The sequence below is a fragment of the Cryptomeria japonica genome, chromosome 4 (assembly GCF_030272615.1).
Source record: "Cryptomeria japonica chromosome 4, Sugi_1.0, whole genome shotgun sequence".
Lineage (NCBI taxonomy): Eukaryota > Viridiplantae > Streptophyta > Pinopsida > Cupressales > Cupressaceae > Cryptomeria > Cryptomeria japonica.
The window spans coordinates 124159375-124303553 of record NC_081408.1 but is presented as its reverse complement, the minus strand read 5'-3'; the positions used below and the strand labels follow the sequence as shown (position 1 = coordinate 124303553).

The window sequence follows — 144179 nt, the reverse complement described above, 5'->3', positions numbered from 1 at the left end:
ATCCCACAACTCAAATACTAAATCAACTCTAGAATGTATTTTTCACGAACTCATAAAGTACTATAGTTAAATCAATCAACAAATAGCTCAAATAAAAATATAAATAGTCAAATCATATAACATCTCCAAAATTGGTCCATTGTAAAATGCTCACAAAATGGACTACATCACTTATAAGAAGTCTAAAATTGAATATCGTGGGAAAGGATATGGCCTATCAAAAAAATGAGAGAGAAAATATCTTCAAACTTGTATTTTCCATCTAAAATTGAAATTAGTTTGTTCTAAAAACATTATGTAATATCCCTCTAAGCGTTAGCATATTATTTAAGAGGGGTCATTTATCCTTAAAACAAGGCTAAACAATTTAAGATAAAAAATTATATGAGACCCATAAGCCTCTAGAGGTATGCATTTCCATTCCTAGAGCCCATCTAAAGAGAGATTAATAAAGTTAAATCTTGATGGCATGCGATAAAAAAATGATTCTAGGATATCGGTGTTAATAAATACTCATAAACCACAAAGAATAAGATTTATCTTTTGTCATCTTATTCATTGGCATTAATTCTAAAATTGAGAAAGTATAAGATCTAATTTTAGGATCAAGCCTCGCACCAAGCTTAATATTACAAAACTTGATTATCAAAAGTGACCCTTGAATAAATATTAAGGGTTTAGAAAAAGGAAAAACTACTAATTGATACCTTTAAAATATTATTTTAGAAGCAAGAGACTTCCTTGGGAAATTTATATATTTAAAAATATATATATATATATATATATATATATATATATATATATATATATAGAGAGAGAGAGAGAGAGAGAGAGAGAGAGAGAGAGAGACCTCACATCATCATGTGGCTTGTTGGGAAAATGGTGTCTCAGCCTTGCACTTACATGAGTAAGTTTTCATTTGAGTATGAAATGGTGTGAAATTCTCCTCGAAGCTTCTGGTTGGCTAGATGAGCATGCCGGTAAATTTTCGTTGCAAGATCATAGCTAGTTTTGACGTTATTAAAGTTTTCATTTTCAGAGGGTGTGATGAAAGGTTTAAAATTAATTTTGAGAACTTTAGAGGTTGTGAAATGCCCTGAAATATGGGTGTAAAAAATGTAAGATTTATGAGGTGATAGAGCACTGTGCGATCTTTTCAACACTTCAAACGGTTCGTCAATTGGACACACAATTAACAAGTTATGGCCTCTGGTAGTTTAGACTCCTAAAATAGGAAATATAAAATGCATCGAACACATAAATGAGTTGTAAAAGGGAGGAACACATGTTGATGTGTATTTTGACACGTCATAGGGTATCTATAATGGAGATAAGATCATCTCTACTTTATTGGGTGGTTTTAGCTCATGGTTTTGTAATACCATTTGACGGTTTCATGTATTGTATCTCCTATATATAAGGCATGTGAGATAGAGGTTGTGTGTAAGAGTCTTATGGCTATTGAGTTACCTCTGAATCTTTCATTGGTGGTACTCTTGTGAAGAGATTTCTCTACAATCATATTGTAATCAGTTGTTGATTTCTAAATAAAATATTGAGTTGCTTTTGGAGTGTGGGTTTTTCTCTTGAAAGGGTTTTCCCCACATAAATCGTTGCATTGGTGTGTTGTGGTATGCATGATATTTTGTTTATTTTTGTTAAGTTTTTATAACTGTTGTAATGATCTGTAAATTTTTACATTACCTTCCTCTCAAGGTTGGCGTAGGAAGTTGTTCCACTACTTAACTTCCTTACAAGTGGTATTAGAGCCTGATCACCTTTGGTATCAGTTGTGGCTTGTTGGGTTTTTTTAACTAATCCAAATTTGAGTGGGAGTTTGTGTAGAAGATACTTTTTGATCTTGTTATAGGAATTTTGAGATGACAAATTCGTCAAGGAGAATCGAGGTGGAGAAATTTAATGAAAGTAATTTTGAGATGTGGAAGCTGAAGATGGAAGATCTGCTAATAGATTGAGATATGTGGGACACTGTTGATGCAAATATTTTAAGACCTACAAATCCTACTGTGACTGCTCAATATTATGTTATGGACTAAAAAGCTAAGGGTCTCATCAGATTGTTTGTGATAGAATCTATTCTAATCAATGTCCACAAAGAGAACACTGCAAAGAAGTTATGGACTAAGCTTGGTGAGATGTATCAAGCCAAATCTTTATTGAATTGGATTTTCTTGAGGAAGAAATGCATTCCTTGAATATGGAAGAGGGTGGACAAATTGCAGACCACCTGGAAGCATTTAATATGTTGGTAGTTCAATTTGTATCTGTTGGTGTTAAGATGGATGAAGAAGAGAAATACCAAATCTTGCTTTGTTCTTTGCCTGATTCATGAGATTCTCTTGTTATGGCTATCGATAGTACTTTTGTTGTTTTGAAATTTGAATATGTGGTGGGTAGCCTACTTGGTGAAGAGATGTGAAGGAAGGTATCCATCAGTTCAAAGGAAGCTCTAACTATTCGTAGAAGACCTTAGGAAAAATACAAGAAGAATGAGAAGCGCAATAAGTCCAAATCCAATGGGAGATCGAAATCTCCTGAAAATTCCAAATTCATTTAGTGGAACTATTGTAATTAAGGTCACATCTGTAAGGACTACATAAAAGAAAAGAAGAAGAAAAAGAAGAAGTTTGATTCTGATTCTAAGTTTGAAAATTGAGAAGGAAGATGGTGATGCATTCATTGCAACTTTGGCTACTCATGCAGGTAATTATGCATGGTTAATTTAATCAGGTGCATCTTTTCATATGACTTTCAAAAAAGATTGTTTTTTTTAATATGAAGAATTTAATGGAGGCAAGGTTTGCTTGGATGATGATTCACATTTAGACATTGTTGGTCTAGGTAAAGTTAGGATCAGGTTTCTTGATGGTAGAATAAAAAGGATTAATGATGTGTTGCATATCCTTGGATTAAAACAAAATTTATTATCTATGAGAAAACTAATAGATGCGGGTGTGCAGGTAGTCTTTTTCTAATGCAGGATGTAACATGATTAAGGGTATTATAATTATTGCTAGAGGTGATAGGTTCAACACTTTGTGTAAACTAGAGGCATACACAATTGAGTGTAATAATAGTTCTATAAAAAGTAAATCTATGGATACTTCGTTGGAATATCAAAGGGTTTCACCTTAAGCAGATGGACATGGCTTTTGGGTACCTAAGGGTGCTCTTTCTTTTGAAGCAAAGTTACCTACAGAGAAGAATATGTTCTGGCGCCAGAGACTTGGCCACATTGGAGAAAAGGGTTTGAGGACCTAGAAAAATGAAATTATTGTTGAAGGTTTGAATGATTGTAATCTTGACTTTGATTACTATGAGCATTGCATTTATGGAAAATAGAACCATGTTTAGTTTTACTCGAGTTCTCATAAATTATCTTATGGTGTTTTGGATCTTATTCATTCTGATGTGTTTGGTCCTATAGATGTTACTTTAATTGGAAAATCCACAAATTATGCTTCATTTATTGATGATTTTAGTAGAAGGACATGGGTATACTTTTTAAAGAGTAAATCTTAAGTTTTCAGTCATTTTAAAGAATTTAAAGCAATGATTGAGTTGCAGACTGGAAAGAAAATTAAGTTTTTGAGAACTGATAATGGCGGTGATTTTTTCTCTAATGATTTTGATAGATTATGTAAAGATTGTGGCATTAATACACAAAAGACAACTCCATATTCTCCGCAACAGAGTGGAGTTGCAGAAAGAATGAACAAGGCACTGATGGAGAAGGCTAAGAGTATGCTTAGTGGTACTGGTCTAGAGAAAAAGTTTTGGGTTGAAGCTATTGTCACTGCTTGCTACTTGATTAATAGGTCTCCTACATCAACTCTTGTTGATAAAATGCCTATAGAAGCATGGTCAAGTTGCAAGCCTTCATTGAGACATATTAGAGTTTTTGGTTGTGAGGCATATGCACATGTGCCAAAGGAGAAGCAAACAAAGTTGGAGAACAAGGTTGTGAAATGTATCTTTATCGGTTACAATTATGGTGTGAAAGGATAAAAGATTTGGGACCCTTTTGCACAAAAGATAATTCATAGTAGAAGTGTTATTTTTAGAGAAATTAAGTCTCCTTCTATTACATTGTAGCCAGAATAGACTAAACAGGAAGATGTGATTCAATTCCCTTCTACTCCTGAAAGAGTTGAATCAAGATTGTATACACCTAAAAATGGTATGAAGATAATTAATTAAATAAGCAATTATTTAATTAATCCCCCTTCCCAATTTAATTGAATTCATTAGCAATTTGATTAAATTCTCCCATTCATCTACTTATTAATAAATCTAAGGATTTATTTAATAGGTTCATTTCAATAGTCCCCTTTCATTAATTAATCCAAATTATTTAATCCTCCCCCCCATTTAATTCATTCCTTCTAATCCCCCAATTAATAAAAACAAATTAATTTATGAGTTGTTGAAAGTTAATTAGCCTTTTCCTATTATTTGAATTTTTTAATTCAAATTACCCACATGCCTCATAACTTCTAACCACCTAATCTAACCATCCCCTAACCTAACCCATTCCACCTAATCTTGGGTTTAACTAACCCTATCCTATCTTGCACATCCTAACCTCCTATGGTGTGGATATTCTCCCCTTGAGACACATGACACTTATGCCACATGTCTCCTCCCTTGGACACTTGCCCTCTTATGAGAAAGGCTCCTTGACACTTGTCACCATAGAGATGACAAGTGTCCCTCCCTCTAACCTCTTCTCCAACCTCCTCCAATTTCATGCTTGATATCTCTAGACTCAATCTTGACCATTGATTCCTGCCACCTCACCCCTGGCCTTGGAAATCCTATAAATATCCTCTAGCCTCTTGGATCAATCTAGCATAATCAATCTCATCTAGCTTGCATATCATATCATTTTAAATCCTCTGTCTAGGTGTAGTCAAGTCACTGGGATTGCTTATCCAGATCTGAGATAAAATCCACGCTTACATCTCTTAGGAGGTGATAGGTTGCTTTGTCATGGTTTATCTTTCGTTTGATTTCAATTTGCTAACCATGTTTGTAATGATCTATTGAGTGTTTGTGTTGCAGCTGCAGGTACCCTACTTCACACACGATAAATTGGTGCCCACCATGGGGCCTAGCCCCTTTGATCTTTAACAATTTTGCTTGCAAGAAATCTCATTGACAGGTTGATTAGCTCTTTCGATATGCAGATTATCTCTCTCGGGCTCCCGAATCGCATTTTTGGTCTCTATTATAGCATCCCGACACCTCAAATAGTGTTTATGGGAGATTTCTCAACCTTTTTTTTATGTTTATCCATACTTTAGCATTTTCAGTCTATACTTTAGCGTTTTTGGTATGTCTTGTGGCATTTTTGGTATATTTGAGAGTGTTCTCAATCGGTTTAACAGCGTTTTTGGTCAATTCAGTAGCGTTTCTAATGTTTAGAATAGCATTTTGGGTAAATTTGACAGCGTTCTTGGCACATTTAATGGCGTTCTTGGTAAATTTGATAGCGTTTATAGTTTTTCATTGAATTTTCTAATGTTGTATTCTACATTTCTTCTTTCAACTTCTGGATTGTCATTTTCCTGAACCTAAGTTGCAGTTTGTTGGTTTTGCAGGTACTTATTTCATTGTGCAAGACCGGAGTCCTAAGCCATTTCATCGTCAAATATTGCAATATAAACTACTAACTTTGTTTGCAGTCATGAGACTTTGCACTTGTTTTTGATAAATTAGGCACATAGACTAATTACAATGGAAATGAACAAACATGTCTTATGTGTTTTGATGATAGGAGAGTATGCTCTCACCTTTCTTAGGTGATTATAAAGCTAGACTCATCTTTTATTTTCAATAGTGCATATCTTTAGCGGGCCTGCCCTCCCAAGGAGCCTATAAGGCCAAAGCCATTAAGGTCGGTGAGAGGGGAACGACTCAAGTGGGAACGACTAACGCCAAGTACTCCAACCCACTATAAAATAAACGTGATTTGATAAAAATCAAGTCACCGACAGTGCTCGGGAATAGCTCTCCTTCATATCTTTAGGTATATCAAACCTTGGTTTTCAAGGCTGGGAGACCTCTTAATTGAGTTTATACCCCGACACACCGAATGGATCCCTTAATACTTCCAATTAAAATTAGAAGCCACCCAGTTTACCTCCGAACATTATTAAATTCTTAGTGCATGGAGGGGGAAGAATATCTCCTTAAGACACTCACCATATGTCCCTCGTGAGCATATGTGTGAACTCCCCTTTTGAGACCTTATTGCTAGGCTCATAATGGGACTCCACTAGCTCTCATGAAGGCAAAAACACGGGTGCCCTTTAGGGAGTGACAAGGTTGTGTGACCTGACAGGGTACCAAGTGTGGGCTAAGAACTAATAATGAAGCCAATCTCATTAGGATAGATTGAATGATGTGTTTTCAATTGTTCAAAACCCGTGAAAACTTGGGCTTTCTTTAAAGCTTCTTGAACATACACTTTACGTGTCCTTTGGGACAAAAATACAATCTGAATTCTGTGTTTGTAAGTCAAGTCAAGATATAATCCATTAAAATACAACAAAAATTATAAGTTGAAACTTCAAATTGTCAAATTTACAAGTTTCACAATAGATTCGCTCTTTTGGTCCAAACAATCTCTCTCACAGTCCAAAAAGTCGCTCTTTCAGTCCAAACATTAGCTCTTTTGGTCCAAACAGTCGCTCTTTCAGTCCAAACAGTAGCTCTTTCGGTCCAAACAATTGCTCTTTCAGTCCAAACATTATCTCTTTTGGTCAAAACAGTCGCTCTCATAGTCCAAACAGTAGCTCTCACAGTCCAAATAGTCGCTCTTTCAGTCCAAATAATAGCTCTTTCGGTCCAAAAAGTCACTCTTTCAGTCCAAATAATAGCTCTTTCGATCAAAACAGTCGCTCTTTCAGTCCAAACAGTATCTCTCAGGGTTCAAACAGCCATGTTTTCGGTTCAAACAGTCGTTCTCACGGTCCAAACATCATCTCTCTTGGTATGAATGTTAACTTTCTCATATTTTGACATTAACTCTCCATGGTTGAGCTTGCTAGGTATAAGAATCAATTTTCTCAATCTACACATCTATCTAAGTTCTAACATCACTAGTTTAAACTTCAGAGTTCTTGGTTTAAACAACAAAGTTTCTAGTCCAAACAACATCTCTCTTGGTCTCAACAATAGATTTTATGTTCTAAACAACGGAGTTTCTAGTCCAAACAACAACTCTCTTGGTCTCAACAGTAGAGTTTCTGGTCTAAACAATAGAGTTTGTATTCCAAACAACAACTCTCTTGGTCTAAGCAATAGAGTTCCTGGCATAAGCAACAAAGTTCTTAGTCTAAACAGTAGCTCTCTTGGTCTAAATGTCATCTCTCTTGGGCTAAGTAATAGCTCTTTTGGGTTGAATATCAAATTGCTCATGTTTCAACATTAGATCTCCTAGTTTGCACTTTCTAGGTCTAAATATCAGTTATCTGAGTCTGAAAAACACAAAGTTGAGTTAAAATAACAATCTCCTAAGTTCAAACACCAAATTTGCTGAGTCTAAACATCATTGTTTTGAACTTTAGAGTCAGTGCATTATATAATAGCATTTTTGGTCGGTTCCTCAGCATTTCTAGTATGTTCCTCAGCGTTTCTGGGCAGTATAGCAATGTTTTTGGTCAATATAGCAGTGTTTCTGGTTAGTATAGCAGTGTTTTTGGTCAGTTTGTCAGCGTTTCTGATCCGTATAGCAGCATTTCCGATCAATTTCTCAGTGTTTTTGGTTAGTTTGTCAGTGTTTCTAGTCAGTATAGCAGCGTTTCTGGTAAACTGTACTAAAATAAATAAATAAATAAAACCCATTTCTCAGACAATCAAACATAGAGACTAAGTCATCTTCTTGGGTCACTCAGTCAAGTTATCTTCTGACAAACAGATTCAAGACTAGACACACTAAAGTTCTCAAGTATTCATTTCCAACAAGTTCAAGTTCTAACATCTTAAAGTGCAACATCACATTTTCTTTGATAAACTAATCATCCAAACATAGTTTCTCATCAGGATCTATCATCCTTTATCACGAAACTACAACGCTTGATTAGATTAACCTCATTCTCTATCATAGGATATTTCGTTCCTATTGAACCCAGTCATATCAAAAATCATAAAATTTGCACTCCAAAACTAAGATCAAAAAACTTGCAAACAAGCAAATACTTGAAAAGATCATTTCGTGTCTTATCCATCTGTATGCGGGAAAAGTGGGCGAATAAAACTTAATATGTGAAAATATTCTAAAATAACTAGTCCACACACACACACAAGACTTCTTGATGCAAGCTATGGAGTAACGTAGTGTTACTCAGCTTCCCAAGGGGGGTCCCATGGTTCTCTATCTCACAATGTCCCTTAAACCAACGTTTTTGCTCTCAGATCACTGAGCAAAATGGTTTAGGGATGGCAAATATGAGAACGAGAGATGCTTTTGCTAAATTTAGTATGAAATAGATGTGAAGCTATGTAGGATGCTAAAATGCAATAAACTTAGATGATAAGATGACGAGGTTAATATGAATACTATCCTAGCATACTATATTTAGTCTATGATTGAGCTAAAATGATAAAGGAAGTACTCTAACATGCATATTTAGTCTAATTCCTTATCTAAAAGAGGCTAAATAATGAGCATAAAAATGATATGAAAGCTTGAAAGTATTTGAGCATAAGTATAATACTTCAAATTTGAAAGATGATTGTTTAGAATGGAGGAATGAGAGCTCTATTTATAGCACAAATAGGGCAATGGATGGTCAAGATTGAATGGTTTAATCAAGGGCTGAGTTTGAAAATTGGGGATCCATGTGCACAATTGGCACCAATGAAATGGTGACAAGTGTCAACATAGGGTTGGGTTGAGAGAAGAGGTTGGAGGCATTAAAGGCCTGAGAAGACCTCATGGTTATCTAGAGGCTAAGGGTCAAGTCTAAATTAAGATTACCCATTGGATTAAGAGTTAATCCAAGGATAAACCTTTGTGCAAATGATTAAGAGATAATCATGGTCAAAGCATTAAAGGCCTGATGAGAACCTTGGGTTGGATAGAGGTTGAGTCAAAACAAATGTTTTAACCATGTAGGAGGGTTTGAGTTAACCATTAATGGTTATTGGGGACTTTGTGGATTAAGTGGTTGAAGGTTGGAAGCTTTCAAAGGTTATCAAAGACTTTGAGACATTTAGTGGTTGAAGGTTGAAAGCCTTTAATGGTTATCAAAGACTTTGAGGCTTTGAGAAGTGACTTCCCTTTGCTTAGGGATGTGACAAAGTTTAGAGGAGAGGTTAGGTTAATTAGAAGCGATTAGAAGATTCTAGAAGGGGTTAGAAAGGGGTTTGGGATTTTGCAAGTGGATGGGGGGATAATAGGATTTAATTGATTTAATTCGATTTGGTTGCAATTTGGGGAAATTAAATAAATTAGATTTATTCAATTTAGGATAACTATTTAATTAAATTTGAATTTAATTAAAAGTGGATAGGGGGATTTAATTGAATAAAATGATTTATTCATTAAATGGGTATAGTGAATTTTATTTAAATAAATTGAGTAATTTACTTAATAAAATAGAAGAATGTGGATAATTTAATTAAATTGGATTTAATTAAATAGGGAAATGAACATAAAATATTCATTTAGGAATATGGTCATTTTTATACGTCTACACCATCTATAATATTTACCTCAACAATTGATCACTTATTACGACACATTATAGAAGATTTAAACCTCGCAAAACATTCAAGAACACGTGTATGCTCATTTTAACCAGGGCTCAGAGATGAAATATCGAAGAAACAAAAATAGAAACATTTGAAATGGCTGAAGATTATAGGGACATGGCATACCAAAATGAAAATACAAGAAGAAGAAGAGATAACTGATCAACACATCAGAGAAATCAAGCAAGATCCTAAATTCAAAAAATTTATAGAGAAAATATTGGAGGGAGAAAAATAAAAATACTTCCTAATGTTAGCAAAATCTAGTGCTACACTACCCCAGCATTTTGATGTGAGCAATTTAGGACGAAGGAGAAGTAACCTTCTCCATGATAATGAACAACATGAGGATATTTCTGATCACAAAAAGGATGACACATCAATTCCTGATAACACAAGAACTAATGAGAAAACTTCCATTCCCAAAAAGGATGACGTAGAAATTCTCAACAATGTCAAATCTAATGAGGACACAAGAAAGAGTCGGGATGATATGAGAAGAGACCAAGATCGTACTAGAGCTCAAACTCATGGTTATGCAAGAATAAATCATGTGGATAATCCTCTCATAGCTCTTACACAACAAATACAAATGCTACAAACACAAATTCAAGATATGCAAAGAGGAATTGTTAGAGGATATTCGCTTAAAGAAATTTGTCTTTACCCATTTGACAGAAATCTAAACATGATACCATTTCCTACAGGTTGTGAAACTCCAAGATATGATAAATATAATGGAAGCACTGATCCCCAAGATCATATACGAGAATTTTGCACGATGAGGATACATACTTGTTGAGATTATTTCCAAAGAGCTTAAGTGGACTAGCTATGGAATGGTTCCCCAAAATTCCACCTAGAATTAGATCATTCACAGAATTGGTGGATAAGTTTGTTTCACAATACTCTTACAACATTCAACATGAGGTCACAATGCTCGACTTATGTAATACTAAAAAAAAGAGTGGATAACCTTTCATGATGTTTCTACACAGATGGAGACGGTTAGCTTCATGATATCCTCGCACAGTGCCAAAATACGAGAAAATGGATATATTCATCGACAACCTAAACAATCAAATGAGATAATTTAAAAATGCAATATCATCAAAATTTTGAAAAAATGATTGATAACGGAATCAAAATGGAAGAAGCTATGGTAAAGAAGGGTGAATTGAAGCTATACAAAGAAGGAGTTCATCCTCTTAATAACAATAACAACAGCAACAATGATAAGCTAAAATTTTGGAATATAAATGAAAATGTTGTCAACGATGGGATAGTGGATAACAACAATGTAAAATCAAAGTAACCAGTTTTTAATTTATCTAATCACTCAGCAGCGGCTCAACAAAACAACAATCATCAAAAATCAATTTTCAACAACTTCTTTCGAAGGAAATTTACTAACATTGGTGAACCACTTAGGTCAACATTACAGATACTTCTCGCAAACAAGTTGATTACCTTTCCAGAAGCAAGAAACTTTGAACCCAAGGTAAAACCTGCTTGGTGGAACAACAACCATTATTGTGATTTACATCGAAACAAAGGACACCGAACAGATGCTTGTCAATGGTTAAAACATGTCATCCAAGATTTGATTGATAATGGAGTAATAACTGTGGATGGACATACAAAAAATGAATCTCACACAACTTTCAAAAATCCACTTCCTAACTATGAGAAGGGTGAATCGTCAACAGTGCATAACGGTAAAGGTAAAGCAAAGGTGAACTATGCTCATACATATGACAATGTGGTAAATGTAATCATGGTTAAAGAGAAACAACATCAAGAACCCGCTCATGCTATCACAAGAAGCAAAGCTAGAGTTATTTTGTCGAGTCCTACAACTAACACATCATCCACTACAAAACAATACAATCTAGTGGATCAACTACATAAAACCCCCGCGCAAATATCCATCTTATAACTTTTAAATATTTCACCTGCACACAAATAAATTCTAGAAAGAGAATTAGTAGATACAACAATGTCCAAATATCTTGATATAGATCAATTCCAAACCATGGTGGGACACCTCACAACCCCTCATTTCTTATCATTTACCGAAGAAGATGACATGTCCTTGCAATATCCCCATAACGCTCCCTTGCATATTGAAGTCCTCATTCATAAGATGCGAGTTAAACGTGTCCTAATAGATGGGGGAGCTAGCTTAAACATTTGCTCATTGAGTCTTTTCCACACTTTAGGTTATTCAGAAGATGTTATTGATCCTTGAAAAAAGATCACCATCAAAGAATATGATGAAGATGAGTGTTCCTCTAAATGAATTGTGATATTACCCATCACAGTGGGACCTTTGTTGAAAGACGTAGCATGCCAAGTTCTAGACTTGGACTTATCATACAACATACTCTTGGGAAGACCCTGGATACATGACATACAAGTTGTTCCATCAACATATCTTCAGTGCCTAAATTTTCCCTACAATGGACAGGAAATCACGATCTTAGCAGATTCAAATCCATTTCAATACTATGATAATATAAAACCATCTCAAGAGGTCATTGTTCCTCATAATAGGGAGGCATCGTCTTCGAACACACAATCCAAAGAAAAATCATTTGCCTCAATTTTGTCAAGCATGGAAAAAAAAATTCAGCTAAGAGATCGAGGAAACGAAGAATATTCACTATCCCAATTACCACTTTCTCCTAAATCTTATGGAAAACCATCAAACTCTAAACAACAACCAATTGTGAAACATCTTCCAATATTTGATGGAGCATTTGTTAGTGTTGGGACCTTATCAGAGGAAACATAAGATAAAGATGTGTTGCAGTGGCTATACAAGGATGAAGAAGTCCAGCAAAAGATAAACAATGTCAGAATACCTACAGAAAAGTATGGAAAAGGATTTAACATCCTTCAAAAAATGGGATACACTAGAACAAGTCCTATAGGAAAAAGAAAAGAAGGTATCTCAGAACCTATCCAACCTCATACTCAACGGGCTATAGACAAAGTAGGCTTAGGGTATGGACATGTTACTCTACCAGAGCACACATCTTCTAGCCAACAACAAGATGAATATGAGAACACAAAAGAACAACTTACAATTGAAAGGGAAGAAACAACTGCCAAGCAACGAGAACAAACAAACATGAAATGGCAAAAGAAGCAAGCTTATGATCAACAAGAAAAATAAACTAAAAACACCTCTAATACAACATTAACTCTCAATCAAAACAAGCATGAAGCTAGTACAAATCAAGGAGAGTTGATAGGAAGGTTGAGAGAACTCAATCTCAGTCCAGAAGAAGCTGAATATGAGAGAAGAAAAGATATAGCACTAAAAACAAAAGAAACAAATCAAATGCTATATGAACAAATCTATAGATTGCAAGTAACAAGTGAGACAAACTCTAATGAATGGGAATGGGATTCCTATCATTCTGAAGAATCGGCTTAAGAAACCTGCTTTGAAGAAGACATAGGAGTTGATGTAGTTCATATGTATGCAGAGAAAATGTTAGGAACTAGCCCACTTGAATTAGAATCACATTCGATTGACTTGGGCTTAATCGAGGACAATCAAGAGCTACTTGCAAGAGGTCATTCTAACAAGAGTACCATTCTAGACATTGAAGTACATATCAAAAACTTTGACATATCTATCATGACACTTGATACCCTCGAAACATATCAACCTGAGGACTCCTTACCTCTAATCCACCCTGAACTTATTAATTGGGAAAATGAAAGACATATTGCCATTGATACCTTTCCTAATGACCATGCCATATCCTTATATCTTAATGTAATCGAACCCACAACAACTTTCACCATGAATTTTAATAATGCATCTTCCAGTCAAGTGGGTGCCAAATCTACCAATCACAAAAAGGAAAATAAAGAAAACAATATCAGGTTTAATGCTAAAAACCATTTATTGGCAACATTAGATCAGGAAAAAGTAAAAAGAAAGGATGCATCTAACGGTGAAAACTTCCTTGAGGCACCAGAAGATGGGAGATTTGACACTTTACCTGAGTACTATCAAGAAAGGTCATCAATTTTGATCGAACCAACATAGGTAGTTAACATTGGGACAACAAAGCAACCAAAGATTCTACACCCTACAACTTCTTTATCAGAACAAGAAATGCAGCAATATATGGAATTCTTCAAACGATGGCAAAACAATTTTGCCTTGTCATATGCATACATGCCAAGGTTAGATCCAGAGCTTATTATGCATCACTTAAATGTCAGTCCAGGAGCCAAACTAGTTAAACATAAATTAAGGAAGATGCATCCCCATATCGCTCTTTTGGTCAAAGAAGAACTAAAGAAATTACTGGATGTAGGATTCATCATACCTTTAGCATATCCTTAATGGGTATCAAACATCTTTCCTGTTTCCAAACTAGATAAAAGTATTAGAGTATGCACAGACTTCAAAGATCTTAATAATGCATGTCCAAAGAATGACTTTCATTTGCCTAACATTGACATCATTGTGGATTTAACTGCTGGACACTCCATGTTTTCTCTAATGGATGGTTTCTCCAGTTACAATCACATTAAAATAGCACCTGAAGATCAAGAAAAGACAACTTTCACATGTCTATTGGGTACTTTCTATTGGAGCATCATGCCTTTTGGACTAAAGAATGCATGTGCTACATATCAAAGAGCTATGACAATGATATTCCATGACATGATGCATACATTCATGGAAGACTATGTGGATGACATATTGGTCAAATCATACAATAGAGAAGAACATATAGGGATACTGGAAAAGATCTTTGATCGGTCAGAAAAATACAAGATATGACTAAATCCCAAGAAATGTGCCTTTGGCATCACTTCAAGCAAGCTATTGGGATACATTATTTCAGCTAGAGGTATCGAAGTAGATCCAGCTAATGTCAAAGCAATCATGGAAATGGCATCTCCCAGGAATATCTGTCATTTCACATCACTCCAAGGAAGACTTCCATCAATAAGAAGATTTGTTGCTCAACTAGCAGATAAATGTCAACCATTTACTCATCTATTGTACAAAAAATGTTAATTTCAAGTGGGACCATCAATGTGAGGACACATTCAATAAGATCAAGGCCTATCTCATGCAACCACCTATCCTAATGTCACCAATTGCAGGAAAGTCATTGTTACTATATGTATCGACCACAAAAGTATCATTATGAGTTCTGCTTGAACAACAAGATAATGAAGGAAAAGAATGAGCCATCTACTACATCAACAAAACACTAGTGGGATACGAGCTCAACTATTCCCCAATAGAAAAAGCATTCTTGGTGGTAGTTTTTGCTTCTCAAAAATTAAGACACTATCTACTATCTCACTCCATCAAGTTGATTGCTAAAATCGATCCATTGAAGTATTTTCTCAGCAAGGCAACATTAACAGGAAGATTAGAAAAATGTATTATGATTCTGAGTGAGTTTGATATTGAGTATGTAGAGAGAAAATATTGAATTCCCCAATCCCAATATCCTAACGGTCACCACAAAAACATGGCAATTATACTTTGATGGTTCATATACACAACATGGATTAGGAGCAAGCATTCTATTCATCACACCACAAGGTCATACAATTCCAAAATCATACAAATTAAGCTTTTCATGCACCAACAACACAATAGAATATGAAGCTTTGGTTATAGATATCAAAATGGCTATAGAATGGAACATTACACAACTTCAAGTCTTTGGAGACTCTCAGCTCATCATCAATCAAATTAATGATAATTGCCAAACAAAGGATGAAAAACTAATGCCTTATAAAAAGATGGTAGATAATTTCAAGAAGTATTTTGTAGAAATCACTTTTAAGTAGATTCCAAGGAATGACAATAAAGCAACAGATGCCATGGCAACACTTGCTTCTCTACTTCAGACATAGGAAAATCAAGCGCATTACAAATTCCTAGTGGAAGAGTTGTTTTGCCCTACTCATAATTGTCCAGATTCCTAAACTATCTGTCACCTTGTTGGGCATGATTCCTCCCATTATGGCCAAACTTATACACACTTGAAAGATAACACCCTCCCTCTTGATTTGTCAAAAAACCAAAAGAGAAACTTTATTCGCCAATCCTCCCATTATACCCTTGTCATGGATACCCTTTTTAAACGAGGTCTGGATGGTACTCTTTTAAGATGTCTCAAGCAAGAAGAATCTGAGAATGCCTTAAATGAAGTCCATAACAACATTTGTGGCACTCATTCAAATGGTCTTACCCTTTCGAAAAAACTCATACGCTTGGGCTATTATTGGCCAACTATGGAACGAGATTCTTTTCAAATAGCTAAAACATGCAAACAATGTCAGATCCATGGAAATTTAATTCATGCACCAACACAAGAACTTCATGCTTTGGCAACATCTTGGTCTTTCTGCCAATGGGGTCTTGATCTAGTAGGAAAGATAAATCCTTCTTCATCCAATGGTCACAAATTCATCCTTGTGGCTACATAATATTTCACAAAAAGGATTGAGGCAGTACCTCTCATCAATATCATAGGAAAACAAATTGTTGCATTTATCTTGAACTACATCATCTGTCGCTATGGACTACTCATGACCATTATCATTGATAATGGGTGACCATTCAAGAATTAGGATGTACAAGAGCTATGTGAGAAATTCAAGATCCAACACAAATTTTCCACACCCTACCATCCACAAGGGAATGGGCAAGCAGAATCATCAAACAAAACAATTTTAAAAATCCTCAAAAAGATAGTAAATGTTGCCGGCAGAGATTGGCATATTCAATTGAACCCTACTCTATGGGCCTACTGTACTAGTATCCGCACACCAACATGCGCCACACCTTTCTCTCTTGTCTATGGATCAGAAGCAATATTGTCAATTGAAGTAGAGATACCTTCTCTATGAGTATCATTAAAAGGCCTTATCCCAAATGAAGAATAACGAGTATCTAGATTGCAAGAGTTAGAATTGATCCATGAACGAAGACAAAATGTATTTGATCATTTAAAGGTATATTAGCAAAGAATGTGTCAAAGTTATAATCACAAGGTCAAACCACAAGCCTTTCAAGTTGGGGAACTCGTATTAAAGGAAAATCCATGAAACCAGTCAGATTGAGAAAAGAAATGGAAGTTTGAACCAAACTGGTTAGGTCTGTTTGTGGTCACAACATTATTTGGGTCAAGAGCATATCAGCTATCAACACAGGATGGGGATTAGCTCAAGGAACCCATCAATAGCATGCATCTAAAGAAGTTTTATATCTGAAAAAGCAAAAAAATCCAAAAACTATGAAAAAGCAGAAAAATCCAAAAACTGTGGAAAAGCAGAAAAATCCAAAAACAGTGAAAAATAGAAAATCCAAAAATAGTGAAAAAGCAGAAAATACAAAAACAACGACAACAATGAAAAAGCAAAAAAATACAAAAACAACGACAACAGTGAAAAACAAAAAAAAATCAACTATGAGAATAAGTGCAATAAAAATAGATGGTGAAAACCTAGCAAACAGGCGTTATCTGTCAGCGAGCTCTTCCATCTATTAGTTCATGCATCCTTTCACTTGCATTCTTTTCCATCGGCGTTGTTCATATCCATAATAAAGCTTTTGTACATACGCAGGCATCGCAAGTGATTTCTCGTCATGGTTTGGATCATTGTATATGTCATAATAAAGTTTGTTTCTAGACTAGGGGCAAAATCCTGAACCTAGCTGGGGACAAATTTTTTCATCAAACAAGTAGAACAATGGTTAGACAACACTTGTCAAGCGAACATTGAGCCACATCCAACATTGACCACAAGATCAAATTATCAACCATCAACTATCAAATATCAGTCTAAACATAACATGATATTTTCTTGTCTATTGTCTATAAATTAATCATTAATATGTGCAAAGTTGTCCCAGGACATGATCATCTAAGTATCATCAAAGACATTTCAGATTTACATATAGAAATGGTTAATACTGCCTATTTTACACAAGCAACACTCTAGTCATCTTGGTTCAATTATACCTCGATGCTTGTGCTAACTTGCAATATCGAAATCCAGGTAAGTAGTGCTCAGGTCATCATGGTTCAATTATACCATCGATTTTTGCACTCACTTCCCACATTTTAAAAAGCTCAATTATGACAAAACGCAATAACCCAGTGACTGGTCTGATCGCAGTTTTGCATTTAGCTTGCATTTCATTCTTGCATAGGATCATAAGAGTTCATCTTATCCAAGGCCAAATCTATCGCAGGAATCATCAATATATCATCATAGGTGTATATACAATTCAAAGGATGACTCATCTCTCTTGTTGACATCAGCACATATGAATCTTCCTACAACAAGATATCAACAAAATGTTAGTTCTTTATCCAATCAATCTTATCAATCTTATCAAACAATCTCATCTGATCCATTCTATCATGTCTTATATAGGATGTATCTTTCCTGGAACCAGACATTCTAACCAAGTCTTATACAAGATATATTGCTCCTGAAACCAAACACTTTGATCATCTTTGTCTTATACAGGAGGTATCATCCCTGAAACCAGACTAGATCTCGATTTTATCAATCTTATCAATTCAATCAAACTCTCTCAATCACCATATCGAGAACCACATCATAGTGATCGAATAACTCGCACTTTCATCAATCAATGTTGCAAAATTCAGATCATCTAATCGGGAAATTAATTTTGCAAAAATCCCAACACTCCAAAGGTCAATTATCTCGATTGATCTCTCGAGGGGGCATCATCGTACTGCAATTTATCAATCAATGTCTAGGGCATCATATTGAACCAATATCATCATAAAAAATGAGATTATTCTTTGAATCAATGTGTCATCACACCTCTCTTCAAAGAGGGGCAAAATGTATACACCTAAAAAAGGTCTGAAGATAATTAATTAAATAAGCAATTATTTAATTAACACCCCTTCCCAATTTAATTGAATTCATTAGCAATTTGATTAAATTCTCCCATTCATCTACTTATTAATAAATCTAAGTATTTATTTAATAGGTTCATTTCAATGGTCCCCTTTGATTAATTAATCCAAATTAATTAATCCTCCCCCCCATTTAATTCATTCCTTCTAATCCCCCAATTAATTAAAACAAATCAATTTATGAGTTCTTGAAAGTTAAATAGCCTTTTCCTATTATTTGAATTTTTTAATTCAAATTACCCACATGTCTCCTAACTTCTAACCACCTAATCTAACCATCCCCTACCCTAACCCATTCCACCTAATCCTGGGTTTAACTAACCCTATCCTATCTTGCATATCCTAACCTCCTATGGTGTGGATATTCTCCCCTTGAGACACGACACTTATGCCACATGTCTCCTCCCTTGGATACTTGCCCTCTTATGAGAAAGGCTCCTTAACACTTGTCACCACAGAGATGACAAGTGTCCCTCCCACCAACCTCTTCTCCAACCTCCTCCAATTTCACCCTTGATATCTTTAGACTCAATCTTGACCGTTGATTCCTACCACCTCACCCCTAGCCTTGGAAATATTATAAATATGCCCCATTTTGGAGCACAAAGGACCCCATTGTTGGCATTATGTGAACTGGTATGTGGACATAATGGCATTGTATGTTGTCATTGATGTCAATATGTTGAAGAGGTGTGAATCGGCATATGTGAGAACCAGTATAACACTGTGAACCGACATTTGTGCCAAAGTGAAGTGGTGTGTTTGTTCAAGGTGAACCGACATACGGTTATGGGAACTGACACATGGAAGTGTTGTATGACTACCGATTGGTAGTCTCAACTTCAGGGTTTTCGGTTGATGTGCTTCAAGCCTGTGTGGCTCAACTAGTGACATTGTGTGATGAGTTAGCATTGTAAAGAAGAATAGATCGTGTTGCCACGTAAGCCTATGTGTGTAAAGGATCTTGCATGAGGGAGATTGTTCCTATCTACCTCGGGAATGTGCAAAGTCTGTAAAATGGTGATAACGTGTGATGGGTTATCAGCCGCCATAAAATTGGTGGAAATGGACGATGGAGAAGGTCTTGAGATTGGATCAAGATCTGCTGCATTTAATGCAGTATGCTCAACGGTCAGGATTGAACCGTTTGAATTCCTTAACCTAATAGGTTTAGGGTCTATGCTACCGACCTATCTATTTTCCTATAAGGTCAATGTTGTGTCTCTTTTTGAGGTTGTTGGCAAAAGTTGTGTTTGTGTTGCCAGACCAAAAGGAGAGAAGTGATACCTGTAGAGTGTAAGTGCAGAAGGTGAAGAGGAGCTTAAGCAGATCTGCATTGACATTGAGTGTTGTTACCAGATCATTGTAATACCTATTGATCTCTAACCACCTCAACAGTTGGAAAATCCCTTAAATGGGTAGCCTTAACCGGCTTGTTGTAAATCCTTTAACAGGGTAATTCAAAGCTACTAAGTTTGAAGTCCTCTAGCTATTGAGTTCTTGAAATCCTCTAACAAGGTAACCTTTAACAGGGTTTAACCCTTAACCGGGTATTGTAGCCATCCCTTAACTGGGTGATCTCTAACAAGATTGGTTCCTAGTAGAACCTATTGTAATGTCTCTAACCAGACAATGCTCCTAACAGAGCGGACTTCCAAAGAGTTCAAAAATAGCTTGTGGGTATTCATCTCCACTGTGGTTTTTCCTAGTTGGGTTTCCATGTGAAAAATATGTGTGTCATGTGTGATGCTTTTATCTTGTGATGCTTTTCTATTGTTTGTCAAGCATATGATGGTTTTGTGTTTTATGCCTGTCAATAAAACATGTTGAACTAGTTGTTATTATGATCTGATGATAGATTACCTGTTTATGCATAAGGGTGAAATGGTAGTGTAGTCTCGAGTTGAGTGAAAAGATAAGTGAGTAACCGGTTAATGCTTGTCTCAGACATTCTTAGCTTTACCGGTTGCACTCTATTTCAAACCGGTGTCTCTGTCTGCTAGTCATTTGAAGTGTCTCTTGTCAAACCGGTTTAGGACTGTATTTTTCTCTGTACTGATTCACCCCCCCTCTCTCAGTACCGGTTTGGTACTATTCACTCATCATTGAGTTATCAATTGGTATCAGAGCATCCTCCAAGTCCTCTATGCTATAAGCTTAATCGCTTGAGGTAAAGATCCCAGTCTAATGATGAAGAGAGAAGGTCCAAAGTTTAACAGAGAAAATTTTAGTAAATGGAAAGATAGAATGAAGATATTCATCAGAAGCATGGGTGCTCAACATTGGAGTTGTGTTGAGACTGTCTATGTTGCTCCTACCGGTACCCTTACCTATGACCAATAGAGAGAGATGCAGGAGAATGGGCAAGTCATGGAAGCCCTAATTAGTAGTTTATCTGACATTTTGTTTATTGATGTTCAGGATAAGGTAAATCCCAAAGAGGTATGGGATACTCTTGAAAATATCTATGGCGGTGATGAACATGTAAAACAGGCTAAGGAAGAAAGCCTTAGAGGGAAGTTTGAAGATATGCGGATGGTTGAAGGTGAGACCATTCAATAGTATGGAATAAGAATCAAAATTGTTGTTGGAGATATCAAGAGTGCAGGTGGTACGAATAATGATGCCACTGTGGTAAGCAAAGTCCTGAGATCCCTATTGCTGGTCTATGCAATAAGGGTTGTTGCTATTCAAGAGCTAAGATCAATAGATAAGACTAAGGTATCCCTAGACTCCATCATTGCAAAGTTGACAGCCTATGAGCTAAATAGTTTCGATGACAGTGTTCAAAAGACTGAATCAACTTTTAAAGCTTCTGTAGTACCATCTAGAAAAGGAAAAGAAGCTAGCACTAGTGGTGAACCAAGATAGGGCAGAGAAATGGATGATGAGGAGATTTTGATGGCATTTGAAGCTCTCCTTTCTAGGAAACTTCCAAAAGGAACCAACAAATACAGAGGTAAGATACCTTTGAAATGCTTCTCTTGTAACCAGATAGGACATATTGCTATAAACTCTCCTAATGGTGACAACAAGGAAAAATGGGAAAGGTTCAAGAAATTCAAAGGAGGAAACCGAAGAAACTGTTTTGTGGCAGTTGATGAAGGTGTCGCAGATGAAGAATCAGACAATGAAGAAAATGAAGATATTATGTTTGTTGCTATCAAGGAAGATGTGTCAGACAAGAAGACTCTTGTCTCCTGGTTTGATAATTCCAATGAGTGGATCATTGACAGTGGCTGTTCTCACCATATGACTGGTGACCGGAGCAAGTTTCTATCATTGGAGGAGTATGATGGTGGTGTGGTTCACTTTGACAATGATGCACCATGCATGGTCAAAGGTAGAGGGTCCGTCTCTCTGAATGGAAATGGTAGTGCTGACAATGTGTATTGGGTTGATGGTCTTAGACACAACCTTTTGAGTGTTGCCCAGCTAAATGACAGTGGCCTCACTCTAGAATTCAAGAATGGAGTTTGCAGAATCAAAGAAAAGAATGGTGAATTGGTGGCCACCAGCATGCAGACCAAAGGTAACCTATTTCATCTGAATGCAAACATAAGTACATGTCTTATGGCTAAATTTGATGATAGCTAGATATGGCATAGGAGACTCTGCCATGTAAACTTTGATAACATTGTGAAAGCTAGTAAGATCAAGGCAGTTAGAGGGTTGTCAGTGCTAAGCAAACTGGACAATACCTTGTGCAGAGAGTGTCAATTGGGGAAAATGTCTTCCTCAACCTTTAAAGGTAAATCTTTCATTGCTGACAACTTTCTTGATCTTGTGCATACTGATTTGTGGGGTCCTACGAAAACTAGAAGTGTGCAGGGTGATAGGTACTTCATGATTCTCACTGATGACTGCTCAAGAATGATGTGGGTCACATTCTTGAAAGACAAGTCTGAAGCCTTTGTAAAGTTCAAATCTTTCAGAGCATTAGTGGAGAAGGAAAGCGGTAAAAGGATCAAGTGCCTGAGAATTGGTCAAGGAGGGGAATTCACTTCCAGTGAATTCAACAAATACTATGAAGAACATGGCATCAAGAGGCAATTGTCTGCCCCCCAGAATCCACAGCAGAATGGCCTAGCAGAGAGGAATACCTAGACTGTGGTTGAAGCAGCTAGAACCATGTTGATTCAAGGAAAGGTAGCTCACACCTTTTGGAGAGAAGCGATGAGCACTGCAGTCTACACAATGAACCGGGTACTCATCAAGAAAGGTAAGGATAAAACTCCTTATGAGTATTGGACCGGTAAGACACCTATGGTCAGCTACTTTAGAGTGTTTGGTAGCAAATGTTACGTCAAGAGGAGTGAGCACCAAAGCAAATTTGATGCGAAATGTGATGAGGGAATATTCCTTGGATATTCCACCAAGAGCAAAGCTCTCAAGTGTTTCAACAATTGGACTTAGAGAATTATGGAAAGCATCAATGTAAGAGTTGATGAAACCTCTGAGAAAACTGAGGAAACCTGCAGTGAGCAAGCGGTGAACGAACCGGTTGCAACCTTCTGGGAATCGATTGACAGCCAACCGAGTACCAATAACAATGTTCCTACACAAGCAAATGTAGATACTGATATTGATGGAGATGAGGATGAAGAAGAAAAGAAAGAGGAATCCATCAAGACCATTCCTCGGTATGTCAAGCTGAATCATGATCCTAATCAGATCATAGGAGATAAGGATGCAGGAATCCTTACAAGAAGAAAGGTTAGAGAAACTCATGTATGATCTCTGAATTTGAGCCTAAATCATTCAAAGAGGCACATAAAGATGAAGACTAGATCAAGGCAATGGAAGAGGAACTTGACCAGATAGAGAAAAATGGTATATGGTCTTTGGTACCCAGACCGGAGCATAAAAATGTCATTGGTACCAAATGGGTCTTCAGAAATAAGCTGAATGAGGATGGCACACTGATTAGAAACAAAGCCAAATTGGTATGCAAAGGATATGCTCAAGAAGAAGGAGAAGACTATGGAGAAACCTTTGCTCTTGTAGCCAGATTGGAAGGAGTTCATATGCTTCTTGCATATGCAGCTTTTAAAGGCTTCAAAGTATATCAAATGGATGTGAAATCTGCATTCCTAAATGGTGTACTTGAAGAGGAGGTGTATATTGAGCAACCAGATGGGTTTGCCCTATCTAAAGACTATGACATGGTATGTAGGCTACATAAAGCCCTATATGGACTAAAGTAGGCACCTAGGGCATGGTATGAGCATCTGCATTCCCATCTTGTGAAGATTGGATTTGACAGAACAAGTGAAGATAGCAATATCTACTTGAAGTCTGAAGGAGATCAGATCCTGATCTGTGAGGTATTTGTTGATGACATTATCTTTGGTGGAGATGACAAGATGAGTCATGAGTTTGCGGATGAGATGACGAAAGAATTTGAAATGTCACTCATAGGGGAGATTAAATTCTTCATTGGACTGTAGATCCAGTAGATGAAGGATGGAATCTTTATCACTCAGTCCAAGTATGTCAAAGAGGTGTTGAAGACCTTTGACATGGAAGATAGCAAACCAGTTGGTACACTGACGGTGACCGGTTGTAAACTATCCAAAGAGGATGACTCAGCATTGGTTGATGAGAAGGAATACCGATCAATGATTGGTAAATTGCATTATGTAGTGCATAGCAGACCGGATATTGCACATGCAGTTGGCATTACTGCAAGGTTCTCGAAAAGTCCAAGAGAATCCCACTTGGTTGCAGTCAAGCAGATTCTTAGGTATCTGAAAGGAACTATTGACTATGGGTTATGGTATCCATACAATAATGATTTTAACCTGAAAGTGTCCACAAATGCCGATTGGGCTGGTAATGTAGATGATCAGAAGAGCACAACCGGTGGTGCATTCTTCCTCAGTGGTAGACTGGTCTCATGGATGAGTAAAAAGTAGAGTTGTATCTCTCAGTCTATAGCAGAAGCAGAGTATGTTGTAGCTTTCATGAACTGCACTCGAACAATTTGGATGAAGAATGTATTGAATGGCTTCAAAGTTCTTGTATCTGAACCAGTAAGTATATTTTGTGACAATACTAGTGCAATTAATATCTCCAAGAATCCAGTTTTACATTCTAGAACCAAGCACTTTGAGCTTAAGTATCATTTCTTGAGGGAAAAGGTTCAGCATAAAGAGATTGCACTAGAGCATGTTTCCAGTAAGGAGCAGTTAGCAGACATATTCACCAAGCCTCTCCCAAAGACTACATTTATATACTTAAGAGGTGAATTAGGGGTACTACCCCTTCAGGAGGTGAACTAAAGGTATATGCTCCACATCAGTCATGTATTGCATAGTCAAATCTTTCTTCAGGATCGATGTGTTGAAGGATGCTACTCCTCAGGGGGAGCAGCATAATGGAATAGGGAAGCTTGTGCCTCCACTTTGGCATTGTTGTGAAAGGGGGAGAAGATGTGAAGCAGAGATGATATCTGCAGAAATTGGGGGAGAAGATGTGAAGCGGAGAGATATCTTTGTATATTGCCATCAATGCCAAAGGGGGAGATTGTTGGCATTATGTGAACCGGTATGTGGACATAATGACATTGTATGTTGTCATTGATGTCAATATGTTGAATAGGTGTGAACTGGCATATGTGAGAACCCGTATAACATTGTGAACTGGTAGTTGTGCCAAAGTGAAGCGGTGTGTTTGTTCAAGGTGAACCAACATACAGTTATGGGAATCGACACATGGAAGTGTTGTATGACTACCGGTTGGTAGTCTCAACTTCAGGGTTTTCGGTTGATGTACTTCAAGCCTGTGTGGCTCAACTGGTGACATTGTGTGATGAGTTAGCATTGTAAAGAAGAACAGATCATGTTGCCACGTAAGCCTATGTGCGTAAAGGATCTTGCATGAGGCAGATTGTTCCTATCTACCTCAGGAATGTGCAAAGTCTATAAAACAGTGATAACGTATGATGGGTTATCGGCCACCATAAAATCGGTGGAAATGGATGATGGAGAAGGTCTTGAGATTGGATCAAGATCTGCTGCATTTAATGCAGTATGCTCAATGGTCAGGATTGAACCGTTTGAATTCCTTAACCTAATAGGTTTAGGGTTTAGGGTTTATGCTACCGACCTATTTGTTTTCCTATAAGGTTGATGTTGTGTCTCTTTCTGAGGTTGTTGGAAAAAGTTGTGTGTGTGTGTATCCAAGAGAAGGGATACGTGATTCTTGCCAAACCAAAAGGAGAGAAGTGATACTTGTAGAGTGTAAGTGCAGAAGGTGAAGAGGAGCTTAAGCGGATCTACATTGGCATTGAGTGTTGTTACCAGATCATTGTAATACCTGTTGATCTCTAACCACCTCAACAGTTGGAAAATCCCTTAACAGGGTAGCCTTAACCGGCTTGTTGTAAATCCTTTAACAGGGTAATTCAAAGCTACTAAGTTCGAAGTCCTTTAGCTATTGAGTTCTTGAAATCCTCTAACAAGGTAACCTTTAATAGGGTTTAACCCTTAACCGAGTATTGTAGCCATCCCTTAACCGGGTGATCTCTAACAGGATCGGTTCCTAGTAGAACCTATTGTAATGTCTCTAACTGGACAAGGCTCCTAACAGAGCGGACTTCCAAAGAGTTCAAAAACAACTTGTGGGTATTCATCCCCACCGTGATTTTTCCCAGTTGGGTTTCCACATGAAAAATATGTGTGTCATGTGTGATGCTTTTATCTTGTGATGCTTTGCTATTGTTTGTCAAGCATATGATGGTTCTATGTTTTATGCCTATCAATAAAACATGTTGAACTAGCTGTTATTATGATCTGATGATAGATTACCTATTTATGCATAAGGGTGAAATGGTAGTGTAGTCTCGGGTTGAGTGAAAAGCTAAGTGAGTAACCGGTTAATGCTTGTCTCAGACATTCTTAGCTTTACCGGTTGCACTCTGCTCCAAACCGGTGTCTCTGTCTGCCAGTCATTTGAAGTGTCTGTTGTCAAACCGGTTTAGGACTGTATTTTTGTTTGTACTGATTCACCCCCCCCTCTCAGTACCGGTTTGGTACTATTCACTCATCATTGAGTTATCACCCATCTCATATCATTTCATGCATTGTTACTATAGGCATATCCATTCTAGCATATCATTTAAGAATTATTGTTATAGGGAATTGCAACTTAGATCTAGCTTAATTTGATCATTTTCTAGCATAATTGTTGAATCGTGTAGCTTAATCAATCTCTATTATCTAGATTAACTGCATCATCATCATAGATTATTCATGCATATTGTTAGCTTAATTAGCCTTTTGGATCAATCTAGTATAATCAATCTCATCTAACTTGCATATCATATCATTTTAAATCCTCTATCTAGGTGTAGTCAAGCCACTGGGATTGCTTATCTAGATCTGAGAGCAAATCCACACTCGCATCTCTTAGGAGGCGATAGGTCGCTTTGTCATGGCTTATCTTTTGTTTGATTTCAATTTGCTAACCATGCTTGTAATGATCTATTGAGTGTTTGTGTTGCAGCTGCAGGTACCCTACTTCACACACACAACATAGACCACTTGATAGGCAAGAAGTTGAGGAGAGATCATCTTGCTCTAAATCTTCAGAAGAGGAGGAAGAACCTCCAACTCAGCTTGTTCAAAGGTCTAAAAGACATAGACAACCACCTAAAAGGTATTCACCTGATGATTGGAGATGTATTTTTTCTTTGACTACTAATGTGGATGAACCTAGATCTATAGAAGAGGCACTAGGTATGTGTAAAGCGGAAAAAATCGCGATCAAACCCTAGTTGGTCTCCCCTCTTCCAACTCCGAGGAGAGAGAAGGGAGGTTCACTAGGATTCGATGGTTTTTCACTTAAGGGAGAAACTTTACATTCAAAAGAGGGGTTGAAACTCATAAGATCCAATCCCACACAATGTAAGATTGGATGCTAGATGGATTTCAAGGGTTAGGAAAGCAAGGCTACCCTCTTTTGTAAAGAATGTTGAATTAGGGAAATTAAGCTAGGAATGCATAGAAAGTCATAAAGATTCACTTATAAACTGAGTTTAGGTTATAGGATGAAGCTGCGGACCTGGAATTAGCAGTAGAATGTCGATACGGCACTGTCCTGCAAATTTGAGCAAAAGTTGTCGGGACGATGGCGCGCGGCGCCACGGTCCTCCGAAAAATCCGCGAAACGAAGTGGGATCTGTTCGTCTCTGCACAAGGATTCCAGATCTTCAATCTCAGCCGCGTACCTGCAACCTACACACAAAAAAGCGAAGACGATTGGGGGGTTAGGGATTAGGGGTTTGCCTTTAGGTCAAACCCCGGTTTTGGAATTAACCAAGAAATGAGCAAGTGCTGTAAGTGTAAATGACTGTAATGTAAAACAAGTACTAATACCTTGTTTAAAGGATGTTTGTATCCTTATGTGCGAAGGTTTAGATGTTGTATGTTGTATGTTGTAGCATGAAGTAAGTGATCTCCTCTTCAATGGTTGAATCCTTGACTTGAATGCAACACTTAGCCTTGAATGGAGACTTGAAATGATCAATTGCTTGAATGCTTGAATGCTTGAATGCTTGAGTATAGTTTCCACGCTTGTACACATATCCTCCTCATATGCCAAATGAGAGAGAAAAATGTAGTTTATATACTTGTCAATTAGGGCTGATAGACTGATTTTCCCGACCTTAGGCCGACCAGGGAATGTAATTTTCCAAATTGCAAACAAAAAGACCCGATACCCCTTAGGAGGTCGGGCCCAAAATAGGACCCAGGGACCAGGGCGCTGGGCGCTCTAGTCCCACCTCCGGGACAGCAGGGTGCAAGGAGGTTCAGGCTAATGGTGCTTGAAAAATGCAGTTTTTGGTGTCGTGAGCAAGTTTCGGGGTCTCCATTCAGGTTGCGTGTTGCGTCGCCATCGTGAAGACCGAAATGCAATCGAAATTGCAAGTGTCGCAATTTTAGGACGCTACATTTAGCCCCCACTTTAGCGTGAGTATGTGAGCTCATACTTCCGGTAAAGTACAAGGAAACAACATTGAAAGACTTTCACCACGTCAAGGAGGCAAGACACACCAAGCCCCCAGTGGACTAGGGATCTTACAACTTCGATTGACAAAGTAAAAGGGAAGATCACGAGGGAGAACCATGACTGTCAGTAGTAAGGTTCCCTCACTATGAGTCATGCAAGAGAAATACCAAAAATTTTCAAGGCATAGCTAAGTTCGCCAAGAAATTTTCAAGTATCTTGAAAGGATAGGCAGGGTGTATGCCCCCCTACGTTAAAGCGATCGCACACGCCTCAACGGGGGTGATTGTTTTAACGTAGTGATACACATAAGAAATGAGAAGGAAAAGGCGCACGTTATCGCAAAGATTTAGCCCCCAAGTGTGAGATAAACCCAAGGATAATAAACACAAACACAAAGCACGAGGTGACTTTGCTTTCCTCGGGGTCAGTATGCTGTATGATAAGTCATGTATATATCATATGTATGTATGCATAATTTTTCTTCATTCCCCAATCAAGGAAGGTCACCTAGGAGAAGGGAACACATGTGTCTTTTGAGTCAACATGAGAGAGACCAAAGAGATCTCAATGCTTTGCATCGTCCTCAAGTAGACAACACTAAGGACGACAAATAGAAGAATGAGAAATAACATATAGAAGAAGTAACAAAAGAGAGGGGGAGAGAATCTGCTATGCTAATGTAACTAGTCTAGCACGTCATCTACCCCCCGATCTTGCTGATCAATGTTTCAGGAAGGCAGGGAACACGCTAGAGGAGGAACATCCAACACAGCAAATGGAGCTATCACAAGATCCAAACAAGGGCTATGTTCATGTTCCAAGCCACATTGTTCTTGTCTAGGAGCTAGGATAAGTGCTTTACAAAATTCATTAGATAAATGGTTATCAACATCAACAAGTTCATATTCACTGTCAGAAGCAAGAGGAGTAGCATTTTCATCATGAATAACATTTTCATCTATATCATCATCAAGATTTATAAAAATAGGATCTTTAACTCGCACAGGATCAAGACCATCATGCATCTTATGTTTAGGAGATTTAGGCTCAATATCCGGCTGAGGAGAAAATGGAATAATGCTCGTTGAAGGTGTTTTTGGAGATTGTAAATTTTGAGAAGCGGCTTCTTGAGCCCTAAGACGATGCTTTCGTCGGCGTTCGCGTGCGGAATGATTACGTCTAGTCTTAGTAGGAAGTGTAGAAGATAGAGGAGGAGGAATGTTCTCATCCTTATCACTTGGGTGTTTAGGTTGTGGTCTCTTAGGCTGGATAATAGGAGAAGAAGAAGGTCTCTTTTCTCTATAAAAGGCAGGAGGAGGAACTGCTCCATATAAAGGAGGAATTTTTGGTTTAGGAAGAAGACCAAGTCCATCATGACGAGGAGGTATAGGTCTAATTTTAGAAGGTTTATCAGGCATAGACATAGTCACATCCATGGGGACGGGTTGGGAATCTTCTTGAGGAAAGACATTAGTTTTATCTTTCAAAGGAAGAATTTCCTTCTCAAGAATGATAGGAATGTCAAGTTTAGGTGTTCTAGGTTCACTTAGAGATAGGATCATATCTGTTTTCCACTTTTGATAAGATTTAAAAAGATGATCACTTCGCGGAGGAAGAGATTGGAATTGTTTAGGCCAAAAGTAATCAATAGGAACACTAGAGGTTCTTTCAGCTGGTTTAAAGAGACTATGATTGACAGTAACAATTTCACCATTATGGGGAAATTTCAAACACTTGTGAATAGGAGAAGCAATAGCTTTCATGGAAGATAGCCAAGGATAGCCAAGCTTCACACGAAATTGTTCGGAAGAAGGAATAATAGCAAAGTTCACATCAAGAGATTTGTTATGGACTTCAATAGGCAATGTAATAGAACCATTTGCAGAAGAAGAAAATGCATCAAATAATTTCACAACCACATCTGTTTTGTCATAGATTACTTGATTCAATTGCAAAGTAAAAAGAAATTCTTCAGTAATAACATTAACCATGCACGAAGGATCAATAAGCACTCCACGGCAAGGCATATTCTTGACTTTTGCAACTATGTATAAAGGACCATCAGGTGCTCTAATGGTTTCACTAGAATCAAATGTGATGGAAAGTTCTTTAGGGTTTTCTTGCTGCTCTACAAAGTTAATCACATTCGGAATCATAGACACAAGACCATCAGATGAGAAAGAGGAATCATTAGCCTCAATCGCATTAGAGGTATGAGAAGTATGAGAAGGTAATGGATCAGTGAAAATCTGAAGATTTTGGTTAGGAGGAGCTACAGATGTGTTGCCTTTATCATTCACTCCAGAAACAGAAATAGTATTATTATCAATCAAATCCTGAATTTTACCCTTTAAAGAAAAACATTTTTCAGTATCGTGACTAGGCTGACGATGAAAATGACAAAAAGCTTTATGATCAAAATAAGGTGAAGTAATCTTTGTAGGATCAATTTGTCATACAGGAGGAAGAGTAAGCACATTTTGTTCCAATAACTTATTCATAATATCATGCAATGATTCATTCAAAGGAGTATACTTTCTTTCTTTCTTGAAAAATTTAGAATAGGAGGCACACCTGATGCTGCATTCACATTGTTGTTGATGATGTTTTCATTGAATTTGATGGAATCTCTGTTCGGTTTAATCTTCCCAAATGGTTGTTGACTGCTATCACCCTTATCACTCGGAGCCATAGGATGTGATTGTTCCATTTGACTCACAGTCAGTTGATAATTGTGAAGAGGGGCACACAACTGTTGGAAAGAAGTAAACTCAGAAAACAGAAGTTTGTCTCAAATATCTTTTTGCAAATTAGAAATAAAGATTCTTTGAATATCATTATCAGGCACTGGAAAAGAAATTTGAGCATACAAATGCTTATATCTACCAATGAAATCAGTCACTTTTTCTTTAACACCTTGTTTACAATGCATTAAATCAATCAAAGTAACTTTAGGACTTATATTGTTTTGAAATTGTTGAATGAAAGCATTTGCAAGTTGTTCAAAAGAAGTAATAGAATAAGAAGGCAACGAGCAATACCATTGTAGGGCTTTGTCTCTTAATGTTCTAGTGAATAGTTTCGCAAGCAACCTTGGGTCATAAGCAAAATCAGTACAAATTGTTTGAAAAGTCTTAACATGTGTTAGAGGATCTCCTTTACCATTATAAAGCTCCAAATGCGGGATTTCAACATGTTTAGGAGGAATAGCTCGAACAATATCAAGAGAAAGTGGGCTCGCAACATCAAATGTAGGCACACTAAACTTAGATTGATTCATAGAGGCAATTTGTTGCTGTAAAGAAGAGACAGTTTGTGCGAGATTGTTAATGGTAGCTTCAGTCGAAGAGTTCATGTTAGGTGTGTTAGATTGAGATGGAGGTGTTATGTTATTAAAAGAAGGTAAAGAGTAAGGTGGTGGGACCCTATGATAGTCAACCATAGGGGATGATTGGATAGGAGGAACACTACAAGGAGGAATGGAATGGTTAAATGAATTGCCCCCTTGCGTCGTGTTCATTTGTGAAGATGTAATAGGAACACTTATTGAAGGACTGAATGAAGAAGTTGGATTAAATGAAGGAAGAGGGTTAATTGAAGAAGAGGGATTGCCCCCATGACTGGTAATCATAGGAGGAATGTCTTGTATAGAGGTAGCCATGATGTTTGATGTAAAGGTAGGTATACTAGCAATAGGAGTTGTCAAAGGAATAGAATGATTGACTTGTGTAGGAGGTTGTGTATAACCTAAAGATTCAGCACAACTCTTTATAGGCATCACGTTCGAATCCACAATGTGTGCAATACCACGCAAAACATCAATTCCATTCTTATCACTTTGAAGCATGCGTTTTAGACCCTCAATTAAAGGAAGAGCTTGACTATCGGGATACTCATGAGACATCCATTGGTGAAAATCGTCAAATTGGTTATCCAATTTCGAAAGTTGTTCAACGGAAACTTCATGGGGAGCTTCTTCATCATTAGGAGGATTAGAGGAATTACCCATGTCCTCGTTAAAAAGGCTACTCAAATTAGGTTCCATCTCCTCGGTAGTTAAACCTCGGAAAGACTTAATTCTACGGCTTCGTCTAACGGGAATAGTGTAAGTAGGGCTTGTTGTTGTAAAACTCATGCACTAGAGAGAGAGAAAAGATTTTGATTTTAGAGGTAGCAATTTTCAGTAAAACCAACCAATCTTCCAGATTTAAGCTGTTAAATGCAATCACGACAGTCTCCCGAAATTTCGAAAAAAATGTTCGGGACCGTGGCGCTCGGAGTGCAACACGGTCCTTACAACTTTTTTCGAAATTTGCAGGGATGAAAGGTATGATGATTTTAGAGCTAATCTGAAAAAATTGAGGGATTTTACGATTGGTAGATAGGCCAAATTAAAGTTGCAATCTCAAAATTGAACCCTATCAAGATTGTCGAAAAATGCAAAATTTGAATTTTGAAAAAGAGAGGGAAACTGAAATTTTGAATTTTATGATTTTAGAGGGAATTTCAAAAGCAATGCAAGTTTTGAAATTTAAAAATTGACTCAATTTCACGCAAAATTCAATTTTGAAAGCGGAAATCAAAGTTGTTGTAATTAAGCACTTAATTTCAAAAGTCACAAAATGCAAGAATTTGAATAAAGCACTGAAATTTCGAATGAATGCAAATACACTTTTCAGATTTATGATAGTAAGAACACAGTTTTGACACAAAATTTCAGTTTCGACAATTTTTGAATGATTAGAAGCCTTAGACCAAGCAATCGCAAGACCAACTTTGACTGTAATTTTGAAGGTGTTATAATTGATAGAATCAGCCAAAATTCTGGATTTTAGCAGGAAAATACAGCAAGATCTCGCTCCCGAAATTTTGGAAAAAATGTCGGGGACGATGGCGCTCGGAGTGCACACGGTCCTCGCAACTTTTTTCCAAATTTTCAGGGGTGAAAGATATTGTGATTTTATTGCAGAATCCAAAGTTACAGCTGATTTGGAAATGTTTTGATCAGTGAAATTGTCGGACAAAGGTTGAATCAAGAGGGTTTCAAAAATTAGGGTTTTGACACTTAACCACTTAATTTTCAAAATTAAAGCACAGATATGAATTGATAATTTGTAATAGAAAGGCAAATCTGAAACAAACATTAATAATTAAACATTTCGCAAGTTCAATGTTCAAAAAGAAAATTTAGGGTTTTTATGCAATCACCTCTCAAATTTTGCAAAAGATCAAACATGGAAATGTAATCAAGGAATCAATTTTCAGATCTAAGCATGAAAAATCAGAAAGGATGTTCACGTCGGGTTCACCAAAATGTAAAGCAAAAAAAATCGCGATCGAACCCTAGTTGGTCTCCCCTCTTCCAACTCCGAGGAGAGAGAAGGGAGGTTCACTAGGATTCGATGGTTTTTCACTTAGGGGAGAAACTTTACATTCAAAAGAGGGGTTGAAACTCATAAGATCCAATCCCACACAATGTAAGATTGGATGCTAGATGAATTTCAAGGGTTAGGAAAGCAAGGCTACCCTCTTTTGTAAAGAATGTTGAATTAGGGAAATTAAGCTAGGAATGCATAGAAAGTCATAAAGATTCACTTATAAACTGAGTTTAGGTTATAGGATGAAGCTGCGGACCTGGAATTAGCAGTAGAATGTCGATACAGCGCTGTCCTGCAAATTTGAGCAAAAGTTGTCGGGACGATGGCGCCCAGCGCCACGGTCCTCCGAAAAATCCGCGAAACGAAGTGGGATCTGTTCGTCTCTGCACAAGGATTCCAGATCTTCAATCTCAACCGCGTACCTGCAACCTACACACAAAAAAGCGAAGACGATTGGGGGGTTAGGGATTAGGGGTTTGCCTTTAGGTCAAACCCCGGTTTTGGAATTAACCAAGAAATGAGCAAGTGCTGTAAGTGTAAATGACTGTAATGTAAAACAAGTACTAATACCTTGTTCTAAGGATGTTTGTATCCTTATGTGCGAAGGTTTAGATGTTGTATGTTGTATGTTGTAGCATGAAGTAAGTGATCTCCTCTTCAATGGTTGAATCCTTGACTTGAATGCAACACTTAGCCTTGAATGGAGACTTGAAATGATCAATTGCTTGAATGCTTGAATGCTTGAGTATAGTTTCCACGCTTGTACACATATCCTCCTCATATGCCAAATGAGAGAGAAAAATGTAGTTTATATACTTGTCAATTAGGGCTGATAGACTGATTTTCCCGACCTTAGGCCGACCAGGGAATGTAATTTTCCAAATTGCAAACAAAAAGACCCGATACCCCTTAGGAGGCCGGGCCCAAAATAGGACCCAGGGACCAGGGCGCTGGGCGCCCTGGTCCTGAGGGATCAGGGCGCTGGGCGCTCTGGTCCCACCTCTGGGACAGCGGGGTGCAAGGAGGTTCAGGCCAATGGTGCTTGAAAAATGCAATTTTTGGTGTCGTGAGCAAGTTTCGGGGTCTCCATTCAGGTTGCGTGTTGCATCGCCATCGTGAAGACCGATATGCAGTCGAAATTGCAAGTGTCGCAATTTTAGGACGCTACAGTATGAATGATTCAAAATCTTGGATGATTGCTATGGAAGAATAAATGGCGACTTTGAAAAAGAATGATACATTGGATCTTGTATCATTGCCTGAAGGATGGAAGCCTGTTGGTTGCAAATGGATATTCAAGAAAAAGATTGGTTCAAATGGAAGCATTGAGAAGTATAAAGCAAGGTTGGTTGAAAAAGGCTACTTTGAAGTTGAGGGTTTTGATTATGGTGAGATATTTTCTCCTGCTACAAAAATGTCATCCATTAGATTTTTGCTTTCTATAGTTGCTGCTTATGATTTAGAGGTTGAGCAAATGGATGTGAAAACTACTTTCCTTCGTAGTGATTTGGAGGAGGATATTTATATGACACAACCAAAGCACTATATGGTAAAAGGTAAAAGTAATTTGGTTTGTAAATTGAAGAAATATTTGTATGGCCTCAAATAGAGTCCTAGGATGTGGTACCATAAATTTGATACATTTGTGTTAAGTTTGAGCATTCTAAATCATATCATTATGTTTATTATAAATCTGGTGGTGATCATTTCCTATTCATTGTACTATATGTTGAAGATATGTTATTCATTGGTAAAGGGAAAGGTATGATTTTAGAACCGAAGTCTTAGCTTGCTGCTAAATTTGAAATGAAAGATCTTGGTGCAACAAAACATATTGTTGGGATGGAAATTAGAAGAGATAGAGTGGACATAAAGTTATGGCTAGGCCAGAGTAAGTATGTGAATTTAGTATTATAGAGGTTCAACATGTAGTATTGTAGACCATTAATTGTTCCCTTCAAAGTTGGAATGAAATTATATGTTTATGATTGTCCTACATCTCCATCACAGATGGAAGACATGAGCAGAGTTCCTTACCAAAGTGCAGTTGGAAGTTTGATGTATGTTATGGTCTGTACTAGATGAGACATTGCCCAAGTAGTGGGAGTGCTTTCCAAATATATTTCTAATCTTGGTAGAGTTCATTGGGATGCAATCAAAAGAGTCTTTAGATATTTGAGGTGCACCTCAGAGTATTCTTTGTGTTATCATGGTAATTTGGTTGGAAACATGATTTCCCTTGATATCCATGGTTTTGGATTCAAACTAGGCAAGTGATATTGATAGCGGAAGATCCATCAATTCTTATGTGTTTACTTTATTTAGTGGTGCAATTAGTTGGATGAGTAAGCGACAAGTTGTGGTTGCTTTGTCCACTACAGAAGTAGAGTATATGGCAGCTACTCATGCTTGTAAGGAATCCATTTGGCTTAAGAGACTATGTTTGGATTTTGCAATAAAATAAGGTACAATGATAGTTTATTGTGACAGTCAGAGTGTGATCTACCTAGCTAAGAACCTGGCATTTCATGCCCAGACCAAACACATTGATGTTTAGTATCATTTTGTCAGAGATATGTTTGAAGATGGTAGGGTGAAGCTGGTTAAGATAGATACTTTGATGAATGTTGTAGATTCTTTAACTAATGTTGTGAGCACAAAGAAGTTTAGATGGTGTTTGGAGTCTATGGGCCTCATGGCCCATAGCAATTAAATTACTATGTTAATACTCTCTTTGCTATTGCAAGGTGTTCGACAAGTAGGAGAATGTTGGGAAATTGGTGTCTCAACCTTGCATTTATATGAGGTTACTATTTATAGTAAGTTTTCATTTGAGCACGAAATAGTGTGAAATTCTCCCTGAAGCTTTTGGTTTTCTAGATGAGCATGATGGTAATTTTTTGTCGCAAGATCATAGCTAGTTTTGAAGACATTAAAGTTTCCATTTTTGGAGGGTGTGATGAAAGGTTTAAAATTAATTTTGAGGACTTTAGAGGCTTTGAAATGCCTTGAAAGTGGGCATAAATGATGGAGCAGTTTACGAGGTAATAGAACACTTCACAAGCTTTCTGACGCTTCAAACAATTCGTCAATCAGACATACGATTCATAAGTTATGGCCTCTAAAAGTTTGGACTCCTGAAATAGGAAATATAAAATGTATTAGACACATAAATGATCTGTAAAAGGGAGGAACATGTGTTGATGTGTGTAAGTTTTGACATGCCATATGGCATCTAGAATGGAGATAAGGCCAGCTCTACTTTATTGAGTGGTTTTAGCCCATGGTTGTGTAATATCGTTTGATGGCTTCTTGTATTGTATCTCCTATATATGAGGTGCATGAGATAGAAGTTGTGTAAGAGTCTTATGGCTATTTCAAGTTACCTTTGAATCATTGATTGGTGGTACCCCTATGAAGAGCTTGCTTTGCAAGTATGTTGTAATATGTTGTTGATTGTTGAATAATATATTAAGTCTCTCGAAAGGGTTTTCCCACGTAAATCACTATGTTGTTGTGTTGTGGTATGCATGATATTTTTTTTATTTTTGTTAAGTTTTTGTAACTGTTGTAATGATCTGTAAATTTTTTGCATTACCCTCCTCTCAAGATTAGTGTAGGAAGTTGTTCTGCTACATAACTTCCTTACATGGCTATAAATCTAGAGTATCCATAAGATTGTGTAGATTCCTTTGATATGTGAGAAAGTGTCACTTAAAGGGGATCTTGATGGTTCTAGATGTACTCTTTGTGACCCTTGTAGAGTTCGGGATACAAAATATCCAATGTAATCCTTATTTTCATAAGTGGTGTCCTCATATTATGCTTGTTCCATCATGGAAATACAAGCTTGAGATTAGTAAGAAGACATTGAGATTAGATTTATCCATCTAATACATTTGCTTTCATTCTTAGGAAGAACTATAACTTACAAACAAAAGTTACCATAGATCCAAAAAATTATCCTAACCTTATAGGTAAATAATCTATTCATATTGTTTGCACTACTCATTAAATTTCTTCTTCGCTTAGGATAAAATAGCAAAAATATGCACTTAAGTATGGCTTCTTTGATATTTTATTATCTTTTACATACTTAAGAGTCCTTAACCATTATAGTTGAACAATATTTTATTTACTTTATATGAAGATTATAATTTTATTCTTGATACAAATTAAAAAATAAAGATGCATTTTAAATTTTTTCAATCTATATCTCTATTTTCTTATATATAATATATTTATACAAGTATAATTGAAAAATAAACTTGCTACCTTTGCTCCTCTTCTTCCATGAAGAATTTGTCCTATCTAATATTACAATAATAGTATTTCTCTCATCTAGTATTGCAATAAAAATATTTGTTGGTTAGTATTTCAGAAATAACAAGGCAGATAATAAAAATAGAATAATCAATAGTTATATGAGTAAAATAATTTTTATATAAATTTATTAATATTTAAAAGATAATTTTGATTTAAAAAAAATTAAAATAATAAATAATGTAAATAATATAATATATTTAAAATTAAATTAAATAATCAAAATATGATTATAATAATGAATAAATTAATATAATAATAAATAAATTATTATAGTAATACTTAACTAATATTAAATAATAATTAATAAATAAATTTGAATTTATTATAAACAAGTTTAATATATAAATAAAATGTGAGATATAATTGTACAATAGTAAAAATAAATATAATATTTTTTGTTATATTTTAAAATTTGAAATTAAAGTAGTAGATCATTTTAGTTACACAAAATTGCATTGGGTTTAAAATAATAATAATAATAATAAAAAAATAAAATGAATTTATTATAAATAATTTTAATATATAAATAAAATGTCAAATATAATTTTACAATAATAAAAATAAATATAATATTTATGTTATATTTTAAAATTTAAAATTAAAGTAGTAGATCATTTTAGTTACATAAAATTGCATTGAGGTAATGTAAAACCCTAGAAAACACAAAATCTTAATTATCTCTTTTGAAAGTTGTTTATTTAGAAAAAAAAAATAATAATTAAATTTACTCATTTAATATTATTTTTAAATTATTGATAAATTAGAATAATTAGTTATCAATATTTCTTTACCATTTATTTATTATTAAAAAATCAAATGAATTATAACAATTTGTTTAATTATGAATATTAAATTTAATTAAAAATAACACTTCTTTTATACTTAGAAAACATAAAATTTGGTAATTAAATTTTTTTATTTAATTATAAATATTAATTTTAAATTATTGATAAATTAAAATAATTATTTATTAAACAATTTAATCAAATAAATTATAATGATTTACTTAATTGTTTATGAAATTTTAATTCTAGATTTATAGAATAAATAAATCTAATAAAACATATTTTTCATTATTATAAACAAAATAATGAACTATAATAAATATTTAAACTAAATTTAAATAATATTCCAATATTAATAAAGACAATATATAAATTATTTTATTATTTATTAAGTAAGGATTATTTTTTACTTTTATCTTAGTTAGAAGGTGTAATTGATTTTTTTTGGGTTTAAAAATCATACAAATACTAAACGTGTTGAAACTAGAACATAAAAGGTAGTTATGAGAATAATCATCATTTTAATTAAAGACACTTGTATAGTTCATAAAACTAATTTAATTTACGAATCTTGAGACAAATCCATGTAATCGAGGAGATTTTATTTACATGGAAAACCAATGAATGGGAGAGAATGGGAGGGAGAAAATGGGAGGTAAAAACAACAACACATGGGAAAAAAATTATGTTAGCATTGGGCTTCATGATCTCAAAAAAAAATAAAAAATGTAAAAATGGTTTAAAAAACTGTGAAAATTATTATTTATGTTTTTTTTTCTTAAAATTTTGTGTGTATAAGAAATAAATTTTATTATCCAATCATTGTACAATAAATACATTTTTATAATTTATAGACTTAAAAATTGTTTATATAGACTATATAAAAATAAAAAAATTAAAATAACAAAAAATATTTATTCATAATTGATTCATATAAAATTTGTTAATAACTCTAATTAACTATCAAAACAAAAATCCATTACAAGAATACTATACCTATATCAAATACTAAAAAAGAAACTTGTTATCGTCATCTCCTTTTTTTCATTAAAATCTTATTCAAACTTTGAAAAAACATGCTAATCTACTTTATATTTCCTTCATTCATACAAAAACTTAAATTATCATCAAAATAAAAGAATAAAACAAAAACCTTTCAAAAAAGACACTATTAAATTATAATTTTAAAATAAGATGCATTCCCTTTCCTTCTAATCAAATCCCTAGTTGAAAAGCACTATGCAAGATCCCTAATCTTCTATAATATTAAAAAAATGTGTAAAGAAGTCATTCAAGCCCTCAAATGTTGAATTCTCTTTTTTTCTTTTAGCAAGAAAGTGTGATCATTAAGCTTTGAGTGTTAAAATCTTGTTAGATGTCTACTTATTCGCTATGGTCCACATGACCTTATAAATTATTATTATCTTTTGACCATATGATTACATGTTTCTTGCCAAACTATCATAACTAAGATATCCCAACTTTAAATAAATCAAAATTTAGTGATGACCACCACTTTGATATGGTGGAAATAAAAAGCATCAAAATAATACCTTGCTTCCCCACATGTTTTCCACCTTTCGGTCTAAATAAACCACATTTGTAATATTATGAAGTGGACTACACCAAAAAGGTTTTGTCATAGCCGTGCAAATTAAAGTCATCAAGGGCTTCTTATACCAAAAGCTTTATTACTTTTTTACCACACTCACCAAACCCAAAAACTTAATGCTAGAGGAAACCTTTTAAAAGAAAATTTAGAAAATTCAAAATAAATAATAAAAAGTAAGATAGTGATCATTTGAAATTTAGGGTATAGGGGAAGAATACTAGCATTTCTTATAGTTAGCTTTGTGTATCCATATATTCTAAACGGTACATCAAATTTGGACCATTTTTTTTGTTCTCTGCATGAAACTTAATTGCTTATAGCTATATAGCTATTGTTTTGGCTTATGGGTAGTAATGATGCACCTTCTGATATCTGTTATGCGCGCAAGGTAAAAAAGTACACTTTTCATAATGTTGTTCAATACTTGTTTAAAGATGCCCCAATAATCATGCACTTAAAATTATGTGTACAAATAAAAATGCACAAATGGGCCAATTATGGTCCAAAAAAGCAAAAAAATGAGCCGCTATTAGTACATGTGTAATTTATTGATGAGCTTTTAGTTATTTGTTTTTCGGTTTTTTTTTGTTAGTAATTGGGGGTTGGGCATGCAAGAGTGAACGATTATTAGAACATGAACTATAAATGTTATTAAGTTTTTTTTCTTCAAATGTCCACATTATTTGAAATTTCTTCTAACAAAATAATTTCAAAAAGTAAAAGACATGAATGAGTTCATATATGTTCTTAAAGAATGGGATTTGAAGATAGGAATACAAATATTTTGTCAATGTATATTTAATAAATATTATTTATGAGTAGTATCTATTTTTAAACTTAGATTTTTATTATTATAGTTCAAAGAGATAAAGACTAGCATGAAACATCATTTTTTTTTAAATAAATAATATTATTTTTTTTTCTCTCAGTTGTATTTTTTTTAGTGAAATTTTTATGCCTTCGTTATCTCTTATTAAAATTTATGGTTATTATAGTGAAATATTTTAATTATAATTACATATCAATAAATAAAACACTCTTATACTAAGTTTAGTTCATTTGTGATCCCTATCCATGCTCACTTACACCTGTCCATAGTTATTGATATTTAATTATCATTATTTTATTTTTTTTAAGGCAAAAGGTCGAAGCCTATATGTGGGGGCTTCATAGAATAGGCAATATTATATCACGTGTGTTTATATTGGGAGGTTTAATATCCAAAAATGAGAGTACAATATAATGCTTATCGATGAAAATAGAGGGGTTTTTAATTCGGGCTAAGAAAAAATGCAATATTTGGTGAAAATAGGGAGCTTTTAATTCAGGTTGTGTATTGGGAGGGGGTGACAAAAAATGAGTTTAAGGCAATATTTTTTGAAAATAGGGGGATTGTTTAGTATACCATGAACGCACGTGATATAACCCAGGTTCACTAAGTGAAGCCCCCATGAGCCTATAATAACATATATTAATAATATAGTAAAATATTTACAGTATAAAAGGAAAACACACCCTCGTTGTAGAAGAAGGCCAAATTAGATTCTATTAATCTACCCTTATACCCCCTAGCCCCATTTGAAGAGTCTCATTGAGATACTCACAAGATACAATAAGGAGACAATTTAAAAGATATTAAGATCACAACTTTTCTTAATTTCATAACACTATCAAAAGACATATATTTGTATTATTGCCTTCCCATGACAAAATTTGTGGACCAAAAAAGGAACCATCTCCCAACTTATGTCAACATACAATCAACTATCCCTCCTACTTGATAAGCTTCACACTAGCCCAAAACTTTGTCTGCAAAAGGTCTCCATTGATATCTTGGTCAAATTCAATGAGAAGTCCCCAAGGTTGTCAATAATTTTCAAAAGGATTATTGTCAGCTACTACAACTAAAAACCTGACTATTCTACTCCATTTGTGGATTCTGCAGAGGAGGAGATATTTGCAGGGGCAGGAAAAGATGCAAGAAAACCATGGTGGTCCACTGTCGCATGTGTGAATAGCTCCCACAATGCATCAAACATAGTCATGGCCACCAAGAACAAAGGCTCTTCTATGGATTTTCGATGAGCTTGCATCCATGATAAGAAAGACATATATGACTGGTTTCTGAGACCATTCATTAGAGACACCCAAACTAATTTGGAGACTAAATCATGAAGTAAATCAAGCTTGTAGGGGAAACCACCCACCCACATATCACTAGCAAAGAAATTGTAGTCTACTAATTGAGTGTTTACTTCCTCCCATGAGAATAAAATTGGGTGCACGAAAGCCCCAATGAGAAACTTGGAGAAATCTACTGACCAAGAAAAATCCATCATATTTGATGAAAATCTACAAACAACTGTGGAAGGAGGAGCCACCTGGTTTTCCATGAGCCATTGTTCACTTAAGATTACCTTCAATGCTCTTTCCACTTCCAAGCAAGGAACAACAAATTCCATTGGAAGTGGAAAGAGCATTGAAGGTAATCTTAGGTGAACAATGGCTCATGGAAAACCAGATGGGAAGGAGCAATAAATGCCATTGGAAGTGGGGCAGACAAGGGAAACTCAGGTTCAGTCCTTCGAGCAGTTTGTTATCTCTCATACTTTAGAGAGACCAATACTATGGTTGACTGGGCTGCCAACATGGTTGTCTGTGTTGGCCACATGATTAGATGGAGAGGTGACCTGGATCTTCCCCATGAGGCTCATGCCATCCTAATTTATGACAGAGTGCATGGAAAAGAGGGAGTTATAAGTGATGATTATAACGTACTTTTCAATGAAAGTTGCCAAAATGAAACGGAAAGAGCAGTGCTCGAAGGATGAGCTAGCTTTCAATGCAGACAAGACTCTACATGCTTTCTGGGTGCCCATTTCTATTTTGAGGGTTTCCCTGATATGCACTTTGATCATTATTTTTTCCCTATTTTACATTGCGAAAGGAGGGAGAAATTCTGCCATTGACAGTATGGGAGGTAATAGAAAAAGGATAGAGCCACTCTCCTGTGAGGAATGGAAGAAGAAGTCGACAGCGTGGGCTATTTTGGAGACTGCCAAGAAGATGAGATATATGGAGCGAATTCATGGTAAAAACCCTACCATTACCAAAATTTTCAAGAAGAAGTTGAAGGAAGGAAAAATTACCATAGCTAGAAGAAAGGTAGAAATTGATGAAGAGATGATAGCGAAATTACTGGGATGCCAATGGAAGGTAGAAAATTCTACAGAGACAGAAAGCTCATTGAGGCCACCATTAAGCGATTCCTGAAGGAAAATTCTGAGAAAGTCAAGCTGATAAAATCAAGCAAGACCTACTACTCGTCGATGGTGATTAAAAAGGTATGGAGATTGGTTTTGTTTTTTGTGATGCAATATGTCACTCTAGATGGTAGATATCATCGTGTCTATGGATATCATTTTGTGTTCTTGAATCACTTCCTCCATAAAGATTTGGTGTCTATTCTCTTCTATCTACTTAGCTCTTTAAACACTAGCATAAAGGATTTTAGGGCTAATCCGGATAGTAAACCTCCCATGCATGAAGGGTTGATGTTTCTCTTATACAACCATGTCAAGGCCTCCTCTGTGCAAAATTTTATCACCAAGATCTTAGACTCAGAAGATGAGTCTGAAAACTAGATGACAGTGAAGATGAGGGTTTAGATACTAAGTTGGAAGATGATTTTGATAGGGTTACCCCTGCTAAAGAAACTGGTAAGGGGAAGGATAAGGATATGGCATTTGGTTCGGGCAAGAAGAAAGTTGGAAAAGGGGTTAAAAGAAATAGGAATGAAGTGCAGGAGGAGGACAATTGGTTTGAAGAAGATGATGAGGAAGATGAGGGGATGGAGATTGAAAGTGATTATGCTACCCCACCGTCCAAGAAGAAAAATAAATGGACCCCTAACATTTTTTATATTAGCTCGGAGAAGGACGATGATACCTCTAAGGCGCATTCGAATCCTCTAGACCCTAATAAAAGGACCATTGATGTTGAGAAAGATGGGAAGAGGGTGACGGAAGGTGAGACTTTGCCTCCCAATGATAAATATATTGTGGCTGATATGGAGAACTAGGATAATATTGTTGTCTTCACAGAGCTCAACAAAGGCAGTAGAAATTATCCTATGACCATGCTTCATACCACGAAGAGTGGGATTATTGATTTCTACAAGGTCATTGAGTGGTTCTATTCGAAGATGGATAGTTTGAAGAACAAGCAGGTAGAATCATCCAGGAAAGTGGATGCTTTAGAAGCCATTGGGATAGGTAATCTCAACACCCTGCCTAATTACTTGAATGAATTAACAAAAGCCATCGGTGACGCGGAGGCTATCAATGGAGTGTATGGCTATCAATTTAAGGTCATGGAGGCTAGGTTCAATGAATTGGAGAAAAGGGTTTTGAACCATGAGAAAACCCTGAAGAAAATTGGTGAATAAAGCCAAAAAATTCTGAAAGCCTTTGTTGATAGCTTAAGTGTGATGATTAGCAAACTAACAAATCCATTAGGAAAAGAACACAATTGATATTACTAAGGATAAGGTTTCGACCCCTGAGGGTGTGACTACTGGACATGGTAAAAGGACCCAGGCAAGTACGAGAAAGATGGCTCAGCAAGCCAAGGAATTAGAGGATTTGAAGAGCGTTGTTGCCTCAATGGTCTAATTGGGGCAAGAAGCCATGGAGCTTCTAAAGAATTTTTCTTAGGTATGTTGTTCTTGGTCGTCCCTTAGGTGTTTCTGTGCTATCCTTCTATTTATTTGGGTGCTCTTGCTGGCTTTTGTCTCTGCCAGCTATCTCTTTTTTGTGTTTTTCTCTATCTAGCTGGACTTTAATGTTTTATCTATTTTATAACTTGTTGTAAAGGGTTTCGGGGCCCCTTCAAAACCTGCTTTTCACTTAATAAAAAACAAATGCCATTGGAAGAGAGAAGCGAAGGTTGCTTCCCATTGGGAAAATATTAATATAATTTCCCTGCAAGACAATCCTAACCGTTATCCAAGCATAGCATGTAGTAAAGCATAAACCTAGATAGTTTAACTAAGACAAAGCATATTACAATAAGTTAAACTTGCAAGGAAATCAAAGATATTTTGACACATGTGAATAGTAAGAATTAATGGCAGTTTGCAAGTTCTCGCAGTAGAGAAGTACGGGGTGCTCCAAGTGTCCCATGCCACAAGAGATAAGACCCAAAAACACAAGCATAATCCTGTGAATCTTGCAAATTGCACAAGCTCAAGCCACAGAAACATGCAAAGAGGGTTGTGAATGACCTTTTAATTAGTTCCTCAAATTCAAGTTCATATGAATGAGTTCACTTCAATACAAAGTGACATCATCTAGGCTACCATTTGATCCTTCTAATCATAGGTATGCACCAACTAAAAGTTGCACAAGACACACACATTGTTAGTTAAAATTCCTTCAACTATTCATATGACCAAGTTTCTTTCCCAATTCCAATTGCAGTCGACCTAACTCATACTTCATCTATTACTTTACGTTGTGGTATGCTCTGCATCACATAACTTGTTCTATAACAATGAACTAATTATAGAAAACTTATTCCAACCTCTCATGTCACACAACATAGGCCCCAAGTTAGAGCTTTGTAGGGGACATGTAATAGTAATTCTTAGTTTTTGTGATTAACTCTGGATCCATAAGCATATCATCATAAGAGAGAATTATCTCTCCTTGTTGTAATATGCACCCCTAATTTTCCAAATGATTTGCAACATGATTTGCTTCTCTATAGAAGTGGTTAATTGTATACTCCTCAAATTGTAGTAGTAGAGGTTTAACCTCTTGTAATATGTACTGTACTCTCCAATTCATCACCTTTGAACTTCTGCAAGCTAAGATTATGTTCATAGAATTTGGGCTTCTATTGCTATTTTTTTCAAGTTGAGAGAAAGTGCTAATCGAATACCAAAAGGAAGGGCTTGAGCTTCTGCTACATTGTTTGTTCCATCAGGTATCCTTGCAAGACCACCTTTGATGACTATCCCCTTGTGATCTCTTATCACATATCCAATTCCAAATACTAATGGGTTTCCTTTTGATGCCCCATCAAAATTAACCTTATTGAAATCCTGATAAGGGCCTTTCTAACTGATTTCTTTTCTTTTTATGGGCTTGATTGTATTACCATTAAAATTCATTTAAAAGGAAGTGACAGATTATTACATCGAGTCATCATCACAATGTTATCCCATGAAAACAATGAGTTCAAATTTTTATATTTTGTCACATGAGCCTTAGTTGTTTCAACTTTTGAAGATTCCATCTTTGAAATAACCCGTTTAAGATCATTTGACTCATTTTTTAAGATTCTTCTATTTCTCTCCTACTATATATTCCATACCGGTATAACTGGAGCAATGCTCCAGATACATGCAAAGAAAGAATCAGGAAATAAGGTAGGCCATGAGTCAAAAACTAGCTTAAGAGTGGAATGAAGAGGTGTTGACCAATTCAACTTTATTTTAAGTCATTCCCAGCATTGACTTGTAAATATGTAGTTGAGAAGCAGATGATCCATAAAGTCGATTAGTTCCTTACAAAAAACATAGTGAAATGGTTGAGCTATGCCTAATGTATTCAACCTCTCACTAGTCAATATATTTCCTTAGTCAGTATCTTTCCTTTGAGAGAAAGCCATAAGAAGGCTCCTGATTTTTGAAGACCTTCTCCCACCCAGCAAAAGGAAAATCTTCTCAAGGGTGTGTTGTCCTCCTTGTGATCGAGATATTTGTATCCTTACTTTACTAAGTAGAGACCTATTGTCAACTGCAATCATATGAGTTTATCTTCTTCATTCTTGTAATGAATCACTCTTCCTTTTATTTTTGATGCTAGGATTTATTGTTGAGTAAAAGGAGCAGGTACACTTAGAAAGTCTTTCCAAACCATCTTAAGAACTCCTCCTTGTAGGATTATGAAATAATCTCTCACTTTATCTCCCCATTCCCTTTTTAATACTATTTTGATTTCTTCAAGGCCACTAATATTGTTAAGCAGGGGAAAACCATTCCAAGAGTGTTCCTAGAAACATGATTTAGTACTTTCATAAACTATCCAAGATAGATTAGGAAGAAAAATTTGTCTGCATGTTAACATAAAATTCCACATTCGAGAACGCCTTGAAGGATCCTCCGTTGTAAAAATCCTTTCCAGCTCCTTAGAATCTAGATACTTTGCTTTTAATATGGAAGCCCATAAAGAGGTAATTGTTATTGTAGTATTTCCACACTAACTTAGTCCCCAAATCTTTGTTCCTCTTATGCATATTATGAATCCTAGCATCTCCAAAGCATTTTGTAGTACATACTTTTTCCCAAGCTGACAAGTGTATTTTATTTTGTGGATTCTTGTTACCTTTCCATAGGAAGTTCTTGAGAATAGTTTCAATTTCTGCCTTAACCATTCTTGGCATTGGTAAGACTGACATGATATAATTGGGAATTGTTGCAAGCACCACTCAAATCAGCAGGATCTTGCCTAATAGTGAAAGCCAACAATTTTTCTAGTATGCAATTCTGCTTTGGATCGTGGAGATGATATTCAACCAGAAGCTCTTTTTATTGCCTCCTTTGAAGAGAGGTATCCCTAGGTATTTACAAGGAAGATCTATTCTTGTTTGAACCCCAAAGCATTTGATAATCTAGTAAACAAAGAGGATGTGCAATTTAGAAAGACCACTTTAGACTTTGAGGTATTTACCTCTTGTCTGAATACTTGGCAATAAAGATCTAAGACCTCCTTAATGACTTTTACTTCCCTCGTGGAGGGTTCCCCAAACAAAATTGTCTCATTAGAAAACAAAATGTGAGTGACAACAATATTTGAACTCGAGATATCAATTCCCTTCCAAATTCGTAGAGAGTGTTCATCTGAGATCATTCTACTTAGAGCCTCGACCATAATGATAACTAAGGAAGGAGATAAGGAGTCACCTTGTCTAACACCTTGGGATGGAGACAAGAAACCTTCTGGACTACCATTAATTAGTACTGAAAATTTTGCTCCCAACAAACATGAAAAAATCCACTTATACCATTTTGAATTAAAACCAAATTTGATAAGAACTTGTTGAAGAAATGCCCGATCCTATCATATTCCTTCATCATGTCTAGTTTAACCACCATAGCCTCCATGTTGTGCTCTATTACTGAATGAATTACTTCATGTGCTATTAGTGCGCCTTCAGAGGTTTCCTTACCTAGGACAAAACCTCCATGTTGTTGTGAAATGGTTTTTGGAATCAGTCTTGCCAGCCTTATTGAAATTGATTTAGTAGTAATTTTGTAGATCATATTACATAATGATATGGGTCTAAAATATGAAAAAGACAATGGAGAAGCCACGTTTGGGATTAGAGCAATGTGTGTGGGGTTAAATTGTTTCAACATATTGTTATTTTTCTTTGACTCCTCGACTACCCTCCAAATATCTTCTCCCATAAAAGTCCAACATTTTTGGAAAAAAAGAGAGCAGTATATCCATCAGGGCCCGGGGCTTTACTTGGATACATGGAGAAAACTACTTGTCTAAGTTCTTCTAAGGTAAATGGATTTATGATATCTTCATTGTCTTGTCCACTTAATAATTTAGGAATGTGTTGAAGAACCTAAGAAAATTTGTTAGGAACATCCTCATTTGTACTAGGGACAACATTAAATAAGGTAGAAAAGAACTATACACCTCCTTTTTTAATATTATCTTTGTTAGATACAACATTCCCTAAAGAATCTTTAATATTTAGTACTATTGCAATCATTTCAAACCTTTTATTAGAGTTAACTAGTGATTAAAACAATAAATTGAACGAATTAGAATCTACTATTTGTTTTATTTTGTTATAATTAACTATTTTTTGTATAGTCTAGATTTACACATTTTTAAAGTTTTAAATTGGAAAAATATTTTATGGCAATTTGATTGGCCAAAACACTTTGGCTCTTATACACAGATTTCAAGGATACAACGAGATAATTTTTTAGATAAAATTAAAATATAAAAAACACTTAGCTTACATTATTACACAAATAAAAATTATTTTTATATAAAATATATTATCTATTTACTAATATTATGTGATTGCAACTAATAATTTTATTTATGTATTAAAATTCTTAATAATTAATTTAAATTTATTTATTTATTTGTTATTTTAAATATTATTATATGTTAATAATAATATTAAAATATAATATTATTTTAAATAGTATAATATGTTATATTGTGATAGTGTTGGTTGGAGCATCCCATAGATACTTTAGACACCATTAATGTCTAGAATTAATTGAATAATTGGGACCCTCCCCCTTCTCCTACTAGTGTTTTAGCTCTTGTTATGTACTGGCCTATTTTCGTTTTTGTTCCAATCCCCATTTCAATTTGGAGGCATGACTTCTTCCACCCACTTCTTTTTGTGTGAATACAAGTATTATTATTTTATAAATAATAATACATATATGTATTCATTAAAAAAAAATCTTATTATATTAAATCTTGGAGACAATTTTTGTGGTTGGATTGCTAAAGATTTTTACAAAATCAAGAAGTTTTATTCTCTAGTTAATTAGTAAAGATACTTATAAAAATCATTCAAATTATATTCCTTTCAAATGTCAAGGCACATAGACATGTAATCAAACTAATTTAATACATTTAATAATAAAATATTTATTCAAAATTACCATTCAAATACTAGAGCATCTTTTTAATACATAAATTTTAACAATCTATTCAAAATCTCTTTTTTCACATAATAAAATCTTTTTAAAATTTTAATCATGATAATAAAAATACTTGAATACATAAGACTCACATTAGATCTTAAATGACTATTCTATATTAACCCTCAAAATAGAAATATAACTTGTTTACTCTTAAAACTCATAAACCAAGCACTTATTATTCTTTTACTTTGTCCCCCAAGTACTTAAATTCTCCTGTCATACATTACATGATCTTCCATGTGAGTACAAAGTGATTCATGTACATTACCATTTTGTTTGTGACATGGTAGAGGATGAGAAGACAATATTAGAGAAAGTTAAGACTTCGGTGAATTTTTTATATATTAAAAGCAATAAAACAAGGATGCTAGCCGTTTACACTATCAACCCATCAACAACATTAACATTTTGAACACATAAACTAACAACTTAACAAAAAATATCAAAAGCCATATAGAGTCTCAACCATATGGTAAAATGATATATAGGTCTTAACAACATAAACCAAAAGGCCTAGAGAAATAAAACCATCCAAATAGTGGCTATTTGAGCACATGACTCCAATCATCAGTAAGGAGCTTAGGAAGTTCCTTGTAATTCCCTTCATTGTCAGTATTGTTGTCCATGACCTTTTTTCACCTTAGGCACAAGGAAGTGGCAGAGCTATGCATCACCCTTGGATATTGAACTTCGAGACATTGATCATCTTTTTCTCTATTCCAACACCTTCTTCCTCAAAGCCTCTAATTCTTCTATTGTGGTCCTACAATTGACACAATTGTGCTTGCTCTCCTCCTAGCAGTTGCCAACCTCTTTCAACATCATCTTGGGTCAGGTCTAGGGTTTGTTCTATTCAAAGTTGTCACCGGTTGGTTTGTCCGAACTTTTTGTCTTCCCCATGTCCTCCTCCTCTTCATCTTCGTCCTTAGTTGAATCCTCATTGTTGGCTAATTCATCCTCCTCCAATTCTTCCTAATAATCAACCAACTTTTTGTCTCCAATTTTGTTTGCCATTTGGTTAGCCAACCTATCAGAGTGTTTGTGATTAGTTCTTCTGCTCTTACTATCATCTTCGACACCCTCCTCCTTATCACTAGTCACTTCCTGAATTATAATTTTGTTCTTTTTAGCCAGGAGGAGAGTCTCTAGCATTTCCTTTTCTTCTCCATGTTAGAGGTAGAAGCCAAGATTTTATCTTTGGCCACCAAACCCAAGGTGGGGGTAGTCGGGAAACCAAGGTGATATAGGGCTTTAGCAATAGGATGAATTTGTAGGCATTTCTTTTTGCTATTCCTTGGGGCGTCAAGAATTGTAGCCGAAGGGAGTGAGTTAGAGCACATGGATTTAGGGGCTTCAGATGGACTTCAAGTAATGTTGTAGATGCATCAAATAGGAATATGGGCACATACAAGTTCCTATGGTGTTTAGAAGTTGCGAGACTTACAACCCTTGGTTGATGAAATCTTGTTGTTTTTATTTGATCTTCAAATGTGTTTGATAAATACTTGAGAATGCTAAGAATAAGGTTTCTCAACTTTGATAAGTACCTGAGAATGCTAAGAATAAGTTAGTTACTTAGTAGTGATATTATATTATTTGTTGCCTATGTAATTAATTATGTACGTTTGATATTATCATTTTTTGGGAGTGGCATTGAGAGTCATCATCCTACATGTGAGTTGCAAAGAATGACATGTTTTCTACATTTTAGGAAATAGGTGTCCCATTGTGTCTAAGTTGATTGAAGTCATTTGTGCCAAGATGTTCATTAATTGTGATAAGAACTATGATAGAGTATTCAATTTGGAGATTGCTATGACAAGTGGAGTTGTACATCTTGTGATACATTCAATGTTTCATTTTGCATGCATGCAAGTGCCTTGGCCAAAGCTCAAGTTGTGTGGAGTTGGATTAATAGTTTTTCAAGAACTTTTGGCCTAAGTTATTCTCATGGCATATGGCTTTTTTAGGGAATCAACCCTCTAGGTGTACCTAGATCCGAAATTATTTTAGGTGGAAATTCATTTCAACATATGGAAGGATAATAATTCTACTTTATTTTTTGATGTTTGATTGATATTAGCTTCTTGTTTTACATTAAGGTAATGATTTTTTTAATGTTTTTATGTAGATCCAACTACAAGCCAATTACATTGCACTTGAGTTGAATATCTTCACGTGCTCTTAGACAATTGGGGTAATGGTCCATGCATTATTCCTAGAGTCCCTCCAACTATTGCCTCTAAACGAGGCCATTCCCCACCCCATGGACACTGTTGGGGGTGTAGCCACTTTACTTGTGGTGAACAAGATGCACACTTGCACGCATCTCAACCTCCCACATAAGATATAGGGATCAATCTCAAAGAGGATGGTCTTAGCTCATCTGCCACCACTCAACTTCTCTCCAATCTCTTAGCTATAGGTTTGGTGGCATGATAGACTAGAAAATTCCTTGACCCTTATTCTTGCTATATTCCCTGCTTGTGACACTCAACCTCTAGATGAATAAAAAAGAGATGACAGTGACAATGTTGGTTGGGAGCCTCCCATGGATACTTTAGACCTTGCTAAATTTTGGAATTAATTGAATGATTGAGACCCTCCCCCATCTTCTACTAGTGTTTTAGCTCTTGTTATGTAGTGACCTATTTTATGTTTTTTGTTCCAATCCCGTTTGAACTTCAATGCATGACTTTTTCCAACCACTTCTTTTTGTGTGAATATGAGTATAATACATATATGTATTCATAAAAAAAAAATCTTACTAGACAATTTGTGTGATTGAATTAATTAAGACTTTTACAAAATTTAGAAGTTTTATTCTCTAATTAATTAGTAAAGATACTTATAAAAATCATTCAAATTCCATTCCTCTCAAATTTCAAGATAAATACACATATGATCAAACTAATTTAATAGACATATGACAATAAAATATTAATTCAAAATTACCATTAAAAAACTATAACACCTTAATTTACATATACAATTTAACAATCTATTCAAAATTTCTCTTTTCATATAAATAAATCTTTTTAAAATATTAATTATGACAATAAAAATACTTATATACATAAGAACACTTATTTTCTGTTACTTTATTCTCAAATACTTAATTTTTTCTGTCATACTTTATCCCCAAACACTTAAATTCTTCAGTCATAATAAACTCTCATGCGAGTTTCATTTCTGATCTAGTTTTGAAACTTATAGACCAAGCACTTAATCTTCTGTCACACTTTATTCCCCAAGCACTTAATTCTTCCGTCATACTTTATCCCCTATAATAAACTCTCATGCGAGATTCATATCTGATTTTTAAAAATATTGTACGTAATGATTTACAAGACAAAAGCCTGCCAATTCCCTTTATTGCATCATACTCATGCAACATCAATAAATAATCATCAGGTAAAAGAAAAACCAGGACAACCCATGCAAACAAAGAATCACGATCCTTTGTACACTAGCTTGAACTCATAATCATGAGATTACTGAAAGTAACCCACTCTTAAATTAGGCCTGATAACATTTAGAGCCTAATTACAAGGACATGCTTGGAAGCTAAATTTGGGGAACGTGCACATGAAAACCATTCTTCTTCATTTACATTAACAGTTAGCATTTACACCACATTCTCCAAAAGTCTAGCGGGTAAATTGGAGGCTTCCCAATTTCGGTGCTTCAATGGAACTTTGAGCTTACCGAATAGTTAGTTGAGATTAGTTATAAATTCAACAAATACACCCACAAACTGATTACAGTCCAACTAAAAACTAAATCCACCGTCCTTAAAATTAATTTCTCATTAACTAATGCTAACAAACAAAGCAATGAGATCATTACAGAGACAGATTCATGCAGGTAGCTCGTGAAGCTCTCATGCCCACACACCCCCTCTTTTTCAAACGCCTCGTACGGCACAGGAATCTTATCGGACCACGTGTCAAAACATTCTCCACAGGACGAAATTGTTACAACCCAAAGTTTTTGAAAAATCTGTATACAGTGTTCACAGAATTATATTTTTACTTTAGTGTATAAAGAATTAGATTAACCATCACAAGTGTCTCCGCGGTCTGTTCATTAATCTCACACGTGAACAGCTTAAGAGCAACAGTAATAATATACATCCAGAGATCTACAGCATTTGAAAACACTTTCCAAAATACTATTAAAAAAGAAAAAGCATGGGCGTTGTCTTTTTGTCTGTGCCGTTGTTTGTTCGCCTTGGTGTTTGTTTTTCCGACTTTTGATTGAGTGTTGGCGTTGTTGGACTGAGATTGGTGTATTGAGTAGAAGGGAATGAATAAAATTGATGGCCAGCATTAGAGAAAAGATTTCATAGCTCAAAGAATCTAGTCCAGAGAAAAGATTTCATAGCTCAAAGAATCTAGTCAAATCACTTGTAAAAGGAATTAGGAAGTGTGTGAAATGGGAAAGAAGGTTCCGTGTCAGTCTGGTAAGTAATGTGTGCTGTCGGCTGCAAGCTAAGCTGTCCTTTGTGCGAGTGTTTAGGCCTCTGATTTTTTTAGCTTAACATGCGTTAAAACCGAGGCGGGCTATAGTTTAGGAGTGCACTGAAGTGGGTCTTGCTAAGTGAGGCTTATAGTGAGTTAGGTTGGACTTTTGAATGGGGTCTCAGTTGGGTATGCATGAGAGGGTCTACTGAGAAGTGGGTCTGAGTTGGTATTTTCGAAAATATATATAGGGAAGTGGGTCTGAGCTGGTCAAGCTTGAAAAGATCTATAGAGACGTGTTGTGAAGTGGGTTTAGTTGGCTTTGGAACTGTTTGTTTGAAATCAGTAAAAGTCAAGGTGAGTGCGAGCATGTAGTTTTGGTGATAGCGAGGCATCCTGCCTTTCGATTGAGATGTTCACATGCATCAGTGGTTGCTGGTAGGTTTGTGAAAGCATCGGCCCTTTTCGAGTTATTTTTAGTCTCCTGTGACATTCGAGATATTAAAGCATCTTATTAAAGGAGATGTGTTTGTGACTATAGAATATTAGAGACCACTTGGTTTCTGAAGCTCCTGGCATTGGTGATTTAGTCCTTCTCTTCTTCTGATTCGTCAGCCTTGTGTTTTGTTTGTTACTACTTGCTCGAGAGCTTATTCCCTCTAGTGCCTTCTGGGAAGAAGAAGATGATGGGGTTCAGGGAGCATGTAGGAGCTTTGGTTGGGGTGGTTATGCTTGGAATCATGTGCTGCTCTGGAATGAAGAACACAGAGATTCTTGTGGCACACAATAGCTCAGGGTTGCATTGGGAAGAGATGAGCACGTCTTATCCTGCAGGAACTCTTATGGTGGGATTGACGCTTGTGAAAGGAGCAGCATCCACAGGAGCTGGCAAGTACTCCTCATCCAGTACACTTTGCATTTTACCATTTCCTGTATATGTTGCTGTCATTTAAATTTAGCAAATCATCCTCAATGTCCTAATGAAGTTTGTCTTGATTTAGATCTTTATGAATTCCCCGCCTTCCCTCGCTCCCCTTCCGCCTTCCAAGTTGCTGTAGGGGATGTGTCTTGTATATTTGTATTTAATCTAGACCTTGTAGTTTCCTCCTCTTGTTGGTAATCTGTATTGCAGAGAATTGAGTAAGTTTTTGTTGTTACTGGTAGATGTCATCTCGATTTCGTTTGATCTTTAGGCCGATCTCTCGGGTTATCAGGGTCATGGCTTGTACATGGACATATGGCTTCGCTCATCCTGCAATCGAATTTGACTGGTTGTTAGGTCTGCCTGAAATTACTTGTGGGTTAAGATTGCTCACAATAAACATGTTCGGTTTTTGCTTTAGGAGATAATTAAGATAAGAAAACAGTTAGATTCGAAGAAAAGAGTATATTAGGTGCAAATGAAATGAACATCATCATGTTGAGATCAAATTTGAGTATAGTGATTATCAGTTGCCCAGTTGCGAGGATCCTGGTGTTGGTTAAACTTATTCATCTCCTTGAGAGGATCCTGGTGTTGTTTAAACTCATTCATCTCCTTGGTGTACTTCCTAATCTGTTTTTTAAGTGTATTCTTTATCTGAAGATCTGTTTGTTTGATGCATTGAAAGGCAAAACTGCTCACAACACCTGAATCTGAGATTACGCTCCCCTCTCCCCCCGCTAAAACAGATTTCATACCTCATATCGGCAGAGACAGAAATATAAGTAGACATCAGCAGTGATCTCTGAAGAAGCTCCAACCATCCCATGAAAAGGAGTGAGTTAGAAAGGAATCTTCCACTGAATAGTTGAGGTTTCCTAATAATCGACCTTTTCTCTCTTTTTTTAACGGCATATTATTCACTTTCTACAACTAATTATGCGAGTTAACTCAAATTACTAATTTATCTCTATATAAACAAATTTCCTAGATAATGATGGGGCTAATCTATTGTTAATTGGCTTTTAGTCATCAAAAACTTGCCCTTAGTGGGGAACTGGAAATAAGTAAGAAAATTAAATTCTTCGGAGGTGGAGGAAGAAAATATATTGTTGTGAAGGATAATGGACAGCCATTCTCCACAGCCAGCAAAGGGGATCTTCTTTGTTTTCTTTAAGAGTTTCAGATCTTATATTTTTTTGTTTTTAATATGCGGAGGTCAATATGATAATTTAGTAGCATTGCAAACAGGATTTTTTTAATTTCTGTTGACTGTTGAAGTTCAATTCAGTTATTGTCACTATTCAAAAGTGAAATGACAGACAACTTGCCATTCCTACATATCTTGACCAATACTTCCATGCTTCCTATCAGCTTGATAAATGATAGTGTATGGCCTTTTATACTACTTGGTAAGCAGTAAATGCCATTGTTAACTGGTAAGTGAGATAGATCATAGCCATGCAATGACGACATCTTCCATATTCCTGTTATTATTGGTTCATGTTGTGGTTTGAGTATCAGTGTCAATAGTAGTTTAAAGCTCATTTCTAAATTCTGAGGAATTAGTCGGTCCTTTACTATTTTTTGTTAATATGTTATGATCACATGTTATAGTCTGCAACCTTGTACCTTTGCAATGAATAATTGTGGTTGATATGTTGGCACTGAAAGCATAAAGTATTAGACAATTCAAGCATTTATGACATCAGAATCTCCTCTTATTAGGTGAAAATAATACTTGAATATAAGCAGAAGATATTTCTTGCAAAGTGAGTGATCAAGTAACGAGCTGATATCTCTAATGTAACAGTCACCAAATACGAGTGATGGCTGTGCAGGTCACATGTTTTTCTGACACAATGGCATCTTTTTTATGGCAGTCATACATCCTTTTGTTGCAATGCCAAAGAAATGTCTGTCGTCATGTCATTTTTTTTTCATTTTCCTTTTATTGTAGGATTAGCTTGGAGATGCGCCAGGTTCTAAACTGAAAGTTCTTGTGTGTTTTGGATTAATTGTAGACATTAATCTACTTTCTTTCTTTTTTATAGAAAAATATGGTAAGTGTATAACATACTATATGATGCAAATGAGTACAGAGGAAGATAGATTTAAGTATAATCACAGCACTAAGATGATAGAGAGGTTCTCATAAGATTTTGACCTAAATTCTTTGAGATTTCAACATGTAAATATTTGGCTCATTCAAAATATACCAGCTCTGTGGTGTGCTCCATTTTCCCTGTTTCTTTACAGCATTTGTTCTAACCTATATTAAGCACTTCTAATAATATAACAGTTATGTCTTTAGCATTTACCTTTCAAAATTGAACATGATAACATCAAGGAATAGATTTAGACAAAACATACATCAAGCTTGCTTGCAAGACGACTAATAAATATTAGATGCAGTTGCTTTGTGGGTGTCAATAAGACATAAATCTACTCCATTTTTATTTAAATATTGAACTTTCCTATATTTAATAAAAGTAAAAGGAAACAATCTGCATGCATAATACACCTAAAACTAACAGTTAATCTTGGTCCTTGAATGACGACACAAACAAATGACTATTAGTTGTTACACATGGAAACAAATACAGGTATCTAAAAGGCTATTTTTATGTGACGATATTGGTCTTAGATGTTGCCTTCACTCCCAAGTGTGGGACACTAAATGATGGATTGTGTGTTTTCATGTATAGATTCGCTAGCTTCGAGATTATGCATTTGTGATTGTATTTGCCTTAATTGTAAGATTTTTTCATGTTTGCAAAATTATTTGTATGCGTCAAATTGCCTTATGTATCTGTCATATTAGAGGATATCTTAATTACATGAGGATGATGGTCCCCATGGCATTTGTATGTGATGGTTCTATATACCTCAACCACGATACTTATCATTTGAAGATTTTATTGAAACTAATAAAGTTCAATTGAATTTTTTTTCCTATCCAACTATCTTCTATACGCAATCCCTTACTAAGAGTATCTGTCTTGTTGAAAAGATCATTATGTTTTCAATACAAGAATCACATAGAGATCTAACATATTGGTTTCTCAAATGATGAGGATAGCAATTGTTAAGCTAGATAAGACTAAGAGGTTGAAAATTTGAGATGTTTATAGTCATGTATTTAAATTATGCTCACATATATTTAGTATACCTTGAGTTATAGAATTAAATGCTAAATCCTTTACATTAGATAGCATGCAAATCATTAATGCTAATCTTGTTTGTTGCATGCAGTTTGTTTGGATGGAACCTTACCAGGTTATCACCTACATAGGGGATTCGGGTCAGGAGCAAATAATTGGCTCATTCAACTTGAGGTGTCAACATATTCTACAGTAGTAGTTCAACATTATTGAAGGAGGAGATATGTTTATAACATAATGCAATCTGCAATGCATGCTTTATGTTATTGTAACATATCTTGTTTGGCTCTAATCGTATTGCTTGTAACTTGAAGGGTGGAGGATGGTGTAATGATGTTAGAACATGTGTTTATCGTAAAACAACTCGTCGAGGTTCATCGCGATATATGGAGCGTGCAATAGTGTTCTCTGGCATTCTAAGTGATAAATTTTCAGAGAATCCAGGTAAACATGATTTGATTTGATTTATATGCAGTTATTGCTTTCAGAAACTCATTCTTAATGAATGAATCTAAATTATTAGTATTGCATGATTTTTATTTTTTTATTTGTTGAATATGGCGGCTATTTCATTTTGCTTTCTACTAAGTTCTCTCATCAACTTCTTCTGATTTTTCATAGTGGCCCTTGGTCAAGATTAATGGAAGTTTCTATATATTTTCAATTCAGTTTATTGTGGTTATTTTTATAGTGGATTTAAATTTCTGCATGTTGAGTTCACACAAATTTCAAGATTTATAGATTTACTTTGTATAATAGAATCAAACTAGGGACCTCACCATTGTTGGGGCAGCATGTTGCTGCTTCACCGAAGTCCAAATCCTGTTAGTGATGTCATCAATTAGGTCATTTTACATACATATTTGCTGTGCAGGGTGGGTTAGAATGTTATGATTTAAATTTGTTTTGGAAGAATTTAAAAAATTTGCATGGCTTATAGCTTAAGGCTCTTTGTTTGTCTAGGACTCCTATTTTGAAGGTGAAATCTTGATAAAATTCTTGCTGCATCCTAACCCAATTTGTTGTCTCCCATCTTGTCTCTTGATGTATGTGCCATGCTTGTGTCCATGCACCAATTGTTGAGTAGAATTTGTGCAGTCACATCTCCTTGACTACTTGGCCATTGCCATTCATCAACTGCCACATTTTTGGATGCAATCTCTTGGATCAGTCCACTCAATCATACTTTCCTCCACTTTGTTTCTATCAAACCTCATTTTGATAGAGTTTTCATTTTTTCGCCAACATTGTAAATTCTCGTTGTTTGCCATGTACGATTGTGTTAGTCTTGCCTTAAATAGTTGAACCATCACTTTACATTGATTGTCCTCTTTTGGCATTGTTTTCATGAATTGCTTGACGAATTTGTCAACCTTCATTATGGTGTTGAACCTTGATAGATTGTGTATCCTTACCTTGTTGAACTACATTATCTTTCTAGTTTGTTCTATTTTCTTGACCCAAATCGATTTTCCTTACCCTACTTTGGTTGAATGGGTCTAGCTATTCCATGCTTAGGTTGTCATCGGAACTATTGCTTTTCATTGAACCTTCTTCTGCTTATCACCAATCTTGGGTCTACTATTGGTTTTCATTGATCACTATTATGTGATCTTTAGTCCTTTTGACACTTCCCACCTTTAATCAATGTTCCAACATATTCTAGACCTTGTTAATGGCTTAGACATGGGTATATATAGGCCTTCTCCAAGATAGGGCTTGGGGACTAATATTTTGAATCCTCTTTTGTATTGACACCTTCCCTTTTGCATCCATGATCACCTAGGTGAAAATGGTTATTCAGTAGGGTTCAATTTTTTCCCACTTGTCACTATCCATGATCTTTGTTAATTCCTCAACCCCTTGGTTGTCTATCTCCCTACTCTAATGTTGATCCTTGAGTGGTGGTTTATGTCCCTTAGATCCTTTCCATCTCCTAGGGATAAGGATGTTGGTGATGGGTTATGCCTTACTGTGATTTGTTGCTAATATTGCTAAACATCTACTTTAGTGGTGCTAACAAACTCCCAGAACTGGTACTCAAAGATCTTGGTGGTTGGTAGTGTGGTTACTATAGTATATGAAGATTTTCAATAGTCATCTGGGCAGTTGATTCCAATTCTTCTGTATTTAATCCAGACACACGAGTTTCAATGATGCATTGACCTCTGACTGTTGTTTTTTGTAATTGAATGATTACATGGTAAACGACAGGTTCCCAATAATCGTATGGACATGTGATTTCTTCTACATATGGACATCTGATTCAGTCACATGAATGTAATGATGTATTGGCCTCTGCCTGTTATCAAACATATACATTGTTTTGTGCTGTACATGATTGCATCCTCCAAATCATTTATCGTCAATATTTATATGTGTGAAACTCTGGAAAAATATATTTTCATAGGTGGCTTAAATTTTTGTTCTTTATTATCATCAAATTCTTTTTTAAGTGCTTTCAAAACCTGTGTTTTAGCTGTTAATCAAAAATAAGATTTTCAAGTGTTAAAACTCATTATATATATCCACATTATCAATCTCTATTCTATGCACTTCTTTCTATCTCATATAAGGAATAAGTTAGGTCATTTTTTAAAATGACCAAGCTTAGTACGTATATGGCTATGATGTGATAAAATTATGGATATTCTTATCAGTTTCATATATATATATATATATATATATATATATATATATATATATATATATATATATATGTATGTATGTATATATGTATGTATGCATGTCTTTCACACTTTATACATGACTTCTGAAAAAGCAATCATGCAATGGAAATAATCTAGTAGTTTGTATGTGTGTGTGTATATACAGAATCCAGATTGTAACCTCAATTTGATATATCTTTCACACTTTATACACGACTTCCAAGCAAGCAATCATGCAATGGAAATAATCTGGTAGTTTTTGTGTGTGTGTGTATATATATATGTTTCTCAGGGAACAAGATACTATCTTCAGTTGGAAAGTCTTGGAGTTGTTCTTCAGTGTCCTCCTTAGGACTTGCACCATGCATCTTGTCCTTATTCTGTTCTTCTTTCTACTCAAAGCGAGCCATTCTTTTCACTCACAGTCAAAGCTGTCTCATTCTCTCTGCTCATTTGTAACTAAGGTTACAAGCACATTATCTTTTTCTTGGATTTTTCCATCCCAATATGTTCCCAGTGGTTCGTAAACTTGACAAATTAGATTTATCTTTATATGGTGAAACCAAGATAATAAGGATTCAAAAGCATTTAATTAGTATAATTGCATTAAAGTTTATGTTCTGTTCTGATCATATTATGTTGCAATTCTCATTTGGGTTCTCAAAGGGATTCTTTAAATTCCTATTGTAATGTTCTGATTTTGTGTGTCACTAATATATGCAATTTCAGATGAAATCTAACTCAAATTATGTGCCTTCAATGTTATGCAACAGATTTTTATAATTGGAACAGGGTAAAACTTCGATATTGTGATGGGGCATCTTTCACTGGGGATGTTGAGGGTGAAATTGAGGTGTGTGAAAAAATAGAGATTTCTTGTAATATTTCTTGTAATATTTCTAGTATGTGATAAGATAGCTTCTGGACTGTGGAAAACTCATACCTACTATCTTTCTAGTAACTGGTATGCATTCAAAATGAAATATCTTAAACTATTTCTTCTGCGAATGATTGATTTTTCTTTCCAAAATAAAATTGGGGTCTTTTAATTTTACCATTGTAACCTTGAAAATGTGATTTGAGTAAGACAGATAGGACTGCTCGTATCTGTATTCCATTGTGTTGAATTTCTGAGCATATAATTGTACAATAAGTGTGATAGATACGTAACTCATTGTGGCATGGGGTCCACTCCATGCACTTGCAGTCATTCATAAAATAACATTCAACCCCCCCTCCCTTGCCCTCTTAAAACCAGTAAAGAAAAAAAACAAACTAATCCTTTCTGAGGGGTACTTACAAGGGCTACCTACATACAAATTTTTTATTTCACTCCTAGAGACCCTAGCTCACATTCACTATTCTGTTTTTATTGTTTGTCATTTGCATTGTTACAATTGAGTCGTGACACTCAGCTCGTTTGTACTTTTTGAGCTATCAAAAAATTTGACTTTCAACTTTCAGTCTTTCAGTCAATGATTTATGCCATTATGATTATCAGATGGATTACTGGATTTCTTTTTCATTTACTTTAATATATTTAAAATTTTTAGTTCTAACTATAAATATTTTTAATAATATTTTATTATCCCCCTTCCACAGTCCACAAAATTTAGAATTTTTTTTCCCATCCTTAAGATCTTTAAGTTTTTGCAATATTTTTTCTCATGCCTGCTTGTTTTTGCAAAAAGGTGTTTCTGCCTTACATAAGAAAAACTTCTCCCTTCTCTTAGTGAGTATCATGATCTTTAAGTTTTTTTAAAAATTTTGCTATCACCTGTTACTGTCATACCCTGCTATTTTTGAAAAGTGGTGTGCCTTCTTCCCATAATTAAAACATCTCCCTTCTCTTGGTGGCTATCATGATAGAGTAAAAAATGGTGGTAAGCATATCACTCTCATGTTGGCCAATTTATATACCATATCTGAGAAGCCAAAATTCAATTGTTTCTTTAAGTTATACGGTGGTTGATTTTCTGAGTGTCTTATAGAGTTATGCTATTGTTAGCATAATAATTGTTCTCTTGCTCATAATCCTTCATCATGTCAGGTTAATGATGAATGACACCAAAGGCATTTCCAAGATGGTGGGATGACATGGATTGTTCCTTGGCCATCCCCTAAGTTTTCCAAATTGTCAGAATGCCCCTGAGATTAAGGGGATGTTTAGTTGTCCTTGGGATGGCTATAGCAGTTGAGATGTTCCTCAACTAACCCGGGGATGTCTAGGCTTCTTTGACTCTAATTTTCTTTTGGTCATGTTTAAAAAAATGTTGAAAGTTTGAACCATTCATGGATGTGGGTTGTTAGTAACGAAATTTGGATTTCAATAGGCATTGGCTAACTAAGTTATGGCTTCTTGCCCCTACATTGCATATCCCATATCTCCATTGTGATGCTAGGATTCTACACACAGATGCAAGATTAAAGCCAAAGAATTGGAGCTTAGACACATGGCTGCAACCCACTCCCAAGCAGATTTGCCCATCTGGATCAGTTTGTTAATTACTGGAGAGAATATATATGACAGGGTTTATTGATGTGGGCATGTCGTTACTTGATTTTCTTGAAAGAGGAGAGCCCCACTCAATAACACATGGCCCATTTACTTCTTGTTGGTCATTAGCTCCATGTCCAAACAAGAACATGAAGTTTAACCTTCATCATATGTATTTTATTATCAATTTCCGCAATTTTGATATAATCTGTTGAATGGTTTTCATGTGTTTTTTTTTTCAAATGTTTGTATGTGACCCCCAACATTCATTGTCAAGGACCTAGGGTCCATGTTGCTTGAGTGGGTTGGAACATTTATTTTTGTTTTGAAAATAATTTTATTGATGATGTCTATTGGTACCAAGCTGTATGAGAGATGTTCATCTAGCATATCTTTTCTTTACTTGGTAAAAATCATTAATTCCAATTCTTTAAACAAACAAGATGGAAGATGAGCATTTAATATTGCGAGTGCCTATTTCACATGGTGAGATGCTTTCCCCCCTTTGAAATACCCATATTGATATATGTATTCTTAAACTTGTAGAAATATACACACACATTGCCATCCTCTTGCTGTCCCCAAAGAATGGCTTCCTCGATTGCCTCACCCAAAACATGTCCCCTATTGTTTCATCACCCTTCTTGTCCTCGTCCTCATAATGGCATGGAACATAGGTTATTAAGTAGGTTCTCAAAAACCATGATTGAGTGGAATTGTTTTATATGATATCTATCTTTTCAAGCCAAATTTACTTTGCCAAATCTAATTTGCCAGTCACCTTTAGATGGATTTACTTTAATATTATAATATGAATTTATTGTATAATTTCTTTTTACAAAGTGTACAAAAAAACTGTGAGTTGAACTATTCTACCACTCGATCTTTGGGCTGGTAGGTTTCATCCATTATTTATAAATACGACCTATGTGTTTAAGTTCATAGTGCAACTAAGACAAAGAACACTTTCTTCTAAATATGTTGGAACTTTAACTATGTTAAGCAAGCTTGTGTAGAGCTAGAATGGAAAAGTAATCATTGTAGTGTTTTTTGGTACTAAAAAAAAAATTAGAGCAATCTACTTGCTCATTGTTCTATGTCAAAATAATTCCATTTCAACATGAGAGCTACAAACTTGATTAACCAATTGCATATGTGCCAATTGTAATCATTTTCCACTACATGTTTGGCAATTGAGAATTTTTCCTTGCATCATGTTATGGTTTATCATTGGTAGTTTTGAAGCCTTTGAGGCTTGGATGAGCACACACTATTGATTGTTTTAATCTACTTGCATGAAGATTGATAGGTTCAACAAATTTTTTACATGAATGTCATGCGTTGATGTTGCCACCTCATCACCACTGGATGAGCCAATTAAGTTGTTGGTTTAATTGTGGGAGTTCTTAGTTGAGAACTCTAGCATTGGTTTATTGATTTTTGATAGGGTCCATAGTTGCTTTTGCTTTGCAATGCCACAAAAGGGAAATTACAATATTCAATTTGATCATTATATCTAATCTCATCAATGTTCTGTGGAGGTTTAGAAAGGTGTCTAAACATGTAGTTAGGAGGAGTTAGTGGGTACGTTTGATCTATCTAGGTGGGCCACAAATCAACTTCTGGTGGAGCCTCGTTTGAGGGAAGCATGGCAAGGGAAAGAAACTATCTATGCCCATTGATCTCACTACCTTGGAAGATATAATGGCTTGTAGGTTTTTGAGGCCCAACTTGACAACAATAAGGAAAAGGGAAGTGCCAACCATGAATTGATCTACAACATGCAATTTTTGTAGATGAATTATGGAGGAAAATTTAACGTAGTTCTAAGTCTTGAAACGATTTTTTGAATGCAAACATCTCCAACATGTACATGAACTTTTAGGCGCATTCAACACCATCAACCACTTTACTATGGATTTTGAGCATGCAACTATAACACTACAAATAGTCATAAATTCTTGCAATTGTGTGTTGAATAAGGATATTTTCAAATTAAGTTCTTTGGGATTCAATGATTCTTCGAAGAACAATCCTACATGATGGGTAGAACATTGAATCTTGTCAGTGTTCTCTATTTCTTGTCTCACTTTTGTATAAATGAGAAGACTCATTCTTTAGATTAGGTTCAACATACGCTGTTGATTTTGGTATGAGATTGGGCATAGGTATGCCAATATGATTTTTTTTTCTTGGGTATGATATGTTTGGGTATGCCTATATATATGCAAAAAAAGTTAAAAAAATATAGTGTAATGTCCCCATTTTAGCAGACTTGGATTTTGTGAGATTAGCCTATTATCCTGACCCTCGTAGGCTAATGTGTTGGATAGAGGGTCTTTTGAGGATTGGTATCATCTCCAGTGTTCAGAGTGCTTCAGTTTGGTCTTCGTTTGGCATCATTCGGACATCATTTGCTCTACTTCCTATTTTTAGTAAGTCTTGGGATGTTAGAGATGGACCCCTGCTATTTTTAGTAAAGGGGGTATGGTCATATGCAGTCTCCTCATGTTAGCTCCCAGTTCAGACGACATTTGAAAATACAAAGTATTCATGGAGATATTAATGTTTAATTGGCTCAATTAAACATTAATTATTTGGAGATTATATTATTAAGTTATAAAATGACTTTATATTAGAAAGCACTTAAATGAGGGTCTATTTATCATGATAAGGGGGCCAAGTTTATTAATAATTTATGAGCACATAACCCAAGGTTTAATTACATTATTGATGCCAATGAAATATTATAACATTTTAATGTTAATTAAGAGTTTTTGAAGAAGTTCGAACTTCTTGAGGAAATATAAGTGTGCAAAAGGAACCGAACTTCATTATGTGATTGGAGTTTTTGATTGAAGTTTCTCTGGAGCATTGAAGTGTAGAATACCAAGGGTTTCTGCAGGATTCAAGGCTTGTCGGCATTGGAGAGTGTGGCTTCTTCATTGTAACAGCATATAGAGGGTGTGCAATATCATCTGATTATGCTTGTTAGAGTTGGCTTCATTCAGAAGTCAATATTGAGCTGATTGGAGGGTTTATTTCAGAGTTTGTTTGCAAATTGAAAGAGACTACAGTGCGCTACAGTGCTGTGAACAGTGCGCTACAGTAGTTTGAGTTCTATAGAAGGGGATTTAGAAAGGTGAACAGCTATATATATTTAACAAGGGATTTGCATATGAGGAGAATCAAACCAATATATCAAGGCAGCCATTGAAATTCTAGGTTTTCTATCTATGGTCATTGTATTAGAAAATCATTACTTCATTGCATCATTTTCTATTATGATTATATCATGAAATACTTGGAGGTTGCATATGTTTAATGGAGATATAATTTGCATATTCCACATTCATGGTAACATTCAACATTGATCAGCCACTTAGCTTTCATGCCAATTGTTTGCTTAAATGCCTAATGGCTGTAGGTATACATTGGGATGCATGACAAGTGTTTGTCTTAATGTCAACTAGCTGTACTAGTTAATTTCAGTCATTACATATGTGTGGAAAGGTCTAAAACAGCTAATATATCATTTCTATAACAACTTTGCATTGTTAGAAGCTTTCCATAACTTCATTTGCAGCCTACAAACCCAAAGAAGACAAATAAGAATTCACTACAGCGGCTTCAAACATTGTATGCCAAGTGTTTGACAATATTCCTTGGGGGTTCAATAAGCGAAACAGGGTCAGATTAGCCAAGGGATATTACATATAGAGAACTGTAAATACGTTTGATAGTATGATACTTCATCATTGATAGGGGAGAAATGGCTAGGCAATGTGGGAAAAATGAGAAATGAAGTGTGATAGGGGTGAAATTTAGCTTGAGGCAGCATTTTAGGGTTTTCTAGTAACTTTTTTGCATTTAAAAAAATGTTGTTTATCTTGTTTTGGGTGCCTACAATGCCTTGGCACTTGTGGGAAGTCCTGAGAGCGCCTAGAGAGCACCTTGATCGCCCTAGGTTTGTTGTAGGTATGCGACTCGCATACCCATAGGGAACCTAGGGTGGTCGGGGTGTTCCTGTTTTCACTCCCAGATCCAAACAAATGCAAAGCACGCACAAGGTAGCTGAGTGAAGAACTTGGTAACTTAGGGTTCAACTTTGTAAATTTGTGCTCAATAAGCCTTGTGTGCAATGCTATTTTTGGGTTTTGTTGCTTTTAAGTCCTAGAGGGTCCTTTGTTTATGTGTCCAAAGCTTTCTAGCTTTTCCTGGAATGTAATTGTGCAAAATGCTAGAAGTATGCAATATAAATGAAGTTGTGATTGTTTCTATTTCTTTCTATTGTTGTTATGGATGACTAGTTGTCTGTTACAATATCTTTGATGATGCTTAGTTTCTCTTTGATTGACTACTAAGTAATGTGCTAATGTGCTATGAGAGATCAATAGAAAAAATCTGCTTTGATGTAATGCCCTTATTTTATTTTCTTTTTAACTCCTAGTAATTTATATATACCTTATTTGTTTAGTTAGAATAACTGGAATAGATAAGGAACCAGCCTTCTAACCTTGGAGGTTGTCTTACATTTCAAGGTCCCACACACTAATAATTTCCATATTGATGTTTCTTTGCAAATTCCTTATATTTATAACATGCTTGGTAAGATCTGAATTCATCTTAGTTGAGATTTTGGTGAAGATTTCAATCCATATGCTTCCAAAAGTGCAAACATCTATTCACCATCTTGACTTTTTGTTGAGAAGAATGTCAAATTTTACGAGTGAACATTCTAACAAGATTTGTTGCAAGAGCTAATCTGAATAAGGTTTCTTTTTAGTTTGGACATATTGTTGGAAAGAAGACCTAGCCTCAACCTCACTTTGCAGCTACGAAAAAGATTTTATTCTAGTCTACATGTTAAGTTGCAAACCAGACTGCAAGTGAAATAGTGAACCAGACAACCTACTTTGCTTTTTCTAGCTTAGTTCACCATCTTTTCAACCCATTACCTCCACATATTCCAGCTTTGGCAATGCCAGAATGAAGAAATCATCCTCCTGTCAAACGGATCACTTGTAGACCTTTAGTAGTAGTATAATATTTGAGTAATCCTTTTGTCAAATGGAGGTGCAATGCAGAATCCTATTTCAGCCGACTTAAACCCCATTTATCACATACAAGATATCACTAACTTAGGTGTTTTTCATGATATTACTCAAGCTGATGTGGCCCTAAAATTGCTTGTTCTTTCAAGTGAAAATTCCTTGATAGGTTCAAAAACTTGTCTCTAGATTCAATTAGCTCTTGGACCATGTTAGCGGCATTATTGTATACGGGAATAAGAATAGTTATAAGAATAGTTAATTAAGTCGTAATTGGGTTTGTTAGTTGGCAATCGAGGGGTGGCAGTTGCGTGCGACGGTTGGCGCTCGCACCCCCTCGGTATCTTTATATACTTCAGAATGTAACTTGCAACACACGAATTATGAATGGAATAACATATCTGATACTTGTCTGATATCTATGGCATTGTTCTGCATTACGTACTTTATGCTTTAAGTATTCACCCGGGAGGGCAAACATTTGGCGTTGTTGCCTAGACGTACTCGGGAACGAAAGACACGGATGGCGCACAGACATAATGGGCCTACTCGTTGGTGAAATAAACCTAGAGGCCGACTACGCGCGAACAGAGCTTTACACAGGAGAAGACACGGCAACGAGAGAATTTTCAATTCTACTCCAGGTAGCCATCCAGACCTACGTTCGGCGGAGGCGGAAATCCCACCAAGTGCCGTGTGGACAGCTCTGGAGGTTAGCCCGGTTGTAAATCGGTTGATGAACCACCTCCCCCGGTTGCTTGCACAGGCATCGCTAGCACAACAGGCTCACCTGGAGGAGATTGCCTAGGAAGAGCGACGCCAACAAATCCTTCGACACTACGAAGAAAACAGCTGACGGGAAACGGAACGGGATGGCGCCAGGCCAGGAGGGAATTGAACCTTGAACTTTTTATTTTTTAAATAAAAGTGTCATTGACACGAGTTGTATTTGAGCAGATGAATTAATAAAGACGTGTTTTGATTTATGTATTGTGAGTTATGGAAATGTGCGACAATTAATGCCAAACCTATTGAATAAAGATAGAAATAAAAAAGCAGAAACGGACGAGTGGGAGGCTGCGCAGAGGGCCTTGATTCTGGAGCAGCAAGTAGAACGTAGATGGAGGCTGAGGCAACTTGCCGAAGGACGACCTGCCGAAGGGTGGCCCGAGGGGAACCAAGGAGGTGTCACGGAGGGTGCAGAGCCCTACGGAAATTTCTACGCGTTGCTAGATCATCGTAGGACGCGGAGCCACAAAGAGTCTGGAAGAAACAAGGTTACGGCGAAATCTAGTCGAGGAGACTCGGGATCAGTTTAGAAACTTATCCCTTACACCACGGAGTGAAGATCACCAACGGGAACCAGGAGTGGGCGCGTGTGAGAGCGAAGGGGAGGGCAACTGTACAGGTGTAGGTGCTACACACGACAGGCAAAACACCGTACCTCCAGTCGCCCACGCAGGACACACCACCGATGCCACCGGAGGAAGCAGCGCAGGGTCACAGACACAAACACAACTGCCCCCAGGAAGACGACCCGGGATGGTGAGTAAACAAAAATTGCCAAAGTTCACAGGGGACGACAAGGAAGACCCCTTACGGCACCGCCGTACATATGAAACCATTTGGTCTGCCAACAGAGTGACAGGCCAGGATGACTGGGTACAACAGTTCCCAACCACGTTACGTGGAGTTGCCATAGATTGGTACTCCGATGTAGATAAGCAAAAAGTGGCCACATGGGCCAACCTACAGAAGGAATTCACGGAGGAGTTTCGATTGCTTCGTGATGACAACGAAATCGTAACGGAGATATACAGTACCAAACAAGGTACCAAGGAGACAGTACGGGCATATAACAGGAGATTGAAGGAATTGTTGGGTAAAATGGAAAGCCAACCGGCTGAGGGCTTGAAAAAACGATGGTTCGTTGAAGGATTCAAATCCTCCCTACGAAAAAAGATGAAAATTGTACCCCCGATGTCATATGACGACACCTATAATAGAGCGATGGACCTAGAGAGTGAATACAAAACATCAAGGAAGAAGAAAAGTAATAAATATTCATCTGACGATGATGAAGACTCTGACGGGGAAAGCAGCAGCGGTGGCGAATAGAGTAAAAAGGTGCACGCTCTCCAAAAGGACATGGAACGAATGTTGAAAGAATTCAAAGCCATGAAAGGGAGTACAAGTAAGACGAAAGAAAATGACGTATGGTGTACCGAGTGTAGGAGTGACAGACACACCAAGGGGTCCTGCCCCAAGAAGGCTTTCTGCGACATTTGTCAAATTGCGGGACATTTGACAAAGGAATGTCCCTACAATATGAAAACCAGGAACCAACAAGTTCTCTTCACGCAAGAGCAGCCGACCGTCGGAACTTCGCAAACCGCCAACAATAATGCATCACCTGGCGGATACCGGAACAACCGGCGAGGGGGGAGGACCAATAATAATAATAGGAGCCAAATCCAATATGATGCAAAGGGACGACCAATGATCCAGTGCCGAGCCTGCAATCAATGGGGCCACTTTGCCAGGGAATGCACCTCAGAAGAAACTCCACAAAAACTATGCAAATGGTGTGGGCCTGGAGACCATGATGATGGAACTTGCCCAAAGTCGGGAGTGAACTTGCTCAACATCGACAGGACAGAGGAACGGGTATTGGCAATCACACAGTCACAGGCAAAGAAGGCCACATACCGGAACCCTCACACGGAGAAGCAACGGGCGCTGGAGGCCAAGGCTGAAGTGGCGAAGGAAATGTTGGCACAAGGGAGCACCCAGGAAGCGGTAAGTACTTCCCGATCTGAGGCAGAGGAAAATATCCTGAAGCAAATGCTGTAGATTGAAGTGTCGGTGAAGATGAAGGACCTCCTGGAAACGATGCCGCAATTACGTACGACACTCCTACGTACGGTCCAAGTAACCCCGCACAGTCAGGCGACCCAGAATACGGATGGTTCCGACAGAACACCTACAGACCCATTGGTCCTGACACTATACAATGGCCGACACCCGGCAGTGGTAGAAATGGGAATAGTGGGCACCATTCTGACTGACACTATCGTCGACGGCGGGTCCGGAGTGAATGTGCTTCCGGAAGAAACTTGGAAGCAGCTTGGCAAGCCGACACTATGGCCGTCAACCTTCAACTTACTGGGAGCGGATCAACATGGTATCAAACCCCTTGGAACGCTCATGGCGCAACAAGTGACCATCGGGACACAACCATTTGTCCTCGACTTCGTGGTGATTCCGCTCGCCAAGAAAGTATACGATGCCATTCTGGGCAGAGGGTGGTTGGTGGCAGCCAGAGTGAATCACAACTGGAAGCGTAACACGTTGTCCATGGAGAAAGACGGGAGAAAATTTATTATTGACCTGAAAACACAACTTGTGAGTGAAGAACTTGCGTCAGAGTCGGAATCAAACGGCGAAGGCGGAGTTGACGGAGGAAAGTACGAAAGGGAACCGAACGAGGAAGGCGTTCTCGAAATCCAAGGATGTTCTGAGGACAAGATCGATTCCCTTAATGGGCTCTTCCACTGGCAAATGGAGGACTACGAGCTACTGTATGGGTGTAACATGTTGCAGGTTGACGAGGATCGGGACGAGAACGAATTTCCACCAGCGTACGAGGAATTCATCGAAGGGGATGCCCCGGTCAACGAAGTACCAGCACACAGGTTTGACATGACAAAACCAATCCGGTACGAAGAGTCCGTAAAACCTACAAACCTCGGCACGGAAGCAGAGCCAAGGAACATCTTGGTTGGCGACGATTGGAATCCAGTCCTGAAAACCGCCGCGTTTAAAATATTCATGGAATACAAGGATGTATTCGCTTGGACGTATAAGGACCTCAAAGGGGTGCCGCCAGAACTGTGTGTACACCAAATTTCACTCGTACTTAGGGTCGTACCTGTACGGATGAGGCCGTACAGAATGAATAAAAACTATGCGGGGAGAGTGAATGATGAAATTGAACGTATGCTCGAAGCCAAGATTATTTTTAAAGTGCAGACCAGCGAGTGGGTGTCGCCCATAGTGATATCCCTTAAAAAGGAGGCAAACCAGATCCGAATCTGCGTGGATTTCAGATGCCTTAACGCGGTCACCATAAAAAACCCGTTTCCAATACCATTTACAGATAGCATCTTGGAAGAAGTGGCCGGTCATGAAATTTATTCATTCATGGATGGATTTTCTGGGTATAACCAGATATCCATCACCGAAGAAGACAAATTAAAAACCACCTTCATAGTAGAGGATGACGTGTACGCGTATAATCGAATGTCGTTCGGATTATGCAACGCATCAGCGACCTTTCAACAGATAATCCTTCACATATTTGAAAAGATGTTAGTAGGGAACTTCAGGGCGTTCCTTGAAGATTGGTCCATCTATAGTAACCAAGATACACATTTGGCCGCACTTGGCGAATGCATGGAGAGATGCAGGCGAGCTCGCCTAGCACTCAATCCCAAAAAATGCAAGTTCATGGTGCCTCAAGGGAAGCTGTTAGGACACATAGTGTGTAAGGCTGGACTCAAGACTGACTCAGATAAGATTCGGGTGATAGTGGAAATGGAGGCACCGACAGAGGTCATGGGAGTCAAATCCTTCCTAGGACATATAGGGTATTACAAGAGATTTATCAAAAATTTTGCTCGAGTATCCTTCCCTCTGGGCAACTTGACAAGGAAAGGTGAACGGTACACATGGGGGACGGCTCAGGAAGAGGCCTTCCAAGAACTGAAGTCACGGTTGGTGGGTGCGCCAATCTTAACATATCCTGACTGGGACAAAGAGTTCCACGTACACGTTGACGCATCCAATTTTGCCATAGGAGCCACACTGGTGCAGGTTGGCGATCATGGGCTCGATCACCCGGTCTACTTTGCAAGCAGACTACTGTCGAAGGCAGAGAAAAATTATAGCACCACGGAGAGGGAAGCCCTCGGGATGGTGTACTTTGTCCAGAAATTTCGACATTACTTACTGGCCACTCCGTTCACATCTTATGTGGACCACCAAGCGTTGATTAAACAAGCCAATTATCCAAGGACGAATCAGCTGATGGCTGCTATTGCTTCAGGAGTTTACATTCAACATTTTAGTAAGACCTGGGAAGAGCCATGTGATAGCTGACCAGCTGTCCAGAATCCAGTCAGGAGAACCAACCGAAGGAGTGAATGAAGATTTTCCAGACGCTCACTTATTTCACATCGCGGTTCTCCTCGCCTGGTATGTAAGCCTGGGGGAATACTTGTCGACATCACGGTTCCTGAGGGAGATGCCACTAGGAGAAAGAAGGAAACTGGTACTGAGGAGCAGGACATTCCAACTCATTAATGGCCTCTTGTATAAAATGGGGCCCGATCAGATTCTACGACGATGCGTCCTAGAAGAGGAAATTCCGGGCATCCCAAGGGAAGCACATGAAGGGCCCGCAAGTGGACACATGGGGCCCGACACCACGGCCAGGAAAGTTCTGTTGGCAGGACTGTGGTGGCCGACACTACATAATGACGCCAGGGAGTGGGTGACAAGCTGTGATACATGCCAACGGGCCGGACGACCATTAAAGAGGGATTTTATGCCCCTCAACACATCGAATGCCCAGGAACTGTTTGAGAGATGGGGATTGGATTTTGTCGGACCATTAAAACCAAGTAGAGCCCGACGATGCAGATACATTGTAGTGGCAACAGAATACTTGACCAAGTGGGTGGAGGCACGGGCCTTACCCGACAATTCGGCGGTCAATACAGCAAAATTCATCTATGAACACATCATTACGCGGTATGGGATTCCAATCCAACTGACGAATGACAGAGGAGGCCATTTTGTAAATCACATAATCCGATTGCTAACAACGGAGTTCAAAATCTTCCACTCCTTATCAAGCCCCTACTATCCACGGGCGAACAGGCAGGCCGGGGCGACCAATAAAATAATCATGTTGGTGATATATAAGGCTTGCGGAGTGGAGAAGGATGACTGGGAGGAGTGCCTACCGTCAGTACTTTGGGCATACCGAACAACTTACAAGGTAACTATTGGACAGACTCCCTTCCAGCTAATGTATGAACAAGAAGCCGTGGTACCAGTTGAATTCATGGTGCCGAGTCTCCGGATCGCCATCGATAATCAACTTGGCGACATGGAAAGCCTGAGGGAGAGACTGTATGCTTTGAACAAATTGGACGAACGAAGGATGATGGCTCAGTGGGCGACAGAGACAGCCCAGCAAAGACGAAAGGTTTGGCACGACAAGCATCTCCGGTGAATGAAGTTTACTCTTGGGCAGTTGGTGTTGAAATTCAATGGAAGGAACGAAATCAAACCTGGGAAATTCAAAGTGCGTTGGCTAGGGCCCTTCAAGGTACGCGAGGTCAGTACCAACGGGGCAATTAAGTTGTGGACGCTGGACGGGGAAGAGATACCAGATGCCGTCAACAGGTTGAAATTAAAAATTTACCACGAATGGAGGGAGCTCAGACCATGACGGATGCTTAAAAGACTCTTTAAAAAAAAAAAAAAAAGAAGGGAAGTAAGTGGGCACAGCCCGCAGCTGCACAGCCCACACGCACAGCCTGCAGCCGCACAGCCCACACAAGCCCGCATAGATACACTCACCAAGACGCACAAGTTTGTGCCGCTACGGCAGACGGGTTTTAGTTTTGAAAAAAAGAAGAGGTTATAAAAGCAGAATTGAAGAAGTAATCTGGTACTAATGGACATAAACATGAACAAGGCAGATTGGCGGAAACGGTTGTAGCTGTTAGAAGACAAGTTGCAGGGAGGGCAAAAAGAAACCAGTGCAGACACAGGCAAAGGGATTTTACCATCTAGGGTGCGCATTGCAGGTAGTCTCGGTATGAGCACCAGTCAAAAAAGCAAGAAGCATTGTCCCAAACCCTTGGCGACAAAGGACAAAGATGAAATAACGGCAGATAATATTATGTTTGAGGGTTTGAATGGAATCGATTGTCGGAACTGGTGGGCAAAGACACCTCAGGATGATTTAATAAAGAAAAGCCTTCGCCAAGCACAGGTACACTGGGCCGTCCAGATGCCAGTTTTTTTGATAAAGGACTTTGAGGTGGTTTTGCGTGCCATGATTGGCAGCTATGATAGACATCGCCACCAGTCGGTATTTGATTATCAACATTAGAGGATAACAATGTCATTCATGGCAGGCGAGTTCACTAGGGTATTTGGCATACCGGGGATAAAAGGAAAGAAAATAGACACTTCACAGAAAATATCCCCAGAGAATCGTGCCACACTGCTGCAGTTGATGTTGCGCGACAACCTTATGCAAGGGAAGAAAGATAGCCTCAAGAGTGCAGGCAAGAGTTGGGGAGTGAAGAAACAATTTTTCGCCAAGGGAGTATGGCGATGCCTGTTGTCGGTGATGAAGAGTCGCCTCACAAGTGCCACCCGCTCGTCGGACATAGCCATTGCATAGATAGTGTTGATGAATTTGCTGCACAATGGAGTGGTATACGGTTGGGCGTCACTATTGGCGGATAGGATGGACGAGTTCATGACGTTGCAATACAAGAAGTTCTACATGCCGCATCACGCCATTGGGTTATTCCTGGACGCAATCCGCACACAGATCACCCCGGGCTCACAGCCATTGGAGCCACAGGGGCGTGTTGCACCAGACCAGCCGCCCATATTCTATTGGTCACACTTGGACGTCTTGGCACATGGCACAGAGGCACGTTTGGGCACAAAAAGAAAGAAGGTCGCCATGTCCGATACAGAGTTCGACACAGAAGAGTCTGAGGCTGACGATGCAAAAAGTGGCAGGGAGGAATCCGCAGACACCTCCCAGGTAAGTGGAGGAAGCTTTTGACTGACAGGGAGAAGGGGCGACTAGTTGCCTGAAGAGGGGGTAGTGGAGTCTGCAGGTACAGTAGGGTCTACTGTAGCATCACAGGTGCAGGTCCACTTTACACCAGCCCGCTTACCAGAGACTTGTCAGTTGGCGGTGCCGCGGTCCTTCGGGACAGTGAGTGTAGTCACCACAGTACCAGTTCCTAGCTTCGGGCAGCCTCGGTTGACGATAGCCATGACACCACCACGGGTGGAGCCCTTGGCGAGTTCAGAGACTTCCATGGCCCATGATGTGCCAGAGGCTTCCATGGTGCATGAGGTGCCGGATGTGACAGGACAGGATGTGCTAGGGTTGCCTGGATATATGCAGGAGGCAATGACTGCAACAGGCACTCTTCATGATGACCTCACTAGTTGGTTGAGCCGTAACCAGATGGCACCCGTGGCACCGGGAGAGGCCACTCTATCCCTAGGGTGGACCATGTATTCCTTGGATGTCATTGATCTCGAGGAAGGGAGTTCCTTGAGCAGCAGGGCAGTCCAGAGGGTTGCCTCACCCCCTGCAGTGGTAGTAACCAGTCCGCACAAAACAGAGGGGGTGCCTGTGGGAAGTCAGCAGGGTGCAAAGTTGGAACAGTTTATTACCGAGATGACTCTGGGAGCACAGCGGCTTGTGTCATCTGCCACGCTCCAGGCCGATGCGACCATGGTTGAGCGGATGGAAGGGTTGTTGACCTTTGCTCGCACCGGATGTCGAGCTCAGTTTGAGATGTGTTTTGAGTGTGCTAGGTGGCCGGACACGGAGAGCCTGGCGATGCTGGAGGCTTGGCGCCTCACTGAGGGGGTTAGCGAGACCCGGATGCAGTCTTTGGCGAGAGAGGTAGAGCAGGCCTTTTGTGAAGGTTATCTGGAGCTTCAGAGGTCACAACAGACGGCAACCACAACTGAGGCTTTGAGGGTGGCAGCAGTAACAGCTCGGGAGGAACTGGCTACCAGGTTGCAAGAGCTAGAGGCTACCATGGCACAAAACCAGACATCGATGGAAACTTTAGTAGTAGAGAAGTCTACCTTGCTGATACAGTTGGAAGAGGAGAGGGCATCGAGGGAGTTGCTGGAGACTCGGTTGGTAAGTGCACTAGAAAGTGTGGACAAGAAGGATAATGAGGTGCTTGAGGCAGCCTATATGGTAAAGATTGCTATGGAGCGGCAGATGGTCGCGGAACGGGATCTCAAGAGGAGAACGAAGCAGGTGTATGAGCTCCGTGGGCGCTTGGCGTCCATTGCTACACCACCACCGGCACCTTCTTCATCAGGGACACCTTCTGCGCTTCCTTAGTTTTTTTTCTTCTTCTGGATTTTTGCGAGCTCCATGTATTCTCCATTTTGTTGTAAGTCACGTGGAGACGACTTTTCTTTTTGGGGGGGATGATGTTAGCCGCATTATTGTATACGGGAATAAGAATAGTTATAAGAATAGTTAATTAAGTCGTAATTGGGTTTGTTAGTTGGCAACCGAGGGGTGGCAGTTGCGTGCGACGGTTGGCGCTCGCACCCCCTCGGTATCTTTATATACTTCAGAATGTAGCTTGCAACACACGAATTATGAATGGAATAACATATCTGATACTTGTCTGATATCTATGACATTGTTCTGCATTACGTACTTTATGCTTTAAGTATTCACCCGAGAGGGCAAACAGACCAGCTATGCTTCTATTCCTTGATATTTAAGCGCACTCTCTCATGTTCTACTCAACCTTTTGTTGAAATGCACCAGACACTTGAGTACCTTAGTTAACCTCCTAGACATCCAAGGAGCTAGCTGAGGTAAAGAATATGCTTAGCACTATCTCATATTGTTTTTAGCCCTTCAATGGCAATAGAGTTAGGCTTCCCAAAGGTCCTATTATTAGAATAGCTAGGAATACAACCCTAAATCTTAGCCTAAGAGGAACCTGTTTTGCTCCGTGGGGTATGATTCAGAACATTACAGAATGCGAGCAAAACAAAATAGTACATATATGCATGATATGTAGAGAAATCATAACTATATATTCATTAATGGCAACATTACAATGTATCTTCAGAATAACATAACATCAACATAATCATAATACTCCCCTGAGGTTGGGGTACACAAATATATATATATATACATGGGGTGTCGACTGGTTGCCGGTGCCGACCGTTAGCAACCATCGACCCTAAACATTTACTAACAAATACTAATTTTCCCAACATCATCATCACCCTCCCGAAAAAAAAGAGTCATCTCCGGGCGACACACAACAAAATGGGGATACCATAATGACAACAACTACAAAAAAGAAATCAAGGAGCTGGGGGTCGAGATAGCGTCCCTAAAGAAGAAGTTGAGGAGGGGTTGGTGCAGATGCAACCAATTGCTCTCTCAACTGATGAACCTACTGTGTCCTATATTGGAGGTCCCGCTCTAGTACCAGGTGCCGCTCCCGCGAAGTCTTCACCATGAACACCGCCTCCATGACTTCCTTATGATTCTTGTCCAACTCCTCCAAAACTGAAGTGAGGCGAGTCTCTACTGTTGCTCGCGTAGTTGCCTCTTGTACCAATTCTGCCTTTGCCTGGACCAACTCCTCCTCCAATGCCGTCACCCGAGTCCTCTGCTGGAGGAGCTCCTCCTCAATGGTCTGCAGCCGAGTTACTAGCTCCTCCCAAACTGTGATGGCTGCCACCCGCCCCAGATGTTAAATGTTGTGCATGTCGAAGCTCATAGTAGTCCTCTCGGAATGCTTGCTCCACCTGCCGCAACAACAAATATGTCCTACTCTCACCAATGGACACCTTGCACCTCCATTCCTCCATCATGGCAGGCGTCTCTATTGCAAGCCATCCCCTCAAATCAAAACACTTGGCAAACTCCCTTGCACATCCCCTTGTGGCAAATGCAAGCAGATCCTCCACTGTAGTTTGTCCAAGAGCCGGTTCCTGAATTGATGCCACCATCCCCTGTGCACTGGCCTCCACATTTGCCAAGGCAACCATCCTCTGTGCACTGGCCTGCACCGCACCTGACTCACTCTACATAGAGGATGCTATTTGTTGGTTAGGCTCAACAGCCTTATTGTCCGCTTCAAGCACCTTATACTGGAAGACATTCATAGCTGACTCCTACTGCTGGTGAGAACTCCCCTCCTCTAAATCTACTATCTCTGGCGACACCAGTGGCCGTGGTGAAGGAGGTCAAGAGTCAATCAGTGCCATGGGGGTTCCTTGGTAGCGGTCCAACCATGCATCCCATGCGTGGACCGTACTCTCCAACTTAGCCTCTTTCTCTCTAGCGGGCTCCTGACTTGCAAACACACTCTCCAACTCGGCCCCTTTCTTTGTAGCGGGCTCCTGGCTCGCAGGCATTCCGCATGCTGGTGGGGCAGCACTAAACGGTGTCTGCGTGGGTGGAGGTTGCAATCGCCCGAATCCTGGCACTGGTATAGCTCCCACTGTCATCCCCGAAGTAGGGAGTGGAGTCAGTTCATTATCCACCTCTAGCAAGGTTGGAGCGAAAATAAGTCTAGTCTTCACCTCTCTTGAAGGTCCGACCCCCCTCGATGGTGCTACTCCAACCGTACTCGTACCACTCATGGGTGCACCCATGACACCTTTTGCTTGTGTACTGCCACCAGCACTATCCAACGTCTCCTCTCCATGACTCCGTCCCACTACTCCTTGACTAGCCAGATGAAAGGCATCATTGCTGCCACTACTATCGGAAGGGGTATCCGTCGACCCTTTTCCTGCATTGCTCTCCTCCTTTTCAGTCGACCTTGGCTCATTCTCCGAAGCCACCACTTGCCACCGCCTTTGCTTCCTGCTAGGTTGGATGTCCCCACTTCTTGTGAAGGTATCTAGGTGATTCTAGTAAAAGATAGGTGGCTGCGAGGGGTCCACTCGGTTTTGCGGCTTCCACACATGTCGTTTTGAGGGTACCTGTGTTCGGACGACCTCTAGAAAAAGTCCAATGGCATGAAAGGGCATATAGAAGGCTTTATGTTTGAGCATGAGTTCTTCATGAATCCTATCCGACAGTACAAACGCCCAATCATACACCGTACCATTCCTTAAACCGTTCATCAAAGCTATAATGGGTACAATAGTGTCTAAGGCTCGGCTGGCTTCCGTGAGTCTACTCTTCATCACATTGAGCAGACATTGCCATTCGCCTAGCACAATGTAGGACTTCTTTAGCCCTCGTTCCTTCGGCGCATTCACTCATTCCCATTCCTCTGCTGTCAAGTCATCACAACACACTAACTGTAGAAGTTTCTGCCTGTTTTTAGCTGACATCTTTGTGGCGTTTTTATCAATTTTCTTGCCCTCGCCAGGAATGTTGAATACTCTGGTAAATGTTTCTGTTGTAAATGACACCGTTACTGTGCCAACCGTTAGCAACCGTCGACCCCTAATCATTTACTAACAAATACTAATTTTCCCGACAACAAAACCCAAACAATACTCAAAATCTCTTATTATCCCTTTAGGTAGACACTCATAGAAGATTATAGCCCTTAATCCTAATGCGACGTTAATCCCTATTTGGAACAACATAGCTCAAGACCAAAATCAATGTTTTTCTTGTGATGCATCCTATGATCCTAGAGATCACCCAAGAGGAAATCTTTAATAAACTTTGATGGTATATAATACCACAAATGCAACATCAAGTTCACAAATGAAAGATATAGTGGTTGATCAAGCTCAAGTTGCTCTTTGGGAGCTATGCCATGTTGGAAGGCAAATGAACTCTGCATATTCAATGAGGTTGCATTGACCTTAGGGATACCCCAAATGAAGATTGACTTTTTGACTTGATTGAAGGAGAGGGCCATGGAGGGACAAGTTAGGATAAAATAGGCGGGTCTTAATAACCAACATCTTGCAATGGAGCCAAGACTCTATAAAAGTTGCTACTAGAACAAGGGAAACAAGGGAGCTGGAAACTAATTCTTCTTTGGTGGAGAAACCAAGGAATCAATATGTTATTTATTTGGCACAAAATACAAAACTAGTTTGCACCTGTTAGTGTTGTTGATCAAACAAAGAGGGTAAATTATGAACATCTCACTATGGGAGAACATTGTCCATCCTTGGGTGAATGAATTTGTTGAAGTAGTAGGATTGAATTTGTTGCTCATAAGGATGATGTTGTTGATTGAAAGAAGGTTGCCCATGCCAATAATCCTTTTGTAGGTGTAACTATTAAGGTTAGTAAAGCAAAACACCTTCTCTTCTATGTCATTATGATAGTTTGTAAGAAATTATGGCATAACTTTGATAGATAGTGGATTGAGTGGTATAGTGATATCTAAAAGGGTTGTTGATGCATTAGAACTATCTTACATGCAAATGGAGAAAGATATCACATAGCTCGATGGTACTTCAATGAAAATATTGGAATCATCAAAGACCTACCCCTATCCTTGCTTTCCTGCCCTAACCTCATTTTACCTTTAAGACATTCCAATCATAGAACTACCCACAAATTTTGGCTTGTGCTTATTGAGAGACTTCATTGCAAAATTAGGGGGTTTTATGTCCTTAGTTTGGAGTCGCATTGTTGGCAGGCAAAGGATCAGCAATAGAGCTGACTCAGGATACCACATATGGTTGGTAGTATAGAAATAGATCACTAGCCGGCTTTAGGAGATATATCCCATCTTGGGAATTATATATATATGCATTGCAAATGATATCCGGAAGATATAGGTGATAGATGATAGAGAATAGATGGACAGAGAGATATACTGTGAATTGTAAAGTAGAGAGTGAGACTTGCATGTTGGATTTCAAGATATATAATGAAGATGTTGCTGGTCCGATCCTCTATGTTATGGTTGTTTCTTTGTTGATGTTGATGAATGAATGATTTATTGTCTTAAGTTACTTCCACATTTGCTAATTTCCCTTACTTTGTCCTCTAAGGTATAAAGACTACATAAGATATCTTTGGGGTACAGATCTTTGGACTGTAGTTTTCCCATTACTCTTGGTAACACACATGTTCCTTAGGGCAAAGTATGAGACCAAGATGGGCATGCTAGTGGGTTTAAGCATGCTTTCATATCTTTGGAAGAACTAGTAGAGGATGACCTAAGCATTGATGAAGGTAAAAAAGTCATCCTTGATGACCAATTAGATCAATGATTTGTAAACAATTGTGGATTTGACCCATATGATAAATTTGAGTCCATTGGCATGTAACTTGTTGGTTCCTTGAATCACTTTGGTGTTTGACGTGTTCTTTGGGAACGATTTCAACAAAATGAAAGGTTCTTGGAATTGCTTTAGTGTTTGAAGCATTGCCAAGAACCATTTCTTTAGTGAAATGAGAGGTTCTTGGAATTGCGTCAATGTTTGAAGCATTCCAAGAATCATTTCTTTGGTGAATTGAAAGGATCATGGAATTGTTTTGGCATTTGAAGCATTCCCAAGAACCATTTCAGCAAAATAGATTACTAGCACCACCTTGACATTTGAAGCATTCTTGGGAATATGAAATTTGCTGATGTTCACTCTATGCAGAGAACAAGCCAAAGGTGAATAGAAATTTTGCCGTAGTCAGGAACAAAGTTTGTAACTAATGCAAAATATTGTAATAGGTATTTTGGTGAAAATGGAGTGCCTTGGAGCACAGTTGTGCATGAAACCATGGTTCCTAAAACAATTCAAGTTCCTAAAAGGAAATGCTTTATTGACGCCTCTTTGATTTTCGTGAAGTGCAAGTCTATATGCTAAGACCAACAAACTCTTGAAAATGAGAATTTTAAGTCTTTGTCTTAGATTTTTAGTTTGATCAACTTTGAGCTGACCCTTCTAAGGAGCAAAACCAAAACAGCCAAGGTGAAGCAATAAGGCACTAGAAAAGGCAAGGCAAAAAAATTACAAAGCAACTCTAGGGGCCAAAACATAGTCTCTGGTTGGATATCTATAGAGGACCCTATATGAAACTTGACCAAACTGAAAAGAAAGTAAAAGCACATTAGTGTGCTCTATAGACTGATATAAAAAGCGAAGGTATCAAAGGACATAGAAAAAGGGGAAACACTAGTTTTATGTGAAATTAGAGATGTTTTGCAAACACCATAAACAAATGGTGACTCTCAAGGTAAAGCATTGCAAAATGTGTAGGATCCTAAATATCTAGTTAAAAGGGAAAGGCTAAATGAAACACAATCATAACTCAGGCAAGTCTAATTGCATTTGAACACATCTAACTTAAAACAAACAAGCCTTAGGTTCTATCAATTATTGTGTGGGTGTATGATTGGTTTACTCCTTTCATAGTCAACTTGGATTATCATTACGATAGAGGAAGATCAGGTAGACAAATGCAATTGGTCCAAACACTGATGGGCATTGCTCCACTGCTAACCAATCATTTGTAGCCTCGACAAAGGTACCTCTAGTCCTATCAAAGCATAGCTCCATCACCAACCAAGCATCTATAGTCCTAGTGAAGATACTTAAGTCAACCAAAGAGTTTTTGACGTTTTCTTTTCATTTGATTTTTCAATTTTCAATTTTCATTCATTTCTTTTTATTTTTTCCTTTTTGCTCAGTTTCCAAGTGATGAAGCTTGGGGTCTAGGTTCAAGACTACCATTGGCATGTGAGAGGATTGATCAAGAAACAAAGAACCAGCTTACCTAAAGCCATAATGAGTCATACCAACAACCTAGAATGTATAATATGCTGTTAAGTGCTACTATTTAGTATAACAGTCATGCATACTAATAAAATCAGTTATAACGTACCTAGCATAATCTAAGATATCATTCCATTCAATTAAAAGTTTCCTTGTGAACTTGAAAGATGGATCAAAGGACCATGCAATGTTGTCTTACATAAGTGCCCTAAGGCAATGGACAAGTACAAGGCATGAGATAGGACCTAACAACACAAAGGCCAAAACCAGAAACAGAACAAAAGAAATGATGCATACAGCAAAAAGATTGTACAAAACAAAAATTTAGTAAAGTGTGTGGATGCTTGCATGTTGTGTGAGTATTTGGTGAGATTTTTTAACAATCATCCAAATATTCAACGAGCAAGCCCTGGAGTGAAAGAAGAGACTCTTAGTTGTATTTGCACTCTCATAGACGAGTTCTAATGAAAACAATGCGAAGAGCCATATGAGAAGAGAATTTGTTGTATCACAAATGTAAAAGTAGAATATTGTAGGTGAATAGTCAACTAAACCTACAGATAATTGCATACAATACTCATGGAGGCTAGAAAGGATTATGAATCCCAATTGTAGATTGACAAATCATGCTTGTATCAATAGAGTGCTACCTTAAATAATTGTGGAAGCTTGCCTTCCAATATAAATGAAATGGTAAGAATTTTTCTTACTCAAAGAATAAGAGGAGTATGGCTCCAAAGAGAGAAATAACCATGATAGTGTGTAAAACCTAAGTGATCCTCAAGAAAAAAAACATAAATACACTTTAAGGGATACAAAGGGAGAATCATTTGATACTTTGATCATGGAAGCATTCTCATCTATGCATGTAACTTCTCTTAATTATGCTTTGATACATATTAGGCCTTATAGTAATATTGTGTTTGGAGTACAACACACTTTCCTGCCTTCAAATGTTCTGATTATCAAGTGTCTGATGATACCAAATAGTGGACTTGCTTAAATCTGTGTTAATCTGTGACCATCCTAACTCAAATATCTATCTTGATGATGGATCAAACGATGCGTTCTAAATTGTTGGCCTGAAAAAATCCTATGCAATGTTTCCAAAAATGTTGTTTTCACTATTATAGACTGTGGAAGCTTAAAATCTATAATTTTAATCAGCCACAAATCCGTAGCCAACTGCTATTACTATCAGTATTAGATAGAAATTAATATATAAACATACAAGTCTCATATATATGCATAGCTTCACTATTTGTTTTATCAGAAGAGTATAGATCATCTTGCTTCTTAAGTTTAATGATATTGAAGATGTCTACATTATTTAAACTCTGTACTTTCTTCCCACTCTTTCTCCTGAGATTCTTTATCTCTGTCTTCAATTTTTTCTCCTATGCTATCTGTAGTGCTGCTTGTGCTTTTGCTTTTTATATTACTTCAAAGAGGATGCCTTCAGGAGTGCTTATGTACCTTAAAATGATTCCCAAACTTTCTATTACTGATGATGAAACACTTTGAGACAATTTATAGAACCAGAACTAGTAATCCCAGCAACCATTTAAGTCTAGAAAACAAAGTGCTACATACATTTTGAGAACTATTGAAGCAGTCACCGGTTAGGAGGGACCTCAAAGAGATCAATCTGGACCGGTCAGCAAGAGTAAACACAACAAAAACACAAAAATATGATGGAGGCAATGCAAAACAGATTGATTTATTTCATGAAAACTGATTACAACCAACTGGTAACAATCGGGTTACAGAAACCAGCTCACATGCTTGCTAAAATATGCTCAAAGTACAGAATAGGTCACGACTGGGACCTTCAATCTTAAGATCTATCTTCTATGCTCAGTCTAGCTACTTCATTGTTCAATTGTTACATTCTAATGTCCAATTACAATGATATATATGATCCAAGGGATCCGGTCGATCCAAAAAGGGATCAAAACCCGAAGAACAAGACCTAACGTGTAAAACCAACAAGGTCGCCCTCCGCCAAGAGATTCCTCCGGAAAATCCAAAGGATGAAGTGTAGATCATGGGAAAAGATCGGCCACATGCCAAGAAACATCGAAATCAATGCTCAAGGCTCTGCAAGTTACAAAAGGGTTTCGATAGATCACCAAAATAGGTCCAGGCAATCGGTAACAAGACATTGTCAACCGGTAACAGAAAACTGTCACGCAAACCGATAGCAATAACTTGTTGGAAAATGATCCAAATGTGATGCAGTCTGGAAAGAAGAAAGATGATCAAGTCTTCAAGTAGAATCCAACTCCATAGGATCCGGTGAGCCAAAACCGGGACACACAGAAAGAAATGCTGAAATTGCAAACAGAAAAGAAAATATTTTTGGTTGATGCAAGATTGCTATGAATCGGGAATGCTCCTGCATCAGACATTCGGGGTTATTTAAAAAGTGAGCCTCACTTTGTTGGGGTCAGAGAAAAACCAAGGCAGTCTACCTCTGCCTGAGAAATCCAAGATGAATCTTCAACTGGTCTGTCCTTCCACTTCACAAGATACTCCTTATACTGACTACTCCGGGTACTACGCCCAATCCTACTGTCCAAAATTTCTTCAATCTGATCCGGCTCTTTCCCGGGCAATTGTTTCTCCAAGTTTGCAATACTGTCCTTACTAAATTTTGGTTCATGATACTCATGAAGATCTGCAATGTTAAACACAGGTGAAATACTAACTATCCGGTAACTCCACTTCATATGCATTCCCAGAACTGAACTTCCTCAAAGTCTTGCAAGGTCCAAACTTTTTCATCTGCAATTCGTTATAAGTTCCATCCGGAATTCTCTCTTTTATCAGATATACCATCATTTCATCGCCAACTTCAAATTTCTTATGTCTCCTCTTCTCATCTGCCTTCTCCTTATACTTGCTAATCATGTCCTCCAAATGCTACTTAACCTGAATATGCAAGGTTACCGTGTGATCTGCAAAGTCTTCTGCTTCTGAACTTCTCCAGGCTTCACTACTAATATCTCTTAATTCTGATATACCTCTAGGATGCACTCCTGTAACAATCTCAAAAGGTGTTCTTCCGGTACTCCTATTTATTGAATTGTTGTAGGCAAACTCTACTTGTGCAAGGATCAAATCCCAACTTCCGGTTTTATCTCCAACTAAACATCTCAACAAATTTCCCAAGCTCCGGTTAACTACTTATGTCTGTCCATCAGTTTGTGGATGAAAAGTAGATCTGAACTTCAAATCTGTCTTCATCTTCTTTCAAAGTGTTCTCCAAAAATGGCCAACAAACTTAGTGTCTCTATTTGAAACTATGCTCTTAGGTAATCCATGCAATCTCACTACTTCCTTGAAAATTAGGTCTGCTACTTGTAATGCATCTGATGTCTTCTTACAAGGTATGAAATGAGCCATCTTCGAGAATCTATCCACTACCACAAGTATAGAATCATTCCCTCTCGGTGTTTTAGGAAATCCAACTATGAAATCCATGCTTATATCCTCCCAAGGTCTTACTGGTATTGTCAAAGGTTTATACAATCCCACATTTTGACTACTACCCTTTGCAACTTGATAAACTCTACAACTTTGCACATATTTCTTAACATCCTTATGAATCTGGGGCCAAAAGTACTGCTCACTCACCAATGCTACTATTTTGTCAATACCAAAATGTCCGTGTAAAGCGGAAAATCGCGATCGAACCCTAGTTGTTCTCCCCTCTTCCAACTCCGAGGAGAGAGAAGGGAGGTTCGCTAGGATTCGATGGTTTTCACTTAGGGGAGAGACTTTACATTCAAAAGAGGGGTTGAAACCCACAAGATCCAATCCCACGCAATGCAAGATTGGATGCTAAATGTGTTTCAAGGGTTAAGACAGCAAGGCTACCCTCTTTTGTAAAGAATGTTGATAGGAGAATTAAGCTAAGCATGCATAGAAAGTGATAAAGATTCGTTTATAAACTGAGATAGGAATACAGTATGAAGCTGCGGACCTGGAATTAGCAGTAAAATGTCGATACGGCGCTGTCCTGCAAATTTGAGCAAAAGTTGTCGGGACGATGGCGCCCGACGCCACGGTCCTCCGAAAAATCCGCGAAACGAAGGGGGATCTGTTCGTCTCTGCACAAGGATTCCAGATCTTCAATTTCAGCCGCGTACCTGCAACCTACACACAGAAAAGCGAAGACGATTGGGGGGTTAGGGATTAGGGGTTTGCCTTTAGGTCAAACCCCGGTTTTGGAATTAACCAAGAAATGAGCAAGAGCTGTAAATGTAAATGACTGTAAAACAAGTACTAATACCTTGTTCTAAGGATGTTGGTATCCTTATGTGCGAAGGTTTAGATGTTGTATGTTGTATGTTGTATGTAACATGTAGTATATGATCTCCTCTTCAATGGTTGAATCCTTGACTTGAATGCAACACTTAGCCTTGAATGGAGACTTGAAATGATCAATTGCTTGAATGCTTGAATGCTTGAATGTTTGAGTATAGTTTCCACGCTTTTTACATATCTCCTCTTCATGCCAAATGAGAGAGAAAAATGTAGTTTATATACTTGTCATTTAGGGCTGATAGACTGATTTTCCCGACCTTAGGCCGACCAGGAAAGTTTAATTTCCAATTTGCAAACAAAAAGACCCGAGACCCCTTAGGAGACCGGGCCCAAAATAGGACCCAGGGACCAGGGCGCGCCCTGGTCCTGAAGGACCAGGGCACTGGGCGCTCTGGTCCCACCTCCCGGGACAGCAGGGTGCAAGGAGGTTCAGGCCAGGGTGCTTGAAAAATGCAGTTTTCAGTGTCGTGAGCAAGTTTAGGGGTCTCCATTCAGGTTGCGTGTTGCGTCGCCATCGTGAAGACCGAAATGCAGTCGAAATTGCAAGTGTCGCAATTTTAGGACGCTACATTTAGCCCCCACTTTAGCGGGAGTATGTATGCTCATACTTCCGGTAAAGTACAAGGAAACAACATTGAAAGACTTTCACCACGTCAAGGAGGCAAGATACACCAAGCCCCCAGTGGACTAAGGATCTTACGACTTCGATTGACAAAGTAAAAGGGAAGATCACGAGGGAGAACCATGACTGTCAGTAGTAAGGTTCCCTCACTATGAGTCATGCAAAAGAAATACCAAAAATTTTCAAGGCAAAGCTAAGTTTGCCAAGAAATTTTCAAGTATCTTGAAAGGATAGACAGGGTGTATGCCCCCCTACGTTAAAGCGATCGCACACGCCTCAACGGGGGTGATTGTTTTAACGTAGTGATACACATAAGAAATGAGAAAGGAAAGGAGCACGTTATCGCAAAGATTTAGCCCCCAAGTGTGAGATAAACCCAAGGATAATAGACACAAAACACAAAGCACGAGGTGACTTCGCTTTCCTCGGGGTCAGTATGCTGTATGATAATTCATGTATATATATCATATGTATGTATGCATAATTGTTCTTCATTCCCCAATCAAGGAAGGTCACCTAGAAGAAGGGAACACGTGTCTTTTGAGTCAACATGAGAGAGATCGAGAGATCTCAATACTTTGCATCGTCCTCAAGTAAACAACACTAAGGACAACAAATAGAAGAATGAGAATAACACATAGAAGAACTAACAAAAGAGAGGGGGAGAGAATCTGCTATGCTAATGAAACTAGTCTAGCACGTCATCTACCCCCCGATCTTGCTGATCAATGTTTCGGGAAGGCAGGGAACACGCTAGAGGAGGAACATCCAACACAGCAGATGGAGCTATCACAAGATCCAAACAAGGGCTATGTTCATGTTCCGAGCCACATTGTTCTTGTCTAGGAGCTAGGATAAGTGCTTTAGAAAATTCATTAGATAAATGGTTATCAACATCAACAAGTTCATATTCACTATCAGAAGCAAGAGGAGTAACATTTTCATCATGAATAACATTTTCATCCATATCATCATCAAGATTTATAAAAATAGGATCTTTAACTCGCACAGGATCAAGACCATCATGCATATTATGTTTAGGAGATTTAGGCTCAATGTCCGGCTGAGGAGAAAATGGAATAATGCTTGTTGAAGGTGTTTTTGGAGATTGTAAATTTTGAGAAGCGGCTGTTTGAGCCCTAAGACGACGCTTTCGTCGGCGTTCACGTGCAGAACGATTTCGTCTAGTCTTAGTAGGAAGTGTAGAAGATAGAGGAGGAGGAATGTTCTCATCCTTATCACTTGGGTGTTTAGGTTGTGGTCTCTTAGGCTGGATAATAGGAGAAGAAGAAGGTCTCTTCTTTCTATAAAAGGCAGGAGGAGGAACTGCTCCATATAAAGGAGGAATTTTTGGTTTAGGAAGAAGACCAAGTCCATCATGACGAGGAGGGATAGGTCTACTTTTAGAAGGTTTATTCGGCATAGACATAGTCACATCCATGGGGACGGGTTGGGAATCTTCTTGAGGAAAGACATTAGTTTTATCTTTCAAAGGAAGAACTTCCTTCTTAAGAATGATAGGAATGTCAAGTTTAGGTGTTCTAGGTTCACTTAAAGATAGGATCATATCTGTTTTCCACTTTTGATAAGATTTGAAAAGATGATCACTTCGCGGAGGAAGGGATTGGAATTGTTTAGGCCAAAAGTAATCAATAGGAACGCTAGAAGTTCTTTCAGCTGGTTTAAAGAGACTATGATTGACAGTAACAACTTCACCATTATGGGGAAATTTCAAACACTTATGAATAGGAGAAGCAATAGCTTTCATGGAAGACAGCCAAGGATAGCCAAGCTTCACACGAAATTGTTCGGCAGATGGAATAATAGCAAAGTTCACATCAAGAGATTTGTTATGGACCTCAATAGGCAATGTAATAGAACCAATTGCAGGAGAAGAAAATGCATCAAATAATTTCACAATCACATCTGTTTTGTCATATATCACTTGATTCAATTGCAAAGTAAAAAGGAATTCTTCAGTAATAACATTAATCATGCACGAAGGATCAATAAGCACTCCACGGCAAGGTGTATTCTTAACTTTTGCAACTATGTATAAAGGACCATCAGGTGCCCTAATGGTTTCACTGGAATCAAATGTGATGGAAGATTCTTTAAGGATTTCTTGCTGCTCTACAAAGTTAATCACATTCGGAGTCATAGACACAAGACCATCAGATGAGAGAGAGGAATCATTAGCCTCAATTGCATTAGAGGTATGAGAAGGCAATGGATCAGTGAAAATTTGAAGATTTTGGTTAGGAGGAGCTACAGATGTGTTGCCTTTATCATTCACTCCAGAAACAGAGATAGTATTGTTATCAATCAGATCTTGAATTTTACCCTTTAAAGAAAAACATTTTTCAGTATCATGACCAGGCTGACGATGAAAATGACAAAAAGCTTTATGATCAAAATAAGGTGAAGTAATCTTTGCAGGATCAATTTGTCTTATAGGAGGAAGAGAAAGCACATTTTGTTCCAATAACTTATTCATAATACTATGCAATGATTCATTCAAAGGAGTATACTTTCTTTCTTTCTTGAAAAATTTAGAAATAGGAGGCACACCTGATGCTGCATTCACATTGTTGTTGATGATGTTTTCATTGAATTTGATGGAATCTCTGTTCGGTTTAAACTTCCCAAATGGTTGTTGACTGCTATCACCCTTATCACTCGGAGCCATAGGATGTGATTGTTCCATTTGACTCACAGTCAGTTGATAATTGTGAAGAGTTGCACACAACTGTTGGAAAGAAGTAAACTCAGAAAACAGAAGTTTGTCTCGAATATCTTTTTGTAAATTAGAAATAAAGATTCTTTGAATATTATTGTCAAGCACTGGAAAAGAAATTTGAGCATACAAATGCTTATATCTACCAATGAAATCAGTCACTTTTTCTTTAACACCTTGTTTACAATGCATTAAATCAATCAAAGTAACTTTAGGACTTATATTGTTTTGAAATTGTTGAATGAAAGCATTTGCAAGTTGTTCAAAAGAAGTAATAGAATAGGAAGGCAACGAGCAATACCATTGTAGGGCTTTGTCTCTTAATGTTCTAGTAAACAGTTTTGCAAGCAACCTTTGGTCATAAGCAAAATCAGTACAAATTGTTTGAAAAGTCTTGACATGTGTTAGAGGATCTCCTTTACCATTATAGAGCTCCAAATGCGGGATTTCAACATGTTTAGGAGGGATAGCTCGAACAATGTCAAGAGAGAGTGGGCTCGCAACGTCAAATGTGGGCACACTAAACTTAGATTGATTCATAGAGGCAATTTGTTGCTGTAAAGAAGAGACAGTTTGTGCTAGATTGTTAATGGTCGCTTCAGTCGAAGAATTCATATTGGATGTGTTAGATTGAGATGGAGGTGTTATGTTATTGAAAGAAGGTAAAGAGTAAGGTGGTGGGACTCTATGATAATTAGTCATAGGAGATGATTGGACAGGAGGAATACTACAAGGAGGGATGGAATGGTTAAATGAATTGCCCCCTTGCGTCATGTTCATTTGTGGAGATGTAATAGGAACACTCATTGAAGGAATGAATGAAGAAATCGGATTGAATGAAGGAAGAGGGTTAATTGAAGAAGAAGGGTTGCCCCCATGACTAGTGATCACAGGAGGAATGTCTTGTATAGAAGTAGACATGATGTTTGATGTAAAGGTAGGTATACTAGCAATAGGAGTTGTCAAAGGAATAGAATGATTGACTTGAGTAGGAGGTTGTGTATAACCTAAGGTTTCGGCACAACTTTTCATAGGCATCACATTTGAATCCACAATGTGTGCAATACCACGCAAAATATCAATTCCATTCTTATCACTTTGAAGCATACGTTTTAGACCCTCAATTAAAGGAAGAGCTTGACTATCAGGGTATTCTTGAGACATCCATTGTCGAAAATCGTCAAATTGGTTATCCAATTTTGAAAGTTGTTCTACAGAAACCTCATGGAGAGCTTCTTCATCATTAGGAGGATTAGAGGAATTACCCATGTCCTCGTTAAAAAGGCTATTCAAATTAGGTTCCATCTCCTCAGTAGTTAAACCTCGGAAAGACTTAATTCTACGGCTTCGTCTAACGGGAATAGTGTAAGTAGGGCTTATTGTTGTAAAACTCATGCACTAGAAAGAGAGAGAAGATTTTGAATTTAGAGGTAGCAATTTTCAGTAAAATCAGCCAATCTTCTGGATTTAAGCTATTAAATGCAATCACAACAGTCTCTCGAAATTTCGGAAAAAATGTCCGGGACCGTGGCGCCCGGAGTGCAACACGGTCCTTGCAACTTTTTTCGAAATTTGCAGGGATGAAAGGTATGATGATTTTAGAGCTAATCTGAAAAAATTGAGTGATTTTGCGATCTGTAGATAGGCCAAATTAAAGTTGCAATCTCGAAATTGAACCCTACCAAGATTGTCGAAAAATGCAAAATTTGAATTTTGAAAAAGAGAGGGGAAACTGAAATTTTGAATTTTATGATTTTAGAGCGAATGTCAAGAGCAATGCAAATTTTGAAATTTGAAAATTGACTCAATTTCACGCAAAATTCAATTTTGAAAGCGGAAATCAAAGTTGTTGTAATTAAGCACTTAATTTCAAAAGTCACAAATTGCAAGAATTTGAATAAAGCACTGAAATTTTTAATGACTGATAACACACTTTTCAGATTTAGGACAGTAAGAACACAATTTTGACACAAAATTTCAATTTCAATGATTTTTAAATGTTTAGAAGCCTTAGTCCAAGCAATCACAAGACCAACTTTGACTGTAATTTTGAAGGTGTTATAATTGATAAAATCAGCCAAAATTTTGAATTTTAGCAGAAAAACACAGTAAGATCTCGCTCCCGAAATTTCGGAAAAAATGTCGGGGACGATGGCGCTCGGCGCCACAGTCCTCGCAACTTTTTTCCAAATTTTCAGGGATGAAAGATATTGTGATTTTATTGCGGAATCCAAAGTTACAGCTGATTTGGAGATGTTTTGATCAGTGAAATTGTTGGACAAAGGTTGAATCAAGAGGGTTTCAAAAATTAGGGTTTTGACACTTAACCACTTAATTTTCAAAATTAAAGCACAAATATGAATTGAAAATTTGTAATAGAAGGGCAGATCTGAAACAGGCATTAACATTTAGACATTTCGCAAGTTCAATTACTAAAAAGAAATTTTAGGGTTTTTATGCAATCACCTCTAAAATTTTGCAAAAGATCAAACATGGAAATGTAATCAATTTTTTTAGATCTAAGCATGAAAAATCAGAAAGGATGTTCACGTCGGGTTCACCAAAATGTAAAGCGGAAAATCGCGATCGAACCCTAGTTGTTCTCCCCTCTTCCAACTTCGAGGAGAGAGAAGGGAGGTTCGCTAGGATTCGATGGTTTTCACTTAGGGGAGAGACTTTACATTCAAAAGAGGGGTTGAAACCCACAAGATCCAATCCCACGCAATGCAAGATTGGATGCTAAATGTGTTTCAAGGGTTAAGACAACAAGGCTACCCTCTTTTGTAAAGAATGTTGATAGGAGAATTAAGCTAAGCATGCATAGAAAGTGATAAAGATTCGTTTATAAACTGAGATAGGAATACAGTATGAAGCTGCGGACCTGGAATTAGCAGTAAAATGTCGATACGGCGCTGTCCTGCAAATTTGAGCAAAAGTTGTCGGGACAATGGCGCTCGGCGCCACGGTCCTCCGAAAAATCCGCGAAACGAAGGGGGATCTGTTCGTCTCTGCACAAGGATTCCAGATCTTCAATTTCAGCCGCGTACCTGCAACCTACACACAGAAAAGCGAAGACGATTGGGGGGTTAGGGATTAGGGGTTTGCCTTTAGGTCAAACCCCGGTTTTGGAATTAACCAAGAAATGAGCAAGAGCTGTAAATGTAAATGACTGTAAAACAAGTACTAATACCTTGTTCTAAGGATGTTGGTATCCTTATGTGCGAAGGTTTAGATGTTGTATGTTGTATGTAACATGTAGTATATGATCTCCTCTTCAATGGTTGAATCCTTGACTTGAATGCAACACTTAGCCTTGAATGGAGACTTGAAATGATCAATTGCTTGAATGCTTGAATGCTTGAATGCTTGAATGTTTGAGTATAGTTTCCACGCTTTTTACATATCTCCTCTTCATGCCAAATGAGAGAGAAAAATGTAGTTTATATACTTGTCATTTAGGGCTGATAGACTGATTTTCTCGACCTTAGGCTGACCAGGAAAGTTTAATTTCCAATTTGCAAACAAAAAGACCCGAGACCCCTTAGGAGACCGGGCCCAAAATAGGACCCAGGGACCAGGGCGCTGGGCGCCCTGGTCCTGAAGGACCAGGGCGCTGGGCGCTCTGGTCCCACCTCCCGGGACAGCAGGGTGCAAGGAGGTTCAGGCCAGGGTGCTTGAAAAATGCAGTTTTCAGTGTCGTGAGCAAGTTTAGGGGTCTCCATTCAGGTTGCGTGTTGCGTCGCCATCGTGAAGACCGAAATGCAGTCGAAATTGCAAGTGTCGCAATTTTAGGACGCTACAGTCCGATTAATCCTGCACTGTGTTTCTCCTTTATCAGATTTTCCCTCATAGAACTCTTAGGTATGCACAACTGAACTCCTTTGAATAACATCCCATCTTGAATGAAGTAATCCACCCTCTTGCTTCTATCTACCATAACCAGTTCTCTATGTGCTCTCCAAGGTTCTGCAAAATCCGGGTCATCATCATACAAAGTCTTCAATTCCTCAAATCCTAATACTGTCACTCTCATCTCTGTCAGCAGATTCCTTGTCCTACTCCATGCATCAACAACTTTGTTAGATTTTCCACTTCTATGCTTCAACACAAAGGTGTAACTCTACAAAAACTCTACCCATCTCATATGTCTCTGATTCAACTTACTTTGACTGTTCAAATATTGCAAAGCTTGATGATCTGTATACAACACAAACTCCTTAGGCAACAGGTAATGTCTCCACTTCTTCAAAGCTTGAAATATGGCATAAAACTCCTGATCATACATTGAATATCTCCTCCGGGCATCATTCAATTTCTCACTGAAATAAGCTACTGCTCTCCCTTCTTGACTCAAGACTGCTCCTATTGCTGTTCCACTTGCATCACAATCCACTTGAAATACTTTATTGAAATCCGGTAAAGCTAACACAGGTTGCTCAGTCACTTTCTGCTTCAATAGTTCAAAACTTTTGTTTGCTCCGGTGGTCCACTTGAATTCCTTCCGATTTCCTCTCATGGTCTCAGTCATAGGGTTACAAACTAATTGAAATTTCTGATGAACTTTTGGTAAAAACTAGCCAATCCATGAAATGATCTTACCTCTCCAATGCTTTCCGGTGTAGGCCACTCAACAATTGTTTTTACTTTCTCAAGATCCATCTTCAAACCATCCTCAGATATCACAAATCCCAAATAGACTAACTCGTCCTTCATAAAATTACACTTATTAATATTTATCAACAACTTTTCTTCTCTCAACCTCTGCAAAACTTGTCTCAAATGCAACAAATGTTCCTCTTTTGTCTTATTGAAAATCAAAATGTCATCCAAATACACAATAACAAACTTACCCAAGAATTTCTTCAATACCTCATTCATCAACCTCATGAAAGTACTCAGTGCATTAGTTAACCCAAAAGGCATCACCAACCATTCATATAGTCCTTCATTTGTCTTGAATGCTGTCTTCCACTCATCTCCTTCCTTGATCTTGATCTGATGATATCCACTCTTCAAATCTATCTTTGTGAAGCATTTGGCTCCACTCAAACAGTCCATTATGTCATCCATCCTAGGCAAAGGAAACCGGTATTTCATTGTGATCTTGTTTATTGCTCTGGAATCAGTACACATTCTCCACTCTCCGTTCTTCCTAGGTGCTAATACTGCTGGTACTGCACAAGGGTCCAGACTTTTCTTGATCGAACCTTTCTTCAACAACTCTTGCACTTGTCTATTCAGTTCTTCATTCTTTGTCGGTGTCATCCGGTGTGCAACTTTGTTAGGTAAACTAGCTTCGAGAACCAAGTCCATGCAATGACATATACTTCTCACAGGTGGCAATCCATCAGGTACATTATCTGAAATGATGTCTTCATATTCTGTCAGCAAATCTTTTATCTCTTCTTGTTGTTCCTCTTCATGCTTCGGATTCTCAGTCTTCTTAGGAATTAAGGCAAAACACACATTCTCATGTCTCAATCCATCCAGGAATTTCCTTCCATCTACCAAACAGATTCTAGCATTCGTGCATACTTCACTCTTCAAAGGTTCCTCCAAGGGTAACAAGGTTTGCTTCATTCCATTGGCCACAATAGTGTGTACACTCTTCCTCTCATCATGTACTGCCTGTCTATCAAACTACCAAGGTCTACCCAACAAAAGATGACAAATATCCATAGGCATAATATCACACAAGACTTCATCATGATAATTTCCAATTTTCAATTTCACCAAACATTGCTCACTTACTAACAACTTATGTTCATCCTGAATCCATGCTGTTTGATAAGGCTTAGGGTGTTTCAATCTCTCCGAATTCAACTAATTCACCATCTCTTCTGAAACAAGATTATCTGAACTACCACTATCAATAACAACTTTACAACATTTATCGGATACCTTACATCTGGTCTTGAACAAATTCTTCCTTTGCAAGGGCTCTTCATCTCTTCTGGTATGACACAAAGCTCTCCTCATCATCAATAGTTCTCCATCTTCCTGTTTATTGTCTGTTCCGGTGGGGTTTTCTTCCACCACTGTTGCTCTTCCGGTATTTTCTATCTTCTTACACTCGAAAGCACGATGTCCTCCTCCACACACTTAAAGCAAGTTCCTCTAAATGTTCTCATCTTGTCTTCCAAAATTCTTATTTCGGTAGCCATCCGGTTCTCTCCTCTGGTAGAAATTCCTATCATCTTTCCGGCATGAATTACCTTCTTTGTTCACTTCCTTGTTCTTGTTCTGATTTGTACAGGTTCCTCTACCTCCGGTATATCCTCTTCCTCCTTGAAATCTTCCTCCGGTAAACCTTCCACCTTTGCCTCTGCTCATGTCTTTTGTTTAGCTTCTCTTCTGCCTTTAGGGCATACTGGTAAGCCTCTTCAACACTCTAATTTGATCAAACCAAGTTCATCTTGTATAGACACCCGCAATCCATTGAAATATCTTGCAACTTGTTCAACTTCATCATCAACATGTCCGGATCTGATATTCAACTTGTAAAATGCTTCGGTGTACTCCTTCGCACTAGATTCCTTCTGTCTCAAATTCTGCAACTTCCGGAACAGATTCACTTGATAATTAGCTGGCATAAATTTTGATTTCAACTTAGCAATCATTTGATCCCATGTCTTGATCTTCTCTTTACCTCTTCTCTGTCTATCAACGTGCAAATGTTCCCACCAAAGAGATGCATGACCTTTCAATTGGGTACATGCATATTTCACCTTCCTTTCTTCTGCAGTGTTTTCAAAATCAAAGTATTTCTCCATCTTCGAGATCCAATCCATCAATTCATCCGTATCCAACTTTCCATGATATTCCGGTGGGGTAAAATGAGGTTTAGTATTTGACCTACTCAAAAACCTTTCCTCGTCCGGATCAACTATCAGTGGGTTTACTTGTTGTGCTGGGGCTTCTTCTCCTTCATCTTCTCTTACATCTTCAATGTGTCGGCCTCTTCTCTGGGATGTGTCACGGCTTCCAACCGGGCTGCTATACCTCACAACATTTCCATCACAACAAGGTCTGCATTCCCACGCGCTCCACCATTTCTAGTTCCTCTTCCTGCCATCTTTTACATCAGTCCTCTGCAGCTGCAAGTTGGATCCACAGTCTGCCACCCTACAACAAAATCTCAGGACACACAACCTTCGGAACGAAAACTCGCTCTGATACCACTTAAAGCAGCCACCAATTAGGAGGGACCTCAAAGAGATCAATCCGGACCGGTCAGCAAGAGTAAACACAACGAAAACACAAAGGTATGATGGAGGCAATGTAGAACAGATTGATTTATTTCATGAAAATTGATTACAACCAACCAGTAACAATTGGGTTACATAAACCGGCTCACAGGCCTGCTAAAACATGCTCAAAGTACAAAATAGGTTACAACCGGGACCTTCAATCTTAAGATCTATCTTCTACGCTCTGTCTAGCTACTTCATTGTTCGATTGTTACATTCTAATGCCCAATTACAATGATATATATGATCCAAGGGATCCAGTCGGCCCAAAAAGGGATCAAAACCTGAAGAACAAGACCTAACGTGTAAAACCAACAAGGTCGGCCTCCGCCAAGAGATTCCTTCGGAAAATCCAAAGGATGAAGTGTAGATCATGGGAAAAGGTCGACCACATGCCAAGAAACATCAGAATCAACGCTCAGGGCTCCGCAAGCTACGGAAGGGGTTCCGATAGATCACCAAAATAGGTACAGGCAACTGGTAACGGGAAACTGTCATGAAAACCAATAGCGATAACTTGCCAGAAAATGATCCAAATGCGATGTGGTCTGGAAATAAGAAAGATGATCAAGTCTTTAAGTAGAATCCAATTCCACAGGATCCGATGAGCCAAAACTGGGACATAGAGAAAAAAATGCTAAAACTGCAAACAGAAAGCAAAACAGAAAGGAAAATATTTTTGGTTGATGTAAGATTGCTATGAACCGGGGATGCTCCAGCATCAACTATCCATACCAGTGCTACACCTAGTCTAAATACAGTACAAGATGACTTACATGAGAATAATCAAAACCCGAAGCATAGAAATTTGGTAGAGTAATGGTTGCATAAAAAACATAATTCAGAAAATTGTTTTATAGAGAAATGATGCATAAAAATAAAGCCCCCAAAAGTGTGGTATTTGAAGTTAAGATGATAGTGTTGAGAGTTGTACTTAGCAAAGCTGAATTGTGACTTAGACTTGAACTTGGTGAAACTTAGCAGATTTAATAAATCATTGAAAATTAGTGGAGGATTTTAATAGAAAAACTTATCATATGGTATTTTGTATCAAAATAGCTTCACATATAATAGAGTCATTACTTGGCATATGGATTGGATAAATTGAAAAAATTGTTGCCTTTTCATTCAGCCTAGCACAAAACTTTTTTGTTTGTTTGTTTATTAAAACTAGAGTGGGGGGCAGGGGGCAGGGGGCAGAGGCCCCCAGTGGATCAAGGGGCAGCATCCCATGCAGGGTCCACGGGTTATGTGCTGGGAGTGCTCTTTGATGCAATATAGAGCAGGGTTGAGGGGCAGGGCCTCCACCACGAAGCACAAATTAAGGCCTTCGAGGCCTGAAGTACCTTAATGAAGACAACAATAAACTATTTTTGATGTTATGTCCTATAACTATAGATGTATAAATAATTGAATATATGTATATTCTATGATTGCCATATCCAGCTGTACAAGACATTTTGAAAATTTGCCATATCTATATACATTTCCATGCAACTCTAGTAAAAATAATTTGAAAGTAAATGTGCAATTAATAATAAGCTCAAAAAGGGCAAGGGAGCCTTTCAAAGATTTTTAAGGGTAGATAAAGATGTATATATGAAAGTGATTTTTGTAACCTGTGGGCCCTGCATACTTGGGGAGTCTGATCAGCAGATGCATTGAGGGTGCTTTGGATCTGAACTTGTGAGTATGGCTGGGTCCTCGACGAGTCTCGCTAGTACACTTGAGACCATATGAAGTTCATTTTGTCAGAGGACCACACAATGTTTTCCTCCATTGCAGGCTGTTTGTAAGTTGAGGAAGTATCAATGAACATACCTTTCACGTCCATCTTGCTGTTTGTTAGCATTGAAAAGCTGCTATGGAGGATTTACAACCTTTTTTTTGAGCTGGGTAGGTTGTGATTCCAATGGATTTACATCAGCATTTTTCAAAGCAGTGTGGTCCAGGCCAAGAGCTATATGCAAAGTGGAAAGATTGAGCTTTGACCAGTAGCGAGTAAGGAATTTCATTGCCCAGTATGCCAATGGTTCACAGGTTCCACCAAACCTAAATCCTTTGTATGGGTCTTCATTATGTCTGTCAATATCTCTGGAGTTTCCCTATCTTCCCATTTTTGCAACACAAACATCTGGCTAGCATCAAAACTTGATAGGTATTCATTTTACTGAACTTTGAGAGCATTGTAGAATATTTTGATGAAAATGGAGCTCTGTACTAAATAAAAGGTAGAACTACTAATCAAATGCATATAGAGATGTGAAGCACTATACTAATATATGAATAATAGGAGATAAAAAGTTGAAGTACTACTTAAAATGCAAGCAGGGATGTGATGCACTATGCTTATAAATAAATAATAGAAGCACAGGACTACCATGAGAAAAATAATCAAGGTTCTACTTACCCAGGTATTTCTCATGAATTTAGAGAAACATTCTTTTTGGAATAAACAAAGAGAGCAACTTGATTCTTTTCTTTTCGGAGAGCCTTTTTAGTGATTACTTTTAATACTTAGCTGTGCTTTAACTCATCATGTTGCCAAGTCCAAGATAAAAATCTATAAATTGATTACATTAAAAAGTGAACAAAACCATCTGTAGGCTGATGTTCAATAATGTGTTTAGGATATGTAAATTTGTTGCATGGTTGCAAGGGAACATGGGTAAGAGGACAGGGATGCAATGTAAAATAAATGGATATGGAGAGGTGTGACTTTATTACGATTGTGTGTGTGTGTGTAGGCTGCGGGCAGGGAGAGGGGGAAGAGGGCTGCTAAAGATTTGCATTTGTCTTTTCTTAGAAGTCTGCATGGTGCCCTTAAAACCAGCTATTTAGAAAATGAAATGTCTAGGGTTTGTTTCGACTTGTAGCCTCTTAGATGCTTTCAAGAAACTGTAGGTAATGTCCACAATGGTCTTAGGGTTTGGGGTGATATAAGGGCACAGCTTTCATCACTTTTAACATAATTTAAGATAATCTGAAGGTGGTGTCTCCAAAGAATCAAGGGCTGTCCCTCGGAGGTGTTGAGATTTGTAAAGACATCTAGTGAATCTTCCAAAGTTATCCAAGCTTGTTTTCCCATATTTGGGAGAGGTATTTGTCTCTGAGGTGTTACGGTTCCTAATTATCAAATATATCTCCTCTATGACAATTGTTGGCTTCATACTCAGAGTTAGGCAACCTGATTATGACTGATATTGATTTTTAAATTTTTATTGATAAACACTACATGATAATTGTCAAGTGTCCATGCATGTATTATTGTATATTGGCATTAACTAACTATTTATCTGTCATTATATTCTAGGTACCTAAACTTTTTTTTAGAGGGCAACGGATTTGGAAAGCTGCTATGGAGGATCTCTTGTCAAAAGGAATGAATAGAGCACAACAGGTTCTCTCTTCCTCCAACTCTTCCCCATCTTACAGTTAATTTCCTTATTTATGTGATGCTCATAACTTGAATGATTTTTCTCTTTGTACCCTTATTTAGTTTTCGGTCATTGTTTTCTTTTTTGATAATTTGAAGATATCAATTGCCATGTTGTATGTGTTATAACTATAGTCAATTTCGAAGCACAAAGTTTGAGGCCACACCATTTGCCAAAATTCTTTAGTGAATTGCTAACATTGTGAAGGGTGGTTTATGGTCTATCCTGTCCTGACGAGTTTTCAGTGCAATTCATGCCCTACGTGTGACTATTTGCACGTGTCTTGTATTTTTTAACTTTTGAATCTTCAATTATAATTATAAAGTGAAATTTGGTTGCAGGCTTTGCTTTCTGGATGTTCGGCCGGGGGATTAGCAGCAATTCTTCACTGTGATGAATATAGGGAGTTGATGCCGAGTAGCACTAAAGTGAAATGCCTCAGTGATGCTGGATTGTTTCTTGATGTGTATGGTCTCAATCCTTCCTACACTCATTTGATTATATATATGTACATATGCATTTGTGTATTTATATCTATATATGTAGGTATATGCATATATATTATACTTATACACATGCATATAGATGTCTATTTATCTATATGTATGTACATATGTATATACATATCTATCTATCTATGTGTGTGTGTATTGATACACACATCGGTACACACACACACACACACATATGTATGTATGTGTATGTATGTATATGTATGTATATGTATATGTGTGTGTGTATATATAAGTATGTACACATATACATACATGAATACATCTGTACACACACACACACACACACATATATATATATCTATATGTATGCATGTACATATATACATATCTATACATAGATATATATATATATATATATCACATTTTCTGCAACAAGAATGTTTGCTCAAGATCCTTACCATTATACATTTTAAATCTTTATCTTAATTCATATATTATGAGATTATTTTTTTTACAGAGCTACGGAAAAATCTCATATTACTAATATTTTTGTTTAATTTACAAATGGTTTGGTTCATAAATGAGCAGGATGGACGTATCTGGAGGTCACTACTTGAGATCCGTCTTTAAAGGCGTTGTAACAATGCAGGTACTTATTTTCATTGTTATTTTTAAATATGGTTGGTAATTCTTTTGTATGAGGATGTTGAATCAATGTCAATGGTCCTAAGCTTCAATTGTAGGCTGACTTTCACACAAGACATTTTGAGTTTATGGAAATTTTGTTCTTTAGCATGCCTCATAGCTCCCAATCTGTTGATATAGAAAGATAATACTGTACCTTTTTTAATTCTGAAGATGGAAACGAACCTGTAATTTTGTATTCTATTTGTCTGCAATGTGTTTAAAAAAAAGAAGTCCAAATGGAGTTTTTCTGGGTTTTGGCCCAAGACAGCATTTCATAGCTGGAATTACAGCCACTTAACGATGTCGTCTGTGGGATAGACACATTCTCAGTGTAGTTGTATCTTGACATTTGTTTTGTGTTCTGAGTAATTTTCCATTTTGGAAACTTCCTGCAAGCAATCTTTTCAATATTTAAATATTATCCTATATATGCTTACCATGTTTAATCTCATGAATCCATAGCCAGTTAAAGAATATATATATCAGCAAAAACATATATATAATATAGACATTTTGCCAACCTACACCTTTTGCCATTGTGAGAGCAGGGACGGATGTTGTTCTATAATGGTGCTGAAGTTCTCCATTCTCTGTTTGCACGGTCCAAATTGGAAGAGGCAAAAAGCTTTCAATAGATTATTATTGTTGTGAAAAGCTTGGATATTTAAGGCACCCCTGATGAAGCTGGACAAAGGTTGCTTGTTGAAGTTGGAGACATCACTGATCGCTTCAGTATGCAAGGGTTTCTTGATGAAACTGGTTGCAGTCAACTTGGCCCGCATCTTCCTTCCCAAAGTGAGAACAATGTTTGTTAGAAATGATTCTAGCAGGCGACCATCATATGTATAAATCTCAAATCAGTTTGTGTCAATGATTTCTTTAATTGCCCACTATGCCTATTATATTTGATCATATGAGTTATCCGACTGTGTATTAATTGTTTGTTGGCTCTCGGGTAGTTATAAGTGTCAGTCGGAGTGAGTGAGTGAGTTGACCATTGTGTTCCTCTTGGCAACTGTCAGGTTCTTTAAATAGATATTGTATTGTCAAGGAAAACAGTATGATCTTTTTTTGCTTGCAGAGATGCAAGCTATAGGCAGTTTAATGATGCCTATTATTATATTTGATAATATGAGTTATCCTACTATGTATTAATTGTTTGTTGGCTCTCAGGTAGTTATATGTGTCAGTCAGTCAGTCAGTCAGTCGGAGTGAGTTGACTGCTGTGTTCCTCATGGCAACTGTCAGGTTCTTTAAATAGATTTTGTAATGTCAAGGAAAACAGTATGATCTAGTCAGATCACTCTGATCCTTGGTTGACCATCCCTGGTCTACTTCTGTTATAAATTTATGTGCAGATAGAGATATATTTTACCCTTCTGCTGGGTATGTATTATTAATTCTGTTCATTATTTCAAGTATTCATTTTATCAGATAGAAGAGTAAACACAGTCCAGCAAGGATGGCATGCAATTTTGCTTCATTGTTTGTTGATGTTCCATCTTGAAGTTTCTTGAAATAGCCCAAACAGGAATCCCATTCTTCTTTCTGATAATGCAACCAGCTCAAGGCTTACCAGGATTGCCATGAGCAGTGCCATCTAAATTTAATTTAAGCCAGCCACTTAGGGGCAGACACCATTTTATTTTCTCTCCTTATTCTTGAAAAGGTGATGATCCCACAAAACCCATTAATGCATACATGAAATTAATTCAGTCTATTTGTACAAATTCAAATATTTATATGCTATTATATAAATTTGATCCGTATTTCTTTGATTGAGAATAGATTATTGATGTTTAAGAAAGTTTGAAAAGAAACTTGTCTCAAGTACAGGGTCCATGATCTAAAACTTTATGATGCCTAGTATTCTTCTCAATAGAGACTTATGCATTATCTATCCTTTGGCTGGTAGAAATTGAATACCCAATCTCTCTCTTTTATAATAACAGCTGATTAGTCAATCCGCCATTGTCCTCTAGGCCTCTTTGCCTCCTATGTACTCTTTCATTAAGGCTTCTGCTTTATTTCTTAATCTGCAAGATTGTGGAGGCTCGGTATTGTTGACGTGTATTTTGTACACAACCAAACACAGAATAAAATACCCAAATGGTACCTTATCCTCTCTTGATTAAAGCCTCTGAATGCTGAAGATATCGTGAAAAGGATCAATCAGGGTGACTTCAAGGTTCTTCGTTGTAGGATCTCTACATGTGGATAAGCACCAGTGGTCGTTGTAAATGCTGTTTCTTCAAGGGATCTTACACACTTTCTGAGAAATCTGGTCCGTGTTACTCTTGTTTGAATGCAGGAACAGGATTTTCCCAATACTAACAGATTCTCAAAAAAGATCAAAAGATAAGGGTTTCAAGAGATGAATGCTAATCTAATCCTAAGGATGACTCAATGTAGGCTAGACTTGGTAAGATTTTACCAATTTCAGTATTGCCAGGAAATTACAACTCTACTGGAATTGATGCGATCTTCTAAGGTGATTAGTGATTTTCAAATCATCAAGGATTATAGATACTATCATAAAGATACATATCAATATTTCAACAATGATTGAATGTTTAAACAATCTAAATATCTCTAGTTGACCACACAAGGCGTCCTTACAATCAGTAAGAAGCTAGTGGTTTGGACATGAATCTCACCAAAGATCAAGCACAACACTTAGTCCTTCAAACTTAAATACTACTTCGATTGAGAATGATTCAAGAAGATAAACAAGCATGAAGATAGCCACAAGCATTTGCAATAAAACACCATAACTTCAATATTTTATTGATCTCAAAGCCAAATAGACAACAATTGTTCAAAATTCTTTCTTCACTACTCAATCTTGCTACAGAATGACTTTCTTCTTTCTGAGTTCTAACTATTATCTATCATCTATCTATTATCAAAATGAAAAATGAGTGAGGGTATATATAGCATCCTCAAATACAATGAATGGCCCAGATCGAAAGAAGATCAATGGTTGAGATTCTGACACCTAAACCCTAATTAGGGTTTGTTACAAAAAGATCCCCATTTAGATGAACATTATTAAATGCATAGCCAAATATTTAATTGGCACAAAAATCGAGGAACCAATAGGAAATGAGATGCCACATCATCCTATAACAACTTTTCATCTAGAACCTTGTTCCCTTTCCTATGCTCTTTCTTAGCATATCCAACGAATCTGGACACAATTCCTTCGATCTCAGCAATGGGAATCTCAGGAAGATTCTTCATTCGTTCTTCCAAGTGAATGACCTGATCAAAAGCAGTGAGAAGAGCAGTTTCCCATCCAGGTTCAAGTTCTTTGATCTTCTCAATTAGGAGCATGGTAGTGAACATCAGGTCTCGTTGCTCATCTGTGATGACGTTCTCTTCTTTGCAAAAGATGACCTTGACTCTTTCTTCCAGCTCTTGGATGTCCACATCTGTCTCAATCTCGATCCGCCTGCCAAGAATGGTACACAATACTTCAAACACTTTATCCTGAATCGGATGGATGATACCTTCAACTTGACTGCATTTGGTGCTGATGTCTTCAAAAAGGACCTCTTTCATCTGGAGTAGAGCTGACCACTGTAGTAGGTTATGAGTTCCTCCATCCATTATCTTTTCTTGTGCCAGGACCTGTCTTGGTGTTTGTCTTATTACTTGCAGGACAGGAATGATAACATCTCTAGTGTGAGCGAAAGCAGCTACAGTTATCATTAGATTATGAATAATCTCAAGGACCTGGATAGCTCGATGAGTTGTCTTCATCATTCTTGTTGCAAATTCAACAGCTACCGCGTGGGATTTATCAATCCAAGAGCTCATAAACTGTACCAAGCTTTTGACCCTTTCTGCTTTGCCAACCGATTCAAGAGGAAGTGCTTGTAAAGGAGATACTGCTGGATCCTGACGTCTCAAGGGCTGATTGAGATGACTAAAATAGCCTCTCCAAGCATTGACTTCTCTCTCAAGTTTCCTATTCTTCTCCATTTCTTCCTTAAGTTTGTCTTTAAGTGCTTCAAATGAATCGGTTGCTTCTTCCATTGCTTGTTCAGTAGTGAGTGGACCAAGCTCAAATGTTTCTAAGTCATACTCATCTGCAAGAATCTCACCTTCATACTTGTCCACTACTGGTGTAGCTATTTGCAATTTCTTGGATCCTGTCTCATCCCTTATCACCTTGGACATCTTTGTGGCCTTCTTCTTTTCCATTACCTCTTGAGAATTTCCTATAAGGCTTTCTAAATCAAATACATCTTCTTCCTCTTCAACCACAATCACCCTTGTCAGTCTCTCTTTTAACCAATCCGGGATGGCAGATCTTGTCTCTCTTACTTGTATTTCTTTAGGCAATGGTTCATCTTCTCGGAGAGGAGATGTCGCTTCATCATCATTCTTCTCTTCATGTAGCTCATTAGCATCAACCTGGGGAGATTGGCTTGATGAATGTTGAGGCGTCTGTCCCTTCTTTGGCTTGTCATTTTGTACCATAGATTCCATAGATTCAGCAACTTCAGGTACCATCTTCTCTTGACCTTCCCCTTGGCTTGCCTTCTTTTCATGTCGAGAAGATGTGCTTGATGGGTGATCTCGATTGGCCTCTTGCTTCTTCTTGGAAGATTCCCTTTTCTCAGGTCTTTCTTTCCTCTTTGCACCTCTAGGATGAGAAGTGTTCTCACTCACGCTTGCTTCTCCCTCTTCTCGTCTTGCCTCTAAAGTAAAAGTCATCGGTACGTTCTGCTCTCTCAACTTCTGATGTTGTACATCCACCCATCTGCGAGTACATGATAAAACAGGAGCCATCAAAGCTCTCAAGTCTAAAACCTCGGGCTCATCCCAATCTATCTTCACTCTTTTATCTTCTTTGTCATAGGACGACTGGAGGTATATGCCATTATCTTGGGTTTGATCAGCTACTCTATAAACTTTGCATTTCCTGATGAAATCTAAAGGTAGCCTGGAATGCATCTTTCTTTTAACTTCTAAATCACTTGAGAGATTCATCCAAAGGTCCTCTACTTGAAACTCATGTTTGTGCTTCTTACCGACTGTCTCCTCCATATAACCGTAAGGATCAAAATTCTCCCACAAGGCAAAGGATGTGAATGAATATAAAGATAATTCTCTCTCTGCATCTTCCGAGGCTTGAGTGTTAGGACATACCTCAACTGAATTCCCCAATATGATGGGCACGGGAACTCCATTTCCATGCTTGTGTCTGGATGCCTTAGCATAAGCTGCCAACTGTCTAGTCACCTCAAGTAGCACTATCCTGTCTGTCGGATACCTCGGCAACATATAGGGAGGTGAAGGACACCCATGAACTCTGATGTATGTAAACTTTTGAAACTGGATGAACCATGCACCATACTTCTTCACAAGTTCTTGTGCATCCAAAGATAGTCGATTATGAATCCCACCTTGCAATATCCTAGTGATGTTCATCGTGAAGGTATCATTGACTAACTTGTAGTCACTTCTAGGCGGATGATGCAAATGAACATAAGAGTCACAAACTCTCACTTCTCCGGGTCCTCTTCCGATCACTCCTCTGTGAGGTAGCCCTGCATACTCGAAACTCCTGATCAAGGCATATATAACATATGAGCTCATGTGGAACGACTTGGTAGGTCTTAGCCTTCTCAACTGCACATCCAGACTATTGCTAATAATTCTGGCCCATTGAAGCGTTCCTTTTCCTTGGACTATCACTTGAATGAAGAAGAACATCCATTTTTCGAAGTAGATGGCTTGAGGAGCCCCTGTAACTCGATTGAGCAAAGTTATCAAATCTCTGTACTCCTCCTGGAAGTCGATCCTATGCGGTGTGTTGGGAATCTTGTTCAGGCGAGGCCGACTTTTGAGCAACCAATTCTTATTGATGAGATTTAGACAAGTATCGGGATCATCTTCATACATTGATCTGGCTCCTTCTAGGCTTTTGTAAATCATATCTTTATGTTCTGGAAGATGAAGAGCTTCACTTATAGCTTCCTCTGAAAGGTAAGCTAAGGTGTTCCCTTCCTTGGATACGATCGACCTTGATTGTGAGTCATAGTGGCGGGCACACTCGATCATCAGCTCATGACACTTGACTGCTGGAGGGAACCCTGCCGCCTTGATGATGCCACTTTCAATTATCTTCTTCGCAACAGGTGATGGCTTGCCAATGTAGGGGACCTCTCGAAACTTCTTCACATTGAAGTTTCCCAAGTTGGTGTCTCCGATATTACTCCATTTGGACACGATCCTGGTCTCCAATTCGTCATTCTTCTAATCTTCCTTGATGAGAGCCGGGCGACTAGTAGATGCTCCTGCCTTTGGAGTCGCCATCTTGATAGCTACACAACATTTCGAAATTAGTTCTTAAGCATTATTTCTTAAAGTGTAGAAATTAAGATTTCTCCAAAGGGGAGATTCAAGATATTAATTAGGAAACTTCATGATAAATCTAGAGTTATCATTTCCTAATTACTAATCAACACTTAGACTTTTCTAGAAAAAGTGTCTAAAAAATCAAGTCTTGCACAAGGATATTAGGATAATTTCGCCATACCTCCTCTTGAGTGCTAAACTCTAAGACTTTTGAAAATGATGCAAGAAAAATGGATTTCGCTAGGCAAAGTTTAGATCAAAGCCCTCTCTTGGATGAATTGCGCCTCTTTTAGTCTTCAAAAGAATAAACTCCACCCTCCTTAGCTTTCAATACTTAGAAGAAATTCGCTCCAAACAAGCTATATTTCGCACCTCCAATTTGCTCTCCAATTTCGCACTTAAAGGAATGATTGAATGATTTGAAATGTGAAGCAACACTCCAATATATAGAGCGCTCACCCTACTCCCTTACAAGGCCGACTTGGCAAAAAAAGGGGGTAAAAAAAATAAATAAAATCTCCAAAAAGGGTGGTCGACTTGCAAAATAAAGGCAAAATAATGCCTTGAGCGCTTATTTTTAATTCAAAAAATTAATTTTAAATGCCTCCAAGATAAAATTTCGATTTTTTCAAGGCTTAAAATTAATTTATTAAATGCAAATGCCTTTAAATTAATGCGAATTTAAATTTAATTTTCCACACGCCTCAAATTTAGCAATTTTGGCGATCTAGTGCAAATTGGGGAACATCAATTTTTAAAACAAGGCTTAATGATGCTTCATGAAGATTTTGCCCTGGACCCTCTCCGAGGGTCAGGAGCGATTTTCCAATTTTAGCCTTGAATATTTTGCATCTTGACTCCAAAATCTCCTGGAGGGTAAATTCATGTCCAGTTAAGGTGTTGCACTTCAAATTTTGACATTTCGCATGAGGAATTTAGGTGGAAGTGTGGATTTCGCCCTGGACCCTTAGCAAGGGTTAGGAGCGATTTTTTCATTTTTGGTTGTGATCCACCTTAGCTTGATTGTTAAACCTTCAACGTTATTTCCAAGGTCCATTTCCTTGCGCCACCAAGTTAATTCATCAACAATTTTGAAGGAAATAATGTCTTTAGAGGAAAATTCACCCTGGACCCTCAGCAAGGGTCAGGAGCGATTTTCCTAATTTGGCTCAAAATTAGCATTTTTCAACGTTCAAAATCTCTTCCAGACATCTCAAATAAGTTTTCTCACTGAATTCCATACTTTGCTTTATCCAACTTAGGAGAAAAAGTGCACTTTGGTGTTTTTCGCCTTGGACCCTTTGCAAGGGTCAAGAGCGATTTTTTCATTTTTTGACTAAAAATCCTCATTTCCTCATCCAACAACTTCTCCACCAAGCAAGATCATGTTTACTCTTCCAAACTAAGCAAGAAAATCCCCTTTCCAAGTTTTTCGCCCTAGACCCTGAGCAAGGGTCAGGAGCAATTTTTGCAAATTAGCTCAAAATTATCATTATTTCTTGTTGAAACTTTATTCATCACTAGGCAACGTCCTTCTTCATCCATCCCATCCAAATTTGCTTTGTTGTTGCAAGGTAAAATGAGAGTTTTCCAAATTTTCGCCCTGGACCCTCTCCAAGGGTCAGGAGCGATTTTTGCTTTCTAGCCCAGGATCATCAAGTTTTAGAGGCAAATCATTATTCATTATGTTTTTGAAGGTCCCTTTTACCTTAGCCTAACCTTGCCTTAGCAAAATCTTGAAGGAAATATGTAGTTTTTATGATTTTCGCCTTGGACCCTCTCCAAGGGTCAGGAGCGCCTTTTGGGTTCTAGGCATATTCCTTCATTCTTTAGACTTCAAATCGCCTCTAAGGCATAACACATCACGTCCTCCTCCTGTCCAAGCAAGATTTTGTCTTAATTCTTCAAAAAAGGAGAGAACCTTGGAAATTCGCTCTGGACCCTTGGCAAGGGTCAGGAGCGATTTTTATAATTGCCTTCAAAATCCTTACTCTCAACGATCCTTTTTCACTTCAAGGCAATTTAAACATCATTTCAAGCTCGTGTCTAGGCTTTTAGCTTTGCTCAAACTTGGAGAAAAAGGGTCCAACATTAGGTTTTTCGCCCTGGGCCCTCTCCAAGGGTTAGGAGCGATTTTCCAATTTTAGCTTGATTGCTTCCTTGTTGATCGTCCAAGTTATATTCAATGGGTAAAACATGCTTCCTTTCATCCATTCCAACCATAAAAATCATATTGACTTTGCAAGAAAAATGTGCCTTTTAAAATTTCGCCCTGGGCCTTCAGAGAGGGTCAGGAGCAATTTTTGCCATCTAGACCAAAATGCTTCACTTTTCATCCTAAAACCTCTTTGCTAAGGAAGACGTCATCTTGAATTGTGCTATGAATAGGATTTCACGCCCAAGAGAGGTCAAAAAATGTGTTTGAAAGGAATTTCGCCCTGGACCCTCAGCAAGGGTCAGGAGCGAAATTACCCTTCCTGGGCAAAACCCCTTCATCTCTTCATCTTCAATCAAGTCTGGATACTTTATCATGCTCATTTCATCATTCATTATGCCTTTGACATCTCAAATCGACCAAACAAGGCCAAGAATGGCTCCAATAAGAATTTTCGCCCTGGACCCTCAGCAAAGGTTAGGAGCGATTTTAAGGTTTTCAACAAGATCCTTCATCATTTCAAGTTAAAACTCTTTCAGGTGGGTGGAGAAAGTCATTCATTTTCCATTCATGTTCAAAACTTGATCCCTTTTCACTGCAAAATGAGGTAAAATCAAAATTTCACCTTGGGCCCTCAGCAAGGGTCAGGAGCGAATTTGCCCTTAGTCTCCAAAATTCATCATTTTTCATGTCCTTAAATCTTCAATTGCCTCAAGCGACGTCCAATCCTCCTTCCGGGAGACCCTGCACAAAACAAGTTAGAAAAGTCAGTGACAAATAAGCTTTAAACAACATTTTCGCCCTGGACCTTCAGAGAGGGTTAGGAGCGAAATTACCCCTTTTAGGCTAAACTGCTCAAAATTTAAGTCTCCAACCACTTCACAAGGCAGAGTTAGGTCATTTTCAAGGTTAGGAACCAATTAGCAAATCCATCAAAAAACAAGAAATTGTGTTTAGGATGAAGTTCGCCTTGGACCCTCAGCAAGGGTCAGGAGCGACTTCTCTGTTTCAGGCATCATCTCACTTTCCAAAAATTGATCAAAAACCCCTACGGGCAAGAATACGCAATTTCTCCTTCAAATATGTTAACACTTAGCCAAAATTGCGAAGGAAATCCAGTCTACAAGGAATTTCGCCCTGGGCCCTCTCCAAGGGTCAGGAGCGAATTTGACATTATCAGGCTCTTGATCTATTTCTTCACCTATTTAACTTAGCCCACTAGACTCATTTTCTTCACTGACCATGCTTCGATGACTCAGACCTGGAAACAAACTGGACCTTACCCAAAAAACCCATATTAGACCCAACCTGAGACCTATTTGACTCCCTTGAAAGGCTTACCTCATTTCAACAATCTCAATTCTTTAGGAAGATACTTAACAATTTTCCAAAATTTGATTGGACTTATCCTGAAAGACGCCAAAACAGAACCCCTCAGGTTTAGCCCTAGCCCAGACAGACAACTCACTCACTCAAAACCCTAAAAGCAGAGAGAACAACAAGCAGAGAGAAAGCAAAACAAAAGCAAAAAGAGGGGGGCCCCATTCTAATGGGGCGATGTGTGAAATGGTCACAACAGGTACCAAGTGCACCAATAAGTTAGCTGGAATTACTTTGTCCACCAGTTTTTCAGCATTTGCTGAATGACTGCTTGTCCATGTTGTGTGTTGTTTCAACCCCTTTGATCTCCATGGTATCCATGGTAGCTTCTATGTCATTCTTTGTCACGTTTGAAAAAGAGTATTGGGGCATATTAGACATGCATCATCATAATGCCATAATCAGTATTTTAAGAATCAGGTTATTTTTGGGTGGAGCAAATCCTACATTCGACATGCACATAAGATAAGATATGATTTTTTTACAGGTCCAAAAACAGTTATGGCTATGAGATCAATTTTAATTGATATCTCACACATACACATTCTATGTAGGCTATCTTCAATATAATCTTTCTACAGTAAATATATACTGGGAGTGAGGAGGGCTACCACCCAAAACAAGGTATTCTCTGATGTGATAATAAAATATGTATGCCCTCTTTAAAGTCCCTCTATGCAGTAGTTATGCATTTGGCTAACAACCCAACTATATAAGTAATTGATTAACCTTGGGAGGTTGGTTTGTTTCAATGCTTCCAATATACCAAAAAAAATAATAATAAAAATCGTGCTTGAAATGTAACTGAGTAATTGGTTTATTATTTGCTGGCTATTTGTTTGTTGACATTAATTCCTGTTCATTTCCACATATTTGAAGCAATGGGATTTGGGGCATTGTGGAAATACCTCTTGAATAAAATATTTCAAGTTATTATAGAATTGGGAAGCAGTCTTATTGAAAATTGAAGTATTTATAAAATCTGAATTTCCTGGGTTTCTTGGTGATTGGTGTTGAGTCCAAGAAGAGTACAAGTTCTTGCTAGTATATGAGTGAATGCCTTTTTAGAAGGTTTGTGTTCTCTTGAGTTGCATGTGTAGGGGGGACATGCATTTACTCTTTTCTTAAAGATATGAATTGATAGACTGTGTGGAATATTCCTCTCTAATCATGTACTGTTTTTTTTCTTTTTGTGGTTATTCTTTATTGGCATGTTATATTAGGCATTGTCTGTTGTCAGTTCATTTCAGACTCCTTGAAAAAATGCACTATTCAAATAAATTATGAAATATGGCTATTCTTATTATGTTGTTATTTGTTTCTTTCTACTGTAGGGTGTGGCAAAGAACTTACCAAGAGCTTGTACCTCACAAATGGATCCATCGCGGGTGACAATGCAGTTTCTTTTATTTTTTCTTTTGCCAACTATGAACTTTTTTGGATGGCTTGAAATTTTTGGTTCTTGCTAATGGGTTTTATGAAATATCTTGCAGTGCTTTTTTCCACAATATCTGTTAAAGGATATTAAGACACCACTTTTCATTTTGAATGCAGCATATGACTCATGGCAGGTAATATACATTCTTTTATTTGTCATCAAGTGATCTGGTTTAGAATTCGTTTTGTTTAATGGACAGCACAAGTCTATTCCAACAAGGTTGGTTATACTAGAATGAGTTGCCAGAAATAATACAATGCAAGGATAATCTGGAATCACTGAGTTTCGAAATATTTTAGTTTTAAATTTTAGAAATAAATTAATAATGTCATTGTATCACATAAGCACATAGAATGGGCACATAATCTGCTTACTGGGAAAAGTTACAAAATTGCTTACAGAAATAGTGAAGCAAAAATTTATTTCCAAACCTTCTTTTAATAGTTTAGTTATATATTAGTTAGAACCTGACTCATTCTTTAACCTAATAGGATTTTTAAAAAACACTATTTATGATTGACTCACATTCACAAATTTTTTTAATTGCTTTCCTCTAGTCACTGATGTTTTCACATGTAGCAGATTTTGTATGGAATCCATATGGGCATCACAAAACTTCAAATTGTTTATTGTTGGTGTGGATGCCAGGTCCAGGATAATCTAGCACCAGTGCAAGCTGATCCTCGTGGTGTTTGGCACTACTGCAAACTAAACCCAGCTAATTGCAGTGCAAGTCAGCTTGATGTATTGCAAGGTATCCATTTCTTTATCTCAAATATGAATGCTTTTAAAGTCATAAAAGGCAATCCTGTGCAACAGACATTATGCCAGATTCACTTTACAATTATGCACAGCTTTAGTCGATAAAGTTTTCATGTATATATATACCTTGAAAGGCTTATTTTGATAAATTATATTTTAGGCTGCGAACTACCATAGCTCTCTGAAAGTTGTAGCTATTTCATTGTTTTTCCCATAGGATGAATTCAATTATTAGTTCTCTAGCTGAAGATATCTTTATTCTGGGGCTGACTATAGTGATCTTCATTGATGAATAGGTTTCAGGATGAAGATGCTTCTTGCACTGAGAGAATTCTCTTCCTCTCGAGTGGGGGGCATGTTTATCAACTCATGCTTTGCTCATTGTCAGTCTGAGCGGCAGGATACATGGTTTGCCCCTGATTCACCAAGGCTTAAAAAGGTAGGTTGCAAGGACACTTTTTGATTCTGCTTTACTCTTTCCTTAAGTGCTGTAAATACCATCGATATGTAAATCATAATAACACCAAGAGTTTGCCACATCATTAAAAAGGCTGGTTTATCATATCCCAAAATATTTGGAAAGCAAGGTTATAAGTAAACGTATCTCTGATACTGCATTGGTTTCCTAAGCATTGAATACTTGTCCATTTGACCTATCCATGCATGCTGCATAACCATGGTAATAAGCAACTAAGGTGAAAGGCAATCATAGCTTACAAATCTTATGAGAACACAAAACTCTTATGGATCTATAATCTTCTAAAAGCACCACTATGAATACATGCATTGATACAAGAAAAGAGTAACTCTTCTGGTTATACCTGATGCAATTTGCATGAGAAGCTATATTATCATGCTTGACACCTATATAGGGGGTTTAGGAAATAAGAGGTGACACATACTACCCTTGGTGTTAAATACCAACATTGTATGATATTATCTCTCAACGCTAGCTGGATTTTGATTTGTTTTCTGTAAGTCCAACAACTCTTTTGAATCTTCAGAACTTTTTACCTGCATATTGCTTTTACTATTATGTGTCCAAGCTGGCCTTCTCTTGGACAGTAAACCAGCCCACCAACTTGTTTTAGATTTGCTTCTATAGGATGTGACGATGATGAACTAAAATTTGCTTCTTTATCACATGAGACATTTTTCTGTGAGCTGAATGGTTATTTTGGTTATCATAGAACAATTTGTGTAACGAGCTTACTTATTTGCATGTAATTGAGCAAATTTTCTATAAAACAAATTGCTTTACCACACAATAAATGCTATTGTTGTAGATAGTTTTGGGTACAATTAGAAGTTCACAAGCATTTTAATTTTGAGATATTGTTTCTGGATAGACACCACCAAGGTGTTATAGGTCTGTTCCCTTTGGGGGTGCCTTTTGACATTGTAAATGTTGAGCTAAAGAATTTCTCAAAGTTTTTCCTGTAATGAATTGATCTGATAAACAGATTTAAGATGTTGGACTGATGGGTTTAAAGCGGTTCCATGTAGCCAAGGAGAAAATTTAAAGTGCCTCAGGGACTTGAATTTGTCAGAAATTAGAATGTAGGGTATTACAGAGCATGAGGGACTTAGTGAAAGACAGGACAGTTTCTAGGTTGCTATTAAGTATTAAGGCATCTCAGGGAGTCTCCTATATAATTTGTGGACCTCAAAATCACCTAAGAAACCTAATTTGGTGAATTTACTTGTAGTAAATGACGAATTTGTCACCCATTGCAGCAATTTTGTCATTACTAAAATTGCCCCTTAGCGAAAGTGACAAAAACACAAACACCTCATTGGTTGGAGCAACAAATTTGTTACAGTAAAATCAAAATGTGGAATGCTAAGGGTTTTGTTGTTTGATCTTTCTTTTTGGATGTTTACTCTTCCATTTAAGGTTGGGGAGGCTATAGGAAAGTTAACTGAAGTCAATGACCTGGTTGATTATGTTTACATTGTTTAAAAAAAGTGATATTTTTAGGGGTTTGAAGGTACAGAAAGGCTGGTGTTTCATCACTGTAGAGCTCTGTGAAAACTCTAGAGGTATTGTAACACCTTTCTAACATGGTTGTGATAGTGGAACAAGGGATGTGACTCACTCTTGCTGGAGTTTTCATGCATTTAAGTGTTTCTCTAGGGTAATCCTTGCATTGCAATCTTTTTAATGCGACTTTTGCATGTTTCCTTTTTGTTATGATGTTTTTTCATGCTAAACACTTGAATGAACATTTGTGTTGCACTTTTGGAGTAGCTAAATAACTCCGACCAACAGTGAAAAGGATGGCAAAGGCATCTAGAGTTCCGCTCAGGGATAAATGTATGTTAAGTGAACAAGATTTGCACATGGCTTGAGTAAACCTGAGTTCTGTCCAGCTAGCAAACATGTCGTAAGTGTCTATTATTTCCACTTGGTATAATTGATTGAATGTTCTGCTTAAGGTCCTAAAAAATGGTAGCAGTGAAAGAAAGTTCTGCCTCATGTTAGGCAAGCATTTAGAGTCGCAAGGCCATTCAAAAGTTCTGCCCATTTGGTTGAACCATTCAAAAACTCCGCCCAGGCAATTTAATTGATACAAGCCCCTGTTGTACATGTCTTGGGGATTAAGCAATATTAGTCATTTTTTCAAGTATCAGAGTAGTTTGGAAAGAGAAAATGGGTTCATGTAAGTGACAGGGACAGCAGAGAGAGGCATCTAGAGGATAAGCAATGGGTTTTCAGGTTCCAAAGATAGCACGAACAATGACTGCAGACGCCTGTAGCAGCACCATTGACTGCACAAAGAATAAAAGATGCCTATTTTTCATGGTTCATTGTATCTTTGTCTTCAAGCATATGTCCTAGCATGGAACATTTAGAAAAGCAAAAATTTTAACTCAGTTTGCCATCATTAAGATGTGGAAAATCAGTGGTGTTGCAGCTAAGTTGATGTCTGATGTTTACACTTGTTTCTGTCATGGGTTCAATCACCTAGGGTTTCATGTTTGCTAATAGTTGGTTAAAACCCCAGAGTTTCAGAATATTTTTCACATAGTAAGCAGAGGTTTTAATGCTAAGGTTTGGCCTAGGCAAAGAAGGATCTGTATCCTTTCAAGGTTAATGATTGATAAATGCTGATTAATGGCATTCCTATGGTTTAGTTTGATTAGTTTGATTTTAAGGGTAAATCCCAGGATCCCAGATCAGATCTTCAGCATGCAATGAATTAAATTTCAAGCACGTTTCTCTGTCACAAGGTTCCAGATTCAAGGGTTTGCTGCATATTGTCAAATGTTCGCATCTTCAGCCGCTAGTCTATTCTAACTTTAGGCCCTAGATTACATCCGATACCAGTCACCAATGTCAGATTGGTGAAATTATTAACATATTCATGGTGGTTAAGCTTTCAGAGGATTTGCCAAATTTAGAGCGAGAAACTGCATCGGAATCATAGAGGACATTCATATGACAGATTGCCATTTTTTCAGCAATGGCTGTATTAGGCAGTTGTCTTTTCAGTATTCTATTTTTGGATGGTCGATGGGGGCTTATATTTTTAGGTCCCTTTAAGTAGTTATTTTGTTACTTATGTAGGATTGGATTTGCTTTAAAATTTATTTCTTTCCAATTTTTAAACAGCCTTTAAGCATTTGAGGATAAAGCTTGCTTTTTGAGATAAAATTAAGGGGATGCAATTAAAGTAATTTTGAAGTCCCAAATAAATGTTTTGAGCACATTAAAAAGAGGAAGACAAGCATGGACATGGGGAATGCCTTGAAATTATTGGTGGCTAAACCATAGTCTGGAGGAGGCCTATAAATACTCCTGTACAAGTCATTCATAGGGGACTACATTCTATCATAGGCATTAATGATTGCAAGGAAGATGTAGTTGCAAAGGGAGAAATGCAGCCATTGAAGGAAGAAATAAAAAAAACCTATAAGAAGAAGACAAATCACAAACGAAATGGAATGCAACTATTCAAACTCCCTTGTAAATCAGAAAATGCAACACGATTTGTTTTGACGTTTTCACACATCGCTCCATTGCAAATGGGGACCCTCTACTTTTTCGGTCCTCTTGGTCTTTTGGCTTTGTTTTTGGGTCTTTTCGCAGCAGTCCTTTCAGTCCTGTGAGTTTGCAAGTGTTTAGGGGTCAATTTGATCAAGCCTGCATTTTGTTTGAGCAATTTTGGCCAAGTCTAGGGCTGGTTTTGTTTGTTTTAGGGTTTTTTGCTTTAGTCCTATATTTTAGGGTTTTCAAAAACTGAACATAGAATTGGAATTAGGACCTTGCAAGGAACCTCCTAGTGAAATTTGTGCGAATTCTAAGCAACTTTCTATTTTTAGAAAGTTCCCATTTTTTAGGGATTTCACTGTCTCTCGGAATGTCTTCATTTTGCCAAAAATCAAATTTACTTTTTTTAGTAATTTCTATTTTAAGTAAGTTTCTATTTATATTAAGTTATCCCGAGCCTTGTTTTGGGCTTTAACTCTGACTTTTGAAAAGTTTCTATTTTTGGAAAGTCTATTTGTAGCAAGACCATTTAGGTAGATGTTGAAGACCGAGCATTCTTGAAGATTTGTACAGATCCGGAAAGTCAAAAGCAGACAAATTGGATTAAAAAAGGTTAAGTATGGTGATCCATTCTAGAAGTGGAAAGCGTAAAATCATCGAAGTCTGGAAAGTTCATCTCCATTCCTGAAGTGGCATTTAAATTTGGAAATCTCAAAGTTGGCTAAGTCTAGAGAGTCAAAAGGTGAAATTCTATGCCAAGGAGAAATCCACACCTGAATCTGGAGTAAGGTGCCAAATTCAATTGAGCTTGGAATTCGTGAAATTGGTGAAAATCGTTGCCAAAGTGAAATCGGCGCCCAAGGATGGAATTGGGTGTTGGAATAGGGTCATCATGGAATCCATAAAAAATGAAGAAATCCATTGCAAGGTGATTTTGGTGCCCAAGGTTGGAGGTGGGTGCCAAAGTATGGGTGCTTTGGAAACTGTGGAAAACTTTAAAATTCCTCCTCCTAGTCCTAATAGCACCCAATATAGAGATGGGGCATGAAAGCTGCAAGATCTTGGAAAATGAGCAAAACATCAAATTCCACGCCTAGAGAGGAATGGTGCCTAAGTCAGTTAGAGGGCGCTAGGGAAGGGGTGTCATGGAAAGATTAAAAATCTCCAAAATCCTTGCCTTAGTGAACACTCTGCCCAAGAGGTCAAGTAGGGCGCTCAAATGAATGAAGCAAGGAAAACTTGAAAATTGCCAAATTCCCACCTCAAGTGGATTCAGTGCCCAAGGAAACTATCCAGCTCCAAAATGATTAAGACATGGAAAATGATGAAATTCCATCATCCAGTGGACTCCACGCCAAAGATTGGAAGTTTTTCCATGGCAAAGAGGAAAATCGAGGGCCAAGAATGGGAATGAAAAAGCAGATAGCCCCTCGGGAAAAATTAAAAAATTTCCATTTTTAGACACCAAATCTCATTAGAACTCGAAATTTTTTGCAAATTTGGACTCGTGAGAGATTTCTCTCTCTTGGATCCGGGTCCTAAATTTTAGGAAAGTTCCTAAAAATAGGAGATGATGGAAAAGTGTTGAAAATCTCCTCCAAGATATTGGGATTTTCAAAATTTTCAAGAAAATTCTTTTCGAATCAAATTTTCTCTCCAACAATTCCAAATGTGTAGGATCGGATATACGACGGCGAAGTCCACTTGCATGGCGAGGATCTATTGAACGCATGGCAGTATGGTGGTGCATTCATTATCAGAATATTTGACTAAATGTGACCCGCTCAATGCATGTTGAATTTATGGAACATCCTTTTGCATGCAGCCGTTACATTCAAGGCATTATCGCAGATTCCTTTTGAATGCGGAAATGATGGAGCATTTATGACATATTGGGGTGATTTTTGCATGGAGGAATATTCAACGCATGTCGGGCGAATACAAAAGAAGTGGTGCATTTAATGCACAAATGGATGCTATTTTGGGCATTTTTTGAATTAATTGTATATGGGCTTAATGGGCATTAATTGCTGATTCCCACCTTGTTGCATCTTGAGTGGAGAATCTTTTGGGGCAAGCCCTAATTATGGTTTGCATGTCCTCAGGATTTGGGGCCTATTTAAAGGGGTGACCCCCCTCATTTGTAAGGGAGGGAGACTTGTATGAAATTGTTGCAATAAGTTTTTGAGATATTAACAATGAAACATTGTTCTTTGATGGTGTCCACTTAAGTTATTTTTCAAAGCTTGCATGGTTTCACCTTCCTCAAACTAGAATTTTATTTTCACAATTGTTAGATAAAGTGCTTTGATTTCAATGGAGAATGTAATAATGTTTGATGAATTTCTATGGTTCATACTTTTTGCATCTTGCTGATTGTAAGTTGCAGTGTAAAGTTAGCCTGAACCCCCAAATTTATGCTAAGTTTGATTGTGAATAGTCGTTTGGATTGTGCTGTGTTGGGTATTCAAATGCACTTTCTCAATATGAAAATACTTCAACATCTTCAGAAAATTCCACCGGTTCTTGCGGAGTTGTAGTTAAACTTGGTGAAGCAGAGCTTGGTTTATTTGGAGTTCGTCCACTAGAGCACTATCTATTGACATCACTGCTCTTAGGAGTAGATTTAGACCCTCTAACCCTTTCCCCTTTATTTTCAGTTCATTTCAATTTAAGTAGAAGCATCATAAAATTGCCATATCCGATGATGGAGTTCCAGCCACATCAAAGAAGTGAAAGAACAATCCAAACGTAAGGCCCCTTGGATTACCAGCAATCACATCGGCCAACTAAGTCACAACCGTAGCATAAAGGAACCTTGGAGTCGATTGTTTGAACTTTCTGCAATCTTCGCATGCAATCGCACTTTGATCAAGAGAGAGTAAGGTGACTGTTGGTAACTTTATTCTGTGTTCAATGCTGTCATAAAAAACACATCAACACGATTCACTTTCACAAAGAAAGATAAAATGTAGTTCAAAGATATGGCAGGGAAAGATTTCAATCAAGTTACAAGTACAAATAAGATTTCTATTCAAGCCAGTGGAAGAACATAGTACTAGCAAATGAATAATCAGAACAGCTCATTGTGTGTATATCTAAGTGACACTAGTTACTGAAAGGTACAACCCACATTGCCCTAGCAAAGTCTGAATCTGTTTCCTTTAAAGCAGCTAGATACTCCTTTCTAATGAAGGCTATTGGAGGATAGACAATTCAAATACAAAGTTATGCTTCAAAAATATTCTGGGAAAAATTAATCCAAACCGGTCCTCCTTTGGGGCATTTAATGCAGCATATTTGAGTTCTATATCCTATGCCCACTGGTTCTTTATTGCACCTTTATCAATCCAAAAACTTTTGTGGATTATGCTAAAAATAAATATAGCTTTCATGTTCTCTGAACTGTTGTAAATGGAATCAAGTTACCAAGTCATCCAATTTAGAGAAGGTTCATATTTATAACAAGTCTATCCTTAATCACCTTGACTGCTATGAGATGTGCTCCTCTGATCAATTTCACCATGCTTCTATTTCCAATTGTCCGATCAATTTCACGGTGCTTCTAATTACAATTTTAGCTTCTATAGTTTTTACTGTGACAACCTATTTCATCGGGCTACTCTAGCCAGCCATACCACTCTGTAACCCTGTAAAATATTGTGGAGGCATAATTAATTTTCAGTCGGGCTTCAAATGGGCTGTAATATATCATCTTTGAAACTCAAATTGCTGAAGTTGTAGTACTTGTTTAATGGATAATGTCAAAGTGGGTAGAGTGCATGTTAGAACATATATTGTATTGTATCCAATACATAATACTTTACGAATTATTGTTGTGTGCTGACAAGGAATTGCCTACATGGTTTCTTAATGGACAATATACTAATCAAGTTTTTATTGTTGTACACTGCAGAGAATAGCCGAGTCCGTGGGTGATTGGTATTTTGATCGATCAGTTAATTCAAATGACATTGATTGTTCATACCCGTGCGACCAGACTTGTCACAATCTCATTTTTAGATCAAAATAGAAGCTGACAGAAGAATCTGCCTTCTTCAATTCTTTCTAATTTATTCCATTTATTAAATGTTTAGAATTAATCATATTGTATAGTTTTCTTATCAACCCGGCATCAAGCTCAAGCTATTGCTGGGTTGGAGAAGTTTAGAACTAGAGTGCTAGAATCAAATTGCAGAAATCATTGGTTTTGATTATATTCTTTATGCGAAGTGAATTCATGCTATTAGCAATTCAAGTTGGTTGACCGTATGTTAATAAATTATTAGCAACGATGGCATGCTGTCTCTCTCCTTGTTCACTTCATGTCAAGCAGGAGCTAATGTGAATTCTGCCTGGTCTTAAGTTAAAGTTATTTTTCGCATATTTTGTTGGGGCAACTATATTATATCAGTGAATTGTGATATTCAATATAGTAATGCTTAAATCATTGTGTTCTCTGCTTCTTATTTTTGTGAAGCAGCAAATGTGTATTGATTGCTTGTCCTGAATTCGGCATTTTGATTTGCTTAGTATTTAATGGAATAACTCTTCTCAGTTCACATTAAAGCGGGTTTGATATATAGGTTCATAACACTACTTGAAGTAGCAAAGTTATATGAGCTAGATTACAAATGACATGGGACTCTGAACTTTTTTAGGGTTTTGTGTTTTGTCAGTTGTACAACGAAGAGGGAAATTCAAACCAGAGATGTTTTACATTTGATTCTTTCTTTGGTCTTGCCACTGCCATTTTTAGCAGTGTTTGGGCCATTATAATCTCTCAACTGCTAGCTGATTGATCAAATGATGTCTTAGCTGCAGATATAAATTCTGAAAAAGCCAATGTTACTTAAGAAAGTGTCCAAATTTGTTTGAAAGGTGTATCATTAGTTAAGACACCTCTAGACAATATTTCTCCAGATGCTTTTATACATTTCCCTGAAAGTGGTAATGCTTGTTCTTGGTAAAAGCAATATACTTGATTGGTTGTTTAGTTGATAAATTTCTATCAAGAGGCATGTCTTAAAATGTTGTGTGGCATGTTGGTAACCCCATTGCATTGAACTCGTGGTGTTGCAAATTTTCTGAGGGTATTCTACCTTTTAGTTTCAATGTTTTTCCATTGTGAGACTTTGTTATATAGTAACATGAGAATTTGTTGTCAGCAAGGCTCGAACTTTAATGTTCCAGTTTGTGTTAAATTTCTAGGGCTCAAGTCTACATATATAATAAATCTATTAAATGTATTTTCTAAAAAATGTCACTAGTATATTCATCTTTAGAAGAATATAGGTAATATAGGTAAAGTAGCATAACGATATCATATTTGTTCATTATTCTACTAATAAAAATATATTACATAATTATATTGTTATTAATATTAAATTATTATTATATTATGTTATTGATCTTAAATTATTATTAAGATGTTATTATATTGTTATATTTTAATTAAACTCTTGACCCAAGCAAATTATAGAGTCATATCATAATTATATTATTATTATATAAGATTGAGATAATGATGAGGTTAAGTAACTGCATGATGGATATACATAATTGATCATCACTTAGAGTTAGTGGTTGTTGAAAGGTGAAAATAAATGAAATATTTTATTTTTTTATTTTTCTTGCATTAAGTGACACAAACATGTCAAATTAAATGCTTTGTAGTTTTTATTAACGTATAGTTTTGCATCCACTATGTAAGCATAATACACTTTCCACGTATTAAAATATAAAATGTAATAATATTATAAATAAAATTAGTGTAAAAAATGTTTGATATTTTTATTAAGGTAATTATTTTATTTGTCCATTATTTCATTTAAAAAATTGTTATATTATTGTATGTTAAACTTTAAAAAAAAATTGCAATCATTAAAAGCATGTCACATCTAATCTAAAACAATTAATTCTTTTAAATAGAAACATGTCCACATCAAATATGAATTAAAATACGAATTGTAAATGATGTATTTCCCATTCTATATATAATATAGGTTAATCTATAATATAATAAAATTTTATTCCCCATAAAAAAAATTAAGATTTTCCAATAGCAAAAGTACGAAGAGGGGTCCTAGCTACTTCCATTTTGAGAATAACATTGGAGTACACTAAGATCTGTTTGTAGAATTGAACTTTGATGAAGTATCTCGACTTAACCAAAGCAATGCATAGGCAAACTTGCTATTAATTAAGGTATATGACAATTTTATGTATGGTGGCTCCTTTTATGGTGATTCTAAACAAACAATTAAGCCAAGTGGGAAGGTAAACTTGCATAAATGGTGACAACATCTATGCAAAACTTGATAAACAAAGGTGAGCTAATGTTGGTTATTAATACATAGAATAAGGGAGCATGCTAAAATGGAAGTTGAATTGTTATGTGGAGAAGATGATAGAGATGGTTTCTTTGCAAAAGGTAAGATATCAACAATATTGTAAAAAGAAAAATGGGGCAACAAATTGTTTATCACATTGTATGGTTGATTAAGACTTCTAAATGACAACATATATTCATTTTCCTAAATGTATGTGCTTAGTTTGTAATGTCCACAATTGTATATTTGACAATCTTGACAATTTCTCCATATTAATGTGTAACTTAATACCATTTAATTATAAAGATCTTGGAATTGGTAGTGTCAAAGCATTCAATGAGTTAATACATACTAATATTACATCAATAATAGTTGTTAGCAGAAGGTTGCACAATATGCATTCATGAACTCTAAATTGATGATAATGTTGCAGTCAATGCCTTCTGGGTTACACTACAATATTAATATCACAACCATTTAATGCTAAAAAGAGTATTGGAATAAGAATAACACTATGGTCCAACAATATTTCAAGAATATTTTTGTGGAAGTCTAAAATTTTAGTATGAAATGTTGTCATAAATTTATTGGATAGAACAACATTTTCTAGCTAATTGAATCAACACAAATATCACGAGTTTGAATGAATCTACTTACAAAAATAAGTCACAAACTGAAGATAAAATGAATTCTAGACCCACATATGGATGTTGATGGTGTATGATAGTTAACTAAACAATGCAATATACCAACATGACCCTTTTAGTTAAGATGCAAACTCTTTAGATGTTGCAAATATTTAAAATATATGTTGTAGATGATAATAACACCAATTCTTCAACATTCATGACACCCTTTTAGAACAACTATCATTTATAATACAACAACATTAATTGCACTTTATCAACATACAACCCCTATATGACAGATTGGTAAAAACAAGGCATAACAATAACTCAAGAAAGATAATCAGTGCCTTCCAATTTGAACATGATACTTTGAAATTGTATAGAAGCTAATCATATGCTATGATTTGTTTTCTATAACTCATCTAGAGACACAAATGATAATATAATACAATAAATTCATATTGAAAATAATATGAAGCAATATAATATTGGTATGATATTAAAAACTCTACACCATTTAAGCTATTCAACAGGTTCAAAATTAAATATAATGCTCCTTCAATGCTGAAAATTATAGTGAAATAAGAATGACACTATCTAAATCTTCGATATCTCAAGAATATATTTGTATTAACTATTTTAAATTCTTGTATAGAATGTTGTCTCGAAATTTAGGATTGTACAACAATATCCAATAGCAATTACTAGCTACTAGAATAAACTCAAATATCATAAGGTCTAACAAATTTTCTTATAGAAAATTAATATCAAATTGAAGATTAAATGAATCTTAGACCCATGCATATATGTTAAAGGTTTATGATAGTGAACTAAACCATATAGTAATACCAACAATCCTTTAAAATTAACATATAGACTCTTTAAATGTTACAAATTTTCAAGTATATGTTGGAATAGATAGAAACACCATTTCCTTCAACATTTATAACACATTTTTACAACTCCATTGGACAACTACTTAATTAGCATTGATTTCTCAACATACCATGATAGATTGGTAAAAAGAAGATATCATGATAGCTTAAATATTATCGATTCCTTCTAGCTTGGACACAATACTTTGATTTGTATGACAACTTTGGTATACTATGGTTTCTTTTGTATGGCCAAAATGTTGGCATTTGGCATAATTGATGCAGATGAGATGATGACTAAATTGGTAAAAGATAAACGACTGAGATTTTGTGGTTAGATGACATGACCAGTTATTTGTGTTGTCATTGATGGTAACTGATGTGAATTGATGTTAACTAATGTCAAATAATGATTAATGATGTTCCTGATGTTTTTGGTTTACCAGAGACATGGATTACTGGCAAAGAACAAAAGACTGTGAATTAGGACTTTAATCAGTAAAGCATAGATGTTTTGATTGAATCGGGTGATCAGTGATGATTGGTGATTTGCGGTTTGGAATGTGAGCTTGTATCATTAAATTGAGTATGTGACTGGAACCGCATCATGTGATGTTTATTGGAAGGCATGTTTTGAATTTCTGATGAGTTTTGGTAGGGTTTTAGTAGAGTTTAAGGAGCGGTGATGAAATCACTCAACTGGTAATGATTTTTGATATGGTGGTGCTCGACAACAAATCTATGTGATATTGGTAACATGACACAACTCGCGTAAAAGATTTGATTGTTGTTTTGGCACGAATTAAGAATTTCTTGGGAAACAACAAATTGCTTTGGAGAATGTTTTGAGGTTTTGACTTTGTTACAGATCGACTTTTTGTGATGTGTTATGATCAATCAACAGTTGATGTTGCATTGTAATTTGATATAATGATCTGTATATTGATCAGATATGATCTCTTATGACCTCTATTGTAAATTCATGATGTAATTAGGGTTTAGTGGCTGACCTAGTTGAGATGGCTATTTAGGATGGCACAGTTAATGTTTATTGTGCCGGTGGTCTTAGAAGAATGTGCTGAGCCGTCCAAGAGAAAATTGAAGTCTTCCTAAGAGTTGTAGAGCATAACTTGATCTGATTTAGCAAGTTGAGAAGTGCAAGTAACATATCACTTTTTCACTGTTGTTCCCTAACAGTTGCAATAGGTTAAACCCCTTAACCGGGTAGGTCCTAACATGCCTTAAACATTTAAGTCCCCTAACAAGGCAACTCTCAAAAAGAGTGGTCAATCTTCTCACGAGGTTGATCCTAATAGATCATCAAGCTCCTAATAGATTATCAAGCTCCTAACCGGGTTGCTAGGCAAATCCTTTAACTGGGTGACTCCTAACAGGGCCGGCTCCTAACAGGGCTTATTGTAAGCTCCTCACAGGGCGTACTTCAAAAGAGTACAAATTTTAGTGGGTACCAACTCCCACCGTGGTTTTTCCCTAGTTGGGTTTCCATGTCAAAAAAATTATGGTGTTCATGTGTGGAATGCTTTTCATGTGATGATATTGTTTATGTTTCATTTCATGCATTATTTCGGATTACCAGTTATCTTAGCGTATCAGAGATTAATCGGTGATTACCGGTATTGATAAGGGTTGATATAAGAACTGCTAGATGAGGCTAGTGAGTTGGCAAACGATCAGACTTATCTGATTGCTTAAGTGGTGGAAGAATTAATTGGTGTGGTGAATAATCCGATTAATGAGTTTGCATACGTGACAAATAAATGTTTTGATCTGATAAAGAGGTTGTGAGATTTGATAAGAGAGTTGGTTTATGTGTTAAATGATTTCAGATCTGTTATAAATTTGATTTTGGTTTAAAGTTATAGATTGTGTTAATACTGATTCACCCCCTCTCAGTATTAATTAGATCCTCATAGAATTGACACAAACTACAATCCTAAATATAATAAAATATGATAGATTCACAAGGAAATAACATGAAGCATTCTAACATTGATATTATATTAAAACACCACAATATTTAAGTTTTTCAAAAGCCTCACAACAAAATATAATAAAATAATAATGATATTATGCATAAACCCTGTAGAAATAATGAGTCCATTATAAATATATAATCCAATCCACTATAAACAAGTTTGGAAGCAAAGTTTGAAATGAGAGGGAGCAAGAAGGGTGGAGTGAAAGTTTCGAATGGGGAAGGAGTTGCAGATGAAGATGACTCAATATTGCTTTCTTTAGCCCATGGCTGTCAAATCTGGTGTTAGAGGTGTTTTCTTGGTTGGTGGACTGGATGGATTTTTGTTTGATGTTTTTTAAGACATGCATTAGACAGCTTAATGGATTCACAAGGAATAACACTTCAGTTTTTGTTTTTGTTTTTTGGAAAATAATAAACGTTGTAGTTAACTGTAACTCTCTTAGGCGGTAGCTTTATTTTAATAGTTTTGGATGGAATGCATAATGCATTATCCATTTTAGCTCCTGTCCTCTTATTTTTAGTTGTCTATATTTAGATCAAACCGCTTAGTCATATTGCAATTCTCCGAGTTTGCATTCAATGCAAGTTCTATTCCTATGTTTAGAACAATTGGTTAGAACAGTTTGATTAGGATCGCAGTTCTTCTAATTGTTGTTATTCCTTTTTAGTTTTGTTGATCGGTGATCAAACTTAACTCTATAAATTTGTACGCAATTAATAAGAAAAATACAATGTTCAATTAATTTTTTTCTACTATTCGCACAGGGGAATCATATATCTTAGCATTGATGTTTGTTCTTTTCATGAATAGATATATTAATAATTTTTGATTAAAAAATTGTGTTGAGTTTCTGTACTTCTGATTTAATCTTTAGTATAGTATAAGTGCTATATCATTCTTGATTCTTCAATTGGTATCAGCTTGCAAATTTTTTCTTTGTGCAGATAGTAGTTCTTTCTTGAAGAAAATTCGATGGAAAACAATAGCATACCCTTGCAACTTCCGTTGTTTACCAGAGAGAACTACAAATATTGGAGCATAAGGATGAAGACTCTACTAAAGTCTCTAGATCTTTGGGAAATAGTAGAAGTTGGGTACAATGAGCCTGTAGATCAGATTGCTTTTAATGCATTAAATCCAAATCAACGTAATCAGTTGAGAGAAGATAGGAAGAAGAAAAATTGTGCTCTCTTCAACATCCAATCTGCATTGAATATTTTAATTTTTCCTCGTATTGCATGTATGAAAAAGTCAAAAGATGCATGGAAGGCTTTATAAACTACATACCAAGGATCTGACAAAGTAAGATTGATAAGGCTTCAAACCTTTCAAAAGGATTTTGAGAATCTTAGGATGAAAGAAGCCGAGTCTATTCAAGAATTCATTTCCAAGACTCAAGATATTGTTAATCAGCTCATATCTAAAGGGGAAACTATCACAAAGCAAAAATTGTAGAATTTTTTTTATGATCTCTTCTTTCAAAATTTGATTCAGTTGTGATTACCATAGAAGAAAGTAAAGATCTAACTACCTTCCAAGTTGTAGAGTTGATAGGTTCTTTGCAATCACATGAGGAGCGTATGCAACGTTCTATGGAGAGACTAGCTCAAGCTTTCCAGACTACTATGAGAATCAAAGAAAAGTATTTGAATCCTCCTTCTCACTCCAATAAATCTCAAGGAGAGTCTTCTTCTAATAGAGGACGTGGCAGAGGAAGAGGAAGAGGTAGCAACAAAGGAAGAGGAAGAAGTTTTGTGGATCGTATCTAAACATCCAATGTTGGTATTGTGACCAGCATGGGCACTCTGAATCTGAATGCAAAAAGAAGAAATCTAATTTGAGAAAATCAAGAGCCAAGTATGCTGAAGTGTTTTTTGAAGAAGCCAAGCACTCCACATTCTTTGTATGCAATTTTGCAAAGGAACTTCAAACATATGCATGGTTCCTAGATAGTGGTTGCTCAAATCATTAGATAGGTAAATCTGATCTCTTTGTTAGGTTAGATGAATCTGTGGAAAGTCAAGTTAAATTTGGTGATGATAAAGAGGTCGATGTAATAGGAAGAGGTACCCTAGCATTGAAAACTAAGCAAGGAGATAATACTTTAATTCATGATACTTTGCATGTGCCAAAAGTTAAATCATAATCTCTTAAGTATTGAGCAACTTCTAGAAAAAAACTATAAGGTTATGTTTGAAGATAAGTGCTATAAAATATTTGATAAATTTGTTAACCATCATCTTGTTGCAAAGGCTTATATGATAGAGAATAGGCTTTTTCCTCTCACATTGGATTCTACTAGGGTGAATTCTCTGAAAGCAACCACAAATGATTCTTGGTTATGGAACCAATGATATGGTCATCTAAATTTTTGAGGACTAAGTTGGCTTCAGAGGAAGAAAATGGGTGAGAGGAATCCTAGCAATTCAGGCAAAAGAAGCAGTATGCTTAGGGTTTGCACTTTGCAAGCATCATCGAGATAGCTTCCTAGTGAACAAATCATGGAGGGTGAAAACTCCACTAGAGATTGCACACATTGACATCTGTGGTGACATGCAAGAGGAATCTTTGGGTAAGAATTTCTATTTTTTGACATTTACTGATGATTTCTCACATCACACCTAGGTCTATTTTCTCAAATAGAAATCAAAGGCTTTTGCATGCTTCGAGGATTTAAGATTTTGGTAGAGAAACAAATTGGACATTCTCTTAAAATACTCAAAATAGATAGAGGGGGAGAATTTAATTCTAAATAATATTTTGATTTTTGTAGCACTAATGGGATCAAAAGACAACTTATCGTAGCCTATACCCCAACAAAATGGAGTTGCTGAAAGGAAGAATCATACCATTATGGAGATGGCATGAAGCATGTTGCAGTCCAAAAATCTTCCCAGTTGTTATAGGGAAGTAGTAATCGCCACCACCGTATACATCTTGAATAGGATCCTTACAAAGTTGGTTAAAAATATGACTCCAAAGGAAGCTTGGAGTGGTCATAAGCCTTCGGTGGCTCACTTTTGTGTATTTGGTTGTCTATCTTATGTTCATGCTCCATATTAGACATAAAGGAAATTGGATGCAAAATATTGGCTTTTTATATTTGTGGTTTGTTCCAATGCAACTAAAGGGTACAAACTCTACAATCCTAACACAAAGAAATGGATCACCAATCAAGATGCAGTTTTTGACGAAGGGGGAATATGATAATAGAAGCAAGGTGTTCAACAAACCACACCACTCATCATGGGTATTGAAAATGATCGTATTCCTCCTCTTCCCACAAGCTCATGTAAAAGTTCAACCTTCAGTGATAGCTCAAGCATGAGCCCTCCAAGCTTTGGTCCACTGAGTTGTCTAGATAGCTCATCATTATTTGATAGCTCAAGTCCAGAATCCAATCCAAGCTCTTTTCGAAAGGTACAAAGTTTGAATGAAATTTATCAAAGGAGCTCTAATATGAATACAATTGTCAAATTTTCTTTGTTTAGTTGAATTCAGATTGTGTCTTTTGTGTATGAAGAAGCAATTAAATATAAAATATGGATTGAAGATATGAATGAAGAGATACATGCAATTGAAAAAAATAATACATGGGAGTTAGTGCAACCTCTTAAGGGTAAACATGTCATTGGTGTCAAATGGATCTATAAGGTTAAGTATCATGTTGATGGCTCTATGAAAAGAGACAAAACAAGATTAGTTGCACAAGGATTTGCCAAAACACAGTAGACTATTCATAAACCTTTGCTCTAGTTGCAATATTTGATACAACCAAGATTATCTTGGCTATTGTTGCACAACACAAGTGGCCATTTTATCAGATGGATGTCAAATCTACTTTCTTGAATGTTTATATTGATGAGGAGGTCTATGTAGAGAAACCTATTGGCTATGAAATTCCAAGTAAAGTAAAGCTAGTTTACAAGTTACAGAAAGCACTCTATCAATTGAAGCAAGCTCCACGTGCATGGTATGCAAGGATTGACAATTATTTCTTGAAGAAAGGGTTTCATCGAAGTCCCTCTGAGCCAACCCTCTATATCCAACATTTGGGTTCTGATGTTCTCTTTGTTTGTCTTTATGTTGATGATCTTATTTATAGAGGTAATAACACACCTCTCATGGAGAAATTTCAAGCTGAAATGAAGGAAGACTATGAGATGTTAGATTTGGGACCCATGCATTATTTTCTTGGTGTGGAGGTTCAACAACACTTTGGAGGTATATCTATTTCTCAATCCAAGTATGTAGTTGATTTATTGAAGAGGTTTAGAATGATGTCATGCACTTCAGTTGCCACTCCTATAGCCCTTGGTGATAAATTAACGAAGGAAGATGCAAGCTCCAAGGTAAATGCCACCTTATACAAAACTTTGGTTGGGAGCCTCATGTACTTCACTACCACTAGACCTGATATTATGTATGTTGTGAGCCTTATCTCTTGGTTCATGTAGGATCCACACGAGACTCATTGGTGAGCTGCAAAAAGGATCCTAAGGTATGTGAGTGGTACACAAAATTTTGGCATTCATCACTCTCCTAAAGACAAGTTTGAGCTAGTTGCTTACACATATTTAGGTTAGGCTGGTTCAGTTGATGATAGAAAATCCACCTCTGGTTATGTTTTCTCACTTGGTTTTGGAGCTATTTCATGAAGTAGTAATAAATAGGCAACTATGGCTCTCTCTTTCGCAAAAGTAGATTACATCGCAACAACTGTAGCAAGTTGTCAAGCCGTTTAGATTCGTAGGATCTCGGAAGATCTTTATTTGGTTCAAGAATATCCAAACACCATTTTTTTGTGATAAAAATAGTATAATTTCCATGACAAAGAATCTAGTATTTCATGCAAGAACCAAACACTTCGAGATCCACTACCATTTTATTTGTGATCTTGTTCAAGAAGGGCATGCGGAATTGTAGTTTTGTCCTACATCCAAGCAGGTTGTAGATATATTTACCAAAGCTCTTCCTACACCCAATTTTGTTCAGTTAAGGTTTGAGTTAGGCCTCATCCCCATTTTTCATCCAAGGGGATTGAAGACATGCATCACATTCATCACACAACTTAATGGCTTCACAATGGATAACACTTTAGTTTTATTTTTTATTTTTTGGAAAATAATAAACACTTTAGTTAATTGCAACTCTCTTAGGGGGTAACTTTATTTTCATAGTTTTAGATGGAATGCACAATGCATTATCTATTTTATCTTGCGTCCTCTTATTTTTAGTTGTCTACATTTAGATCAAACTCTTCACCGCTTAGTCTTATTACAGTTCTATTAGTTTGCATTCGATGCAAGTTCTATTCCTATGTTTAGAATAGTTGGTTAGAACATTCGATTGGCTCCAAAGTTGGACATGAATTGCTCTCCACTATACAACAACAATGATGCTTAATTGGATAGGTGAAAGGATGATTGAAATGGCTAAGTATGGGAGCTAATTTGACTATAATGGTGATGCTATGGAGATGATTCTAAGCTCAAATGGACAACAAATGATTACACAAAAGATGGATTAGGGGATCAAATGGACAACATAAGAATATGATGGAAGTGAATGATTTGTGCGGAGAAGAGATTCCAATTTATAGACTGGAGAAGGTCCAAATGAAGGGCCAGGATTGACTTGGAATGAAGGGTTAAGATTGAAAGAAAGAGTGGAAGAGGATTGAGAGACAAGGTGTGGGAACCAAGAGATTTTCCATAAAAGGCATTTCTTGTCTCTACACCTCTAAAGGTACGTGGGGAAGAGTTCTCCAAGTACATTGGGAAGAGAAAAAGAATATAAAATTCCTTAGGGGAAGCGAGAAGGAATTAAACATTCCAAAATAAGAGGATGTGTGGGAAGACTGAATGAGAAAAGAAATTAAAAATTTCTTGGGAAGAGGATGCATGGGGAGATTCAAAGAATTTGAATTTCCTTGAAAGGATCAAAGTAGGTAGCATTTAAGATTGGAGGATGAGATGAGAAAGCCATTTATGGCAAAGAGTTGACTCATCCCTAATCATTTAAGTGATAAGTGATGTGCAAATTATTAAGGATATTGATTAGGTGGCTTAATGAGTGATTAGAGTGCAAGTGGGAAAGTTAGGAGGATGTGACATGAGGAGAGAGAATGAGCGAGGAATTTAAAATTGAGGAATAATGATAATCATGCTTCTAGAAGAATTAATTAGGTTAAGTGAGAATTAGAAGAAATGATTTGTAGGAATCACATGACTTAAGTTAATTAATTAGAATTAATTAACTAAGAGGAATTTAGAAGAATTAATGATTGAGATGACTTTAGAAGAATGGGGAATAATTAATTTATTGGCAAATTAATTATCGGACTATAGTGATAAAATTAATTAAATTTGATTTAATTAATTTTAGATGTCTACATGTGCAACTTATTATAAATGAATAATAGAATGTTAGAGAATATCTTGTCATAAATAATGTGTAAGAGTATCTTTGAGAAAGATAGTGGTGTAAAGATATTAAGACTCTAAAAGAAAGATGGTAAGGGACATACATTATTGACTAGGATACTTGACCAACTTTATGAGACATTTTATCATGCATCATAGAGCATCTTTTGATGGAGATTATGGAGCTGAGATAGAGCACCTAATTTGGTGAGTGGATTATGGATTTATTGATCATTATAATAATTTAAGATTATATATTATTATGAGTACTTTAACTCATCATAGAAGGGGTTATTGAATTTGTGAAATTTGTGTGCTATATTTGGGTCATGGTTTTGACTCATATTTTATGGTTTACCAATTTCTTGTATTGAATCTCCTTTATATTGGATACTTAAATTGGATCAAAGTATGGGTTGTATGGTTTTTTTATGATACCATTATGTTATTCAAACTACCTAGAAATTTTATTGGCGATACTCCTAAAAAGACATATCTTAAGATTATATTGTAACTCCATTATTTTTTAAATAATAGAATTTATTTTACATTAAAGAGTATTTTTTTTCTCTTCAATAGTTTTCCTCTATCTAAATCATCTTGTTATGTCAAAAAATTTGTGTATTCTTTTCAATAATTGTAAGATCAATTATTTTTGTAGATACTCCCTCTCAAATTTTAGTGTAGAAGTGTATCTCACATATTGTTTCTAATGTACAAATTCTTAAGTGAATATATATATATATATATATATATATATATATATATATATATATAATTGGCTTGTACCTTAGTTCTAAATATGTAACATTGGTTAAAGAAAATATATGATATCTATATGTGAAAAAGGAAATAATATTTTAATGAGAAAAACATGAATTTTGATGAAATTTTTTCATGCAAGGTTGGAAATGTGTAATAATTAAGTTTTCTTGCAAAGAGGTGCTAACCAAATTTGGGTTATATATTTTCAAATACTTGCTATAAATGAGGACTTTACCACGAGAGCTTTTATTACAAAAAGGTGAATATTCTCATGTGCTAGATGATAAAATATTTGCATAGGAAAGGGTGAAATATTGTTAGAGAAAAGCTATTTGGGAATAACCAAATAACCTATTTTATGTTGCAAGATTAAGGAGTAGGCACAATTTTTTTTTATTTGAGAGTATTCTTTAACCCTCTTTGAAAAGGGATAATAGTGATCCAAATTCAGCCATGTTCCATTGCATGAAACTAATCAAGTTATATTCGATATTAATTATAAATTTATTGGAGGAGAAAGGGTTGGCTCTATTAAATTTTAGCTACTCTAATTAAATTTTAGCCAAACATTGGTCATTTTTTTGGGTATAGAATTATAAAATGTTTTTTAATTTATATGTTGTAAATAAATAATGTAACATTTTTTTAAACAAATTTGGAGAATAAACTTTTACGAAATGTTTTTTTTCTTATGTTTAAATATTTTCAAGGTTAGTAGTAATTTTACGAAATTTGACAAGTTTTAGAAATCAAATTTTTAGTTGGTGGTATGTTTTAGTTAAACTATTAAATTATTATAATTAATATAATATGAGATTGTTTGATCATTCTTTTAATTAAAAGAGGGGTAAAAATTTATTCAAACTCAAAAAGATTACAAAGTATTACACCACCATATCATGCTCCACTAAGTTATCTAGCATATGAGACAATGCCAGAGGCAACTGTCTCCGATCCACAATATTCAACTTCAAAATTTGATTAGAAGCCCATTTGGCAAGACAATCAACAACTCCATTCCGCTCCCTAGGAATATGACTACAATAATCAGAGTCCAAAGAGCCACACAACCAAAGAATCTGTTTGATAATCACATCTAAGTTCCAACTAACATCATCAAGACACTGACCATTTAACAAAGTCACCACCACCTGAGAATCAAAATGACAAATAATCTTATGCCAACCAAGATCACAACCACGCTCCATAGCATACAAGATGGCAAGAACCTCCATTAAATTATTAGTGTGAATACCCTTATAAATAGAAAAAATAAATTAAACCTCCCCAAAACTATTTGACCAACCCCACTAATACTAGCATAACCAAGATTCCCACGTGATGAACCATCAGTATTAATTTTCAAAACTCCCTAAGGAGGAGGGGACCAACACCCCTCTCGATTAACCTTCTGCAAAGGATGTATACACCTATTCTGTATGACTTGGCCAACACACATTGAAAAATTTCCTTGAAGAGGAAAATTGAGATTGTGGCAAACAAAAAGTTTTCTAGGATCCACACCTCCAACCAAGTCACACTTGGCCAAAACTGTCTCATGAAGAGACATGAGAATGAGTAATTTTCCACCACAAATGATGAGCAACCATTCTAGCATCCTAAAAAATCCTACAATTCCTCTTCAACCAAATAAGCTAGATGATAAAGGTAGGCCCAAGAGTCCTTGCAATCTGAAGAAAAAATGTCTTAGCAAGAGCCTTACCCCAATGATCCTGGAACTCAACTAGAGAAGACACATGCCAGCAGGACTAATTCCAAACACCCCACAAAAAATGCTAGATCTCCTTTGAAAATGAGTATTGGAAGAAACGATGAGAACAAACTCCTCAATATTTTGACACAAAATGCACATCGAGGGACCCAAAAAGCCCCAATTACACAGGTTATCCCAAGCAAGACATCGATTCTGAACCACCAACCACATAAAGAAGTTGCACTTAGGCCAAGAAAACTTGTTCCAAACCTGCTTCCACCAAGGCACCTCAAAGTCACCAAACAATTGTCTAACAAGCTCCAGATACCCTGCTGAAACAAAATATTTACTAGAAGAATCATTACCCTAGGCAAGCACATCTTGTCCCTCCAAGGAGTTGCACTCACGAGCAATAGGAATCCAAAACAACTCTTCTCGGTCTTCATCTAATACACCAGGTGACCAATCATAAGGATCCTTCCATCTACAACCATTCACTGGACCTAAATTCCAAGAAGTCTTAAAAATATCAACCTTATCCCAACCACCAGTAGTAAAACTATAACAAAGGGGTTGGAGATGCAGATACAAAGAAAGAATAGGGGGTTTACCATCTTAAGAATCTAACCAAAACAAAGCTTCAGAACCCTTATTACAAATCCAAAACAAACCACTCTTAAGCAAGTGAGCCCCAATTTTCAGAGTGTGCTAAATCATAGAGCCTCTACCCTCCAACGGATAGGGAGGAACATCCAAAGAATTAACCTCTTTTAAATACTTATGGGTGATGATGCAAGCCCAAACCTGATATTGATTGGTACACCATTGCAAATAAACTGGTCGTTAGAGATTTGCCCATTCAAGACAACATAGCGAAGACCAAGTCCACCTTCCTTCTTATGCATAGAAACAAACTCCCACTTAACCAAGATCCACTTAGAATTATGCAAATTACCACTCCAAAGAAATTAGCGTGAGAGCATCAAATTCCTTAAGGAAATACATAGGAGCTGCTGGACAAAAATCCTATTGATGGGAAGGGCCTGAATCACCAATTGAAGAAGAGTCACCCTAGCAGCAGTGGAAAGCCAATGACGAGTCCAATTGTGTACCTTATTGTGCAACTTATCAAGCAAGTCTTTCCAAAAAGTTCTGATTTGCCGACCAACATTAAGAAGAAAAGCCAGGTAGATCAAGGACAAAGATCCTATTTGAAACCTCAAAATATTAGCAATCCTCCTCTAAATAGGATCAAGGGTGTTAAATAATAAGATAGAATATTTATGCTCATTGAATTTTTGACTTGAAGCAACTAAATAGATATCCAATGCTCGCCTAAAGGAAACAATTTCATGAAGGCGAGCAATACCCATAAGAGAAGTATCACCCACAAACTAGAGACCCTAAAGCCTAGGCAACCCATTACTACAACTCCATCCCTGAATCACACCATGGGAAACATGAGACTTGATAAATTTACCAAGGTCCTTAGCCATTATAATAAACAAATAGGGGGACAAAGGATCCCCTTGACGAAGGCCTCTAGAAGCACCAAATAACGTAGAGGGCTCACCATTACTAATTACTGAGAATGAAGAAGAAGTATCACAACTCATTGTCCAACTAACCTATTCAGAACAAAATCCAAAGGCTAAAAGATTTTTTTTCAAAAAATGCCACTTAACTCTATCATAGGCCTTAGCCATATCCAATTTGATAAACATAGATTTCTCTTTAAAAGTTGCCACAAAGTGGATGGATTTAGAAGCAACCACCACCCCATACAGAATTTGTCCTCCTGCCACAAAAACCTCTTGCCCATCCAAGATCAAAGATGGGAGGTATATTTTGAGCCTCTTCGCAATCAACTTAGTAATGATTTTATACACCACATTACAAAGAGTAATAAGCTGAAAGAAATCCAATTGATTAGCACCTTCTTTTTTTGGAATAAGAACGAGAAAAGTAGAATTTAAGGAACAATAATTTATTTATTACCAAGAGATTCCCGGACCACCTCCAAAAAATCTAGATTAACAATATCCCAAAACTCTTGAAAAAATTCTATTGGAAATCCATCTAGATTGGGCGCTTTTCCCTTACGCATCCCAAAAAAAACCTCCTCCAATTTAGACAAAGAGATCTGTTGAATGAGGGAAACATTTATCGCTTGAGTGACCAGAGAGGGGATACAAGCAATGATCATATTCTCCTTATCTTCAACATTAGGTGAATCCTCAGAAAAAAGAGCTGAATAGTACTAAGTAGTCTCATGGGATAAATCTTGTAGTGAAGATAGCTAAATTCCTTCAGAATTAATCAAATAAGAAATATAACTCTTATTTCGACAATCCTGAACAAAATTATGAAAAAAGGCAATGTTCCTATCGCCTTCCTAAAGCCAATCAATCTAAGCCTTCCGTTTTCAAAAAATCTCCTCATGAAGTTCTCACTCCTCTAACTCTCTCACAACTTGAGATTCAACCCTGCCTAAAGCTTTTGAGAATCCAAAGTCTCGAATTTGGCGAGCGATAACATCAAGGTGTGCCTGAAATTTCTTAGCAAAAGAATACATAGCAATACCATAGGTAGGGCCACCATCTCTCCACCACTGAGCCATCAAATCATGGAGGGATACATCACAAAGCCACATAAGTTGAAACTTGAAAGGAGGAGTCTTAGGAACTCCAAGAGAAACTGCTAAAAATGTAATTGGCCAATGATCTAAACCCCACCAATCAAGAATCTTAGAGCTAGTAGTCAAGGTCCCACCAACCCTAAATCATAAAGCAAAAAATCTATCCAGCCGCTTTGAGATAGCATCCTCTCCATGTCGTCTATTATTCTAAGTAATGATCCCATTAAATGGTTTGACATCAATTAAAGAAAAGGAATCAACATTCACTCGAAAGAGAAGAGAAGCATGACCCAACCAAGCCAAGCCCCCTTATTTCTCATCCAAACTTAACACTGAATTGAAAACACTAGCTAAAAACCAAGGAAGGTGAGGAGCAGAGGATCTAACATACCTAATATATGTAACCACAACTTAGATTTCCCACCAATATCAATAGGAGTGATGAGACAAAAATAATGGCTCTATTTTTTCTATGTACATGTGTCTTTTCTGAGATATTAGGAGTCTGTTTATATCGTTGAGTTTAGAACCCTTTGTTAAAATGATATTGTTTTATATGTACTGGTAATATGTTCATATGGCACAAAATTATCTGATATATGTTCCTTTCTGATGCAATATGATAGATAAATGTGTTATGAGGAATATCCATGGAAATAACGCATGTAGATTTTGAATGTTATTCTGATAGTAATAATTAGGCCTATATTTGTGCACGTTAACAACTTCATGTAGGATTGAAGAAGGATGTTGAACCGGTCCAGGATGCTCAATAATAAAGATGATGGAAACGTTGGCAAAGGAAGAGACAACAAGGATCGTTATTGAAGAAGTCAGCTGGCGGTTGGAAGTGGTTCATTATGACTTGTTGAAGAGTTAATGGTTCCTTTTGTTGAAGGAGTACATTTAGGATTGAAATGATGCTACATTCTCTGTGTTGTTCTAACGGGCTTTAACTGGTTCTTGACATCTGTAATCTTGCCTTTTTCTTTCTCCTTGCTCAATAAATGCATCCTCCTTAAAATGTGGGAGTGGTATGCTATTTAGTTAGATTTTATGCTTTAAATAAACTTCCCACCTTATCTTGTGGTGGTGGAGAGAAAAAGATAGTTTCAGTTATAGTAATGCAGTTCTGAATTAAAAGGAACAAGCTTTTAGTAAATTGTTATGTTGTCAAGCATTTTGAAATCAATAAAGATGGTGTTTTAAGCTTCAGTCATTTGGTTCAGATATCTAGATGCTTACGAAGGGGGCCCACTTAGTGAGTACTCCTTTGTTTTCTCTTATCTATTATTTCATGTTATGTACTTAGTATTATTCTGATCACAGATTGCCACTGGAATATTTCTTGTGACTGTTCCTGGAGCCACTATGAACTGGGTAGAATCTTGTTTATTGATCATGGATAAATTTAGTTGATTTCTAGAAGGTAGTTAGTTTTATTTACAAGTATTTTAGTTATTTATTTCCAGCTTTCTAATTCCAGCAATAGGAAAAGTGGTCGTTTAGTCTTTCTAGTACATATACTTTGCAGACCCATTTCAAGTATACGCCCTAGGTTTACAATTAAGTGAACCTTCATGGTAAAAGATAATTACTTGGTTGGATGTCCAATCCCCAAGGTATGATTTCAAGGTTTAAATTATTGAACCATTAAGAAGAGCAGTCATTTTTGGCGTCGTTGTCGAGGACGGTGTCAAACTAGAAACCTTTGCAGTCATTGATAGTTGTACTTTGTTTTCTCTAGTTTAAAAGTTTGATTTCATTTACCTATCCAAGTGATGACCTATAATATTACTGCATGCCTAGGAGAAGAGACACTTTAGGAAGGTTTCTTCCTAATGAACCCTATCCTGGTGAAGATTTTGAGCAAGCTCATAATTTATTTGAAGAAGGAGACCACAAGATAAACCCATTTGCTGAGTTGTTTGCCAATATTGACGAGCCTGCAGATCAAGAACTTGTTGAGAACCCATTTGCTTTGATACTTTATCAAGCAAGAATAATAACCCAGAACCAACCTAATAAACCTACCTTTCAATTCCCTATCACTGATCAACATGATAATAATAACCTCAAGAATATCCCTTCTTCAATTGTCCCTAAATTTTATGGGCTTGTAACAGAGGATCCAGACAACTTTTTGTTTGAATTTGATATCCTCTGTCGGAGCTATGATTACACTACTGATGCTCATAGACTAAAATTGTTTCCTGCTACTCTAAAAGAAGGAGCCCTCAGATATTTCATGAG

General features: G+C 37.1%; 1 protein-coding gene across 1 annotated transcript; it reads left to right on the top strand.

Moving 5' to 3' along the window:
* The first annotated feature begins 54696 nt into the window (after positions 1 to 54696).
* On the top strand, positions 54697 to 124998 carry LOC131074126 (pectin acetylesterase 6). Its single transcript, XM_058010685.2, has 12 exons — positions 54697 to 55969; positions 59259 to 59341; positions 59482 to 59611; positions 62610 to 62689; positions 103182 to 103268; positions 103647 to 103771; positions 104349 to 104409; positions 115689 to 115742; positions 115848 to 115925; positions 116441 to 116546; positions 116851 to 116993; positions 124465 to 124998. The coding sequence occupies exons 1-12, from the start codon at positions 55765 to 55767 to the stop codon at positions 124579 to 124581; spliced, it is 1269 nt and encodes a 422-aa protein (XP_057866668.2). The 5' UTR covers positions 54697 to 55764; the 3' UTR covers positions 124582 to 124998.
* The last annotated feature ends 19181 nt before the right edge of the window (positions 124999 to 144179 follow it).

Excerpts from the sequence above, each read along its gene's own strand:
- LOC131074126 (XM_058010685.2), top strand. The coding sequence starts at position 55,765 with ATGATGGGGTTCAGGGAGCATGTAGGAGCTTTGGTTGGGGTGGTTATG. Across the intron at positions 104,410-115,688 it reads AAGGCGTTGTAACAATGCAG|GGTGTGGCAAAGAACTTACC; the intron begins GTACTTATTTTC and ends TTTCTACTGTAG. Across the intron at positions 115,926-116,440 it reads CAGCATATGACTCATGGCAG|GTCCAGGATAATCTAGCACC; the intron begins GTAATATACATT and ends TGTGGATGCCAG.